Below are 144179 nucleotides of genomic sequence, written 5' to 3'. Positions count from 1 at the left end.
AATGGCGCTGTGTGCTGAGAATAGGCCCCGCCCCCTTTTCGGCGGGCTTCTTCTCCCGTTTTTCTGAGACCTGGCAGGGGTTAAATACATCCATATAGCCCCCAGGGGCTATATGTGATGTATTTTTAGCCAGAATAAGGTACTATCATTGCTGCCCAGGGCGCCCCCCCCCAGCGCCCTGCACCCTCAGTGACCGCTGCTATGAAGTGTGCTGACAACAATGGCGCACAGCTGCAGTGCTGTGCGCTACCTTATGAAGACTGAAGAGTCTTCTGCCGCCGTTTCTGGACCTCTTCACTTTTCGGCATCTGCAAGGGGGTCGGCGGCGCGGCTCCGGGACGAACCCCAGGGTGAGACCTGTGTTCCGACTCCCTCTGGAGCTAATGGTGTCCAGTAGCCTAAGAAGCCAATCCATCCTGCACGCAGGTGAGTTCACTTCTCTCCCCTAAGTCGCTCGTAGCAGTGAGCCTGTTGCCAGCAGGACTCACTGAAAATAAAAAACCTAACAAACTTTTACTCTAAGCAGCTCTTTAGGAGAGCCACCTAGATTGCACCCTTCTCGGCCGGGCACAAAAATCTAACTGGAGGAGGGTCATGGGGGGAGGAGCCAGTGCACACCACCTTATCCTAAAGCTTTTACTTTTGTGCCCTGTCTCCTGCGGAGCCGCTATTCCCCATGGTCCTGACGGAGTCCCCAGCATCCACTTAGGACGTTAGAGAAAAGTTATTAGAAGCCTTACCGTAGGGCTTAATGTGTAATGGGCATTGCGGTGTGTGGCATAATGTATCACAGGCATTACGGTGTGTGGTATACTATATCACGGGCATTGTGGTATGTGGTATGATGTGTCAGGGGCATTGCAGTGTGTGACATAATGTATAACGGGCATTGCAGTGTGTGGCATAATGTATCACGGACATTGCAGTGTGTGGCATAACGTATCATGGACATTGCCGTATGTGTCATAATGTGTCACAGGCATTGTATGTGCTATAATGTATCAGGGGCATTGCAGTGTGTAGCATAAAGTATAATGGGCATTGCGATGCGTGGCATAATGTGTCGGGGGCATTACGGTGTGTGGCATAATGTGTCGAGGGCATAACGGTGTGTGGCATATTGTGTCATGGGCATTACTGTGTGTGGTATAATGTCTGATGACCATTGCAGTACTGTATGTGGCATAATGTATACTGGGCATTACGATAAGGAGGAAAAATGACAAATAATGTAAGGAGCATGTATCAGGATTATTTTTTTTCCTGTGGTGGCCAACGTCTGGGCGTGCAGGTTGCAAAACTGGGGTATAAGGTAGTCTTTTCCTGCAATACCATGCCCCTTTATGCAAAGCCACCCCCATTTCAGCAAGGCTACGCCCTTTTGCGGCACACGCAGAGTCATCCCTTTGCTAGTGACAATTATGGGGGGGGGGGGGGGGCGCCAGAGGATGTTTTGGCTTGGGGAAAAAAAAATTTGAGTTGCGCCACTGATAAGAGGAGAGGGCCCTGCTCGTGAGAGCTTACATTCTACAAGTGGAGGGGCAGACAGATGGGTGACAGATATGGGTAGATAGTGATGAACCAGCTGTTTTTTCTCTTCAATGTCTTGCATCCCTCATTAATAGCAAACATCAACAAAAAGCAGAATATAAGCTGCAGTATATTTATTTCAGGGGACATTATATTTATTTCACAGAGCAGTATGTTTATTCCAGGGGCAATATATTTATTTCACGGGACAGATACTTCTGTACACACTTCTGAGTGGCAATAGATATGGCCATAGGTGAAGCTAGAAATGCCCTTTGGGCAGAACATGACACGCCACTACAAATTTGTGTGGTGCATTCTACTAACACCACAATCTCCCTGAAAGTAGTTTTCAAAAGTAGGCAAATACTATATGCCTTGCAGTCTCCATTACATTGGCAAGACCAAGCGTAAATGAAAAGAGAGAATGTCAGCACACATGTCGTCTATTAGACTTGCTTTAGAGAGTGGTAAACATGAACAATAATAAAGCTATCCAGCATTTATGGATAACTAATATTAATCTTGCATGCAAAAACAAAGAATGAATTTGCAGTTGCACCCCATGCTTTTCAACATAGTTTATTCCAGAAACAAGTTACTTAATTTTTTGCATTGCTCCCAAATAATAATCAGCTCCAGAATCTCTGATATCTGTCTATTGGAAATATACACACAGCTTAACCTAGAAGTCTGGGCAATAAGAGTGAACAAAACTATGAACATAAAACATTTCCAGCTATAGGACAACCTGGCTTCCCTAAATAAGGAAAACAATACAGTACATACAAAACAATGATTATGATTTATGCTATTGAAAATATATGTCACATTAGGATAATTAATTTATTACATTGTGTATAATGGACTGTACTTCATGTGGCTATTTGTGCTAAGCCAGTCTTTTACCACTAGGGTGCACCAAAGTACTTGTATCAATCAAATCCTGTGAAGTCGAGAAATATTTTACTATTACTAACATTGCTTATATAGCACCAGCATATTCTTTTGTACTTTACATTTGGGGAAAGTCTAATATGCATCTAAAATATGTAATATTAATGAATGATATATTGAGTGCATACAAATAAAGGAGAACTTTTAGTAATATTTTAACCAAAGTGCTTATTTTATGTTAGTGAAAATGTTTGGTCTAATTGTAAAGACACAAAAAGATGATGAAATGAACAATACAATGCTTCTGATTAACTGTTTGCAACTGATAGCATACACCTCAATAGCATAATAGCTACTGTATATTATGTCAACTTTCTGATATTTATTTTTAATTTAGGATTTCCATTTGGAGAAATTCAGTAAATAAAATGACCACTGGATTCCTATCCCAAAGCAGTACATGACAGATATAGCACAGTTTGTATATACTGTAATCGTATTTTACATGGAAAATGCAACACCATTTTGTGACAACACTGTTATTTAACTACTTATTTGTATTTGTTAGTGAACATAATCAAAATAAACTACAGCTCCCAACAAGGGAAGTCGGAGCTGTAGTTTATTTTAAGTTTAAACACTCTGTAGTGCGGTGCTGTGCTGGACTGTCTGGCAATATCTACTTCCCAGCAGCCTCCTTCCCGCTCATGGCACCTCCTGTCCCTATTATGTTACACTGGTGGGCAGCGGCGCTCCAGGCTCCTTTCCTTGGCACAATTGTGTCTGTAAGGGGCATAAGTACTGTGGGCATTATGTGTAAAAGCGGCACAAGTACAGTGGTCATTATGTGTGTAATCGCTAATCGGCATAACTACAGTGGGCATTGTGTGTGTTAAGGGCATAACTACTGTACAGGGTGCATTGTGTGTGTAAGTGGCACAAATACAGTAGGCATTATTTGTGTAAGGGGTGTATAAGTGGCACAACTACAGTGGGCATTGTGTGTGTAAGGGGCATAACTACTGTGGGCATTATGTGTGTAAGTTGCATAACTACAGTGAGCATTATGTGTAAAATCGGCACAACTACAGTGGTCATTGTGTGTGTAATCGGCACAACTACAGTGGGCATTGTGTGTGCAAGGTGCATAACTACTGTACAGGGACATTGTGTGTGTAAGTGGCACAAATACAGTGGGCATTATGTGTGTAAGGGGTGTATAAGTGGCACAACTACAGTGGGCATTGTGTGTGTGAGGAGCATAACTACTGAGGGAATTATAGGTATAAGCAGCACAACTACTGTACAGTGGCATTGTGTGTGTAAGTGGCAGATATACAATGGGCATTATGTGTGTAGGGGCATAACTACTGTTGGCATTATGTGTATTATTGGCACAACTACAGTGGGCATTTTATGTAAGTGGCACAACTACTATTAGCATGTAAGTGGCACAACTACTGTGGGCTTTATGCGTGTAAGAGGCACAACTACTGTGGGCATGTAAGTAGTAATACTACTGTGGCTTTTATGTATGTAAGGGGCACAAATTACTAAGGGCATGAAAGTGGCACTACTACTGTGGGAATTACATATGCAAGGGGTACAACTGTGGAGAGGGGCATTTTAAGAGAGGAGGGGACCTGCGTGCAGACTCCATTGTGGGCCCCCTCCTCTTCTGCATTAAGTAGACCCTGGCATAATGACATAGTCTACTGCACATACACTGGTCTCTGGGAACATGGCACCCATGCTTTGTTCCCAGGGACATCTCCAGTGCACATGCGCAAATCACACGGAAATGGCAGCGGTGGCTATTTTCCATGTAATTTGCGTACGCACTGCAGGGCCCCTGCCATGAGATTTCGGAGGGGTAAGTGTATATACAGTATATATATATATATATATATATATATATAAAATAAGATTTTACTTACCGGTAAATCTATTTCTCGTAGTCCGTAGAGGATGCTGGGGACTCCGTAAGGACCATGGGGATAGACGGGCTCCGCAGGAGACATGGGCACTTTAAGAAAGAATTTAGTTCCTGGTGTGCACTGGCTTCTCCCTCTATGCCCCTCCTACAGACCTCAGTTAGAGAAACTGTGCCCAGAGGAGATGGACAGTACGAGGAAAGGATTCTGTTAATCCAAGGGCAAGATTCATACCAGCCACACCAATCATACCGTATAACTTGTGATAACTACCCAGTTAACAGTATGAAAACAACATATCATCAGTTCAAGACCGATGCAAGTATAACATAACCCTTATTGAAGCAATAACTATATACAAGTATTGCAGAAGAAGTCCGCACTTGGGACGGGCGCCCAGCATCCTCTACGGACTACGAGAAATAGATTTACCGGTAAGTAAAATCTTATTTTCTCTAACGTCCTAGAGGATGCTGGGGACTCCGTAAGGACCATGGGGATTATACCAAAGCTCCCAAACGGGTGGGAGAGTGCGAATGACTCTGCAGCACCGATTGAGCAAACATGAGGTTTTCCTCAGCCAGGGTATCAAACTAGTAGAATTTTGCAAAAGTGTTTGAACCCGACCAAGTAGCAGCTCGACACAGCTGTAGTGCCGTGACCCCCCGGGGCAGCCGCCCAAGAAGAGCCCACCTTCCTAGTGGAATGGGCCTTGACCGATTTTGGTAACGGCAAACCAGCCGTAGAATGCGCTTGCTGAATCGTGTTACAAATCCAGCGAGCAATAGTTTGCTTTGAAGCAGGGGCACCAATCTTGTTGGATGCATACAGGACAAACAGCGCTTCAGTTTTCCTGACTCTAGCCGTTCTGACTACGTAAATTTTCAAAGTCCTGACCACATCAAGTAACTCGGAATCCTCCAAGTCACGTGTAGCCACAGGCACCACAATAGGTTGGTTCATATGAAAAGATGAAACCACTTTTGGCAGAAATTGCGAACGGGTCCGCAATTCTGCTCTATCCATATGGAAAACCAAATAGGGACTTTTATGTGACAAAGCCACTAATTCAGACACTCGCCTAGCCGAAGCCAAGGCTAATAACATGACCACCTTCCACGTGAGATATTTCAACTCCACCGTTTTAAGTGGTTCAAACCAGTGTGACTTTAGGAAACTTAACACCACGTTAAGATCCCAAGGTGCCACCGGAGGCACAAAAGGAGGCTGAATATGCAGCACTCCCTTTACAAAAGTCTGAACTTCTGGGAGAGAAGCCAATTCTTTTTGAAAGAAAATGGATAGGGCCGAAATCTGGACCTTAATGGAACCTAATTTAAGGCCCAAATTCACTCCAGTTTGTAGGAAGTGAAGGAAACGACCCAGATGGAATTCTTCCGTAGGAGCATTCTTGGTCTCACACCAAGAAACATATTTTCGCCATATATGGTGATAATGTTTTGCTGTTACTTCCTTCCTAGCCTTTATCAGCGTAGGGATAACCTCAACCGGAATGCCTTTTTCTGCTAGGATCCGGCGTTCAACCGCCATGCCGTCTAACGCAGCCGCGGTAAGTCTTGGAACAGACAGGGTCCCTGTTGCAACAGGTCCTGTCTTAGGGGAAGAGGCCACGGATCTTCTGTGATCAGTTCCTGCAGATCTGGATACCAGGTCCGTCTTGGCCAATCTGGAACAATGAGGATTGTTCTCACTCCTTTTCTTCTTACTATCCTCAACACCTTTGGTATGAGAGGAAGAGGAGGAAATACATAGACTGACCGGAACACCCACGGTGTCACTAGGGCGTCTACCGCTACTGCCTGAGGGTCTCTTGACCTGGCGCAATACCTCTGTAGCTTTTTGTTGAGGTGGGACGCCATCATGTCTATCTGTGGCAGTTCCCACCGACTCACAATCTGTGCGAAGACTTCTGGATGAAGTCCCCACTCTCCCGGGTGTAGGTCGTGTCTGCTGAGGAAGTCTGCTTCCCAGTTGTCCACTCCCGGAAAGAACACTGCTGACAGTGTGCTTACATGATTCTCCGCCCAGCAAAGAATTCTGGTGGCTTCCGCCATTGCCACTCTGCTCCTTGTGCCGCCTTGGCGGTTTACATGAGCCACTGCGGTGATGTTGTCTGACTGGATCAGAACTGGTCGGTCGCGAAGTAAGGTCTCCGCTTGACAACGGTCTCCGCTCCGTTGTATATGGCCCTTAGCTCCAGGATGTTGATGTGAAGACAAGTCTCTTGACTTGACCAAAGACGCTGGAAATTTCTTCCCTGTGTGACTGCTCCCCAACCTCGGAAGCTTGCGTCCGTGGTCGCCAGGATCCAGTCCTGAATGCCGAATCTGCGGCCCTCGAGAAGGTGAGCACTCTGCAGCCACCACAGTTGTGACACCCTGGCCCTGGGGGACAGGGTGATCAACTGATGCATCTGAAGATGTGACCCGGACCACTTGTCCAGTAGGTCCCATTGGAAAGTCCTCGCATGGAACCTGCCGAAGGGAATGGCCTCGTATGACGCCACCATCTTTCCCAGGACTCGAGTGCAATGATGCACTGACACCTGTTTTGGTTTCAATAGGTTCTTGACCAGAGTCATGAGTTCCTGGGCCTTCTCTATTGGGAGATAAACCCTCTTCTGGTCCGTGTCCAGAATCATGCCCAAGAAGGGCAGACGAGTCGTAGGAACCAAATGCGACCTTGGAATATTGAGAATCCAGCCGTGTTGTTGTAACACTTTTAGTGAAAGAGATACGCTGTTCAGCAACTGCTCTCTTGATCTCGCTTTTATGAGGAGATCATCCAAGTACGGGATAATTGTGACACCTTGCTTCCGCAGGAGCACCATAATTTCCGCCATTACCTTGGTGAAAATCCTCGGGGCCGTTGAGTGACCAAACGGCAACGTCTGAAATTGCTAATGACAATCCTGTACCGCAAATCTTAGGTACGCCTGATGAGGTGGATAAATGGGGACATGAAGGTACGCATCCTTTATGTCCAGTGACACCATAAAATCCCCCCCTTCCCGGCTTGCGATGACCGCTCTTAGCGATTCCATCTTGAACTTGAACCTTTTCAAGTATAGGTTCAGAGATTTTAAATTCAATATGGGTCTGACCGAACCGTCCGGTTTCGGGACTACAAACATGGTCGAATAATAACCCCTTCCCTGTTGAAGGAGGGGAACCTTGACCACCACCTGCTGAAGATACAATTTTTGTATTGCGTTTAACACTATTTCCCTCTCTTGGGGGGAAGATGATAGGGCCGATTTGAAATACCGGCGAGGAGGCACCTCTTCGAATTCCAGCTTGTAACCCTGAGACACAATTTCTATTGCCCAAGGATCCACCTGGGAGTGAACCCACATGTGGCTGAAATTCCGAAGACGTACCCCCACAGGGCCCGGCTCCGCCAGTGGAGCCCCAGCGTCATGCGGTGGATTTTGTAGAGGCCGGTGAGGACTTCTGTTCCTGGGAACTAGCTGCGTTGTGCAGCTTCTTTCCTCTGCCCCTACCTCTGGCAAGAAAGGACGCACCTCGGACTTTCTTGTTTCTTTGTGAACGAAAGGACTGCATTTGATAATGCGGTGCTCTCTTAGGCTGTGAGGGAACATAAGGCAATAAATTTGACTTTCCAGCTGTAGCTGTGGAGACCAGGTCGGAGAGACCTTCCCCGAACAATTCCTCACCCCTGTAAGGTAAAACCTCCATATGCCTTTTTGAGTCGGCATCACCTGTCCATTGCCGAATCCACAGGACCCTTCTGGCAGAAATCGACATAGCGTTTATTCTAGAACCCAGTAGACTAATGTCTCTTTGAGCATCTCTCATATATAGGACAGCGTCGTTTATATGCCCCAGGGTCAATAATACAGTATCCTTATCTAGGGTATCCAATTCCTCAGATAAGGTATCCGTCCATGCCGCTACAGCACTACACACCCAGGCCGACACAATTGCCAGTCTTAGTAAGGTACCCGAATGTGTATAAATGGACTTCAGGGTAACCTTCTGTTTGCGATCAGCAGCATCTTTGAGGGTAGCCGTATCCTGGGACGGCAGGGCTACCTTTTTGGATAAGCGTGTTAAAGCTTTGTCCACCCTAGGGGAGGATTCCCATCGTAACCTATCCGTTGGCTGGAAAGGATACGCCATAAGAATCCGTTTGGAAATCTGCAGTTTTTTATCTGGAGATTCCCAAGCTTTTTCACATAACTCATTCAGTTCGTGTGAGGGGGTAAAAGTTACCTCAGGCTTCTTTCCCTTATACATATACACCCTCGTGTCAGGGACAGGGGTTTCCTCTGTGATGTGCAAAACATCCTTTATTGCTATAATCATATATCGAAGGGATTTAGCCAATTTTGGCTGTAACTTTGCATCATCGTAATCGACACTGGAGTCAGAATCCATGTCGGTATCTGTGTCAACAATTTGGGATAGCGGGCGCTTATGAGACCCTGACGGTCCCTGCGACATAGGGTCAGGCATGGGTTGAGACCCTGACTGCCCCAATGCATCAGCCTTGTCAAATCTTTTATGCAAGGAATTAACATTATCATTTAAAACCTTCCACATATCCATCCAATCAGGTGTCGGCGCCGTCGGCGGACACACCACATTCATTTGCTCCCGCTCCTCTCCCACATAGCGTTCCTCATCAGACATGTCGACACAAGCGTACCGACACACCACACACACACAGGGAATGTCCTTTCTGAAGACAGTTCCCCCACCAGGCCCTTTGGAGAGACAGAGAGAGAGTATGCCAGCACACACCCCAGCGCTATATAACCCAGGAATAACACAGTAACTTAATGTTAACCCAGTAGCTGCTGTTTATATACTTTTTTGCGCCTAATTATGTGCCCCCCCCCTCTCTTTTCAACCCTCTTCTACCGTGTATCAGCAGGGGAGAGCCCGGGGAGCTTCCTCTCAGCGGTGCTGTGGAGAAAAAATGGCGCTGGTGAGTGCTGAGGGAGAAGCCCCGCCCCCTCGGTGGCGGGCTTCTGTCCCGCTTAAACTGTAATTTTGGCGGGGGCTCATACATATATACAGTGCCCAGCTGTATATATGTGTTCTTTTTGCCAATATGAGGTCCCAAATGCTGCCCATGGCACCCCCCCCCCCCTGCGGCCTGCACCCTTACAGTGATCGGAGTATGTGAGGTGTGTGGAGCAATGGCGCACAGCTGCAGTGCTGTGCGTTACCTCTAGTGAAGATCATGAAGTCTTCTGACGCCTGTGAAGTCTTCTTTTCTTCTCATACTCACCCGGCTTCTATCTTCCGGCTCTGCGAGGGGGACGGCGGCGCGGCTCTGGGATGGACGACGAGGGTGAGATCCTGCGTACCAATCCCTCTAGAGCCAATGGTGTCCAGTAGCCTAAGAAGCAGGACCTAGCTTCAGAGAGTAGGGCTGCTTCTCTCCCCTCAGACCCTCGAAGCAGGGAGTCTGTTGCCAGCAGAGCTCCCTGAAAATAAAAAACCTAACAAAATACTTTCTATCAGTAAACTCAGGAGAGCTCACTGAAAAGCACCTAGCTCATCTGGGCACAGTATCAAACTGAGGTCTGGAGGAGGGGCATAGAGGGAGGAGCCAGTGCACACCAGGAACTAAATTCTTTCTTAAAGTGCCCATGTCTCCTGCGGAGCCCGTCTATCCCCATGGTCCTTACGGAGTCCCCAGCATCCTCTAGGACGTTAGAGAAATATATATATATATATATATATATATATAGCTGACCGGTCCGGCACTCCACCTGATAGACAATTGCCACTGGTGCCCTCCGTGTAACTGAATATAGAAGAAAGAAATCGGCGGCACTCAGATTGTCTTCATTCAATATCAAAGTGTATTGTTAAATATACATATTGGTGAGTCCGACGTTTCGGGGTCGAGTTGCCCCTTTGTCAAGGTGTATATGAAAAACAGTGTGCCTCTTACCTTTTAAATAGCCAGAAGGAAACCCATTTGTGCCGCCGTGCTCCCTCCCATGAGCGCGGTAAAGGCGCAGAGGAATGACGTCGTCGCGACAGTGACGACCTATCACCATGGCAACTCTAGACGCTTCCTGCTGCGATGATCCTACACATCACAAGCAGAGCAATTGCAGGCACCTGTAATAGATAACCGAAAGGTGAAGCAGCTAAGTGTAAAAGTGTAAAAATAGTTGACACAAGAAATAGAACCAGAAAGCTCAGAGTGCATGCTACAGGGACACTAGTACTTTGTGTAACCACATTGATGAATGGAACTAGCCCAATGTGCATATAGTATATTAGCACAAATAGTTAAGCTGTAATATAATTAATATAAACATATTGGCATAGTCTTGCACAATGCCGCAGTGGAACCCATATCCCAAAGGCTGACAAGTATCACATATAATGCATTCTGTGAGACAACCATAGGGAAGAGTGAGGTGCCATACTACAGTAGATAACATATAAGGGTGTAAAATAGAGAAGTACACAATGCAATGCATATAACACTTAAGACCAAACTGTCACAACACTGAAGGCACACCATAGTGTTGCCATCACTGATACATGAAGTGCTCAGTGTAAACTAATATTGTATCCAAATTTAGAACTTTATCCAGTCAGAAGACATTCCATGAAAACTTCTCATCTAAACCCATAGGGTTGATGATGTGGCATACTGGAATGTTAGCAGAGTTTGGAAAGTTCCAAAAGCCACTTTATTCTTATCAGTGAGTGGGGGAGTTTATGGCCCCAAGACCAGTTAAACCAGTTCCGACAGACCTTGCCACATGTAGGGGATTAGGACAGGAAGTGTAGGGGGCTTTTAGAGGACAAGGAAAAAACACCAGGCTAGGGTTCAGTGTGAGCTGAAGACTAAGATGGAGGACACAGGCTAAGTGACCAGGAGAAACGCAGTCTGGGGACTGTGGAACAAGCATGGTACTCCACAGTCCCTGGCATTATGAAGAGAAGAGCAGCATGTGGGTGTTGCTATGAAGAGAGGGAGAGCCCATATCTGCAGTGTAACAGGAGAGCCAGCAGCTTCAGTGAGAGATGGAGAGTGCAGTGTGAGAACCACCATATGCAGAGTACAGTGGAAGGAACCAGGAACAAAGGGGATCCCTACCTTCAGGGGTACCCAAGAAGCAGGACGGGAAGTGTGAGTCTTCAGGAGAGGACTATCTGGGTGAGTGGTAGGAAACCATGTGTGGCGAAAGGCCCCCAGTGACATGTCCATGAGATATCCCGTTTAGATAGAGCCCCCAGCGAATAGGGGAGAGCACACCAAAATGAATCTCAGTTTGCGGACGCCGCACTACTAATTCCCAGAGACTGCGCTGGTATGTACTGTAATTCTGTCCCATCATTGTTAATGCGGTTATTGCCAGTGAAGCAAATTAAAAGAAATGTAACCTGATGTAACCCATATGAATATTACGCTGGAGAGAGGAGAACAAGAAATGAAATGTTATTGTCGTGATAACCCTGTCTGAACTGTGAATAAACTGCTTGCTTATGTGATGAGACGGCCTGGCGTGCAATGCTTAAAAATCACTGATGGACATGACGCTGCCCGGCTATCACAACGGTCCTTATTACATAAATCCATTTAGACTCTGTCCGCAAAAGTCTGCCAGCCCTGTCTCCACCCCGTATAGACTCGGGGACATGATCGATAGCCATGTGGTGCAGGCTCGATAATGAGTGCTTCATTTCGTCAAAATGTCTGGCCACCAGTTGTTCTGATGGTTTCCCCAATAGGGCAGCTTTAATGGCCGAACGGTGGAATGCCATTCTTTCCCTCATGGTCCTCGTGGTCTTACCAACATAAAATAAACTGCATGGACAAGTGAGGAAGTACACTATATAGGAAGAAGTGCTTGTCTGTATATGTCATAACTTGATGTTTCTATCCTTATGTGGATGCTTAAAGGATGATCCTGTCAGCATGTTTTGACATGTAGTGCAATTAAGGCATTTATAACATCCCGAATTCTTTGACAAAAAATTTGACATTGGTGTTGTAACCGAAAAATTAGTGATGTCAGTATGTACGACCTGGTCTTTAATATTCTTGCCTCTGGTGTAACATGGCATTGGTCTAATGGTCTTGAAGCACAGAAGTTCTTTGTCCATTGTTATAATAGGCCACAGCGCTTTCGTTCCTCTTGCAAGAACAGGGCTAGTGGTATTATATGTATTAACAAGTGGAATAACATCTCCTGTTTTCCTAGGTTTGGTTCCCAAAAGTTGTGACCTTAGAATATTAAGTACTTCCATCTTCTGTTTTAATAACAATTTATGGTCGTATTCTCTAGTTAGAAATCTCTCTATAACCGCATCCAACTCTCCGTCAACCAGTAGTGGATCACTTGTAATGCGTGCTGCTCTGATCATCTGTGATTTTGGCAACCCTCTCTTAAGTGACCGGGGATGATGACTACTGGCCCTCAAGAGAGTCGTGATGACGTCATTCCTAGGCACCTTTACCGCGCTCACGGGAGGAAGCACGGCGGCTCGAACGGCTCTCCTTCTGGCTATTTAAAAGGTAAGATGCACACTGTTTTTCATATACACCTTGACAAAGGGGCATCTGGGCCCCGAAACATTGGACTCACTAATATGTATGTTTAACAATACATTTTGATATTCAATGAAGACCATCTGAGTGCTGCCGAGTTCTTTCTTATATGTATACATATATATACAGTATATATATATATATATATATATATATGTTCAGGGTATGTGGTATGGGCCCCCCATGCCATGCCTACAGCTGTGGACATGTAAGTGGCACAACTTCTGTGGGCATTTTGCATGTAAAGGACACCACTGCTGTGGCAGTGACGTGTGGTGAGATAGATCCTTTCCTGTCATACTCCAGTATACTCATAGTTTTGATACAAAGAGTATATAAGAAATATCTTTTTTGTATTATTCTAACCATTTTTATAGTCAAAACTCTGGTGTAAAAAGTTTATGACAGGTGAGGCAGTGCCTCCCCTGCCTACCTTTTCTGCACATCTCTGATCAAAACTCACCAAATTTCCAGCAGTATATACTGCTGCACCTTTATATAATGCACACATGAACCATTGGGCTTATATATTGTGTATAAATCTGGCTCTAGTACTGAGCCATTTACAGTACCTCACCACATGTCCCTGTACTGTGGGTATTATGTATGTAAGAGGCACAACTAATGTGGACATTATGCATAAACAGGTAATGGGCACAACTAATGTGGCAATTATACATTTAAGGGAGACAACTACTGTGGGCATTATGTTTGTAAGTAGCACAACTACTGTGGGCAATATGTGTGTAAGGGCTTTACTACTTTGGGCACTATGTGTATAAGGGGCTCTACTGCTGTGGGCATTACTACTGTGGGCATTATGCGTGTAAGGGGCATTGTGTATAAGGGGAATTACTGTGTGGCATAATATGTTTAAGGATATTACTGTTTAGTGTAACCTGAATAAGGCACACTACTGTGTGTCATAGTGTGAATAAGGGATGCTACTACTACTATATGTGGTGTTATATGAATCAGGGACACTACATGTGGTGTAATATGAATAAGAGAGTGCTGACCAAGACCAGATAAAAACCATCCCAGAATCTGCAGCTGAGCAGCTGTCTAAGCACCAGGGGGACAGGGGGCTGCCCCTGGGTCCAGGGGTGAAGAGGGGTCTGTGCAACCTATCGGCAGGGGGTGGGTCTCTGTCTGTTCAATTTGTCACCTGGTCTGGGGTGGAAGTATCTGTGCAAGCTGTCATGAGTGAGGGATATTTGGCATACACTGACTGACTGGGGGGAATGTTTAAGGAGGGGCGGCGCCCAAATCAGTGCCTTGCTTAGAGCCTCATGAGATCTAAATCTGCCTCTGTCAGTGCCCTCAGCACACTGCATAGGGAAATGGGTATAAGCCTACGGAGGCAGTGCCAGATTAAGGTCCACATGGGCCTGGGGATCAAATTTCCAAAGGGCCTATTATGTGCGCCCACCAATTATGTGTAGCTGCTGGGGGTGTGACTAGTGATGTGTGTGTGGGGGGAGGCATGATCAATGGTGTGGGGGTGTGGTCTGTGTCATGGGCTTTGGCAAGTGCCTTCCTTCAATCACCTCAATTGCCCTCTGTGCATCCATTAACCCATCTCTCCCCAATTCATTATCAATCCTTCCTCCCAGTAACCATTAGCACATTCATCCACCCTATCAGCTCCTATAAAGCTCAACTCACACCACAGCACCCATTTCTACACTCACACCACAGCACCTTTTACTACACTCATGCTGCAGCACCCCTTACTACACTCACACCGCAGCACCCCTTAATGCACACACAGCAGCACCCATTAGCTATTCCCACCTAGCACTCATTACCTGTTCATTGATCAATTTCAATATTCCAGTGCCCACTAACACATTCACCTTCCCAGTTCCCACACAACCATATATACACACACACACATAAAGTATACACACCCACCAGCAATATGTATATATATATATATATATACACACATACACATTACACATTACACACACACACTCTCACACACTACACATATACACACATAGGGGGTCATTCCGAGTTGATCGCAAGGTTGCAGTTTTTTGCAGCCGTGTGATCAAATAGTCGCCACCTGTGGGGGAGTGTATTTTAGCATAGCAGGTGTGTGATCACTTGTGCAGGGGAGCTGTGCAAAAAGTTTTAGTGCAGTTTCTGAGTAGCTCTGAACTTACTCAGCCGCTGCGATCACTTCAGCCTGTCAGGTCCCGGAATTGACGTCAGACACCCGCCCTGCAAACACCTGGACATGCCTTCGTTTTCTACGGCACTCCCAGAAAACGTTCAGTTGCCACCCAGATACACCTTCTTCCTGTCAATCTCCTTGCGATCGGCTGTGCGAATGGATTCTTCGTTAAATCCATTGCACAGCAACGATCCACTTTGTACCCATACGACAAGCCTGCACATTGCGGTGCATACGCATGCGCAGTAGTGACCTGATTGCTGTGCTGAGAAAAATGGCAGTGTGCGATCAGGTTGGAATGACCCCCATAGTACACACTACACACACATATAAAGTACACCTACCCACCGCCAAATATATATACACACACACACACACACACACACACACACACAGTACACACATACAGTATACACACAGTACACACCCACACAGTACACACATACAGTATACACACAGTACACACCCACCCCACAAAGTAATAATAATAATTTTATTTATATAGCACTCTTTCTCCAACAGTACACACAAACCCACTCCCACGTACATACACAGTACACATTACACACACATACAGTATACACACACAGTACATACACGCCACTCATACAGTAGACACACATACAGTACACACAGTATACACACACACACACACACACATCATACAGTACACACACTATATACAGTACACACATACAGTACACATACATACACACATATAGTACACACACCACACATACAGTGGACACACATACAGTACACATACATACAGTACACACACACTATATACAGTCAACAGATATACAGTACACATACAGTATACACACACCACACATACAGTCAGAGCCATAACTACGTGTGTGCCAGGTGTGCCTGGCACACAGCGTAGTCGCCCTGAGGGCGCAACTGCCTGCATTCCCTAAAGTCATCAGCGGCATTGTAATGAGTCAAACTGACTCATTACAAGCCGCCTGTGTGCGTGTGCTGCCGCCGGAGAGAAGAGCAGGGGAGGAGGAGGGAGGGGGAGGAGGAAGCCGCAGCAGCGCTATGTAATTGGTGGCAGCGCCGTTGCAGATGTCCCTATCCTTCCACATAGGCTGGCCGCCGCTGCTGTGAATGCTGGGATGTGCTTCCCTCATCCCAGCATTCACAGCAGCGGCGGCCAGCCAATGCGGAAGGAAAGGGACAGCTGCAGCGGCACCGCTACCAATTACAGTGCGCTGCTGTAGCTTCCGAGTCCCCCTCCCTCCTCCTCCTTCTCCCCTGCCTCTGGAGCTGCCAGCACCGAGGAGCCTGACTGCCCGAGCCAGCGGAGAGATGGTAGTTTCATCTATTCTGTCTGTCTCTCTCTATCTATCTATCTGTCCTGTCTAACTAATGTGTAAAAGGGGGACTGACTGCCGTAATGTGTAAAAAGGGGACGCTGTCTGCCTTCATTTGTAAAAAGGGGACGCTGTCTGCTGTAATGTGTAAAAAGGGGACGCTGTGTGCCGTAATGTGTAAAAAGGGGGATGCTGTCTGCCGTAATGTGTAAAAAGGGAGACGCTGTCTGTCGTAATGTGTCAAAAGGTGACGCTGTCTGTCGTAATGTGTAAAAAGGGGGACGCTGTCTGCCATAATGTGTAAAAAGGGGACGCTGTCTGCCGTAATGTGTAAAAAGGGGGACGCTGTCTGCCGTAATGTGTAAAAAGGGGACTCTGCCGTAATGTGTAAAAATAAGAATTTACTTACCGATAATTCTATTTCTCGTAGTCCGTAGTGGATGCTGGGGACTCCGTCAGGACCATGGGGAATAGCGGGCTCCGCAGGAGACAGGGCACATCTAAAAAGCTTTTTAGGTCACATGGTGTGTACTGGCTCCTCCCCCCATGACCCTCCTCCAAGCCTCAGTTAGGTACTGTGCCCGGACGAGCGTACACAATAAGGAAGGATCTTGAATCCCGGGTAAGACTCATACCAGCCACACCAATCACACCGTACAACTTGTGATCTGAACCCAGTTAACAGTATGATAACAAAACGAAGTAGCCTCCGAAAAGATGGCTCACAACAATAGTAATAACCCGATTTTTGTAACAATAACTATGTACAAGCATTGCAGACAATCCGCACTTGGGATGGGCGCCCAGCATCCACTACGGACTACGAGAAATAGAATTATCGGTAAGTAAATTCTTATTTTCTCTAACGTCCTAGTGGATGCTGGGGACTCCGTCAGGACCATGGGGATTATACCAAAGCTCCCAAACGGGCGGGAGAGTGCGGATGACTCTGCAGCACCGAATGAGAGAACTCCAGGTCCTCCTTAGCCAGAGTATCAAAAATTGTAAAATTTTACAAATGTGTTCTCCCCTGACCACGTAGCTGCTCGGCAAAGTTGTAATGCCGAGACTCCTCGGGCAGCCGCCCAGGATGAGCCCACCTCCCTTGTGGAATGGGCATCTACATATTTCGTCTGTGGCAGGCCTGCCACAGAATGTGCAAGCTGAATTGTACTACAAATCCAGCGTGCAATAGACTGCTTAGAAGCATGAGCACCCAGCTTGTTGGGTGTATACAGTATAAACAGCAAGTCAGACTTTCTGACTCCAGCCGTCCTAACTATATATATATATATATATATTTTTAGGGCCCTGACCACGTCTAGTAACTTGGAGTCCTCCAAGTCCCTAGTAGCCGCAGGCACCACAAGAGGTTGTTTCAGGTGAAAACGCTGACACCCCTTTATGAAGAAACTGGAGACGAGTCCCAGTTCTGTCCTGTTCAAATGGAAAATTTTAATATGGGCTTTTGTAAGACAAAGCCGCCCATTCTGACAATCGCCTGGCCGAGGCCAGGGCTAACAACATGGTCACTTCCCATGTGAGATATTTGTCAACAGCATGGTCACTTTCCATGTGAGATATTTCAAATCCACAGATTTGAGCGGTTCAAACCAATATGATTTTAAGAAATCCCAACACTATGTTGAGATCTCACGGTGCCCCTAGGGGCACAAAAAAGCTGTATATGCAATACATCCTTTACAATCTGGACTTCAGGAACTGAAGTCAATTCTTTCTGGAAGAAAATCTACAGGGCCGAAATTTAAATGTTAATGAACCCCAATTTGAGGTCCAAAACACTCCTGTTTTCAGGAAGTGTAGAAATCGACCTAGTTGAATTTCCGTCGTGGAGCCTTCCTGGCCTCACCCACGCAACATATTTTTACCACATGTGGTGATGACGTTGTGCGGTCACCTCCTTCCTGGCTTTGACCAAGGTAGGTATGACCTCTTATGGAATGCCTTTTCCCCTCAGGATCCGGCATTCAACCGCCATGCCGTCAAACGCAGCCGCGGTAAGTCTTGGAATAGACATGGTACTTGCTGAATCAAGTCCCTTCTTAGCTCCCCAGGCCCTTAGTCCTCTGTGAGCATTTCTTGAAGTTCCGGGTACCAAGTCCCTCTTGGCCAATCCGGAGCCACTAGTATAGTTCATACTCCTCTATGTCTTATAATTCTCAATACCCTGGTTATGAGAAACAGAGGAGGGAACACATACACAGACTGGTACACCCACGGTGTTACCAGAACATCCACAGCTATCGCCTGAAGGTCTCATGACCTGGCGGAATACCTGTCCCGTTTTTTGTTCGGGCGGGACGCCATCATGTCCACCTTTGGTCTTTGCCAACGGTCCACAATCATGTTGAAAAAACTTCCCTATGAAGTTTCCACTCTCCCGGGTGGAGGTCATGCCTGCTGAGGAAGTCTGCTTCCCAGTCGTCCACTCCCGGAAAGAACACTGCTGACAGTGCTATCACATGATTTTCCGCCTAGCGAAAAATCCTTGCAGTTTTCACTGCCCTCCTGCTTCTTGTGCCGCCCTTCTGTTTACGTGGGCGACTGCCGTGATGTTATCCCACTGGATCAATACCGGCTGACCTTGAAGCAGAGGTCTAGCTAAGTTTAGAGCATTATAAATTTGCTCTAAGCTTATTTATGCGGAGAGAATTCTCCAGACTTAATCACACTTCCCTGGAAATTTTTTCCCTGTGTGACTGTTCCCCAGCCTCTCAGGCTGGCCTCCGTGGTCACCGGCATCCAATCCTGAATGCCGAATCTGCGGCCCTCTAGAAGATGAGCACTCTGTAATCACCACAGGAGAGACACCCTTTTCCTTGGATATAGGGTTATCCGCTGATGCATCTGAAGATGCGATCCGGACCATTTGTCCAGCAGATCCCACTGAAGAGTTCTTGCGGGAAATCTGCCGAATGGAATTGCTTCGTAATAAGCCACCATTTTTACCAGGACTCTTGTGCAATGATGCACTGACACTTTTCCTGGTTTTAGGAGGATCCCGATTAGCTCGGATAACTCCCTGGTTTTCTCCACTGGGAGAAACACGTTTTTCTGGACTGTGTCCAGAATCTTCCCTAGGAACAGTAGACGTGTCGTCGGAAAAAGCTGCGATTTTGGAATATTTAGAATCCACTCGTGCTGTCGTAGAACTACTTAAGATAGTGCTACTCCGACCTCCAACAGTTCCCTGGACCTTGCCCTTATCAGGAAAGCGTCCATGTTTCTTTTAAGAAAAATCCTCATTCCGGCCATTACCTTGGTAAAGACCCGGGGCGCCGTGGACAATCCAAACGGCAGCGTCTGAACTGATAGTGACAGTTCTGTACCAGGAACCTGAAGTACCCTTGGTGAGAAGGGCAAATTTGGACCTGTAGGTAAACGTCCCTGATATCCAGTGACATCATATCGTCCCCTTCTTCCTGGTTCGCTATCACTGCTCCGAGTGACTCCATCTTGATTTGAACGCTTGTATGTAAGTGTTCAAATATTTCAGATCTCACCGAGCCGGTTGGCTTCAGTACCACAATATAGTGTGGAATACTACCCCCTTCCTTGTTGTAAGAAGGGTACTTTGATTATCACCTGCTGGGAATACAGCCTGTGAATTGTGTGAGGGGGAGACGTCTCGAATTTCCAATGTACACCTGGGATATTACATGTAGGATCCCGGAGTTCCCTTGCGAGTGTTGCTGAAACTCTTGAGATGACCCCCTACCGCACCTGAGTCCGCTTGTACGGCCCAAGCGTTATGCTGCGGACTTGGCAGAAGCCGTGAGGAGCTTCTGTTCCTGGGAATGAGCTGCTTGCTGCAGTCTTCTTCCCTTTCCTCTCCCCCTGGGCAGATATGACTGGCCTTCGCCCGCCTGCCCGTATGGGGACGAAAGGACTGAGACTGAAAAGACTGTGTCCTTTTCTGCCAATATGTGACTCGGGGTAACAAAAGGTGGATTTTTCAGCTGTTGCCATGGCCACCAGGTCCAATGGACCGCCCCTTTATACGGCAATACTTCCATATGCCGTCTGGAATCTGCCTCACCTGACCACTGTCGTGTCTTCGTCTGGCAGATATGTACATCACATTTACTCTTGATGCCAGAATGCAAATATGCCTCTGCGCATCACACATATATAGAAATGCATCCTTAAAATGCTCTATAGACAATAAAATCCTGTCCCTGTCAAGGGTATCAAAATTTTCAGTCAGGAAATCCGACCAAGCCCCCTCAGCGCTGCAGATCCAGGCTGAGGCGATTGCTGGTCGTAGTATAACACCAGTATGTGTGTATATACTGTTATGATATTTTCCAGCTTCCTATCAGCTGGCTCCTTGAGGGCGGCCGTATCTGGAAACGGTAACGCCATGTTTTTTATAAGCGTGTGAGCGCCTTGTCCACCCTAAGGTGTGTTTTCCAACTCGCCCTTACTACTGGCGGGAAAAAGGGTATACCGCCCATAACTTTCTGTCGGAGGAACCCCACGTATCATCACACACTTCATTTAATTTATCTGATTCAGGCAAAACTACAAGTAGTTTATTCCCACCCTACAAAATACCCTTATTTGTGGTACTTGTGGTATCAGAAATACGTAACACCTCCTTCATTGCCCTTAACATGTAACTTGTGGCCCTAAAGGAAAAATACGTTTGTTTCTTCACCGTCGACACTGGGGTCAGTGTCCATGTCTGTGTCTGTCGACCGACTGAGGTAAATGGGCGTTTTTACAAGCCCCTGACGGTGTCTGAGACGCCTGGACCGATACTAATTTGTCCGCCGGCTGTCTCATGTCATCAACCGGCTTGCAGCGTGTTGACATTATCACGTAATTCCATAAGTAAGCCATCCATTCTGGTGTCGACTCCCTAGAGAGTGACATCACCATTACAGGCAATTTTCTCCGTCTCCTCACCAACATTTTCCTCATACATGTCGACACACACGTACCGACCTACAGCACACACATACAGGGAATGCTCTGATAGAGGACAGGACCCACTAGCCCTTTGGGGAGACAGAGGGAGAGTTTGCCAGCACACACCAAAAGCGCCATAATGTATATAACAACCCTAGAAGGTGTTGCTTCTATATATGGGCTCTTAATATATAATTATATCGCCAATTTATGCCCCCCTTCTCTTTAACCCTGTTCTGTAGTGCAGGGGAGAGTGGGAGCCTTCCTCACCAGCGGAGCTGGTCAGGAAAATGGCGCTGAGTGCTGAGGAGAATAAGCTCCGCCCCTTTCACGGCGGGCTTTTCTCCCGGTTATTAGGAAAACTGGCCTGGGTTAAATACATACATATAGCCTTAATGGCTATATGTGATGTATTTATTTGCCAAATAGGTATTTATATTGCTGCCCAGGGCGCCCCCAGCAGCGCCCTGCACCCTCCGTGACCGTGTCAGTGAGCCGTGTAGCAACAATGGCGCACAGCTGCAGTGCTGTGCGCTACCTCTCTGAAGACTGTGAAGTCTTCTGCCGCCTGTTTCCGGACCTCCGTTCCGCCGTCTTTCTTCAGCGTCTGTAAGGGGGATCGGCGGCGCGGCTCCGGGACGAACCCCAGGCTGACCTGTGTTCCGACTCCCTCTGGAGCTCAGTGTCCAGTAGCCTAAAACTTCAATCCTCCTGCACGCAGGTGAGTTGCAAGTCTCTCCCCTAAGTCCCTCGTTGCAGTGATCCTGTCGCCAGCAGGAATCACTGATTAGAAACCTAAAAAAAAACTTTACTAAACAGCTCCTTAAGAGAGCCATCCAGTTTGCACCCTTCTCGGACGGGCACAACAACCTAACTGGGGCTTGGAGGAGGGTCATGGGGAGAGGAGCCAGTACACACCATGTGACCTAAAAAGCTTTTTAGATGTGCCCTGTCTCCTGCGGAGCCCGCTATTCCCCATGGTCCTGACGGAGTCCCCAGCATCCACTAGGACGTTAGAGAAAAGGGGAATCTGTCCGCCGTAATGTGTAAAAGGGGCTCTGCATGGTCTAGTGGCGCTACTGTGTGGAGTAATTTGAATAATGGAGACTACTGTGCACCGTAATACGAATTGGTATTTTTTTGTGGCCACACCCCTTCCCCATGAAGCCACACACCTATACTTTTCCTGCGGCGCGCACTGCCCTTGTTTTACGTGTGGGGAGTGATGCCGTTTTTTGCACACAGCGCTGAAATATCTAGTTATGGCATTGCATACAGTACACACACATACAGTACCCACACCACACATACAGTATCCACACATACAGTACACATGGGCTTAGTAAATTTACCCATAAGAATTCTTCCCCATGTGTCCAGAATCCATAGTTACAGACTGAGTGACAGTTTGCAGCACTATTTTTTTCTCAGCATGTCAAATGCTGTCAAACAGCCAAACATTTGGAGCACTTTTTAATAGTCTACACTGAATTTTATCAAGATGATTAGGTTGATTTAACATCTAGATATAGAAAACAACAGCATTCTACATACTGTACTGTACTTCAATTTCATTTTGTAATTTCAGACTTAGATGTTACCAAAACCATGAATTTTTGCAAAGGCAACGGGGTAACTGGAAACTTATCAAGTTAAGTACAGAGGCTCTGTAGAAAGTTAAAGAGGGATGTAATGGGTATGACTGTCATATTCTGTCAAATGTAAAGTTAACTGTTCCAGGATCCGGATTGAAAGTCGACAGTAACTAGGTCAACAATGTCTAGGTCGACCACTATTGGTCGACAGTAACTAGGTCGACAGGGTGTCTAGGTCGACAGGGTCTTTAGGTCGACATGTTCTAGGTCAAAAGGTCGACATGAGTTTTTCACAATTTTTTTCTTTTTTTGAACCTTTTCATACTTAACGATCCACGTGGACTACAATTGGAATGGTAATCTATGCTGAGCGAAGCGAAGGCACCATGCCCGAAGCATGGCGAGCGAAGCGAGCCATGCGAGGGGACGCGGTGCACTAATTGGGGTTCCCGGTCACTCTACGAAGAAAACGACACCAAAATAACATTAAAAACTAGAGATGAGCGGATTCGGTTTTACTCGGTTTTACTCGGTTCTCAAAACCGAATCTTATTGGCTATCCAAAACACGTGACATCCGTGAGCCAATAAGATGTCGTTTTGAGAACCGAGTAAAACCGAGTAAAACCGAATCCGCTCATCTCTATTAAAAACTCGTGTCGACCTTTTGACCTGTCGACCTAGAACATGTCGACCTAAAGACCCTGTCGACCTAGACACCCTGTCGACCTAGTTACTGTCGACCAATAGTGGTCGACCTAGACATTGTCAACCTAGTTACTGTCGACTTTCAATACCACACCCACTGTTCCAGGGATATTGGAGAGGATTCTGATGACTAGCAGCAGGTGGCACTGTTGAGTAACTGCATAGAAGAAGTTTTTAAATGAGGGATGAGCAGTACGGATTCTATGGAATCCGGATCGCTCCGAAAACCGGGATCCAAGCACATCCAAGCCTCAGGCTCAGGTGTACCCGCCAGACTCAGATCCCAGCACAAGGCTGAATGTCATCGTCCCGATGTCGGACTCTCATGGCACTCGTGCTATTTTTCTGAAAGAACGCATGCTGGTGTGTGCTGCGCTAAGCTCTGCTGAAAAAAAGCATGCATAGGGTAACACATTAATTGAAAAAAAGGTAACACTGTCACTAAATAATAAATAAATGTATAGGCCAGGGGATACACTGCTGCAAGTTGCAACTGCTATGTCCAGAGTCTCACAAGCAGACCTGGCGCTACCCGCTCAGCAAAGGGATGCAAAGCAGGTATGCACCAGGCTGGAGAGGTGCTCTCCCTGCTCTGCAGAGGACGCAAGTGAAACTGGGCATATTTCACGAACGTAGCTAGCTACTATAGAACCTAGGATCCTCATGCAAACATGGATGGAGCCCCTGTGTTGCTTCAAGAATACTTGAATTCTGACTTGTAGATTGAGGATTTTGTCTTGCGGAAGTTAAACCCTCTGTAACTGCGTGTCCTGAGGTGCACCTAAATGAAGCATCTTAGGCTGAAGTGACAATTTTCGCCAATTTATCTTCCAGCCTTGTGATTGTAAGAGGTTGACAGTCACCCATACATGCTGCTCCAAAGTCTCCCTTGACTGAGCCATGATGAGAAGGTAGAGATGAGCGGGTTCGGTTTCTCTGAATCCGAACCCGCCAGAACTTCATGTTTTTTTTCACGGGTCCGAGCGACTCGGATCTTCCCGCCTTGCTCGGTTAACCCGAGCGCGCCCGAACGTCATCATGACGCTGTCGGATTCTCGCGAGGCTCGGATTCTATCGCGAGACTCGGATTCTATATAAGGAGCCGCGCGTCGCCGCCATTTTCACACGTGCATTGAGATTGATAGGGAGAGGACGTGGCTGGCGTCCTCTCCGTTTAGAATAGATTAGAGAGACACTTGATTTACTAATTTTGGGGAGCATTAGGAGTACTCAGTACAGTGCAGAGTTTTGCTGATAGTGACCACCAGTTTTATTTATAATCCGTTCTCTGCCTGAAAAAAGCGATACACAGCACACAGTGACTCAGTCACATACCATATCTGTGTGCACTGCTCAGGCTCAGGCCAGTGTGCTGCATCATCTATTATCATAATATCTATATATAATATTATATATATCTGTCTGACTGCTCAGCTCACACAGCTTATAATTGTGGGGGAGACTGGGGAGCACTACTGCAGTGCCAGTTATAGGTTATAGCAGGAGCCAGGAGTACATAATATATTATATAGTGAGTGACCACCAGACACACAGTGCAGTTTATTTAATATATCCGTTCTCTGCCTGAAAAAAGCGATACACACAGTGGGGTTTATTTACTAAGATTCGTATATTTCAGAATCATGTTCAAGTTCAATCGCGACTGACATCGACAGTGTAAACTTGCAACTTTTTGAATTGATTACGACTCATTTACTAAGCGTTCGTATTCGTATTTTTTCAATCTTCCGATGTCGATGTCATTCGTGCTTTTCTGCTGTTGATTGCGGCCGCGTTTGCTATTTCGCGGCCGCGTTGGGGTTTTTTTTTTACGACTGCGTCACAAGTCTGTTACGGCAGTGATTTGGAATTTGCTGCCGCGTTTTGACTTCTAAGTTTCGTTTACGTCACGCGGCCGTGATTGGTTGTATTCGTAAAGGAGGAGTGTCTGTGCATGTTACTATAAAAACGCCCCAAACACTCCGCACCTCGTGGGTTTAGCTAGTGGAGAGGAGAGAGGAAGGTGTATTTGGAGTTCGTGAGTTTGGTGGAGTTTTTGGTGGATTTGGAGAGGAGTTTGGTGATTGTTGAGTGCTGTACTGTGTGTGTTAGGAGTCTTGTGAACTTTGTAGTATTGTTTTTTCCCAGTTTGTAAGCTTTTTTGTCCTTGTTTTATTATTTCAGTCTTTTGTCATTGTTTGTGAGTGAGTGAGTGAGCGTGTGTTGGCTGTGTGGTGTGTAGTAGGAGTAGTGGAGGAGTGTGTTTTGTGTTTTCATTTTTCAGTGTTTTATGTTGTTTGTCATGTCCGACTCAGAGGTCAGTGTGGTGGCGGAGGTTAGTGAGGTGGAGGCTGGTAGTGAGGTGGAGGCTGGTAGTGAGGTGGAGGCTGGTAGTGAGGTGGAGGCTGGTAGTGAGGTGGAGGGGGGTAGTGAGAGGGAGGAGGTTAGTGAGGAGGAGGAGGAGGGGGTGCCTGTTGCTGGATTTTCCAGTGATAGTGATGGTGTTGTGGCTCCGCAGCCACGCACCACTACCAAGACTGGCAGGAATATAAAGTTCAGCTATGCTGAAAACATGGCGTTGGTACGTGAGCTGATGAAGCACCATCGCCAATTGTTTGGTCAGGATGCTGCCAGGGTGTCCTCCCGCAGGAAGTCTGCCCTGTGGGGGCAAGTTATACTTGCTGTAAATAGTGAGGGTGTGGTGAGGCGGACAGAGGACACGTGCCGCAAGCGATTTTACGATATTAAGCGGCGTGTCAAGGCCAAGATGGCCAAAGAGTCCAAATCTGCACGTAGAACCGGAGGTGGGCCACCTTTACGTGTAAGCTATCGGGACTGGGAGGAGCCTGTGCGGGCATTGATTCCTGGCGAGGTGGTGTCTGCTACTCATGTCCGGGATTCGGACCGACCCACGCAGGATGGTAAGTTTGTTTTGTATTATTGTTCTTAAAATGTGTGTTCAATTTCTTTAATGTAATTTTTAAAGTTTTAAGGATGTTTTTTTTTGCAAAAAACAGATTGCATGCCTATGCTCCCTTAAGGTGTGTTTGTTTTTTGAATGTGTTTTTTTGCTCCTTTTTTGTTTTTTTTGTTTTTTTTATAACAAAAACATGTGCAGTTTTTTTAAATGTTTTTTTTTTTTTTTTGGTGCAATTTTTTGCGATAATGCTTGAACATGTGTGTTTGTTTTAAAACCTCAAAATGTATTTGTTTTAAGTAAAAACTTAAAAGCGGGGCAATTTTTAAAACATTAAATTATTTTAAAATTGCCAAGTACTGAATCTCTGCAATATCTGAGTCCAAAATCTTTTAGGTATAAACTTTATTGTGTGCCACATCAAGTACATTTTGATATTCAACTAAAAATCATGAATATAGAAGCTCTTAAGCTTATTTTTTTTTGGGAAACCAAACCAAATAGATGCTTACAGTACATTAATGGTTTTCACTGGTTCATTTGACAAAAAACATGGTAATAATGTTGGGGTCACTTTTTCCACAGTCACACAGACCAGCCGCCCAGACAGGCCTCAGACCAGTCAGGATGATGGTGGTATTGCAGGTAAGTCTTCACTGTAGTCACATATTCTGAAAACACATAGAAGTACAAAATAATAATGCTAAATTTTGCACCTAGGTTCTGCTTCTGGAAGCCGACCTCCTGTAAGGCGCCCATCACAGGGCTTGGGACACTTACCCAGGAGGCCAACTAAGACACGGCGTCTTGGCTCTGATTCTGCACCTCCATCATCCCCACCCAGGCGAAGACTATCGGCAGTGTCACCCCAGCCACCACTGGCACTATTGGCGAGTTCGCAGAGTGATGAGCCCAGATCACCTCAGTTATCTGGTGAGTAAAAACATAAATTAAACACATAAGCAATAATATACACAGTACACTTAAGATGTTGTTAGTTGGTTTGGAGTTTACATGTTTTCCTCAACAAGCAATGTGATGTCACGTCTTCAATTGCTCAAGGTGCTTTATTAAAAATAGATAAGGTCTTAGTGGATGGTCTAGACAACCTATTTGTATGAAAAGAACAGATTTGAGTATACATTAAGCACACACACGTTCACATTTTTCAAAAATATGAAGACAAATAAATTTTGGGCCCAAAAAAAAAACCTATTACAGTGTTCACACATCGCTTCTGTCCAGTATGTAGATGGCTTACTTGCTCAGCTCCTCTGGACTATACAGGTAAGTAGTCTATATCGTGGTGAGGGGAGGGAATCTAACAGTGTAATGTTGTGGAGGGAAGTTAGTTAGGTGAGGAATATGCTAATTTGCCAATGTTTGCGCCTGTGTTGTTTTTTTTATCAAAAAATGTTAACAATTTTTTAAGTTGCAAAAAACAAGAGCTACTAATGCAAAAATGTAGTTTTAGGAATGTAATAATGTGTTGCATTAGCCTTGACAAATTCTAAAAATTACAACATTGCATGTTGCCTACCCCATACAGAGCACAACCTGATGTCCGCCGAGGACCAGCAGGGACCAGAACAACAGCCATCCTTCACACTGCAATTAACAGCTGTGGATCCAAGCATGCCAATCCAGTTGCAGGATATACCCCAACCATCCAGCAGTCCACAACTGCCACAAGCTCCGCCCCCAAGCCAAATTCCGGACGATTTTTGGGCAAGTTGGACAAGCCAACAGGCCCAAAGCAATGCCACCCTGACCCAACATACACAACACCTTGCCAGTCTGCCCCATCATCTACCGCGTATTAGTCGCAACTCGGGCAGACTAATAGTACAAGTAGGGAGAATGGCTACCTCTATGGAGCAAATTAGGGCAGAAAACAGCCAAATGAATGCTAATTTATCCCGCATTATAGATGAACAACAGCGACATCAGCAGGCACTAGTTCAGATAATTCAACACAATCAAGTGGTGAATGAGGCCTTATCCAGGATTGTAGCCAGCCACACTGCTACAAACACTCAGCTGATTGCCAGTTTAAATAATCTGAGCAGCAATATTGCTATGATGGGTGCTCAGCAAGTTACCTCCAGCTCGGGAACCACGACCCCTGTTCAAACGCCAGTAACCTCCCCTGTCCGGCGTTCATCAAGAGCACGTGCCAGTGAGCCAGCACCCAGCACACACAAAAGAAAAAAATAACATAAAACTTTTTGTGCAAATAAATAAAAGAATTTGTTAAAAAAACACATTCCTGTGTCCGTCTCCAAAATTTAAGAAGCTGGTCTGTATGTATGTAGTTATGTTTTTCAAGGGTAATGACTGTAAATGTTTTGTTAGCATCAACTAAGCACAATGGACACACCACTATAAACAACAAACAGTAAGTAACAGAACACACAATAGAAAGTAGAGCAAAGTGTTTAGTGAAGGATAATTACAGCATAATAAAACTTACCTGTAAAATATCGCAGGATCACTTCTTGACGTACCTGCCTCCCTACAATTGTACTCACACTGTCACCAGATGTATCTAACTCCTCTGCTTGCTGACTGCTTTCTCCCTCACCATGTGCCAGATGTTGACTTAAACACAGATTATGGAGAAAACAGCAGCAGAACACAATTCGAGTCACCTTTGAGGGACTATACAACAAAAGGCCACCAGATTTATCAAGACACCGAAAACGTGACTTCAGCACCCCAAAACATCTTTCTATCACATTCCGCGTAGCCTTATGTGCATGATTATAACTGTGTTCAGCAGGAGAATCAGGTAGGGACAATGGAGTAAGGAGCCAAGAGTAGCAGCCGTAACCCCCATCACCTGAAAAACATATATAGTCAACATTAGGACATATGTTAGATTATTCTCTCACCTCCTCCAAAATCTAGGCTGTGGTTAAAAGACATACACACATAACATTTTCAACATACCCAACAGCCAGCCATCAGGCATTTGTCCCTCCTCAAATTTATCGAAGAGCGATGACTGACTGAGGATGAAGGAGTCATGGCAGGCACCAGGGTAACCTGCAACAACACTCATAATTTTTAAGTTTGCATCACAGACCACCTGGACATTAGTTGATTGATCCATATGCCTATTAGTATATATATACTGGCGGCCCTTAGGTGATCTCAGCTGAACGTGTGTGCAATCTATGGCCCCCAGCACATTGGGCATGCCAGCAAGCTCATAGAAAGCTACCCTGACAGCACTCCACTCCGACTCCTCAGTAGGGAAGCAGATTGAGGCTTTAATGTGTGGCTCCAACACATCCAAAACCTGAGTGGACATTAAATAAGCTAAGGTGAGTGTCATGTTAGGTATTCTCTACAATACTGTGGTGTTTCAACTTACACAAGCAACACTTAGCCATAACCGCATATGTATTTTTAGACTCACCTGCATCAAAGATTTTGAAAAGGTGGGCTGTGAGATCCCAATGACGTCGCCTGCCACAGCCTGGAAGCTCCCAGTAGCCATAAAGTGTAACACAGCCAGGAGTTTGTGTAGGCCTGAGACAGAGCGAGAGCGTGCTGTCTCAGGGTCTATGCCCAGTTTGACAAGGTCATACAGGTGAAAAATGTTGTTTCTATTTAGGCGGAACATCTGTATGACCCTATCATCGGACAATGCATTTAGGTTTAAACGACCTCTAAAAAAACGAGGCTGGCGCAGCCTCCGCGGTACCTGGACAACCTGTTGGCCATGTTCACTTACCTGGTCCTGATTCCTGGAATTCTCATGGAGCAGTCTAACGTATCCCACAGCCAACAAAAATCCATTGCCACACACCACAGCCGCCATTTCAGAGTGAGAGAAGTTCAGAATGTGCCTGAAACACTTTTATAGGGCCAAAAAAACAGGTGTGAGTAATGGATAATTCAGTTCACATGTAAACGCGGTTTTCAAAGGCTGGCGCGTTTTTTTTTAGGAAAAAAATGCGAATCGTAATTTTTCGCGGCCGCGAAACCATTTTCGCGGCAGCAAATACAATTACGAATGGTTAGTAAATGACCGAGATTCACATCTAAACAGGCGTAATTTGACCGATGGTGTATTCATTCGTAATTTTTCACTTGGACAAGAAAAAAAATACGAATGGCCTCATCACTGCCGTGATTACTGTTTAGTAAATGACCGAGATGCCACTTAGGACAAAAAACGCCATCACGGTCAAAATCGGGAGCTTAGTAAATATACCCCAGTGACTCAGTCAGTCACATACCATATCTGTGTGCACTGCTCAGGCTCAGGCCAGTGTGCTGCATCATCTATATATATTATATATCTGTCTGACTGCTCAGCTCACACAGCTTATAATTGTGGGGGAGACTGGGGAGCACTACTGCAGTGCCAGTTATAGGTTATAGCAGGAGCCAGGAGTACATAATATTATATTAAAATTAAACAGTGCACACTTTTGCTGCAGGAGTGCCACTGCCAGTGTGACTAGTGACCAGTGACCTGACCACCAGTATATATAATATTAGTAGTATACTATCTCTTTATCAACCAGTCTATATTAGCAGCAGACACAGTACAGTGCGGTAGTTCACGGCTGTGGCTACCTCTGTGTCGGCACTCGGCAGCCCGTCCATAATTGTATATACCACCTAACCGTGGTTTTTTTTTCTTTCTTTATACATACATACTAGTTACGAGTATACTATCTCTTTATCAACCAGTCTATATTAGCAGCAGACACAGTACAGTGCGGTAGTTCACGGCTGTGGCTACCTCTGTGTCGGCACTCGGCAGCCCGTCCATAATTGTATATACCACCTAACCGTGGTTTTTTTTTCTTTCTTTATACATACATACTAGTTACGAGTATACTATCTCTTTATCAACCAGTCTATATATTAGCAGCAGACACAGTACAGTGCGGTAGTTCACGGCTGTGGCTACCTCTGTGTCGGCACTCGGCAGCCCGTCCATAATTGTATATACCACCTAACCGTGGTTTTTTTTTCTTTCTTTATACATACATACTAGTTACGAGTATACTATCTCTTTATCAACCAGTCTATATTAGCAGCAGACACAGTACAGTGCGGTAGTTCACGGCTGTGGCTACCTCGGTGTCGGCACTCGGCAGCCCGTCCATAATTGTATATACCACCTAACCGTGTTTTTTTTTTCTTTCTTTATACATACATACTAGTTACGAGTATACTATCTCTTTATCAACCAGTCTATATATTAGCAGCAGACACAGTACAGTGCGGTAGTTCACGGCTGTGGCTACCTCTGTGTCGGCACTCGGCAGCCCGTCCATAATTGTATATACCACCTAACCGTGGTTTTTTTTTCTTTCTTTATACATACATACTAGTTACGAGTATACTATCTCTTTATCAACCAGTCTATATTAGCAGCAGACACAGTACAGTGCGGTAGTTCATGGCTGTGGCTACCTCTGTGTCGGCACTCGGCAGCCCGTCCATAATTGTATATACCACCTAACCGTGGTTTTTTTTTCTTTCTTTATACATACATACTAGTTACGAGTATACTATCTCTTTATCAACCAGTCTATATATTAGCAGCAGACACAGTACAGTGCGGTAGTTCACGGCTGTGGCTACCTCTGTGTCGGCACTCGGCAGCCCGTCCATAATTGTATATACCACCTAACCGTGGTTTTTTTTTCTTTCTTTATACATACATACTAGTTACGAGTATACTATCTCTTTATCAACCAGTCTATATATTAGCAGCAGACACAGTACAGTGCGGTAGTTCACGGCTGTGGCTACCTCTGTGTCGGCACTCGGCAGCCCGTCCATAATTGTATATACCACCTAACCGTGGTTTTTTTTTCTTTCTTTATACATACATACTAGTTACGAGTATACTATCTCTTTATCAACCAGTCTATATATTAGCAGCAGACACAGTACAGTGCGGTAGTTCACGGCTGTGGCTACCTCTGTGTCGGCACTCGGCAGCCCGTCCATAATTGTATACTAGTATCCAATCCATCCATCTCCATTGTTTACCTGAGGTGCCTTTTAGTTGTGCCTATTAAAATATGGAGAACAAAAATGTTGAGGTTCCAAAATTAGGGAAAGATCAAGATCCACTTCCACCTCGTGCTGAAGCTGCTGCCACTAGTCATGGCCGAGACGATGAAATGCCAGCAACGTCGTCTGCCAAGGCCGATGCCCAATGTCATAGTACAGAGCATGTCAAATCCAAAACACCAAATATCAGTAAAAAAAGGACTCCAAAACCTAAAATAAAATTGTCGGAGGAGAAGCGTAAACTTGCCAATATGCCATTTACCACACGGAGTGGCAAGGAACGGCTGAGGCCCTGGCCTATGTTCATGGCTAGTGGTTCAGCTTCACATGAGGATGGAAGCACTCAGCCTCTCGCTAGAAAAATGAAAAGACTCAAGCTGGCAAAAGCAGCACAGCAAAGAACTGTGCATTCTTCGAAATCCCAAATCCACAAGGAGAGTCCAATTGTGTCGGTTGCGATGCCTGACCTTCCCAACACTGGACGTGAAGAGCATGCGCCTTCCACCATTTGCACGCCCCCTGCAAGTGCTGGAAGGAGCACCCGCAGTCCAGTTCCTGATAGTCAGATTGAAGATGTCAGTGTTGAAGTACACCAGGATGAGGAGGATATGGGTGTTGCTGGCGCTGGGGAGGAAATTGACCAGGAGGATTCTGATGGTGAGGTGGTTTGTTTAAGTCAGGCACCCGGGGAGACACCTGTTGTCCGTGGGAGGAATATGGCCGTTGACATGCCAGGTGAAAATACCAAAAAAATCAGCTCTTCGGTGTGGAGGTATTTCACCAGAAATGCGGACAACAGGTGTCAAGCCGTGTGTTCCCTTTGTCAAGCTGTAATAAGTAGGGGTAAGGACGTTAACCACCTCGGAACATCCTCCCTTATACGTCACCTGCAGCGCATTCATAATAAGTCAGTGACAAGTTCAAAAACTTTGGGTGACAGCGGAAGCAGTCCACTGACCAGTAAATCCCTTCCTCTTGTAACCAAGCTCACGCAAACCACTCCACCAACTCCCTCAGTGTCAATTTCCTCCTTCCCCAGGAATGCCAATAGTCCTGCAGGCCATGTCACTGGCAATTCTGACGAGTCCTCTCCTGCTTGGGATTCCTCCGATGCATCCTTGCGTGTAACGCCTACTGCTGCTGGCGCTGCTGTTGTTGCCGCTGGGAGTCGATGGTCATCCCAGAGGGGAAGTCGTAAGCCCACTTGTACTACTTCCAGTAAGCAATTGACTGTTCAACAGTCCTTTGCGAGGAAGATGAAATATCACAGCAGTCATCCTACTGCAAAGCGGATAACTGAGTCCTTGACAACTATGTTGGTGTTAGACGTGCGTCCGGTATCCGCCGTTAGTTCACAGGGAACTAGACAATTTATTGAGGCAGTGTGCCCCCGTTACCAAATACCATCTAGGTTCCACTTCTCTAGGCAGGCGATACCGAGAATGTACACGGACGTCAGAAAAAGACTCACCAGTGTCCTAAAAAATGCAGTTGTACCCAATGTCCACTTAACCACGGACATGTGGACAAGTGGAGCAGGGCAGGGTCAGGACTATATGACTGTGACAGCCCACTGGGTAGATGTATGGACTCCCGCCGCAAGAACAGCAGCGGCGGCACCAGTAGCAGCATCTCGCAAACGCCAACTCTTTCCTAGGCAGGCTACGCTTTGTATCACCGCTTTCCAGAATACGCACACAGCTGAAAACCTCTTACGGCAACTGAGGAAGATCATCGCGGAATGGCTTACCCCAATTGGACTCTCCTGTGGATTTGTGGCATCGGACAACGCCAGCAATATTGTGTGTGCATTAAATATGGGCAAATTCCAGCACGTCCCATGTTTTGCACATACCTTGAATTTGGTGGTGCAGAATTTTTTAAAAAACGACAGGGGCGTGCAAGAGATGCTGTCGGTGGCCAGAAAAATTGCGGGACACTTTCGGCGTACAGGCACCACGTACAGAAGACTGGAGCACCACCAAAAACTACTGAACCTGCCCTGCCATCATCTGAAGCAAGAAGTGGTAACGAGGTGGAATTCAACCCTCTATATGCTTCAGAGGTTGGAGGAGCAGCAAAAGGCCATTCAAGCCTATACAATTGAGCACGATATAGGAGGTGGAATGCACCTGTCTCAAGTGCAGTGGAGAATGATTTCAACGTTGTGCAAGGTTCTGATGCCCTTTGAACTTGCCACACGTGAAGTCAGTTCAGACACTGCCAGCCTGAGTCAGGTCATTCCCCTCATCAGGCTTTTGCAGAAGAAGCTGGAGGCATTGAAGAAGGAGCTAAAAGGGAGCGATTCCGCTAGGCATGTGGGACTTGTGGATGGAGCCCTTAATTCGCTTAACAAGGATTCACGGGTGGTCAATCTGTTGAAATCAGAGCACTACATTTTGGCCACCGTGCTCGATCCTAGATTTAAAGCCTACCTTGGATCTCTCTTTCCGGCAGACACAGGTCTGCTGGGGTTGAAAGACCTGCTGGTGACAAAATTGTCAAGTCAAGCGGAACGCGACCTGTCAACATCTCCTCCTTCACATTCTCCCGCAACTGGGGGTGCGAGGAAAAGGCTCAGAATTCCGAGCCCACCCGCTGGCGGTGATGCAGGGCAGTCTGGAGCGACTGCTGATGCTGACATCTGGTCCGGACTGAAGGACCTGACAACGATTACGGACATGTCGTCTACTGTCACTGCATATGATTCTCTCAACATTGATAGAATGGTGGAGGATTATATGAGTGACCGCATCCAAGTAGGCACGTCACACAGTCCGTACTTATACTGGCAGGAAAAAGAGGCAATTTGGAGGCCCTTGCACAAACTGGCTTTATTCTACCTAAGTTGCCCTCCCACAAGTGTGTACTCCGAAAGAGTGTTTAGTGCCGCCGCTCACCTTGTCAGCAATCGGCGTACGAGGTTACATCCAGAAAATGTGGAGAAGATGATGTTCATTAAAATGAATTATAATCAATTCCTCCGCGGAGACATTGACCAGCAGCAATTGCCTCCACAAAGTACACAGGGAGCTGAGATGGTGGATTCCAGTGGGGACGAATTGATAATCTGTGAGGAGGGGGATGTACACGGTGATATATCGGAGGGTGAAGATGAGGTGGACATCTTGCCTCTGTAGAGCCAGTTTGTGCAAGGAGAGATTAATTGCTTCTTTTTTGGGGGGGGGGTCCAAACCAACCCGTCATATCAGTCACAGTCGTGTGGCAGACCCTGTCACTGAAATGATGGGTTGGTTAAAGTGTGCATGTCCTGTTTTGTTTATACAACATAAGGGTGGGTGGGAGGGCCCAAGGACAATTCCATCTTGCACCTCTTTTTTCTTTTCTTTTTCTTTGCATCATGTGCTGATTGGGGAGGGTTTTTTGGAAGGGACATCCTGCGTGACACTGCAGTGCCACTCCTAGATGGGCCCGGTGTTTGTGTCGGCCACTAGGGTCGCTAATCTTACTCACACAGCTACCTCATTGCGCCTCTTTTTTTCTTTGCGTCATGTGCTGTTTGGGGAGGGTTTTTTGGAAGGGACATCCTGCGTGACACTGCAGTGCCACTCCTAGATGGGCCCGGTGTTTGTGTCGGCCACTAGGGTCGCTAATCTTACTCACACAGCTACCTCATTGCGCCTCTTTTTTTCTTTGCGTCATGTGCTGTTTGGGGAGGGTTTTTTGGAAGGGACATCCTGCGTGACACTGCAGTGCCACTCCTAGATGGGCCCGGTGTTTGTGTCGGCCACTAGGGTCGCTAATCTTACTCACACAGCTACCTCATTGCGCCTCTTTTTTTCTTTGCGTCATGTGCTGTTTGGGGAGGGTTTTTTGGAAGGGACATCCTGCGTGACACTGCAGTGCCACTCCTAGATGGGCCCGGTGTTTGTGTCGGCCACTAGGGTCGCTTATCTTACTCACACAGCGACCTCGGTGCAAATTTTAGGACTAAAAATAATATTGTGAGGTGTGAGGTATTCAGAATAGACTGAAAATGAGTGTAAATTATGGTTTTTGAGGTTAATAATACTTTGGGATCAAAATGACCCCCAAATTCTATGATTTAAGCTGTTTTTTAGTGTTTTTTGAAAAAAACACCCGAATCCAAAACACACCCGAATCCGACAAAAAAAATTCGGTGAGGTTTTGCCAAAACGCGTTCGAACCCAAAACACGGCCGCGGAACCGAACCCAAAACCAAAACACAAAACCCCAAAAATTTCAGGCGCTCATCTCTATGAGAAGGCCGTCCAAATAAGGAAGTATTCTGACCCCCCCACTGCATCTGAGATGTGCGGTCATGACCGCCATGACCTTCGTGAATACTCTTGGTGCTGTCAACAAATCAAAAGGTAATGCCTGAAACTGATAATTATCCTCCTGAATTGGAAACCTGAGGAATCGTTGGTGAGAGGGATAAATGGGGATATGCAGATAAGCATCCTGCTTATCGAGGGATGCCATGAAATCCCCCTGTTCTAATGGCAATGTTCTTAAAGATTTCATGCGGAAACTTGGCACCCTGAGAAATCTGTTCAGAGACTTCAGATTCAGTATAGGCTGGTAAGAACCATCCGGCTTCTGTACCAGAAAGAGATTGGTATAATAACTAGTGATGTGTACCGGAAATTTTTCGGGTTTTGGTTTTGGATTCGGACGCGTTTTGGCAAAAACTCCCTGAACAATTTTTGTCAGATACGGGTGTGTTTTGGATTCGGGTGTTTTTTTACAAAAAACCCTCAAAAACAGCTGAAATCATAGAATTTGGGGGTCATTTTGATACCATAGTATTATTAACCTCAATAACCATAATTTCCACTCATTTCCAGTCTATTCTGAACACCTCACACCTCACAATATTATTTTTAGTCCTAAAATTTGCACCGAGGTCGCTGGATGAATAAGCTAAGCGACCCAAGTGGGCGGCACAAACACCTGGCCCATCTAGGAGTGGCACTGCCGTGTCAGACAGGATGGCAGATTAAAAAAATAGTCCCCAAACAGCACATGATGCAAAGAAAAAAAGTGGTGCACCAAGGTCGCTGGATGGCTAAGCTAAGCGACCCAAGTGGCCGACACAAACACCTGGCCCATCTAGGAGTGGCACTGCAGTGTCAGACAGGATGGCAGATTAAAAAAATAGTCCCCAAATAGCACATGATGCAAAGAAAAAAAGAGGCGCAATGAGGTAGCTGTGTGACTAAGCTAAGCGACCCAAGTGGCCGACACAAACACCTGGCCCATCTAGTGATGTGCTGCCCTAGGGTGGTCAGGCCTGAGCCAACTTTGTGGAGTCCAAGCCCTGGACTTATGCTTAGTTAGGGACCTCCAGTAATAGAGCAGCCGTGAAGTGGCCTGGAGGCTTATCATATCTTTTGCAAAACATATGTAATGAAGAGCTCTACATTTTCTATTATTACATAGTATATAGTTCTTCTTACTAACAGCCAGCAGAGTACGTGGGAAAAATACCTTTTGTTTTTCTTGTCTAGAGTAACCCCCTCCCGCAGCACCTGAGGATTGTTACCAGCTTGATTAGAGCAGTTTGCCACTATTTATTGCAGTTCAGTGAGGCATAGATGGAGCCAGCATTAGGAGGGCATGCTGGGTCCTGTGGTACCATTTGGAGGATACAGGGGTGCCTCCAGGTAAGCTAGCTCTCAATCTGGATATGTTTTGTATGTGCCATTATCATGTGGCCGTACATTAAGCAATTGTATGACCCATAGTGGATATTATTATTATTATTATTATGCTGTGTGTGGGTTTGGGGAGTGGTACCCCCCAGGTCAGGTGTGACTGGGCTACCTTGGGGTAGCATGCCATATTATTTATTTAGCACTTATGTAACACTCCTATTTTTTCACTAATATTACTCTTTGGAGTATTTTATTAACTCCCTTATTTTTGTAGCACTTTCTAGCCCATAGCTTCTGCTTCTTTCTTAACACATATTAACTCTTTAGTATCTCAATGGTGTACTGCCCTAGGGTGGTTGGGCCTGAGCCGACTTTGTGGGGTCCAAGCCCTGGACTTATGCTTAGTTAGGGACCTCCAGTAATAGAGCAGCCGTGAAGTGGCCTGGAGGCTTATCATATCTTTTGCAAAACATATGTAACGAAGAGCTCTACATTTTCTATTATTACATAGTATATAGTTCTTCTTACTAACAGCCAGCAGAGTGCGTGGGAAAAATCCTTTTCGTTTTTCTTGTCTAGAGTAACCCCCTCCCGCAGCACCTGAGGATTGTTACCAGCTTGATTAGAGCAGTTTGCCACTATGTATTGCAGTTCAGTGAGGCATAGATGGAGCCAGCATTAGGAGGGCATGCTGGGTCCTGTGGTGCCATTTGGAGGATACAGGGGTGCCTCCAGGTAAGCTAGCTCTCAATCTGGATATGTTTTGTATGTGCCATTATCATGTGGCCGTACATTAAGCAATTGTATGACCCATAGTGGATGATATTATTATTATTATTATTATTATTATTATTATTATGCTGTGTGTGGGTTTGGGGAGTGGTACCCCCCAGGTCTGGTGTGACTGGGCTACCTTGGGGGAAGCACGCCATATTATTTATTTAGCACTTATGTAACACTCCTATTTTTTCACTAATATTACTCTTTGGAGTATTTTATTAACACCCTTATTTTTGTAGCACTTTCTAGCCCATAGCTTCTGCTTCTTTCTTAACACATATTAACTCTTTAGTATCTCAATGGTGTGCTGCCCTAGGGTGGTTGGGCCTGAGCCGACTTTGTGGGGTCCAAGCCCTGGACTTATGCTTAGTTAGGGACCTCCAGTAATAGAGCAGCCGTGAAGTGGCCTGGAGGCTTATCATATCTTTTGCAAAACATATGTAACGAAGAGCTCTACATTTTCTATTATTACATAGTATATAGTTCTGCTTACTAACAGCCAGCAGAGTGCGTGGGAAAAATCCCTTTTGTTTTTTTTATCTAGAGTAACCCCCTCCCGCAGCACCTGAGGATTGTTACCAGCTTGATTAGAGCAGTTTGCCACTATTTATTGCAGTTCAGTGAGGCATAGATGGAGCCAGCATTAGGAGGGCATGCTGGGTCCTGTGGTGCCATTTGGAGGATACAGGGGTGCCTCCAGGTAAGCTAGCTCTCAATCTGGATATGTTTTGTATGTGCCATTATCATGTGGCCGTACATTAAGCAATTGTATGACCCATAGTGGATATTATTATTATTATTATTATGCTGTGTGTGGGTTTGGGGAGTGGTACCCCCCAGGTCTGGTGTGACTGGGCTACCTTGGGGTAGCACGCCATATTATTTATTTAGCACTTATGTAACACTCCTATTTTTTCACTAATATTACTCTTCGGAGTATTTTATTAACACCCTTATTTTTGTAGCACTGTCTAGCCCATAGCTTCTGCTTCTTTCTTAACACATATTAACTCTTTAGTATCTCAATGGTGTGCTGCCCCAGGGTGGTCGGGCCTGAGCCGACTTTGTGGGGTCCAAGCCCTGGACTTATGCTTAGTTAGGGACCTCCAGTAATAGAGCAGCCGTGAAGTGGCCTGGAGGCTTATCATATCTTTTGCAAAACATATGTAACTAAGAGCTCTAGATTTTCTATTATTACATAGTATATAGTTCTTCTTACTAACAGCCAGCAGAGTGCGTGGGAAAAATCCCTTTTGTTTTTCTTGTCTAGAGTAACCCCCTCCCGCAGCACCTGAGGATTGTTACCAGCTTGATTAGAGCAGTTTGCCACTATTTATTCCATCTAGGAGTGGCACTGCAGTGTCAGACAGAATGGCAGATTAAAAAAACAGTCCCCAAACAGCACATGATGCAAAGAAAAAAAGAGGCGCAATGAGGTAGCTGTGTGACTAAGCTAAGCGACCCAAGTGGCCGACACAAACACCTGGCCCACCTAGGAGTGGCACTGCAGTGTCAGACAGGATGGCACTTAAAAAAAAATAAGATTTTAAACCTACCGGTAAATCTTTTTCTCGTAGTCCGTAGAGGATGCTGGGACTCCGTAAGGACCATGGGGATAGACGGGCTCCGCAGGAGACATGGGCACTTTAAGAAAGACTTTGACTCTGGGTGTGCACTGGCTCCTCCCTCTATGCCCCTCCTCCAGACCTCAGTTAGAGAAACTGTGCCCAGAGGAGACGGACAGTACAAGGAAAGGATTTTTGTAATCCAAGGGCAAGATTTATACCAGCCACACCAATCACACCGTATTACTTGTGCATATACTACCCAGTTAACAGTATGAAAAACAACATAGCATCAGTCCAAGACCGATGAAACTATAACATAACCCTTATGTAAGCAATAACTATATACAAGTCTTGCAGAAGTAGTCCGCACTTGGGACGGGTGCCCAGCATCCTCTACGGACTACGAGAAAAATATTTACCTGTAGGTTTAAAATCTTATTTTCTCTAACGTCCTAGAGGATGCTGGGACTCCGTAAGGGCCATAGGGATTATACCAAAGCTCCCAAATGGGCGGGAGAGTGCGGATGACTCTGCAGCACCGATTGAGCAAACAGGAAGTCCTCCTCAGCCAGGGTATCAAACTTATAGAACTTTGCAAAGGTGTTTGACCCCGACCAAGTAGCAGCTCGGCACAGCTGTAGTGCCGAGACCCCTCAGGCAGCCGCCCAAGAAGAGCCCACCTTCCTAGTGGAATGGGCTTTAACCGATTTCGGTAACGGCAATCCTGCCGTAGAATGCGCCTGCTGAATCGTGTTACAGATCAGCGAGCAATAGTCTGCTTTGAAGCAGGGCCGCCAACTTTGTTGGCTGCATACAGGACAAACAGTGCTTCTGTTTTTCTGATCCTAGTCGTTCTGGCCAAGTAAATTTTCAAAGCCCTGACCACATCAAGGGACTCGGAATCCTCCAAGTCACGTGTAGCCACAGGCACGACAATAGGTTGGTTCATATGAAAGGACGAGACCACCTTAGGCAGGAATTGAGGACGGATCCGCAATTCCGCTCTATCCATATGGAAAACCAGATAGGGGCTTTTATGGGATAAAGCCGCCAATTCCGACACTCGTCTAGCCGAAGCCAAGGCTAACAACATGACCACCTTCCAGGTGAGATATTTCAACTCCACTGTCTGAAGTGGTTCAAACCAATGTGACTTAAGGAAACTTAACACCACGTTAAGGTCCCAAGGCGCCACCGGAGCTACAAAAGGAGGCTGAATATGCAGAACTCCCTTCACAAAAGTCTGTACTTCAGGTAATGAGCCCAATCCCTTTTGAAAGAAAATGGATAAGGCCGAGATCTGAACTTTAATGGAGCCTAATTTTGGGCCAAAATTCACTCCAGTTTGTAGGAAGTGAAGAAAACGGCCCAGGTGGAATTCTTCCGTAAGAGCATTCCTGGCCTCACACCAAGAAACATATTTCCTCCATATTCGGTGATAATGTTTAGCTGTCACGTCCTTCCTAGCCTTTATTAGCGTAGGAATGACCTCATCCGGAATACCTTTTTCCGCTAGGATCCGGCGTTCAACCGCCATGCCGTCAAACGCATTCGCGGTAAGTCTTGGAACAGACAGGGACCTTGTAGTAACAGGTCCTGCCTTAGAGGAAGAGGCCACGGATCTTCTGTGAGCATTTCTTGCATATCCGGATACCAGGTCCTTCGTGGCCAATCTGGAACAATGAGAATTGTTCTCACTCCTCTTTTTCTTATTATCCTCAACACCTTGGGTATGAGAGGTAGAGGAGGAAACACATATACCGACTGGAACACCCACGGTGTCACTAGGGTGTCCACAGCTACTGCCTGAGGGTCTCTTGACCTGGCGCAATACCTTTGCAGCTTTTTGTTGAGACGGAACGCCATCATGTCTATTTGGGGTAGTCCCCATCGACTTGCAATCTGCGCGAAGACTTCCTGATGAAGTCCCCACTCTCCCGGGTGCAGATCGTGTCTGCTGAGGAAGTCTGCTTCCCAGTTGTCCACTCCCGGAATGAACACTGCTGACAGAGCGCTTACATGATTCTCCGCCCAGCGAAGAATCCTGGTGGCTTCCGCCATTGCCACTCTGCTCCTTGTGCCGCCTTGGCGGTTTACATGAGCTACTGCGGTGATGTTGTCTGACTGGATCAGAACTGGTCGATTGCGAAGTAAGATCTCCGCTTGACGTAGGGTGTTGTATATGGCCCTTAGTTCCAGGATGTTGATGTGAAGACAAGTCTCTTGACTTGACCAAAGTCCCTGGAAATTTCTTCCCTGTGTGACTGCTCCCCAACCTCGGAGGCTCGCGTCCGTGGTCACCAGGATCCAGTCCTGAATGCCGAACCTGCGGCCCTCTAGAAGGTGAGCCCTGTTTAGCCACCACAGGAAAGATACTCCTGCCCTGGGGAACAGGGTGATCCTCTGATGCAATTGCAGATACGACCCGAACCATTTGTCCAATAGGTCCCATTGGAAGGTCCTTGCATGGAATCTGCCGTATGGAATGGCTTCGTATGTTGCCACCATCTTTCCCAGAACTTGAATGCAATGATGTACTGACACTTGTTTTGGTTTCAACAAGTTCATGACTAGAGTCATGAGTTCCTGTGCTTTTTCCGTCGGAAGAAAAACCCTTTTCTGGTCTGTGTCCAGAATCATGCCCAAGAAGGGCAGACGAGTTGTAGGATTCAGCTGCGACTTTAGAATATTGAGAATCCAGCCGTGTCGCTGTAACACATTTAGTGAAAGTGATACGCTGCTCAGCAAATTCTCCCTTGATCTTGCTTTTATGAGGAGATCGTCCAAGTATGGGATAATTGTGACACCCTGCTTGCGCAGGAGCACCATCATTTCCGCCATTACCTTGGTGAAAATTCTCGGGGCCGTGGAAAGCCCAAACGGCAACGTCTGAAATTGGTAATGACAATCCTGTACCGCAAATCTCAGGTACGCCTGATGAGGAGGATATATGGGGACATGCAGGTATGCATCCTTTATGTCCAGAGACACCAAAAAATCTCCCCCTTCCAGGTTGGCGATGACTGCTCTGAGCAATTCCATCTTGAACTTGAACCGTTTTAAATAAAGGTTCAGGGATTTTAAATTTAAAATGGGTCTTACCAAACCGTCCGGTTTCGGAACCACAAACAGAGTTGAGTAGTACCCCTGCCCTCTTTGAAGCAGGGGAACCTCTACCACCACTTGTTGCAGACACAATTTGTGAATTGCCTGTAAAATTATCTCCCTTTCCAGGGGTTGTTTCGGTAGGGCCGATTTGAAAAACCGGCGAGGAGGCACTTCTTCGAATTCTAGCTTGTAACCCTGGGAAACAATTTCTATTGCCCATGGATCCACCTGTGAGTGGACCCAGACGTGGCTGAACAGTCGAAGACGTGCCCACACAGGAGCTGACTCCCTCAGGGGAGCCCCAGCGTCATGTGGTGGATTTAGCAGAGGCCGGGGAGGACTTCTGTTCCTGGGGACTAGCTGTGGTGTGCAGCTTTTTCCCTCTGCCCTTACCTCTGGCAAGAAAGGATGATCCACGTGCTCTCTTGCTTTTATTGGAACGAAAGGACTGCATTTGATAATGAGGCGCTTTCTTAGATTGTGAGGGAATATATGGCAAAAAATTTGATTTACCTGCCGTAGCCGTGGAGACGAGATCCGAGAGGCCCTCTCCGAACAATTCCTCACCCTTGTAAGGCAACAACTCCATATGTCTCTTGGAGTCGGCATCACCTGTCCACTGCCGGGTCCATAAGCCACGCCTAGCAGAAATAGACATAGCATTTATTTTGGAACCCAGTAAACTAATGTCTCTTTGAGCATCTCTCATATATAAGACAGCATCTTTTATATGCCCTAGAGTCATTAAAATGGTATCCTTATCAAGAGTCTCAATATCTGCTGTTAAGGAATCTGTCCATGCTGCTACAGCACTACAAACCCAGGCCGACGCAATAGCCGGTCTGAGTAACGTACCAGAATGTGCGTAAATGGACTTCAAGGTAACCTCCTGCTTGCGGTCAGCAGGATCCTTGAGGGTAGCTGTATCTTGGGATGGAAGCGCTATCTTTTTTGATAAGCGTGTAAAAGCTTTGTCCACCCTAGGGGAGGATTCCCACCGTATTCTGTCCTTTGACGGGAAAGGATACGCTATTAGAATCCTTTTGGGAATCTGCAGTTTTTTGTCTGGAGTTTCCCACGCTTTTTCGCATAAATCGTTCAGCTCATGTGAGGAAGGAAAGGTGACCTCTGGTTTCTTTCCCTTATACATGTGTACCCTCGTGTCAGGGACAGGGGGTTCCTCAGTGATATGCAAAACATCTTTTATAGCGATAATCATATATCGAATACATTTTGCCACCCTTGGCTGCAATTTTGCATCTTCGTAGTCGACACTGGAGTCTGAGTCCGTGTCGGTATCTGTGTCAGCTATTTGGGATAGTGGGCGCTTCTGAGACCCCGAAGGTCCAGGCGACATTGGGACAGGCATGGGTTGACTCCCTGACTGTAACCCAGCTTCAGCTTTGTCTAATCTTTTGTGCAGTAAATTAACATTTGCACTCAAAACATTTCACACATCCATCCAGTCAGGTGTCTGCACTGCTGACGGAGACCTAGCATTCATACACTCCCCCTCCTCCTTAGATGAGCCTTCAATCTCAGACATGTCGACACACGCGTACCGGCACACCGCACACACACACACACACACACACACACACACACACACACACACACACACACACACACGGAAGCCCTTTTTCTGAAGACAGGTTCCCCACCAGGCCCTTTGGAGAGACAGAGAGAGAGTATGCCAGCACACACCCCAGCGCTATATGAACTAGGAAAAACACAGTGTTTACCTAGTAGCGCTTTGTAATCTGTATTGCGCCAAATATGTGCCCCCCCCCTCTACTTAAAAAACCCTCTTTCACCGTGTGTCAAGCAGGGGAGAGTCCGCGGAGCTTCCTCTCAACGGTGCTGTGGAGAAAAGATGGCGCTGGTGAGTGCTGAGGGAGAAACCCCGCCCCCTTGGCGGCGGGCTTCTGTCCCGCTCGAAATAATTAAAATTATGGCGGGGGCTCTTTATATACATGTACAGTGCCCAGCTGTACATGTATATTTACTTATATGCCATATAGGAGGTTTAAATTGCTGCCCAGGGCGCCCCCCTGCGCCTTGCACCCTTACAGTGACCGGAGTGTGTGAGGTGAATGGGAGCAATGGCGCACAGCTGCAGTGCTGTGCGTTACCTACGTGAAGAATCTGAAGTCTTCTGCCGCCTGTGATGATCTTTTCCTCACATACTCACCCAGCTTCTATCTTCCGGCTCTGCGAGGAGGACGGCAGTGCGGCTCTGGGACGGACGGTGAGGGTGAGACCTGCGTACCGATCCCTCTGGAGCTAATGGTGTCCAGTAGCCTAAGAAACAGAGCCCTGAAACTCAGAGAAGTGGGTCTGTTTCTCTCTCCTCAGTCCCTCGATGCAGGGAGTCTGTTGCCAGCAGGCTCCCTGAAAATAAAAAACCTAACAAAAATGCTTTCTTACAGGAAACTCAGGAGAGCTCCTGAAATGCACCCAGCTCCTCTGGGCACAGTATCAAACTGAGGTCTGGAGGAGGGGCATAGAGGGAGGAGCCAGTGCACACCCAGAGTCAAAGTCTTTCTTAAAGTGCCCATGTGTCCTGCGGAGCCCGTCTATACCCATGGTCCTTACGGAGTCCCAGCATCCTCTAGGACGTTAGAGAAATAGTCCCCAAACAGCACATGATGCAAAGAAAAAAAGAGGCGCAATGAGGTAGCTGTGTGACTAAGCTAATCGACCCAAGTGGCCAACACAAACACCTGGCCCCTCTAGGAGTGGCACTGCAGTGTCAGACAGGATGGCACTTCAAAAAAATAGTCCCCAAACAGCACATGATGCAAAGAAAAAAAGAGGCGCAATGAGGTAGCTGTGTGACTAAGCCAGGCATTCCCAACCGCGGTCCTCAAGGCACACCAACAGTGCAGGTTTTAGTGATATCCAGGCTTCAGCACAGATGGTTAAATCAAAATAACTGAGGTACTAATTCAGTCACCTGTGTTCAAGCCTGGATATCACTAAAACCAGAACTGTTAGTGTGCCTTGAGGACCGAGGTTGGGAAACACTGGACTAAGCTAAGCGACCCAAGTGGCCGACACAAACACCTGGCCCATCTAGGAGTGGTACTGCAGTGTCAGACAGGATGGCAGTTCAAAAAATAGTCCCCAAACAGCACATGATGCAAAGAAAAATGAAAGAAAAAAGGAGGTGCAAGATGGAATTGTCCTTGGGCCCTCCCACCCACCCTTATGTAGGTATGGATGGATAGTATACTTGACAACACTAAGGTAGGTAGAGCAGTGGCCTACTGTACCGTACTGCTATATATTATATACTGGTGGTCAGCAAACTGTGCAAAACTGAAATGCACCACAGGTATGGATGGATAGTATACTTGACGACATAGAGGTAGGTAGAGCAGTGGCCTACTGTACCGTACTGCTATATATTATATACTGGTGGTCAGCAAACTGAGCAAAACTGAAATGCACCACAGGTATGGATGGATAGTATACTTGACGACATAGAGGTAGGTAGAGCAGTGGCCTACTGTACCGTACTGCTATATATTATATACTCGTGGTCAGCAAACTGTGCAAAACTGAAATGCACCACAGGTATGGATGGATAGTATACTTGACGACACAGAGGTAGGTAGAGCAGTGGCCTACTGTACCGTACTGCTATATATTATATACTGGTGGTCAGCAAACTGTGCAAAACTGAAATGCACCACAGGTATGGATGGATAGTATACTTGACGACACAGAGGTAGGTAGAGCAGTGGCCTACTGTAACGTACTGCTATATATTATATACTGGTGGTCAGCAAACTGTGCAGAATTGAAATGCACCACAGGTATGGATGGATAGTATACTTGACGACACAGAGGTAGGTAGAGCAGTGGCCTACTGTACCGTACTGCTCTGCTATAGATTATATACTGGTGGTCAGCAAACTGTGCAAAACTGAAATGCACCACAGGTATGGATGGATAGTATACTTGACGACACAGAGGTAGGTAGAGCAGTGGCCTACTGTACCGTACTGCTATATATTATATATACTGGTGGTCAGCAAACTGAGCAAAACTGAAATGCACCACAGGTATGGATGGATAGTATACTTGACGACACAGAGGTAGGTAGAGCAGTGGCCTACTGTACCGTACTGTTATATATTATATACTGGTGGTCAGCAAACTGTGCAAAACTGAAATGCACCACAGGTATGGATGGATAGTATACTTGACGACACAGAGGTAGGTAGAGCAGTGGCCTACTGTACCGTACTGCTATATATTATATATACTGGTGGTCAGCAAACTGTGCAAAACTGAAATGCACCACAGGTATGGATGGATAGTATACTTGACGACACAGAGGTAGGTAGAGCAGTGGCCTACTGTACCGTACTGTTATATATTATATACTGGTGGTCAGCAAACTGTGCAAAACTGAAATGCACCACAGGTATGGATGGATAGTATACTTGACGACACAGAGGTAGGTAGAGCAGTGGCCTACTGTACCGTACTGCTATATATTATATATACTGGTGGTCAGCAAACTGTGCAAAACTGAAATGCACCACAGGTATGGATGGATAGTATACTTGACGACACAGAGGAAGGTAGAGCAGTGGCCTACTGTACCGTACTGTTATATATTATATACTGGTGGTCAGCAAACTGTGCAAAACTGAAATGCACCACAGGTATGGATGGATAGTATACTTGACGACACAGAGGTAGGCAGAGCAGTGGCCTACTGTACCGTACTGCTATATATTATATATACTGGTGGTCAGCAAACTGTGCAAAACTGAAATGCACCACAGGTATGGATGGATAGTATACTTGACGACACAGAGGTAGGTAGAGCAATGGCCTACTGTTATATATTATATACTGGTGGTCAGCAAACTGTGCAAAACTGAAATGCACCACAGGTATGGATGGATAGTATACTTGACAACACAGAGGTAGGTAGAGCAGTGGCCTACTGTACCGTACTGCTCTGCTATATATTATATACTGGTGGTCAGCAAACTGTGCAAAACTGAAATGCACCACAGGTATGGATGGATAGTATACTTGACAACACAGAGGTAGGTAGCACAGATATGGAGCGTTTTTCAGGCAGACAACGTATAATACTGGTGGTCACTGGTCAGCAAAACTCTGCCCTGTCCTCCTACTATATAATACTGCTGGTCCCCAGTCCCCACAATAAAGCAATTAGCACACTGAGCACAGATATTTGCAGCACACTGAGCACAGATATGGAGCGTTTTTCAGGCAGAGAACGTAGATATTTGCACTTGCAGCACACTGAGCACAGATATTTGCAGCACACTGAGCACAGATATGGAGCGTTTTTCAGGCAGAGAACGTAGATATTTGCACTTGCAGCACACTGAGCACAGATATTTGCAGCACACTGAGCACAGATATTTGCAGCACACTGAGCACACATATTTGCAGCACACTGAACATAGAAACTGAGAGGACGCCAGCCACGTCCTCTCACGATCATCTCCAATGCACGAGTGAAAAATGGCGGCGATGCGCGGCTCCTTATATAGAATACGAATCTCGCGAGAATTCGACTGCGGGATGATGACGTTCGGGCGCGCTCGGGTTAACCGAGCAAGGCGGGAGGATCCGAGTCTGCCTCGGACCCGTGTAAAAAGGGTGAAGTTCGGGGGGGTTCGGATCCTGACGAACCGAACCCGCTCATCACTAATAATAACCCTGTCCTCTATGCTACCAAGGCACAGGGATAATAACATTGGAGGCTAAGAGGTAGTGCGTTGCCCCCTCAGGGCTTCTGCTTTCTGAGGATCCCCTGGAAGAGCCGTGTAAAAAACCTGTAAGGTGAAAGCTTCTGAAATGCCAAAGCATAACCCTGGTTAACGATCTTCTTGACCCAGGTGTCTCTCGTGGTTTCCATGCACCTTGGGTAAAAAGATAGAAGTTGGCCTCCTACCCTGGGATCCCATAAGTGGAGGCCCGCCCCCTCAGGCAGTGGGCTTGGCTGCCTGCTTGGAAGCTGAAATCTTTTAGATGGCTGTGACCTGCAACCTCCAGAAATATCTCTAACTGCGCTGAATGAGGAAATAACGTAGCCTCCTTCTTCTTACTCTTAAAAAGAGGCACCTTCTCTTTTGTGGAAGGTGTCTTTTCAATCTGTAACACCTCTCTAACTGACCTGACTAATGCCTCAACATCAGTCAGAGACAGGGAGTCTTACGGAACTGAGGATGAGCCCATCTCAGATGTAGCTGACCCAAAATCTTCCTGATCAGTGAGGAGTCCCAGTTCAGACTCCTCGTCTGAGACCAGATAAGAGCTTTCTGCTCCCTAATGTCTACGTGCAGTAAACCTCTCCCTTTCCAGGAGATGTTAAACTGATGTGGAAGCATGTTCAAGGCTCTGTACAGATTGAGTAATGGACTACATCCATGGTGGTTCTAACATAGGTGCAGAAATCTTGTGCGGGGCAGCAGTGGTTATCAGCTGAGATGCAGACAAATGATTCACAACCAGAGACATTACCTGTGTCAGTGTAGAAGCCCAAGCTGGTTTATGGAGTGCTTCCATTACCGGCTGTGTTTTAGAAGAAGCTGAAAAACATGAGATACACATACCATCATTATCCAGTTCCTGTGGGGGAAAAATATTAACACAAACCCTGCATGTGCATGGCACTGAAACAGGAGTCCCCTTTCTTGCCTCCTTTGAAGACCTAGCACAAAACCTTACAGAGTCAAGCGAGAGAAATAGGTATACAGACTGTTAAGAAGTGGGAAAACCTATAAAAACATATATACAGATGGAGCCTCCCTCATCATTGCAGTTTCTCCACCTAAATGGAGTATTTGTCATGCCTTAGCTATAGCTCAGGTTGTTGAGGTGTTGTGTGGTAAGGTACGTTAAGGTGCGACAACATACACAGCATGCAATACACATCTTCACCACTGGGTGGCTAATGCGCCACTAATCCAGTACTGTAGAGCGAATAGCGGCAGATAGATATACAGTACAATAATCGTACTGTAATAGTGTACTCTTAGCAAGCCCTGGCAAATGGCCAGTGACAACTGCAATGTTATACACACAGACCAGCGGTCAGATGGAGAGAGTGAATCAGGAACTTAAAGTGTATAGCCTATAAATAAAGGAGGCTTCTGTTTACGCAGTGGGCTCACAATGCCTAGTACTGTCATTTCGGCAATGATGTGCGGGTGTCATGAACGCTGGGCTTAATTAGTAAATCATGCATCAAGTCATGCTAAACAGCCTTTGAAGTCACACCATGCTGTGGCGGGACTTGGTTTCGCTGATCATCTTTTTGCATTTTTTTGCACAAAAATACGTCTTAGGCACAAACTAATGAATTAAGATTCACAAGCAGCTTCTGCTGATTAAACGGATATGAAGCATGCCTATATTCTGTATGTGACTGCGCCTGTATTTGCATACAAATTGCTCTGCTACAGTGTTTACCTGGAAAACATTGTAATGTTTTATTTCGGATGCAGATGCATGTGCATCCTATTACATTACTTTGTGTCTGGACTCATTTTCATGGAAAAGAAATGCAAAAAAAGACGATCGGCGCTGCAGAGTCCCACAGAGCAGCATGGTGTGACTTCATGTGCTCTTTAGCTTTACTGTGGCAAAGATGTAAGAGGACACATCTGTAAGATGCATTTACGGCAAGAAAAGACACCCAACATTAGCAGAGCTGCCCGGCAAATGATGGATTACTCACGCCAGGCATACTGTATCGCGATCTCTAGGTGCATGCCAAATGCTAACATGCCTTACAAATGAATGTACCTTCTGTGGCTTCCGGGTTCCCTTCCACCAACCAAAGCCAGCATGAACCATTCATTTACATACAGTAGTGTACTGGCCATGTTGTGTATGTCATTTACTAAGCAGTGCACCCAGTCCGTGAAATCACAATTCTCACAGGAGGTGGGATTAGTGATGGGGTAGGCTTCCTATTAATGCAATGGGGAAGCCTGGATAGAAGTACAGTAAACTCAGTCTCATAAAGATAACACTCTCGTAATTTGAAAAGCCACACTTGTATATTTGTGTAATAAGTAGTGATGAGCGGGTTCGGATACTCGGGATCCGAACCCGCCCGAACTTCACCTTTTTTTCCACGGGTCCGAGCAACTCGGATCCTCCCGCCTTGCTCGGTTAACCCGAGCGCGCCGAACGTCATCATTCCGCGGTCGGATTCTCGCGAGATTCGTATTCTATATAAGGAGCCGCGCGTCGCCGCCATTTTTCACTCGTGCATTGGAGTTGATCATGAGAGGACGTGGCTGGCGTCGTCTCAGTTTCTATGTTCAGTGGGCTGCAAATATCTGTGCTCAGTGTGCTGCAAGTGCAAATATCTACGTTCTCTGCCTGAAAAACGCTCCATATCTGTGCTCAGTGTGCTGCAAATATCTGTGCTCAGTGTGCTAATTGCTTTATTGTGGGGACTGAGGACCAGCAGTATTATATAGGAGGACAGTGCAGAGTTTTGCTGACCAGTGACCACCAGTATTATACGGTGTCTGCCTGAAAAAACGCTCCATATCTGTGCTCAGTGTGCTAATTGCTTCATTGTGGGGACTGGGGACCAGCAGTATTATATAGTAGGAGGACAGTGCAGAGTTTTGCTGACCAGTGACCACCAGTATTATACGTTCTCTGCCTGAAAAACGCTCCATATCTGTGCTGCTTTGTAGTATATAGTAGGAGGACAGTGCAGAATTTTGCTGACCACCAGTATAACTATATATATAGCAGTACGGTACAGTAGTCCACTGCTCTACCTCTGTGTCGTCAAGTATACTATCCATCCATACCTGTGGTGCATTTCAGTTTTGCACAGTTTGCTGACCACCAGTATAATAGGATTTTGGTACTTACCGGTAAATCCTTTTCTCTTAGTCCGTAGAGGATGCTGGAGACTCCAAAAGGACCATGGGGTATAGACGGATCCGCAGGAGCTTGGGCACACTATAAAGACTTAAACTGGGTGTGAACTGGCTCCTCCCTCTATGCCCCTCCTCCAGACCTCAGTTAGAAAACTGTGCCCAGGAGAGATGGACATTTCGAGGAAAGAATTTATTGTAATAACACAGTGAGTGTCCTACCAGCTCACACCTCAAACACATCGTAGAACTCGGCATTCAGTAGAATACCAGCCAACGGTATGCACAAAAACACAGCCCCATGCTGAGAAAATACGTAACACCAACCGTGTGTCCACATAAGCAACAATAACACCCCGCATGCCATGGCATGAACAACGGTATCAAACGCCTGACAGAGAAAAACACCTCACCAGGGTGTAATCCAAATCAATAACTGCAGACACAGTACGCACTGGGACGGGCGCCCAGCATCCTCTACGGACTAAGAGAAAAGGATTTACCGGTAAGTACCAAAATCTTATTTTCCCATACGTCCTAGAGGATGCTGGGGACTCCAAAAGGACCATGGGGATTATACCAAAGCTCCAAACCGGGCGGGAGAGTGCGACGATTCTGCAGCACCGCATGAGCCAACAAAACGGTCCCCAACAATCAGGAAATCAAACTTGTAGAGCAAAACAAAAGCGTTTGAACCCGACCAAGAATCCTCTCGGCAAAATTGATCTGCCGAGACTCCCCGGGCATCCGGCCGAGAGTAAGCCCACCTTCCCAGAAGGATAGACCTCCACCTACTTCGGTGACGGCAATCCAGCCATATAATAAACACGCCAAACCGCATCACAGATTCAGCCTGTAACAGACTGCATAACACAGTCTTCAAAACCACGCTGGGAAACATGCCATAGAACAGAGCTCCTGTTACTCCATACTGAGCCCAATTGGCAACCCACATACTGAAATCCCCAGCTAGATCAAGGAAATTTGAAACGGCTAATGCCTAAAAATTACCAGCAACAAAAAAGATGGATTTCTGTCAAATCCAGAAACCACTCTAGGTAGAACTACCAACCTAGTACCCAATTCCGCACTATCCACCTGAAAAATCAAACCAGGCTTTTGTGAGACAAAAAACACCACTTTCGACACCGCCTTGCGGATGTTAAAGTCAATAGCATGACCACCTTCCGAAAGAGAAATTTTGTGAAGAAAGTTATTATGCTTGCCTCAACACCGGCTTGTAAAGTATGGATAAGCCAGACAAAGCTGAAAAACTTCCATAAAAGTCTTTGTGGAAGACACTGAGATATCTAGGTACTCCAACTACGTTGGTAACCCTTTGTCATTAGTTCTTTCGTAGCCTGAAGAATTGAGGAAACGACTACATCATGAATACTCGTTCGGCTTAGGACATGGCATTCAACCGCCTCGCCGTCAGACACAGCCGCGGTAAGTCATGCTACACTCCCTGATCTTGTTGTAACATTACCTCATGTAGAGGAAGAGGGCCGTAAACTTCTATGAGTAAATCATGAAACTGGATAGCCAACCCTCATTTCTAGACCGGATTCAAGAGGATCACCGCAACCTTCCAACATCTTCCGCACACCACCACGAGAAAAGTGAAAGCGGAGAAACCACATAGACCGACTAAAGACACCAACGGTGTTATGAGGATGTCCACTACTATATCTTGAGCGTCCCTTGACCTGGAAAAATCTCCTTGAGGCCTCTCGTTGAAGCAAATCACCAACATATCCAATTGCAATACTCCTCAAAGACTCAACACGTCTGGGAATGCTTCTCGATGATGACCGAATCTTCACCGGCTGGATATCACGTCGGCAGAGGAACTCTATTTCCCTGTCATTACCTTCGGAACGAAGGCTGCTAATATAGCGTTTTCCAGACCTCCCCTTCAACCGCAAACTGTGCAACTTCTGCCAATACCGCTTGCCCCATGTTCCACCCTAGCGGCCTACCTACGCCGCTGCTGACAAGTCGTCTGGCAGAACTAACACAGGCAGCCCTCGAAGAAAACGTTAGTCGAAAAATAGCTCTCAATTCCAGAAAGCTTACAGCAGACCAGCTTTTTAACTAGACTATAGGCTCTGGAAATTTGTCCCTTGCAAAGGACTGCTCCCCAGCATCGGGGAGCTGCATGCACGGCTACCAGGGTCTAAAGCTGGATCCCGAACCTTCATTCCTTTAGAAGAAGAGAACCGGCCAGACACCACAGGAGCGATGTCCTGGCGGTTAGGATTATATTCCTGAGCATTCGCAGGTAAACTCCAGACCACGTTCCCAACTGGTCCCCTAAAAACCCATCTGGTAATAGATCTGCTCACCGGAAAAAAACTCTTAGGCCGCAGCCATCTGCTTTATGACGGAAGAAATTGATGAGGTGTCACCCCAAAACCGATCCGACTCTGGATCCTCAGACCTCTTTCCATAGGAAAAAACACTGAACCAAAACCGGTCAGCACCTACTCTGAACCCCAATTTCAACATCTGCGTCATTGGGAACAACAGCCAATCCCTGTGTCCAAAACAGTCAGAGAGACCCAATGATTTGCACCTTAATACAGGGACAGCCAGAGACTGTCCTGAACCTGACGCACCACTGCATGGCGTCGCGTATTACCTCCCCTCCCAGAGGGGAGCGGCAAAACTATTAGAAAAACAGTAAGGAAAAACAACTGGAACCCAGAATGTCCTCCTTTATATTCTATGACTAACTCACAGGTCCTAGTCTAATTCTGGACCAACTGAAACTCATCAGACAAGTGGTCACCGGAGTGGGAACCCACCAGATCGACTCAGCGACCAGTGGTTGAATTAGTAGAAAAAAAAGGAATACAACCTCCACTTCTCCGAACCTAACAAGGCTGCAGAACACTTACCTTTTCGCCTTTCACTGTCTGCACAGAAAAGGAAAAACAAGAATGGTATTGAACCGGTTACCAATGACTGCACGGCATAAAAGAATGCATCACCAACCGTCGTGAAGTAGGCTAATTCACGAAATTAGGCTTACCAGAGGAATCCGCCGAGAATTACCGAACAGAGGCCACACCCACAGCTGTACACCTCCCTCCAGCTTTCCCTGGTATATCCTCCGCAATTTACCGATCACACCTCTTGCTGTCACGTGGCAGCCTGCTGTAATGTTATAATTTAGAACAAACATAGGCAAGGATTACCCACTCTGGGTAGGGTAATACTGTCGGATGCCTACCCAAATACCACACTTTCTCAAAAGTATACAGTGCAAATAAGGACAAACAATAGAAATAAAATTTCACTTAGCTGCCTGTGTATGATCTTTTGCGACCGGGCTCTGCGTCGACCAGGAGTTGACTGTCATAATTTTCTCTCCGCGTTGTGAAGAGAATAATATTCGGATTCCTCGAGAGGATCGAAACCAACTCGTCACGGCCAATCTAGAGCTTAATCAACAGAGCGGTCAGGACAGGATAAGAATACCATTATTTCAGCATTCATTGATAAACATCCTGCCACACACGATATAACACATATATCCAAAACATGCATATACAGGTTGAGTATCCCTTATCCAAAATGCTTGGGACCAGAGGTATTTTGGATATCGGATTTTTCCGTATTTTGGAATAATTGCAAACCATAATGAGATGTCATGATGATGGGACCTAAATCTAAGCACAGAATGCATTTATGTTTAATATACACCTTATACACTCAGCCTGAAGGTCATTTTAGCCAATATTTTTTATAACTTTGGGCATTAAACAAAGTGTGTGTATATTCACACAATTCATTTATGTTTCATATACACCTTATACACACAGCCTGGGGGTCATTTAATACAATATTATTAATAACTTTGTGTATTAAACAAAGTTTGTGTACATTGAGTCATCAAAAAACAAAGGTTTCACTATCTCGCTTTCACTCAAAAAAGTCCGTATTTCGGAATATTCCGTATTTCGGAATATTTGGATATGGGATACTCAACCTGTATAAACCCATATCTACCTACATAAACATATAGACGTAACCTATATGCAAGTGGATTGTCCCGACCAGCCAGGTCCCCAGAGACAGTAATGTGTTGGGAATGTGTATGACCATGTACTGACATGTACCCGATGTGGAATTACCTGTAACGTTATGGTCGACAGAAACTTAGTAAATGTCGACAGCAAGGGATAGTAAGCGGGCAAAAATTAATAATAATAATAATAATAATAATAATAATAATAACTGGGAACCCCGAGAGGTCTGAGGGAATCATACAAATACAATTTTGATAAGACTCCCCCCCCCAAACACCCGAATACATATATATATGTACAAGGCAATAACAGCCTGCTAATTCTTTCACCCAGGAAATACCGTTGATGCCGACAGGGCATCACAAAACATTGTGACTTCCCTCCTGTCTTCACTGTTTTAAGCACACAAAAAACCAACTTGGTAACACTTAATTCACCGAATCAAGCACCACCGTGTGCCGGCACAGCCACCAGATTTTTTCACAACCGCTCGTAGCTAAACCCCCACACCGTCGACATATATCGACTAACCAATAGTGGGAAGACTAACAGGGACAGTGAATGTATGTAGTACAACAGGGACAGTGAATGTATGTAGTACAACCAGGATTATGCAACGCATATCCAACATCATGCTATATGACAACCATATAGCAGTATAACCACTGTGCCCCCCCTCCCCCCTCCATCTTACTATACAGCAAGTTCTGGGGGAAATGTGAGGAGAATGGCGCTGACTCGTTCCGAGGACTAAGCTCCACCTCCTCCCAGCGTTTTTTCACCCCATAAGTGAAGCCATCATATACTGGGTCCTTATATAGTGTACATTCACTATAATTATACATATATATATATATATATATATATCCTTAAACATTCACGCTCAGGGCGCCCCCTTGCACCCTGCACCCAAGTAAACCGTTGGTGTGTGTGAGCACCGGTGCGGCGCACGACCGCCTTTATGCCCAGCGGTATCGTGTGCCAGGGACTAGTCTGCAGCCCAGGGCGCTCCCCTCCGTCTCGGCGCCCTGCACCCCTGGAGCCGGCGTCGGAGGAAATTGGCGCGTAGCATGCGGGAACATGCTGGCGGGGTCCAGGGCACAGCGCCTCGGCCCGCCGGACGTTTTACTGTAAAATAAGTTGCCCAGGGCGCTCCCCTCCCCAGCTCCCTGCACCCGGGAGAGCCGGCGGCGGGAAGGAAACGGCGCGCAATGCGCCACGATGAGCTGCCGGGGGATCGGGACCCGGAGCCCCGGCATCACCAGTAATAAGATAAAATGGCCACAGTAATAAGCTGGCCAGGGCACCCGGGGAAGCTAGATGCGGGGGGGGGGGATGTGCTATATGCTGACGGGGTTAGGATCTACAGTGTCCAGGCACCGATCCACTTTTATGTCAGTCCCTAAGGAAAACCCAGTAACCTGCTGCCCAGGGTGCTCCCCCCCAGCGCCCTGCACCCTGAGAGTGCATTGGTGTGTGGGAGCATGGAGTGTAGCACGATCTGTTACGTCCGTTACTGAAGTCTTCTGCCATCACTGAAGTCTTCTGTTCTTCACATACTCACCCGGCTTCTTTCTTCTGGCTTCTGTGAGGGGATTGACTGCGTGGCTCCGGGAACAAGCAGCTAGGCGCACCAAGTGATCGCACCCTCTGGAGCTAATGGTGTCCAGTAGCCGAGAAGCAGAGCCTTGAAACTCACAGAAGTAGGTCTGCTTCTCTCCCCTCACTCCCACGCTGCAGGGAGCCTGTAGCCAGCAGGTCTTCCTGAAAATAAAAAACCTAACAATAAAGTCTTTCAGAGAAACTCAGGAGAGCTTCCCTAGTGTGTGACCCATCACTCCTGGGCACAAAGTCTTACTGAGGTCTGAAGGAGGGGCATAGAGGGAGGAGCCAGTTCACACCCAGTTTAAGTCTATATAGTGTGCCCAAGCTCCTGCGGATCAGTCTATACCCCATGGTCCTTTTGGAGTCCCCAGCATCCTCTAGGACGTATGAGAAATATAATATATAGCAGTACGGTACAGTAGGCCACTGCTCTACCTACCTCTGTGCCGTCAAGTATACTATCCATCCATACCTGTAGTGCATTTCAGTTTTGCACAGTTTGCTGACCACCAGTATATATAATATATAGCAGTACGGTACAGTAGGCCACTGCTCTACCTACCTCTGTGTCGTCAATTATACTATCCATCCATTCCGGTGGTGCATTTCAGTTGTGCGCAGTATATATAGTAGTAGGCCATTGCTATTGATATATTACTGGCATATAATTCCACACATTAAAAAATGGAGAACAAAAATGTGGAGGGTAAAACAGGGAAAGATCAAGATCCACTTCCACCTCGTGCTGAAGCTACTGCCACTAGTCATGGCCGAGACGATGAAATGCCATCAACGTCGTCTGCCAAGGCCGATGCCCAATGTCATAGTAGAGAGCATGTAAAATCCAAAAGAATAAAGCTCAGTAAAATGACCCAAAAATCTAAATCAAAATCGTCTGAGGAGAAGCGTAATCTTGCCAATGTGCTATTTACGACACGGAGTGGCAAGGAACGGCTGAGGGCCTGGCTGTTATGAGCCACGGCTGTGGCTCATTTCTGTTTTGCATTTTGGTTATGTATTTTATGTTATACTTCTGTTTATGTTCCCCGTGGGTGTCATGGGGTGTTCGGAGCTCACCCTTAAGAAGAGGGTACTGTTATGAACCACAGGTAGTGGTTCATTCCTATTCTATGTTTATAGTTGTCTTGCAGGCCAGGATTTCCCATTGCTCTGGTTTGAGAAGACTCTTGTTTGCTGCCGGTGGTGAGTCTGTGTGATTGCAGCTTGTTCCCATGTGTTCAGCCTCACCTGTCTGTTGATTGCACCTCTCAGTTGTGCAGCAGGGCAGCTGCACGACATAATTAATTAAGACTCTCTGTTATATTCTGGCTCAGTGCAATTCACAGACGCTGGTGATATTTCCTGAGTTCCAGAGTTCTTGAGTTCTGAGCTAGTCTCTGCCAGTTCCTGAGCTCCTGTCTAGCAGTATCTGTCTAGCTGCTTCCAGTGTCGGTTCCTGAGTGTCGGTTCCTGAGTCGATTCCAGTGTCTGATCCTGTGTCCTGCCGTGAAGCGTTCCTGTCCAGGAGTCCTGTGGCTTTGTCTGTGCCTGGGCGAGTGTCTGGCTTCTTGGTGTCCATCGGTCTGTCGTTTGGGATTCTGCCTGTCCTCCGGTTCTGAGAGTCTGTGTCGGCTACTTTGGGGGTTCCAGTCCGTTTGCCAGTATTTGTACTGGTTCCGTGAGTAGCGGCTTTGCCGCGTCCGTCGACCTAGTCCGCAGTATTCTTTGGTTATAATTTGTTACTGGTGTTTTGCAGAGGGTTCTGCTTATGCTGTCACCGCCGGTACACAACAGTATTGTGTCGGCGAGTGGACAGCATTTCCTTGGTTGTTCTTTTCCTTTGGCGGCGTGCCGCACATATATTTAGTTTTAGGGTTGTTAGTAGCCCCTAGCCTTCTGTTTGCTTTAGCTAGAGGTCCCCTTGTTATTATCCTGTCTCGGTTCACGCCTTGTCTCAATCTAAGATCTGGGGGCATCTGAGTTGGGCAGACCTAATCCGCCCTTCAAACGCGGCTGCCATGGGCCCAAGAAACCATAGTCACTCAGGCGTGAACTGACTACACGGGTGAAACAATGGAGGTAGGGTGCTAGGGACTATTTCCACACCACACCTTATTTCAGCGTCACGTTCTGGTGCTCAGGACTCCCTACGCAACATCTCCCTTGTTCTGAGCACCAGGAACCTAACATTATCACCAGCCATACAACAAAAAAGAAACAAGGCTAAATAGTAGTTTTTTCTTTTTTGGTCCAGTGTCTAGTCTAGAATCCAGTCCTGTCAAGAATTCAGTCCTGTCTAGAACTCAGTGTGCAGAATCCAGTCCGGTGTTTAGAATCCAGTCCTGTCTAGAATTCAGTGTGCAGAATCCAGTCCGGTGTTTAGAATCCAGTCCTGTCTAATACTCAGTGTGCAGAATCCAGTCCGGTGTTTAAAAATCCAGTCTTGTCTTGTCTAGTTTAAAAATCCAGTCCTGTCTTGTCTTGTCTTGTCTAGTTTGAAATCCTCCTATGCCTACTATGCAAGCCCTGCAAGCATCTCTCTCAGCCCTGAACTCTGCTTTCAGTGCTTTGAAACCTGAGCGGCTGGAAGTTTTGCAGCATCCTTAAAGCAACTGCAAAACCTTCTGACCAAAAAGTGAATCTTCAAGTTTAATTAGAGAGAAAAAGTTTGAAAGTTTTCTGCGGCCCAGGCTCTCAGAAGAGGAGCGTCTGCGTCGCAGAAACTTAGATTTATGCCTATATTGTGGGGGTTTAGGCCACTATCTGCAGACCTGTGAGTTGTGCAAGCCAAAGTGTGGCGACAAGTCCTGCCCTCTGGCCAAGTTGAGTCAGGATACAAGACCTACTCCTGTCTCTACTGTGGCAGAGGTACTTGTCACACAACCCACACTAAAAAGCACTCTGTCCTATAATTGGGGTCCTTGGGCTAGGGAGCCCCATTATAGATTCAGGAACCAAAGGAGAATGTTTCTCTCCTCTTTTGATATTCCTGTTGAAGCAGAGTTGTAAACCCCTGGAGCGGTGCCCGATGCCCAGGGTCCTGGAGCGGTGCCCGATGCCCAAGGTCCTGGAGCGGTGCCCGATGCCCAGGGTCCTGGAGCGGTGCCCGATGCCCAGGGTCTTGGAGCGGTGCCCGATGCCCAGGGTCCTGGAGCGGTACCCGATGCCCAGGGTCCTGGAGCGGTACCCGATGCCCAGGGTCCTGGAGCGGTACCCGATGCCCAGAGTTCTGGAGCGGTACCCAATGCCTAGAGTTCTGGAGCGGTACCCGATGCCCAGAGTTCTGGAGCGGTACCCGATGCCCAGAGTTCTGGAGCGGTACCCGATGCCCAGAGTCCTGGAGCAGTAACCGATGCTCTAGGTTATAGAGGGACATCGAATATTATAGCTCAGGTGTCAATACCAGAAGGGGTCTCAGAAGCTGTTACCCCAGGTAGAGACTTGAAAAGCACAACTCCAGAGAAGGTGTCTAAAACCATAGTTCTAGAAGGGAACTCAAGAAGGAAAACCCCAGAAGGGATCTTTGAAGTAATATCCCCAAGTGGGGTCTCGAGAGACAAAGCCCCAAAGAAGGGTCTAGAAGTCACTTCCCCAGGAAAGGACTCAAGAGGCATAGCGTTAGTGGAGGTTCTGAAGGTTATAGCTTCAGCAAAAGTCCCGGAAGTCATTGTCCCGGGAGAAGTTTCGATAATTATCGACTCGGAGAGGGAGTTTGACGGCCCGGTCCCAGGGAGGGAGGCTGACTGCCCGGTCCCAGTAAAAGAATCTGAGGTGCTGACCCCAGCGGGGTTCCCGAAGGCCACTGCCCCAGCGGGGTTCCCGAAGGCCACTGCCCCGGGTGGGGTACAGAAAGTCACTGCCCCGGGTGGGGTACAGAAAGTCACTGCCCCGGGTGGGGTTCAGAAAGTCACTGCCCCGGGTGGGGTTCAGAAAGTCACTGCCCTGGGTGGGGTTCAGAAAGTCACTGCCCTGGGTGGGGTTCAGAAAGTCACTGCCCCAGGTGGGGTTCAGAAAGTCACTACCCCGGGTGGGGTTCCGAGGGCCACTGCCCCAGGTGGGGTTCTGAGGGCCACTGCCCCAGGTGGGGTTCAGAAAGTCACTGCCCGAGGTGGGGTTCAGAAAGTCTCAACCTCGAGTAAGGTCAATAGTGACCAGGTCCTAGCAAAGCACTCTAGTCAGTCAGATGGGAAGGAAGCAGATCTTGACTCTGTTGATATCTCAACATCTATAATCTTTGATGGGGACTTAGTCCAATTTCTGGCTCTTTACAAACACTATTACACCATTTTGTTGTCTAGACCATTTCTGGGCATCACTTCAGAGAACCTAGTGCTCTATCTGATATATTCCTTTAGAGGAGAGCCTTTTGAGTGGGCGACCAGCCTAATGAAAGCTGAAGATCCCATTCTTCAGGATCCCCCAGCATTCAGTGATGCAGTTATTAAAAGATATGGTTCCAAAGAAATTGGTTCAGGTTCCTCTAGGTCACCCGTCTTATCTGCTGAGAGTTCACCGTATACTGTAAACTCGGCACAAGAGTCTCTGCCCGTTGTTTTGACTGCAGGATGTGCTTTTCTGTCTTCTTCTAATAGTAGTACTTTGCCTGAAAGTTCAGCTCCCAAGGTTAAGAAACCAATCTCTGATTTGAACCCAGCCTTGCTGGGAGGTACCATCAGTTCAGACAATGTTTGGGGAATTACCTTGGTCAGACCTCAAGAACTTTGTAAAAATAATAATAATAAGAAGAAAAATAAATAATTATTGACTCTTGCCTTGATATAAAAAAAAAAGATTTTTTTTCTTCCTTGTCTTGTGTCCAGTGGCCACCGTCAAGGATTGGGGGGGGGGGGGGGGGGGGGGGGACCGTTACAAGCTGTTGCCACAGCTTGTTTCTGTTAGACCAGTGTGTCAGGTTTTTTTTTGTATCCACTGTTTTGGAAAGTCTGAAATTTGTGGTCCTTTGACCCCTCCTCAAGGGGGGGGGTACTGTTATGAGCCACGGCTGTGGCTCATTCCTGTTTTGAATTTTGGTTATGTATTTTATGTTATACTTCTGTTTATGTTCCCCGTGGGTGTTATGGGGTGTTCGGAGCTCACCCTTAAGAAGAGGGTACTGTTATGAACCACAGGTAGTGGTTCATTCCTATTCTATGTTTATAGTTATCTTGCAGGCCAGGATTTCCCGTTGCTCTGGTTTGAGAAGACTCTTGTTTGCTGCCGGTGGTGAGTCTGTGTGATTGCAGCTTGTTCCCATGTGTTCAGCCTCACCTGTCTGTTGATTGCACCTCTCAGTTGTGCAGCAGGGCAGCTGCACGACATAATTAATTAAGACTCTCTGTTATATTCTGGCTCAGTGCAATTCACAGACGCTGGTGATATTTCCTGAGTTCCAGAGTTCTTGAGTTCTGAGCTAGTCTCTGCCAGTTCCTGAGCTCCTGTCTAGCAGTATCTGTCTAGCTGCTTCCAGTGTCAGTTCCTGAGTGTCGGTTCCTGAGTGTCGGTTCCTGAGTGTCGATTCCAGTGTCCTGCCGTGAAGCGTTCCTGTCCAGGAGTCCTGTGGCTTTGTCTGTGCCTGGGCAAGTGTCTGGCTTCTTGGTGTCCACCGGTCTGTCGTTTGGGATTCTGCCTGTCCTCCGGTTCTGAGAGTCTGTGTCGGCTACTTTGGGGGTTCCAGTCCATTTGCCAGTATTTGTACCGGTTCCGTGAGTAGCGGCTTTGCCGCGTCCGTCGGCCTAGGCCGCAGTATTCTTTGGTTATAATTTGTTACTGGTGTTTTGCAGAGGGTTCTGCTTATGCTGTCACCGCCGGTACACAACAGTATTGTGTCGGCGAGTGGACAGCATTTCCTTGGTTGTTCTTTTCCTTTGGCGGCGTGCCGCACATATATTTAGTTTTAGGGTTGTTAGTAGCCCCTAGCCTTCTGTTTGCTTTAGCTAGAGGTCCCCTTGTTATTATCCTGTCTTGGTTCACGCCTTGTCTCAATCTAAGACCTGGGGGCATCGGAGTTAGGCAGACCTAATCCGCCCTTCAAACGCGGCTGCCGTGGGCCCAAGAAACCATAGTCACTCAGGCGTGAACTGACCACACGGGTGAAACAATGGAGGTAGGGTGCTAGGGGCTATTTCCACACCACACCTTATTTCAGCGTCACGTTCTGGTGCTCAGGACTCACTACGCAACATCTCCCTTGTTCTGAGCACCAGGAACCTAACACTGGCCTATGTTCATGGCTAGTGGTTCAGCTTCACATGAGGATGGAAGCACTCATCCTCCTGCTAGATAACTTAAAAGAGTTAAGATGGCAAAAGCACAGCAAAGAACTGTGCGTTCTTCTAAATCACAAATCCCCAAGGAGAGTCCAATCGTGTCGGTTGCGATGCCTGACCTTCCCAACACTGGACGGGAAGAGGTTGCGCCTTCCACCATTTGCACGCCCCCTGCAAGTGCTGGAAGGAGCACCCGCAGTCCAGTTCCTGATAGTCAAATTGAAGATGTCACTGTTGAAGTACACCAGGATGAGGATATGGGTGTTGCTGGGGAGGAAATTGACAAGAAGGATTCTGATGGTGAAGTGGTTTGTTTAAGTCAGGCACCCGGGAAGACACCTGTTGTCCGTGGGACGAATATGGCCATTGACATGCCTGGTCAAAATACAAAAAAAATCACCTCTTCGGTGTGGAATTATTTTAACAGAAATGCGGACAACTGGTGTCAAGCCGTGTGTTGCCTTTATCAAGCTGTAATAAGTAGGGGTAAGGACGTTAACCACCTCGGAACATCCTCCCTTATACGTCACCTGGACCGCATTTCATCAGAAGTCAGTGACAAGTTCAAAAACTTTGGATGACAGCGGAAGCAGTCCACTGACCACTAAATCCCTTCCTCTTGTAACCAAGCTCCTGCAAACCACACCACCAACTCCCTCAGTGTCAATTTCCTCCTTAGACAGGAAAGCCAATAGTCCTGCAGGCCATGTCACTGTCAAGTCTGATGAGTCTTCTCCTGCCTGGGATTCCTCCGATGCATCCTTGAGTGTAATGCCTACTGCTGCTGGCGCTGCTGTTGTTGCTGCTGGGAGTCGATCGTCATCCCCGAGGGGAAGTCGGAAGACCACTTGTACTACTTCCAGTAAACAATTGACTGTCCAACAGTCCTTTGCGAGGAAGATGAAATATCACAGCAGTCATCCTGCTGCAAAGCGGATAACCCAGGCCTTGGCAGCCTGGGTGGTGAGAAACGTGTTTCCGGTATCCACTGTTAATTCACAAGGAACTAGAGACTTGATTGAGGTACTGTGTCCCCGGTACCAAATACCATCTAGGTTCCATTTCTCTAGGCAGGCGATACCGAAAATGTACACAGACGTCAGAAAAAGAGTCACCAGTGTCCTAAAAAATGCAGTTGTACCCAATGTCCACTTAACCACGGACATGTGGACAAGTGGAGCAGGGCAGACTCAGGACTATATGACTGTGACAGCCCACTGGGTAGATGTTTTGCCTCCCGCAGCAAGAACAGCAGCAGCAGCACCAGTAGCAGCATCTCGCAAACGCCAACTCGTTCCTAGGCAGGCTACGCTTTGTATCACCGCTTTCCATAAGAGGAACACAGCTGACTACCTCTTACGGAAACTGAGGAACATCATCGCAGAATGGCTTACCCCAATTGGACTCTCCTGGGAATTTGTGACATCGGACAACGCCACCAATATTGTGCGTGCATTACATCTGGGCAAATTCCAGCATATCCCATGTTTTGCACATACATTGAATTTGGTGGTGCAGAATTATTTAAAAAAACGACAGGGGCGTGCAAGAGATGCTGTCGGTGGCCCAAAGAATTGCGGGCCACTTTCGGCATTCAGCCACCGCGTGCCGAAGACTGGAGCACCAGCAAACAGTCCTGAACCTGCCCTGCCATCATCTGAAGCAAGAGGTGGTAACGAGGTGGAATTCAACCCTCTATATGCTTCAGAGGATGGAGGAGCAGCAAAAGGCCATTCAAGCCTATACATCTGCCTACGATATAGGCAAAGGAGGGGGAATGCACCTGACTCAAGCGCAGTGGAGAATGATTTCAACGTTGTGCAAGGTTCTGCAACCCTTTGAACTTGCCACACGTGAAGTCAGTTCAGACACTGCCAGCCTGAGTCAGGTCATTCCCCTCATCAGGCTTTTGCAGAAGAAGCTGGCGACATTGAAGGAGGAGCTAAAATAGCGCGATTCCGCTAGGCATGTGGGACTTGTGGATGGAGCCCTTAATTCGCTTAACCAGGATTCACGGGTGGTCAATCTGTTGAAATCAGAGCACTACATTTTGGCCACCGTGCTTGATCCTAGATTTAAAACCTACGTTGTATCTCTCTTTCCGGCAGACACAAGTCTGCAGAGGTTCAAAGACCTGCTGGTGAGAAAATTGTCAAGTCAATCGGAACGTGACCCGTCAACAGCTCCTCCTTCACATTCTCCCGCAACTGGGGCTGCGAGGAAAAGGCTAAGAATTCCGAGATCACCCGCTGGCGGTGATGCAGGGCAGTCTGGAGCGAGTGCTGACATCTGGTCCGGACTGAAGGACCTGCCAACGATTACTGACATGTCGTCTACTGTTACTGCATGATTCTGTCACCATTGAAAGAATGGTGGAGGATTATATGAGTGACCGCATCCAAGTAGGCACGTCAGACAGTTCGTACGTATACTGGCAGGAAAAAGAGGCAATTTGGAGGCCCTTGCACCAACTGCCTTTATTTTACCTACGTTGCCCCCCCTCCAGTGTGTACTCCGAAAGAGTGTTTAGTGCAGCCGCTCACCTTGTCAGCAATCGGCGCACGAGGTTACTTCCAGAAAATGTGGAGAAGATGATGTTCATCAAAATGAATTATAATCAATTCCTCCGTGGAGACATTCACCACCAATTGCCTCCTGAAAGTACACAGGGACCTGAGATGGTGGATTCCAGTGGGGACGAATTAATAATCTGTGAGGAGGGGGATGTACACAGTGAAAGGGGTGAGGAATCGGAGGAAGAGGAGGTGGACATCTTGCCTCTGTAGAGCCAGTTTGTGCAAGGAGAGATTGATTGCTTCTTTTTTTGGTGGGGGCCCAAACCAACCAGTCATTTCAGTCACAGTCGTGTGGCAGACCCTGTCGCTGAAATGATGGGTTTGTTAAAGTGTGCATGTCCTATTTATACAACATAAGGGTGGGTGGGAGGGCCCAAGGACAATTCCATCTTGCACCTCTTTTTTTCTTTCATTTTTATTTGCATCATGTGCTGTTTGGGGACTATTTCTGGAAGTGCCATCCTGTCTGACACTGCAGTGCCACTCCTAGATGGTCCAGGTGTTTGTGTCGGCCACTTGGGTCGCTTAGCTTAACCATCCAGCGACCTTGGTGCACCTCTTTTTTTCTTTGCATCATGTGCTGTTTGGGGACTATTTTTTAAATCTGACATCCTGTCTGACACTGCAGTGCCACTCCTAGATGGGCCAGGTGTTTGTGTCGGCCACTTGGGTCGCTTAGTTTAGTCACACAGCTACCTCATTGCGCCTCTTTTTTTCTTTGCATCATGTGCTGTTTGGGGACTATTTTTTTAATCTGCCATCCTGTCTGACACTGCAGTGCCAATCCTAGATGGGCCAGGTGTTTGTGTCGGCCACTTGGGTCGCTTAGCTTAGTCATCCAGCGACCTCGGTGCAAATTTTAGGACTAAAAATAATATTCGGGGTCATTCCGAGTTGTTCGCTCGTTATTTTTTTCTCGCAACGGAGCGATTAGTCGCTAATGTGCATGCGCAATGTCCGCAGTGCGACTGCGCCAAGTAAATTTGCTATGCAGTTAGGTATTTTACTCACGGCATTACGAGGTTTTTTCTTCGTTCTGGTGATCGTAATGTGAATGACAGGAAGTGGGTGTTTCTGGGCGGAAACTGGCCGTTTTATGGGTGTGTGCGAAAAAACGCTACCGTTTCTGGGAAAAACGCGGGAGTGGCTGGAGAAACGGAGGAGTGTCTGGGCGAACGCTGGGTGTGTTTGTGACGTCAAACCAGGAACGAAACTGACTGAACTGATCGCAGATGCCGAGTAAGTGTGGAGCTACTCAGAAACTGCTAAGAAGTGTCTATTCGCAATTCTGCTAATCTTTCGTTCGCAATTTTGATAAGCTAAGATTCACTCCCAGTAGGCGGCGGCTTAGCGTGTGCAAAGCTGCTAAAAGCAGCTTGCGAGCGAACAACTCGGAATGACCCCCATTGTGAGGTGTGAGGTGTTCAGAATAGACTGAAAATGAGTGGAAATTATGGTTATTGAGGTTAATAATACTATGGGATCAAAATGACCTCCAAATTCTATGATTTAAGCTGTTTTTGAGGGTTTTTTGTAAAAAAAACACCCGAATCCAAAACACTCCCGAATCCGACAAAAAAATTTCAGGGAGGTTTTGCCAAAACGCGTCCGAATCCTAAACACGGCCGCGGAACCGAATCCAAAACCAAAACACAAAACCTGAAAAATTTCCGGTGCACATCAATAGTAATAAGTAGCTACTGCAGTTTTTTTCTAATTTTGATTTTAGATGTGTGTGCATGTCTGAGACGGTATACAAAGTATGACAGAACTTTTGGCAAAATTGGAAAAAAAACTGTGGATGTTAATTTTTACACAGATATACAATATATGTGTGTCCTTTGTGGGAATCGAACCATAGCTCACGGGCATGGTAACCATCAGAAATACCACTATGCCAAGAGAGCCATGGAGACGGGTGACTGCAGTGATATAGCGATGTTGCTCATTGTAATTTTTTATCATGCTGTGTGTCCCAACTCTATTGCTGATTGTAATGGGTTTTTTTTGAGAGCTGTGTAGAATTCTGAACTGTGCTCACCTTTGTGTGCATTGGAGACACTGAGCCAATCTACAGATGTGTCCTCTTACATCCTTGCTGCATTCACGCTAAACAGCCCTTGCTGGTGGCAGGACTTGGTAGTGCCGATCGCCTTTTTTTTCTGTGAAAAATGCGTCTTAGATGCAAAGTAATGTAATAGGATGCACAAGCAGCTTCTGCTGATTAAAATTATATGCAGCATGACTATATTCTGTGTGTAATAGCGGCTCTATCTATACAAAATAAAACGGTAGAGTGTTTTCCAGCAGGGCATTTTGTATGTAAATATAGTGGCAGTCACACACAGAATATAGGCATGCTGCATTTTAATCAGCAGAAGCTGCTTGTGCATCATATTACATTAATTTGCATCTAAGACTCATTTTCATGAGGAAAAAAACAAAAAAACACGATCAACGCTACCAAGTCCCGCTGCAGCATGGTGTGACTTCAAACGCTGTTTAGTGTGACTGCAGCAAGGATGTAAGAGGACACATCTGTAAGATGCATTTACAGCAAGAAATGACGCCCGACTTTAGCAGAGCTGCCCGGCAAATGACAGCTCACCCAGAAGCCACAGAAGGCACATTCATTTGTAAAGCATGTTAGCATTGTGCATGCACCTAGAGATAGAGAGATGCATGGCGTGAGTGAGCAGTTATTTGCTGGGCGGCTCTGCTAACCTCACGCACGCGCATTGGTGATTTTCACAAGGACACCTGGTGGATGATCACTAGTATTACACTCACTGGTAACGCCATATGCCTAGCTAAGCTCTATGCGCCACCCTGCGACAAAACGCGCTGCCTTGCGACCAGACACACTGTGACTCCGTGATCGGGAAAAATAAGATTTTACTTACCAGTAAATCTATTTCTCGCAGTCCGTAGAGGATGCTGGGGACTCCGTAAGGACCATGGGGAATAGACTGGCTCCGCAGGAGATAGGGCACTTTAAGAAAGCTTTGGATTCTGAGTGTGCACTGGCTCCTCCCTCTATGTCCCTCCTCCAGACCTCAGTTAGAGAAACTGTGCCCAGAGGAGATGAACAGTACGAGGAAAGGATTTTTGTAAATCTAAGGGCAAGATTCATACCAGCCACACCAATCACACCGTATAACTTGTGATAAACTACCCAGTTAACAGTATGAACAATAACATAGCCTCGGTTCAAACCCGATCAACTATAACATAACCCTTATGTAAGCAATAACTATATACAAGTCTTGCAGAAGAAGTCCGCACTTGGGACGGGCGCCCAGCATCCTCTACGGACTACGAGAAATAGATTTACCGGTAAGTAAAATCTTATTTTCTCTAACATCCTAGAGGATGCTGGGGACTCCGTAAGGACCATGGGGATTATACCAAAGCTCCCAAACGGTCGGGAGAGTGCGGATGACTCTGCAGCACCGATTGAGCAAACAGGAGGCCCTCCTCAGCCAGGGTATCAAACTTATAAAACTTTGCAAAGGAGTTTGACCCCGACCAAGTAGCAGCTCGGCACAGTTGTAGTGCCGAGACCCCACGGGCAGCCGCCCAAGAAGAGCCCACCTTCCTAGTGGAATGGGCCTTAACCGATTTAGGCAATGGCAATCCTGCCGAAGAATGCGCCTGCTGAATCGTGGTACAGACCCAGCGAGCAATAGTCTGCCTTGAAGCAGGAGCGCCAACCTTGTTGGCCGCATACAGAACAAACAGAGCTTCGGTCTTCCTGATCCTAGATGTTCTGGTCACATAAATCTTCAAAGCCCTGACCACATCCAGGGACTCGGAATCCCCCAAGTACCGTGTAGCCACAGGCACGACAATAGGTTGTTTCATATGAAAAGATGAGACCACCTTGGGCAGAAATTGAGAACAAGTCCTCAACTCTGCCCTATCCACGTGAAAAATCAGGTATGGGCTTGTATATGATAAAGCCGCCAATTCCGAAACCCGCCTTGCAGAAGCTAAGGCCAACAACATGACCACTTTCCAAGTGAGGTATTTCAACTCTACTGTTTTGAGTGGTTCAAACCAAGGTGACTTGAGGAAACTTAATACCACGTTAAGGTCCCAAGGCGCCACCGGAGGTACAAAGGGAGGCTGAATATGCAGCACGCCCTTCACAAAAGTCTGTACTTCAGGAAGAGAAGCCAATTCTCTTTGAAAGAAAATGGATAAGGCCGAAATTTGAACCTTTATGGACCCTAATTTTAGGCCCAAATTCACTCCCGTTTGAAGGAAGTGAAGCAGACGGCCCAACTGGAACTCCTCCGTAGGAGCAGTTCTGGCCTCACACCAAGAAACATATTTTCGCCATATACGGTGATAATGTTTCGACGTCACGTCCTTCCTAGCCTTGATCAGGGTAGGAATGACCTCCTCCGAAATCCCTTTTTCCGCTAGGATCCGGCGTTCAACCGCCATGCCGTCAATCCAGCCGCGGTAAGTCTTGGAACAGACATGGCCCCTGCTGCAGCAGGTCCTGCCTTAGAGGAAGAGGCCACGGATCTTCTGTGAGCAACTCTTGCAGATACGGATACCAAGTCCTCCTTGGCCAATCTGGAACAATGAGGATTGTTCTGACCCTTCTTATTCTTATTATCCTCAACACCTTGGGTATGAGAGGTAGAGGAGGAAACACATAGCCCGATCTGAACACCCAAGGTGTCACCAGAGCGTCTACCGCAACCGCCTGAGGGTCTCTTGACCTGGCACAATACCTCTTTAGCTTTTTGTTGAGGCGGGACGCCATCATGTCTATCTGAGGCAGTCCCCACCGATCCGTGATCTGTGTGAAGACTTCTTGATGAAGTCCCCACTCTCCCGGATGCAGGTCGTGCCTGCTGAGAAAGTCCGCCTCCCAGTTGTCTACCCCCGGGATGAACACTGCTGATAGTGCGCTTACATGGCCTTCCGCCCAGCGTAGAATCCTGGTCGCCTCTGCCATGGCCACTCTGCTCCTTGTGCCGCCTTGGCTGTTTACATGAGCTACTGCCGTGACATTGTCTGACTGAATCAGAACCGGTTTGTTCCGAAGCCATTCCTCCACTTGGCGTAGGGCGTTGTATATGGCCCTCAACTCCAGGACATTTATGTGGAGACCAATCTCTAGGCTTGACCAGAGACCCTGGAAATTTCTTCCTAGTGCGACAGCTCCCCAACCTCAGAGGCTTGCGTCCGTGGTCACCAGAACCCAGTCCTGAATGCCGAACCTGCGACCCTCCAGGAGGGGAGCACTGCGCAGCCACCACAGGAGAGACACCCTGGTCCTGGGAGACAGGGTGATCCATTTTTGTATGTGTAGATGGGACCCGGACCATTTGTCCAATAGTTTCCATTGAAAAGTCCTTGCATGGAACCTGCCGAAGGGGATTGCCTCGTATGAAGCCACCATCTTCCCCAGAACCCTCGTGCAATGATGCACTGAAACCTTTTTTGGCTTCAATAGGTTCCTGACCAGAGCTACGAGCTCCTGAGCTTCTCCACTGGAAGAAAAACTCTTTTTTGGTCTGTGTCTAGAATCAGGCCCAAAAAGGGCAGACGCGTTGCAGGGACTAGCTGGGATTTCGGTAAATTGAGAGTCCAGCCGTGCCTCTGCAACATCTTCACGGACAGAGACATGCTGTCCAGCAACTTCTCCCGAGATCTTGCCTTTATGAGGAGATCGTCCAAGTACGGGATAATTGTGACGCCCTGCCTGCGCAGGAGCACCATCATTTCCGCCATTACCTTGGTGAAAATTCTCGGGGCCGTGGAAAGACCAAACGGCAACGTCTTAAATTGGTAGTGACAGTCCTGTACTGCAAATCTCAGGAACGCCTGGTGAGGAGGGAAAATCGGAACATGAAGGTACGCATCCTTAATGTCCAGGGACACCATCCAATCCCCTCCCTCCAGGCTGGCGATGACCGCTCTGAGCGACACCATTTTGAACTTGAACCTCTTCAAGTACAGGTTCAGGGATTTCAGATTTAAAATGGGTCTGACCGAACCATCCAGTTTCGGTACCACAAACAGGGATGAATAATAACCCTCTCCTTGCTGGAGATGAGGAACTTTGACTATCACCTGTTGAATGTACAATTTGTGAATTGCAGCTAACACCAGCTCCCTCTCCGACCGTGAAGCCGGCAGAGCCGATATGAAAAACCGGCAAGGAGGCATGTCTTCGAATTCCAGTCTGTATCCCTGAGAAACAATCTCTATTGCCCAGGGATCCACCTGGGAGAGAACCCAGACGTGGCTGAACAGACGAAGACGTGCCCCCACTTGATCTGACCCCCCCCCCCCCGGAAATCCCCAGCATCATGCGGTGGACTTTGCGGTAGTAGGGGAGGACATCTGCTCTTGGGAACTAGCCGAGTGCAGCTTTTTTCCCCTGCCTTTTCCTCTGGCAACAAAGGACGATCCTCGTACAGTACCTTCTTGCTTTTATTGGAACGAAAGGACTACATTTGATAATGCGGTACCTTCTTAGCATGCTGCGGGGGAACATAAGGTAAAAAATTTGATTTACCGGCCGTAGCAGTAGAGACAAGGTCCGAGAGGCCTTCTCCAAACAACTCCTCCCCCTTGTAAGGCAATGACTCCATATGCCGCTTTGAGTCGACGTCTCCCGTCCACTGTCGGGCCCACAAGAGTCGCCTAGCAGAAATAGACATAGCGTTTATTCTGGAGCTTAGTAAACAAATGTCTCTCGGAGCATCCCTCATATACAAGGCAGCATCTCTGATATGCTCAATGGTCATTAGAATGGTATCCCTATCTAAGGTGTCAATCTCCGTAGATAAGGAGTCTGCCCATGCCACGACAGCACTACAAACCCAGGCCGACGCCATGGCCGGTCTAACGATAGTTCCTGAATGTGTGTAAATGTGCTTCATGGTAATTTCCTGCTTGCGATCAGCAGGATCCTTGAGGGAAGCAGTATCCGGAGAAGGCAGTGCCACCTTCTTGGATAAGCATGTCAGTGCCTTGTCTACTTTAGGCGAAGATTCCCATCGTATCCTATCCTTCTGTGGAAAAAGATACGCCATAAGAATCCTTTTGGGAACATGTAGTCTCCTATCCGGAGACTCCCAAGCCTTTTCGCACAATTCGCTTAGCTCAAATGAGGACAGAAACGTGACCTCAGGCTTTTTCCCTTTATACATGTGAACCCTCGTGTCAGGGACAGGGGGTTCCTCAGTGATATGCAAAACCTCTTTTTATGGCAATAATCATGTATCGAATACCCTTTGCCACCTTCGGCTGTAATTTTGCATCCTCATAGTCGACACTAGAGTCAGTATCTGTGTCGGTATCTGTGTCAGCGACCTGGGATATGGGGCGCTTTTGAGACCCTGAAGGTCCTGGCGCCACAGGGACAGGCACGGTCTGGCTACCTGACTGATCCCTAGCCTCAGTCTTGTCTAACCTTTTATGCAGGAGATTCACATTTACATTTAAGACATTCAGCATATCCACCCAGTCCGGTGTCGGCGTTGCCGACGGCGACCTGACATTCAAACACTCCCCCTCCACATTAAGCGAGCCTTCCTCGTCAAACATGTCGACACACATGTACCGACACACTTCATACACACAGGAAAACTCTTTTCTGAAGACAGTATCCCCTTTAAGGCCCTTTGGAGAGACAGAGAGAGAGAGTATGCCAGCACACACCCCAGCGCAATGACCCTGGAGACCAACACAAAATGTTTTTCCCCAGCAGCGCTGTATAATATCTTATCCGCCAATTATGTGCCCCCCCCCCCTCTCTTTTAAACACCCCTTCACCGTGTGTAAGCAGGGGAGAGTCCGGGGAGCTTCCTCTCAGTGTTCTGTGAGAGAAAAATGTCGCTGGTGAGTGCTGAGGGAGAAGCCCCGTCCCCTCGGCGGCGGGCTTCGGTCCCGCTCAAATTTGTGTAAAAATGGCGGGGACTCTTTTATATACATGTACAGTGCCCAGCTGTACATGTATATATCTTTTTGCCATGTTTTGAGGTGTTATTATTGCTGCCCAAGTCGCCCCCCCTGTGCCCTGCACCCATACAGTGAACGGAATGTGTGAGGAGTGTGGAGCAATGACGCACAGCTGCGGTGCTGTGCGTTAACTCAGTGAAGCCGCTGAAGGCTTCTGCTGCCTGAGACGTCTTCTTGCTTCTGTTCTTCTGGCTCTGTGAGGAGAACGGCGGCGTGGCTCCGGGGGTGGACGTTCAGGACGAACCTGTGTTCACCCCCTCTGGAGCTAATTGTGTCCAGTAGCCGAGGAAGCAGATCCTATCATTTAAGTAGGTCTGCTCCTCTCTCCCCAGTCCCTCGATGCAGGGAGCCTGTTGCCAGCAGTGCTCCCTGTAAAAATAGAAAAATCCAAACAAAAATGCTTTCTAATGCAAAGAACTCAGGAGAGCTCCCTGCAGTGCGCCCATCTTCCTCTGGGCACAGTGTAAAACTGAGGTCTGGAGGAGGGACATAGAGGGAGGAGCCAGTGCACACCCAGAATCCAAAGCTTTCTTAAAGTGCCCTATCTCCTGCGGAGCCCATCTATTCCCCATGGTCCTTACGGAGTCCCCAGCATCCTCTAGGACGTTCGAGAAAATGCCATAGATGGTATAGATGAGTGAGGCTCCATCTGTAAATCTATATAAATATGTAAATCACAGAAAAAAACTAAATCACTAAAAAGTGTGCATACACAGCCCAAAACACAGCTGTTCCTATGGTTGTATAAGTAAGTGGCTATAGCCATATAGGTAAACCACACACCACACACACAGTACTCTCAGCTTTTAGCAATAGAATAGTGGACAATAATACTCAATTGTCCTGTGAAGTGCAGGCAAGAGAAAACAATCAGGACCGGGCTCAGAGATCCGTGTATAGGGGAGACAAGGGGAGACCTCCTTCACTGTGCCCCAGCCAAAGCATACATGCTTTTGAAAATGGCCGCCCAGTATTTTATGTGCGGGGCCAGCCGAAGGAGGAGTAATACACCTTAGTCTGGCAGTTAACCCTTTGTTTCAAGCCAGCTAAGGGATGGGGGAGGGGTCGCAGACCACAACCTCCCCCCCTTGGGTGCTTAACATCCCGGAACTTGCCAGAGTCTGTCACGCTGTCCCTGGTGGGATAGTGGAAAAGCACAGGTGACCTGGTGCCCCACTGCCCCCACACCCCGCTGTCTCCTCTGCTGGGGTGGATCGCCGCTGCTACAGCTCACCTGGTCTGACCAGGGAAGCCACTGCTTACCTCCCGGGTCTGGCTTGCGGGGCTCTGGGAGCTTTGTGCGCCTCCTTGCGAGGCCCGCTGCAGAAGTTGCCAGGCCACTTACCAGTGCTGCTGCAGCCATCACCGGGTGATGGAGCACGGTATGGGGATCCTAAGGACGCCTGTACCACTGCTCTTGATAATCCTTTGAGCTTCACTGCTCCTCTTCATGGTGCTCCTGCCAGTACCAATCTAAAACTGGCGGGTAGAGATGGCTACTGACTCACTGTCTCAACACAGTGACTCGAATCATCAGGAAGTATGAATGATTCGAGTCACTCACTGTTTAATGTTTTGAGACAGCTGCAGCAGTAGCCTCTCTCAGCCAGAGGGAGGAGACTCAGTGTGTCCTTCAGTCAGTGTGTTCTGCTGAGTGTCTTTAGCTGTGATTGGCCAGAGGCTATACCAGGTGACACCCAGTGTGGGAGGGGGAGGGAGCAGTCACGACTCACCAGTCAGTGAGTGCTGTGCTGCTGTGCCTGATCATGATTCATCCTGAGTCTGCCTGTGAGTTGAGACAGTTGTATAGTGTGTAGACTCAGTGACTCAGTGGATGGATCTGATTCATGCAGCATAAACCTGCAGGAGGTGGAGCCCCTGTGGTACAGTGTTCTCAACTCACTGTTCCTGCTCAATGTGATTGTGGGTGGCAAACTCCCTGGAGGCTAGATAGTGGATAATATAATAAATCCAAGCCCACCTAAAATCATCCAATTAGCAAAGTATGCAAAGTAAAAAATAAAAAATGTATTTGGTTTAGTTACAGACTGAATGTTGTGTTTCATGGCTGTTAAGCTTTCTCTCCTCAACCAGAAGTAATGTGCATATTCTGTAACTAGTATGCAATAAGTGGTTATTAATAATATATCAACATAACAGTGAATCTATGTTGATATATTATTAACAATCAGTGCATAAGCAGCTGCCTCCCCCAGATACACTGCACATTCACTGCAGCTGAATAACTCCCTCCATGAGTCCAGCACTGATCTGCCAGCACTGGCAACTCACTGATTCATGTGCAGTCTCTGCAATACATTCCAGTACAAATGAGTCATGACTCATGTGCCGAGACACTGACTCGAGACACTTCACTGAACTGAGTCATGTGTCTCAACTCAGTTCAGTGAATCACTTTGCCCATGACTTCTGGCGGGCCCTGGCAGGGGAATGGGGTATAGGGGACAGGAGGTCTGAGGGCTGCTGAGTAATAACTAATTGGTGCTTGGACACCTCCGCATCCAACCTATACCCAATGTAATGAATCCTGTGCCCCCTAGTGGACGGAAAAAAAATCTGGAAAATAGGGTAGCTTAATCACATTGATTAGGTAAAGTGTATTGTAGAGTATTCCACTGCCTAAAGTTTATAAGTCACAGAAAAAATGTAAAATACACCCCTACAGCCTGAGGCTATTCTGTAGAGCTACCCAGAGAGCGGAGAGGAGTGGTAATTATTTTTGGCTAAGAGGTACAACTCTGCCAGAGGATGTTGTGGAATACATTTCTTTGTGCCCATTGTGGATGTCTTTATAATGCAGTACCTTCCAATTTTGCCCTGTGAAGGATCATCAACCATCCTGTGTGGAGTGTTGTAGGACATCATATACCATTTCATGTGTGCAGTGCTAAGGTGGACTACCATGAAGCTTCTGTGTGGGGTGCTGATTGACTGTGACTGGTTATAATGTGGACTTCAGACTCATTCTGTTCAAATTGCTATGAGCTCATTGTTTTATGTTGTTGCCCAAGTTTCTCTGTACCTGTGTGCCATGTCAAATAAATAGTTCAGGTGATTTCATTCAACTTAGTGTCTGAGTGATCAAAAGAACCCAGTATCTTCACAAATACATGCAGTAGTCAGCACGCAGTGAGACTGCTGTAGCAAGGTGCAGTTCAAGGGAAATCAGGTAGCTTGTCAAATATACAGGCAATGGTTGACAATGGTGAAATTGATGTAGCAAGGCACTGTTCTAGGGAAATCCAAATCAGGCCTAAACTCAGGCAGAATTCAATGCATGGCAAGACTTAATCAAAGAAGCCTCGAACAAGCTGTGGAAACACCCGGGGACTGAAAAACCAGGAGTTTAGCAATTACATCCAAGCACCGAGGACTAGGGCTATTTGCCCTAAATAGCGAGCTGGCAGACAACATCATCCACCTAGGAAACAGGAAGCACCATGGCAAACATCCCTGAACCCTGCAAGACACCACACTACAATGCTTTGTTAAATTGTGACAATAAATTTGTAAAAGTGCTAATTTTTGTTTTCCATTCAAAAGAGGCAAGAACTGCTGCTAGTGGTGGCTGACTTACTTTGACACAAACAACACCCTCCTCCTTTATTTGATCATCTTCTTGTCCTACATATTCATAATCAACATCCTCATTAGCATCAGATACACAAATATCCCCCTCATCCTATTGCACTTCCATGGTAGCATCCTCAATTTCAATGTCTAAACCATCACCATCCTTACTTTTATTGCTTCTCATCTTCACATTTGCAGAGGGTTCAGAAATGGTGGAAAGAGGCCATACATACAGGAGACTCTGCCCTAGTGTTAATTTGTTATGCACACCAGTGCCTGCAGGAAAGTACTGGTGTCAGAACGGTTATGCACTCCAGTGTCTGCAGGAATGTACTGGTGTTTGAACTGTTATGCAAAACAAATGGACTCACAGACAAACTGGGGAATATGACATAACGTACACAGAAGGTAATAGGGTAACAAAATACACACAAAGTGAACAGAGAAGCCCAGAGGCTAAGGAACTGGGTATCTCCCTTGTATTAGAACTGCACAGATGGAAAAAGCAAGATGTTGTGTTTTAATACGTAGAGAACCCGAAATGCTGTTGCTAAGGGCAACAGCAAAACCCTAAAGGGTTACCAACGGGTGTGGCAGTAAACTCCTTGGTCAGAGATGGAATGATAGACACAAGGAGAGTCTCCACAATCCTATTTCTCACTTGCAGTGCACAGGTTTTAGCTTACTACCACTAAACTGACCCCTGACACCTAGCACAGTGAGACAGGATTAGACAGGCAAGTCTTAGAATACAGCCGCAAACTTGCTAAGTTCACAGAGTAGTAACAGAACCCCAGCAAGCTAAACGACTGACTCCAGTCTTACTGCTAGGTCTGGATTGGCAGAGTGTAATACCAAATCCCCAGGCCTATTTGCAGTAAGCAACAAACAAATACAAAGCTACACAGTACTGGCTAACTTTCAGAAACTGACTAACCAACAAAGATTCAGCAGCATCTGCTTACCCTGAAAAGAGGCCTTATAAAGCAGGTGCTGTCCACGCCCCACTCAGACCTCACAGACTGTGAGCACAAAAACCAGCACCGGATCCCCTGCCGTGCACAGAGCCTATAACCACTGCACAGCAAAAGACCCGAACCGGAGTATCAGCTGCGCTCAGGTTACTCCACTAGCACTTGTCTCCCGGTTGCCATGACGACGTGGCAGCACAGGGCAGGAGACCCTAACAGTACCCCCCCTCTGACGAGGGGTCAAAGAACCCCTACTACCGGGTTTATCGGGGAACTGCGAGAAGAAAGAGCGTATCAGTCTGGGGGCATGAAGATCACAACTGCGCACCCACGACCGCTCCTCCGGGCCATACCCCTTCCAGTGCACCAAAAATGACAGCCGACCCCGAACCACCTTGGAGTCAAGAATCCTTTCAACAACAAACTCCCTCTGGCCACGTATCAGAAGAGGGGAAGGTCTTCCACTGGAAGAAGGATTACTAATCGCCCGTTTTAAAAGGGAACAATGAAATGTTTTATTGATACCCAAAGAACGGGGCAGATCTAACTGAAATGCCACCGGATTGATAACCCTGGTGATCTTATAAGGGCCGATGAACCGGGGCCCTAACTTATGAGATGGCTGTCTCAACTTCAAATTCTTGGTAGACAACCAGACGAAGTCTCCTAATTTGAAGCTGCAGGGTCTTTTCCGCTTATCAAAAACCCTTTTGGTCACTAATGACACAGACACAAGGGCTTTCTTCACTTTCCGCCAAATACCTCTAAGGACCGAAACCACAGAGGAACCACCAGGCGTGGAGTCCAGGGGGTCAAAAGAATTGGCCTTAGGATGATGCCCATACACACAAAGGAAGGGAGAGATCCCTGTAGCAGAGTGAGCCGCGTTGTTATAGGCAAACTCCGCCATGGACAGATGAGCAACCCAGTCAGTCTGACACTTGGAGACATAACACCTGAGGAACTGCTCCAAGGACTGGTTCACCCTTTCAGTCTGCCCATTAGACTGCGGATGGTAGCCTGACGACAAGCTGACAGAAATCTGGAGATCGGAACAAAATGCCCTCCAGAATTTGGCCACAAACTGGGATCCGCGGTCAGAGACCACATCAAGTGGCAACCCGTGGAGACGCACAACATGCAGCATAAATAATTCAGACAGGCGTCTGGCCGATGGCAGCCCAACCAGTGGAACGAAGTGCGCCATCTTCGAAAACCTGTCAACGACAACCCAGATGGCTGTCATCCCCGAGGATTTTGGCAAGTCCACCACAAAATCCATTGAAATGTGGGTCCATGGCTTAGATGGGATAGAGAGTGGATGTAATGGGCCAACAGGAACCCCTCTAGGAGTCTTATTTCGGGCACAGATGTCACATGCCCGAACCCACTGATCCACATCCTTAGCCACCGAGGGCCACCACACCGCCCTAGATAGCAACTCCCGAGTTCTGGCAATACCCGGGTGACCTGCCGACTTCTTGGCATGGAATTCCAGGAACACTCGCTGTCTTAACCTAGGAGGCACAAACAAAAGACCTACCGGAAGGTCTGGAGGAGCCTGCTCCTGTGCTCTAAGGACTAATGATAAGAGGTCCTGGGTAATGCCCACTTTAATACATGATGGGGAAACAATGGGCAACGGCTCCTCGGTGGTCTCCTGGATTGGAGCAAAACTCCGCGAGAGCGCATCAGCCTTGATGTTTTTTGACCCAGGGCGATATGTTATCAAAAAATTAAAGCGAGCAAAAAACAAAGCCCATCGTGCCTGCCTGGCATTGAGACGCTTCGCTGACTCTAAATATGCCAGATTCTTATGGTCAGTGAGAATTGAGACCACAAACTTAGCCCCCTCAAGCCAGTGTCTCCACTCCTCCAGTGCATCCTTAATAGCCAACAATTCCCGGTTACCCACGTCATAATTCATCTCGGCAGGCGAAAATTTACGGGAAAAGTAAGCACAGGGATGAAGGTGATTATCAGACACTCCCATCTGAGAAAGCACTGCCCCAATACCCATCTCAGAGGCATCCACCTCCACCACAAAAGGACGCTCTGGATCTGGGTGTCGCAGCACCTTGGCCGAAACAAATGCCCTTTTGAGACGGGCAAAAGCCGCTTTAGCCTCACAAGACCAGTGAGCAACATCCGCCCCTTTCTTAGTGAGTGCCACCAAGGGCGCCACTATAGACGAAAATCCAGCGATAAATCGTCTATAAAAATTTGCAAAGCCCAGGAAACGCTGAAGCGCCTTCAAACTAGTGGGCTGCACCCAATCCAGGACTGCCTGTACCTTGGAACCCTCCATTTGGAAACCTTCTGGGGAGATAATATATCCTAGAAATGCGATTTGCTGAACTTCAAATTCGCACTTCTCCAGCTTCGCCCCAAGCCGGTGGTCTCTGAGTTTCTGGAGGACTAAGCGTACATGCTTCCGATGTTCCTCCAGGGAATGGGAGAAGATTAGGATGTCATCTAAGTATACAACTAAGAATCTATCCAAATATTCCCTGAGCACATCATTCATGAAATCCTGGAAGACTGCCGGGGCATTACAGAGCCCAAAAGGCATCACCAAATATTCATAATGCCCTGAGTGGGTATTAAAGGCAGTCTTCCATTCATCCCCCTCTCTTATTCGGATTAGATTGTACGCACCGCGTAGGTCAATCTTAGAAAAAATGGTGGCAGTACGAAGCTGGTCAAACAAGACCGAAATGAGAGGCAGTGGGTATGAGTTTTTAATCGTGATACGGTTCAATTCCCTGAAGTCGATGCAGGGTCGCAACGAACCGTCCTTTTTACCCACGAAGAAGAACCCCGACCCAACTGGAGACTGTGAAGGTCTGATAAATCCCTTAGCCAAGTTCTCCTGAATGTACTCTGCCATAGCCTGAGTCTCAGGACGTGACAGGGAGTACAACCTGCTCTTGGGAAGCTTAGCATTTGGCAACAAATCAATGGCACAGTCATAAGGGCGATGGGGAGGTAGTACCTCTGCAACTTTTTTGGAGAACACGTCCGCAAAATCTGCATAACACCCTGGCAATCCTGGCAAACTTAGCTGCGAGAGCCTGACTGGAAGGCTCAAGCAACTCCTGAAACAATCAGTACCCCAACTAAGAATCTCCCCAGAGACCCAGTCAAATTGAGGATTGTGGGCCCTTAACCAGGGTAAACCCAACACCAATGGGGCAAAAGTACAGACAGTCACATAAAAGGACAATTTTTCAGAGTGTGTGGCTCCAATAAACAAAGAAATCTGGCTAGTGCAAGAGGTAATTTTACCTTGGGATAATGGTTCCCCGTTTAACCCACAAATCTCAATTTCCGATGCCAAGGGTACTAAGGGAACAGAGTGTTTCAGGGCGAATTGGCGGTCCATAAAAACCCCGTCGGCCCCACTGTCCACAAAGGCCTCAGTCTTGACAGTTTGACCGAGGATCTTCAAGGTCACCGGAATGATAAAAGTCTTCTTGGGAAATTCTGACTTCTGGCCTGACAGGATATTTCCCATCACCCTCAGGCCCTGAAGTTTTCCGGCTTTTCTGGGCATGATACTACCACATGACCTTTATTCCCACAGTACAAACACAACCCCTGCTGTCTCCTCCGCGTCTTCTCACGCGAGGAGAGGCGGGTAGCCCCAATCTGCATAGGCTCCTCAGAAAATTCCTCAGAGTCTGAGGTTCCCTTGGGAAGGAAGGAAATCTCAGTCTCCCTTTCAAGCCTACGCTCTCTCAGCCGTCTATCCACCCGGATGGATAACTGCATGAGCTGATCCAAGCTATCAGGCAAGGGATATTGTACCAGTTGGTCCTTTATCTGGTTAGAAAGACCTCTTCGGTACTGGTGTCTCAGGGCTGGGTCATTCCACTGGGTATCATGGGCCAACCTCCGAAACTCCGTACAGTAAACCTCAACTGGCCTTCGCCCTTGCTCAAGGATCGAAATCTGAGCCTCGGCTGAGGCCGTCTTGTCAGGGTCATCATACAACATGCCCAGTGCCGTAAAAAAAGCATCAACACTTTTAAGCGACGGACAGTCAGGCTGCAACCCATATGCCCAGACCTGTGGGTCTCCTTGTAGCAAGGAAATCACTATGCCCACCCGCTGAATCTCCGACCCAGAAGACTGAGGCCTAAGCCGGAAGTATAGCTTGCAGCTCTCCTTGAAACAAAAGAACTGCGAGCGATCTCCAGAAAAACGATCCTGGAGATTTACTTTCGGCTCTTTAACCCCTGCAGGTGCTGCTGCTGCGGGAGCTCCGCCAGCAGCCTGGGAGGTGTGCATTTTAATGGACAAATCATTAAATTGTCGAGTCAGGACCTGCACCTGATCGACCACCTGTTGCAACGTATTTTGAGGGGTATGCTCCATATTCCCACAAAATTTCAACAGGAGTATTAGGCTGCTGAATATGTTATGCACACCAGTGCCTGCAGGAAAGTACTGGTGTCAGAACGGTTATGCACTCCAGTGTCTGCAGGAATGTACTGGTGTTTGAACTGTTATGCAAAACAAATGGACTCACAGACAAACTGGGGAATATGACATAACGTACACAGAAGGTAATAGGGTAACAAAATACACACAAAGTGAACAGAGAAGCCCAGAGGCTAAGGAACTGGGTATCTCCCTTGTATTAGAACTGCACAGATGGAAAAAGCAAGATGTTGTGTTTTAATACGTAGAGAACCCGAAATGCTGTTGCTAAGGGCAACAGCAAAACCCTAAAGGGTTACCAACGGGTGTGGCAGTAAACTCCTTGGTCAGAGATGGAATGATAGACACAAGGAGAGTCTCCACAATCCTATTTCTCACTTGCAGTGCACAGGTTTTAGCTTACTGCCACTAAACTGACCCCTGACACCTAGCACAGTGAGACAGGATTAGACAGGCAAGTCTTAGAATACAGCCGCAAACTTGCTAAGTTCACAGAGTAGTAACAGAACCCCAGCAAGCTAAACGACTGACTCCAGTCTTACTGCTAGGTCTGGATTGGCAGAGTGTAATACCAAATCCCCAGGCCTATTTGCAGTAAGCAACAAACAAATACAAAGCTACACAGTACTGGCTAACTTTCAGAAACTGACTAACCAACAAAGATTCAGCAGCATCTGCTTACCCTGAAAAGAGGCCTTATAAAGCAGGTGCTGTCCACGCCCCACTCAGACCTCACAGACTGTGAGCACAAAAACCAGCACCGGATCCCCTGCCGTGCACAGAGCCTATAACCACTGCACAGCAAAAGACCCGAACCGGAGTATCAGCTGCGCTCAGGTTACTCCACTAGCACTTGTCTCCCGGTTGCCATGACGACGTGGCAGCACAGGGCAGGAGACCCTAACATAATTAAATTAATCCAGTAACATCCAGGGGCTGGTGTGCCCTATCAGTATCAATCCAGGGTGCTCTGTCTGCTGTAACTTAAAGGGGTGATCTTTCCATACATCCAGGGGGCTCTGCCCCAGTGTTAAATTAAATTAACCCAGTAACAGCCATCAATTCTTTTGGTGAGGTGTGTGTGATACACTGGTGAGACATGGGGTCTGGCCCATCGATAAGTGCCCTGTTCTAACAATGTCCCAATCCACCCCTGTACATATATCATACAAACACATGCTTAATAACACACAAACAATGCCATATTGAACATAAACATGCTTCATCATGCATATGCCGCACAGTACATACATATATGCACCATAGTATACACACAGAAGATGCACAGTACACACGCATGATGCCCAGTACACACATACTTACTCTCAGCAGTAGACTCTCAGCAGTAGATGGGCAGCCAGTGCTGGAGCCAGCACCTGGAAGCTGCCTGATCACTGACAGACTGCCAGGACTATTATGGCAGGCCAGTGCTCTGAGATTTTCTTCGGATTCACCTGGGCCCTGTCGGCAGCCCCCCTTGGACCTGCCAGGCTTTAAGTGGACACCTTGAATGCATAGCAAATAGACTTGATCGCTGTTGTGCGAAATCGCACATTGGCCAATTATCGAATGACTGCGTTTGCACTGTAATGCGCAGGCACGTCGCCAAACAGCGACAAGATGGTGCGAAAATTTAGATTGCACGGGCATACGCAAGGTGATTGACAGGAAGCAGACATTTGTGGGTGGTAACTGACCATTTTCTGGGAGTGTCAGTAAAAACGCAGTCATGCCCAAGCATTTTCAGGGCAGGTGTGTGACGTCATCTCCGAACCCAAACAGCCTGTTTGTATCGCACTGTAAGAGTAAGTCCTGGGCTATGCACAGACTGAACAGTATGGAAAAATCATTCAGTGGTGAGTGAATTGCGAACGGATTTGCAGCTGTCCACTGTCTGGCAGAATTTCCGCATGCCGTACACATGCCTTTGCACACTTGCATGGGGAGTGATTCACTCTTCCTGGGTGGCAACTATCTGATCGCAGACCTCTACAAATTTGCAGCACAGCGATCAGGTCTCAAATAGGCCATAAATCTGCTGCTGGTCGGGACACAGCATCTCTATAACTTGGGATATTTTAAATCAGTTGTTCAGACGTAACAGAAGCGAAGGAGCCAGAATGGCCGCCATAGCAGTATAAGGGGGAGGGGCGCCAGGCAGCCCGCAGGACAGCCACGTGAATCCCAGGAGGAGGGGGGGAGGTGGCCAACAGGCAGGTTTACCCCCCCTCGCTCCTTTGTCCGGCACCTGGCCTTATGATGAATTGCAATAGTTATTGTTGCAAAATCAAAATATACCTTTGCAAGTTACCATTGCAGCCAGTTCAATACGGCAATACGGGTGCTGGCTGAACATTGGGCGCCATGAGCTAAGGGTAACAGGCCTCTGGCACAGAAGCACATTCAGGGCAAACCCTGGGGGGAGCCTCAAAAGCGTGAAACGTGGGACCAGGCGCCAAGACACTGCAGTTTACCCAAAGTGGGGAAGTGCAGAACATGGCGTAGGTGGGCCAGCAGGGGGAAGTTTTCCCTAATTGGGGCGCCCCTTTCTCGGGTGCCAGAGCATCAGTCTTCAAGAGGGGCATCACGTCAGTAGGCCGGAATGTCAATGAAAATTCGGGATGCGCCCTTTGAGGGTTTAACGTGACAACTCCCGCTGCCAGTCGAGGGTTTAAGTAGACGCAGGAGGTGAAGATGCGACCATTCATAAAGCATATGTTATGTCTGTGGTAGCAACAGCATTGCTAGAGTGATTGGTGGAACCTGACGACAAACACACACACACACACACACACACACACACACACACTCCCCCGCCCCCTACCCCATGTGCTTCACAGAGCTGGTTAGGTAGTAGTGGGATAGGAAGCATTGGCCAGTCAGGTGTGCAACGGGCTCCGGGGGGCGGTAAGCACATGGTGAAATTGATGTAGCAAGGCACTGTTCTAGGGAAATCCAAATCAGGCCAGGCCAAATCAGCAGCTGCAGCAGGAGGCGTGTCATGGCAACGGTATATCGGTAGGGCGACAGTGCAGGGCACGAGTGCAGGCCAGTGAGGTCCAGGGCAAGGCCGAACTGGCGACAGGGCGGCCAGATACAATGTTGTTTCGCCATGGCGAAAACTAACAAGGTAATATCAGGTCACGGGAGCCAGCCATTGGTGAGCAGTTACAGCCACTGGAGGAAGTTCCATTCAGCGCAGCGGACGAACTGGGAGGTGCATAGGTTTGCACAAGGGGCAGAAAGATTTGGGTTAGTAGCGCAGGGTGGGGCTTCGGTCCCCGGGTTAACGGGGACCTCGTGTGGCGGGAAGGGAGCGGTGCACAAGGCATGAAAGTCGGGGATTGTCAGAATGCCTCGCATAGTCACCAATAGGTGGCCGCACGCCTGGTTCCAGCAATAATATGGCAGGGGCCATACGGGTTGCGCGCCAGATGAGGGTGCTGTGCAAAATAGTAGGGGGCGTGGGTGCGTTCCCCCAAGGTGGGGACTTGCACGCCCCGGGTGGTACCAAAATTGTAGGGGGCATGGCCGCGTACCCCCAAGGTGGGGACGGGCACGCCCCAGGTGGTACAACGTTGGAAGAGCCTTTGCGCACCACTTCCCTTTTTGCTTACCCTGCAATTGGTTTGGTTGTGATTTATGTGAGTAATAAATAAAGCTGTGACCGATTTCAATTGCCCAAAGTAAAGTGTTATCGTCTCAGTTATTTGGTTGGCCAAGTCGGGGTGCCGGTAAGTCGGCCTCTCCATCCTTACAGGAGCGAAGGAGCCAGAATGGCTGCCGTAGCAGGATAAGGGGGAGGGGCGCCAGGCAGCCTGCAGGACATCCACGTGAATCCCAGGAGGAGGGGGGGGGGTGGCCAACAGGCAGGTTTACCCCCCCCCTCGCTCCTTTGTCCAGCACCTGGCCGGTACTGCCAACCAGGGGTTAGCAGGGCTGTTTGTAGGGCAGGGGGCAGCAAGTGTTAAAAGCAGGCTGCAGGAGAAGAGAAGGTCCTTTTACCTCCACGTGCAGCCAAGACACCCACCCACCCAGCCCGGTGAATGGTAAAGGTAAGTAGGTGGCTGGCCGGCCAGTAGCCAAGAAGAGTCCGGTCATTGGTAATTGTTAAAATTTCATGGATGTTGCATTACATGTTTATTTGTGGGGAAAAAACTTAAATAAAAAATAATAATAAAAATAAATAAAAGAAAAGAAAAGAAAAAAAATTCACTTTATGCATGAATAAGAAAAATTAAATATCAGAGGTGAATAAAGAGATCCCCTTTTTGCTGGCAATGGTCTGTACTTTTATTCTTTGTGCAGTGTGATGTCAACTGTAATTGTTGTCGCAGCATGTGCACGGGGAGGGAGCGATGCACAAGGCATGAAAGTCGGGGATTGTCAGAATGCCTCCCATAGTCACCAATAGGTGGCCGCACGCCTGGTTCGAGCAATAATACGGCAGGGGCCATACAGGTTGCGCGCCAGGTGAGGGTGCTGTGCAGATGGTAGCTTGTCCCAAAATAGTAGGGGGCATGGGGGCGTTCCCCCAAGGTGGGGACTTGCACGCCCCGGGTGGTACCAAAATTGTAGGGGGCATGGCCGCGTACCCCCAAGGTGGGGACGGGCACGATCCAGGTGGTACAACGTTGGAAGAGCCTTTGCGCACCGCTTCCCTTTTTGCTTACCCTGCAATTGGTTTGGTTGTGATTTATGTGAGTAATAAATAAAGCTGTGACCGATTTCAATTGCCCAAAGTAAAGAATTCTCGTCTCAGTTATTTGGTTGGTCAAGTCGGGGTGCCGTTAAGTCGGCTTCTCCATCCTTAACAATTTCAGACTTTATTCGGTAAATGTAATATCCTGTGAACTGGAGGCATTGTCAGGTTTCTGGCAAGTCTGCACAATGGCCCTCATTCCGAGTTGTTCGCTCGCTAGCTGCTTTTAGCAGCATTGCGCACGCTAGGCCGCCGCCCTCTGGGAGTGTATCTTAGCATAGCAGAATAGCAAACGAAAATTAGCAGAACTGCTACTAAATAATTCTTTGCAGTTTCTGAGTAGCTCCGGACCTACTCCTAGATTGCGATCAGCTCAGTCCGTTTAGTTCCTGGTTTGACGTCACAAACACGCCCTGCATTTGACCAGACACTCCCGCGTTTTTCCCTTACACGCCTGCGTTTTTTAGCACACTCCCGGAAAACGCTCAGTTACCACCCAGAAACACCCCTTTCCTGTCAATCATTCACCGATCAGCAGTGCGACTGAAAAGCGTAGATCGAACACCAGCAAATCTATTAAGTTTTGTGTTAAATAACTTAGCACATGCGTTCTGTGTACCATGCGCATGCGCAGTTAGCAACAAATCGCAGCATAGCGAAAACCGGCAACAAGCGAACAACTCGGAATGACCCCCAATGTTTTAAAGTAGCAATCTTTTGAAAGGCAAAACCAGCCTGGTTTTGCCTTTTACATGAAAGCTATTTTAATACATTGGGCAAATGTTCTGAGAACCCACTGATGCCTGCAGTTTGCAGGCTTTTACATTTACCAGTATGTCCTATTCAGCATGATGCAAACTAAATTATTCCCTATCTTTGGTTTCCTAACAGATTTAAGTATAACCATGGCCCTCATTCCGAGTTGTTCGCTCGCAGGCTGCTTTTAGCAGCTTTGCACACGCTAAGCCGCCGCCTACTGGGAGTGAATCTTAGCATAGTAAAATTGCGAACGAAAGATTCGCAATATTGCGAAAAGACTTCTCTGTGCAGTTTCTGAGTAGCTCGAGACTTACTCTGCCAGTGCGATCAGTTCAGTGCTTGTCGTTCCTGGTTTGACGTCACAAACACACCCAGCGTTCGCCCAGACACTCCTCCGTTTCTCCAGCCACTCCCGCGTTTTTCCCAGAAACGGTAGCGTTTTTTCACACACTCCCATAAAACGGCCAGTTTCCGCCCAGAAACACCCACTTCCTGTCAATCACATTACGATCACCAGAACGAAGAAAAAACCTTGTAATGCCGTGAGTAAAATACCTAACTGCATAGCAAATTTACTTGGCGCAGTCGCACTGCGGACATTGCGCATGCGCATTAGCGACTAATCGCTCCGTTGCGAGAAAAAAATAACGAGCAAACAACTCGGAATGACCCCCCATATACTGAACAGTAAATTATTTTAATTCATAGGCTTGTATATATTCCAATGTACATTATTTAGAGGATTTACTCATCCTACAAAGGCAAAGTTTCTGATGGAAACTCTAAAAAGGAAAATAACTTTGTTTGCATTAATCATTATGTAACCCCTCCCCTTCCCCCTAAAAAAAATTATTAAAACTGTTCTTCAACTGATAAATTAGACCATACTCCGGGGCTAGATTAAGCCTCCAGTGAACCCAGAGCACTCACGAAAGTGGGCTCAGATGACCTTATGCAAGATGGCAGTGCCTTTGCTGCTCCAGACTACAACTACAGGAGCTACACTATAGAGCTCGCTATTTAACCTGTTCCCTGCAACATGTACCTTCTGAGTAAAACAAGTATTCTAGGACTCATGGTCCTCGGTGGCAGAATAGGTTCCCAGATACTGAGCTCCAGTTATCTGCTTGAATGGTCATACATACTGTATTTTATTCCTGTGGATTCATCCGGTATTAATGCTCACCATCATGCAGCTGGAAGTTACCATCTGCTCCTGCTGTAATCAGCACTTCCACCAACACCAGTGTGCTATCTGCACCCTGCAGCTATAGCTGTTCTTGTTTCAGTCTGCTTCTAAGCCTCCTGCATGCAGTCTCCTCACTACATACCACCTGCGTTCTGAGCTGCTACTGACTGTCCAAGTTATTACTAGAGATGAGCGGGTTCGGTTCCTCGGAATCCGAACCCGCCCGAACTTCAGTTTTTTTTACACGGGTCCGAGCGACTCTGATCTTCCCGCCTTGCTCGGTTAACCCGAGCGCGCCCGAACGTCATCATCACGCTGTCGGATTCTCGCGAGGCTCGGATTCTATCGCGAGACTCGGATTCTATATAAGGAGCCGCGCGTCGCCGCCATTTTTCACACGTGTATTGAGATTCATAGGGAGAGGACGTGGCTGGCGTCCTCTCCGTTTATAGAGATTCGAGAAGAGAGTGAGACAGAGAGAGACACAGTAGTAATTTTGGGGAGCATTAGGAGGAGTACTACTACTACTAGTACTTGCTGAAGTGATAGAGAGAGATAGTGTGACTGTATTATCTGACTTGTGGGGGAGACACTGACAGTGGGGAGCAGTTAGAGTCTGAGAGCAGGACTCAGGACTCAGGAGTACATATAACGTACAGTGCACACTTTTGCTGCCAGAGTGCCAGCCACACTGCCATTGTTTGTGACCACACTGACCACCAGTATAATATATATTGTGATTGTCTGCTTAGGACTCAGGAGTACTACTTGCAAGTTGCTGATAGTGTGACCAGTGACCTGACCACCAGTTTAATAATCACCACCAGTTTATGAGTTTAATATATATATATATATATATATATATATATAATTGTATATAATATATATATAATATTGTATACCACCTAGCACCTACCCGTGTTTTTTTTTTTTTTTTTTCTTCTTTATACATACTACTATAGTAGCTTACTGTAGCAGTCTGCGGTGCTGCTGAGCTGACAGTGTCCAGCAGGTCCGTCATCAGTCATTACATAATAAATATATAATATATACCTGTCCGGCTGCAGTACTAGTGATATTATATATACATATATATTGATTTCATCTCATTATCATCCAGTCTATATTAGCAGCAGACACAGTACGTTAGTCCACGGCTGTAGCTACCTCTGTGTCGGCACTCGGCAGTCCATCCATAATTGTATACCACCTACCCGTGGTTGTTTTTTTTTTCTTTCTTCTTTATACATACTACTATAGTAGCTTACTGTAGCAGTCTGCGGTGCTGCTGAGCTGACAGTGTCCAGCAGGTCCGTCATCAGTCATTACATAATAAATATATAATATATACCTGTCCGGCTGCAGTACTAGTGATATTATATATACATATATATTGATTTCATCTCATTATCATCCAGTCTTCTATATTAGCAGCAGACACAGTACGTTAGTCCACGGCTGTAGCTACCTCTGTGTCGGCACTCGGCAGTCCATCCATAATTGTATACCACCTACCCGTGGTTGTTTTTTTTTTCTTTCTTCTTTATACATACTACTATAGTAGCTTACTGTAGCAGTCTGCGGTGCTGCTGAGCTGACAGTGTCCAGCAGGTCCGTCATCAGTCATTACATAATAAATATATAATATATACCTGTCCGGCTGCAGTACTAGTGATATTATATATACATATATATTGATTTCATCTCATTATCATCCAGTCTATATTAGCAGCAGACACAGTACGTTAGTCCACGGCTGTAGCTACCTCTGTGTCGGCACTCGGCAGTCCATCCATAATTGTATACCACCTACCCGTGGTTGTTTTTTTTTTCTTTCTTCTTTATACATACTACTATAGTAGCTTACTGTAGCAGTCTGCGGTGCTGCTGAGCTGACAGTGTCCAGCAGGTCCGTCATCAGTCATTACATAATAAATATATAATATATACCTGTCCGGCTGCAGTACTAGTGATATTATATATACATATATATTGATTTCATCTCATTATCATCCAGTCTTCTATATTAGCAGCAGACACAGTACGTTAGTCCACGGCTGTAGCTACCTCTGTGTCGGCACTCGGCAGTCCATCCATAATTGTATACCACCTACCCGTGGTTGTTTTTTTTTTCTTTCTTCTTTATACATACTACTATAGTAGCTTACTGTAGCAGTCTGCGGTGCTGCTGAGCTGACAGTGTCCAGCAGGTCCGTCATCAGTCATTACATAATAAATATATAATATATACCAGTCCGGCTGCAGTACTAGTGATATTATATATACATATATATTGATTTCATCTCATTATCATCCAGTCTATATTAGCAGCAGACACAGTACGTTAGTCCACGGCTGTAGCTACCTCTGTGTCGGCACTCGGCAGTCCATCCATAATTGTATACCACCTACCCGTGGTTGTTTTTTTTTTCTTTCTTCTTTATACATACTACTATAGTAGCTTACTGTAGCAGTCTGCGGTGCTGCTGAGCTGACAGTGTCCAGCAGGTCCGTCATCAGTCATTACATAATAAATATATAATATATACCTGTCCGGCTGCAGTACTAGTGATATTATATATACATATATATTGATTTCATCTCATTATCATCCAGTCTATATTAGCAGCAGACACAGTACGGTAGTCCACGGCTGTAGCTACCTCTGTGTCGGCACTCGGCAGTCCATCCATAAGTATACTAGTATCCATCCATCTCCATTGTTTACCTGAGGTGCCTTTTAGTTGTGCCTATTAAAATATGGAGAACAAAAATGTTGAGGTTCCAAAATTAGGGAAAGATCAAGATCCACTTCCACCTCGTGCTGAAGCTGCTGCCACTAGTCATGGCCGAGACGATGAAATGCCAGCAACGTCGTCTGCCAAGGCCGATGCCCAATGTCATAGTACAGAGCATGTAAAATCCAAAACACCAAATATCAGTAAAAAAAGGACTCCAAAACCTAAAATAAAATTGTCGGAGGAGAAGCGTAAACTTGCCAATATGCCATTTACCACACGGAGTGGCAAGGAACGGCTGAGGCCCTGGCCTATGTTCATGGCTAGTGGTTCAGCTTCACATGAGGATGGAAGCACTCAGCCTCTCGCTAGAAAAATGAAAAGACTCAAGCTGGCAAAAGCACCGCAAAGAACTGTGCGTTCTTCGAAATCCCAAATCCACAAGGAGAGTCCAATTGTGTCGGTTGCGATGCCTGACCTTCCCAACACTGGATGTGAAGAGCATGCGCCTTCCACCATTTGCACGCCCCCTGCAAGTGCTGGAAGGAGCACCCGCAGTCCAGTTCCTGATAGTCAGATTGAAGATGTCAGTGTTGAAGTACACCAGGATGAGGAGGATATGGGTGTTGCTGGCGCTGGGGAGGAAATTGACCAGGAGGATTCTGATGGTGAGGTTGTTTGTTTAAGTCAGGCACCCGGGGAGACAACTGTTGTCCGTGGGAGGAATAGGGCCGTTGACATGCCTGGTGAAAATACCAAAAAAATCAGCTCTTCGGTGTGGAAGTATTTCAACAGAAATGCGGACAACATTTGTCAAGCCGTGTGTTGCCTTTGTCAAGCTGTAATAAGTAGGGGTAAGGACGTTAACCACCTCGGAACATCCTCCCTTATACGTCACCTGCAGCGCATTCATAATAAGTCAGTGACAAGTTCAAAAACTTTGGGTGACAGCGGAAGCAGTCCACTGACCAGTAAATCCCTTCCTCTTGTAACCAAGCTCACGCAAACCACCCCACCAACTCCCTCAGTGTCAATTTCCTCCTTACCCACGAATGCCAATAGTCCTGCAGGCCATGTCACTGGCAATTCTGACGAGTCCTCTCCTGCCTGGGATTCCTCCGATGCATCCTTGAGTGTAATGCCTACTGCTGCTGGCGCTGCTGTTGTTGCTGCTGGGAGTCGATCGTCATCCCAGAGGGGAAGTCGTAAGCCCACTTGTACTACTTCCAGTAAGCAATTGACTGTCCAACAGTCCTTTGCGAGGAAGATGAAATATCACAGCAGTCATCCTGCTGCAAAGCGGATAACTGAGGCCTTGACAACTATGTTGGTGTTAGACGTGCGTCCGGTATCCGCCGTTAGTTCACAGGGAACTAGACAATTTCTTGAGGTAGTGTGCCCCCGTTACCAAATACCATCTAGGTTCCACTTCTCTAGGCAGGCGATACCGAGAATGTACACGGACGTCAGAAAAAGACTCACCAGTGTCCTAAAAAATGCAGTTGTACCCAATGTCCACTTAACCACGGACATGTGGACAAGTGGAGCAGGGCAGGGTCAGGACTATATGACTGTGACAGCCCACTGGGTAAATGTATGGACTCCCGCCGCAAGAACAGCAGCGGCGGCACCAGTAGCAGCATCTCGCAAACGCCAACTCTTTCCTAGGCAGGCTACGCTTTGTATCACCGCTTTCCAGAATACGCACACAGCTGAAAACCTCTTACGGCAACTGAGGAAGATCATCGCGGAATGGCTTACCCCAATTGGACTCTCCTGTGGATTTGTGGCATCGGACAACGCCAGCAATATTGTGTGTGCATTAAATATGGCCAAATTCCAGCACGTCCCATGTTTTGCACATACCTTGAATTTGGTGGTGCAGAATTTTTTAAAAAACGACAGGGGTGTGCAAGAGATGCTGTCGGTGGCCAGAAGAATTGCGGGACACTTTCGGCGTACAGGCACCACGTACAGAAGACTGGAGCACCACCAAAAACAACTGAACCTGCCCTGCCATCATCTGAAGCAAGAAGTGGTAACGAGGTGGAATTCAACCCTCTATATGCTTCAGAGGTTGGAGGAGCAGCAAAAGGCCATTCAAGCCTATACAATTCAGCACGATATAGGAGGTGGAATGCACCTGTCTCAAGCGCAGTGGAGAATGATTTCAACATTGTGCAAGGTTCTGATGCCCTTTGAACTTGCCACACGTGAAGTCAGTTCAGACACTGCCAGCCTGAGTCAGGTCATTCCCCTCATCAGGCTTTTGCAGAAGAAGCTGGAGACATTGAAGGAGGAGCTAACACAGAGCGATTCCGCTAGGCATGTGGGACTTGTGGATGGAGCCCTTAATTCGCTTAACAAGGATTCACGGGTGGTCAATCTGTTGAAATCAGAGCACTACATTTTGGCCACCATGCTCGATCCTAGATTTAAAGCTTACCTTGGATCTCTCTTTCCGGCAGACACAAGTCTGCTGGGGTTCAAAGACCTGCTGGTGAGAAAATTGTCAAGTCAAGCGGAACGCGACCTGTCAACATCTCCTCCTTCACATTCTCCCGCAACTGGGGGTGCGAGGAAAAGGCTCAGAATTCCGAGCCCACCCGCTGGCGGTGATGCAGGGCAGTCTGGAGCGACTGCTGATGCTGACATCTGGTCCGGACTGAAGGACCTGACAACGATTACGGACATGTCGTCTACTGTCACTGCATATGATTCTCTCACCATTGAAAGAATGGTGGAGGATTATATGAGTGACCGCATCCAAGTAGGCACGTCACACAGTCCGTACTTATACTGGCAGGAAAAAGAGGCAATTTGGAGGCCCTTGCACAAACTGGCTTTATTCTACCTAAGTTGCCCTCCCACAAGTGTGTACTCCGAAAGAGTGTTTAGTGCCGCCGCTCACCTTGTCAGCAATCGGCGTACAAGGTTACATCCAGAAAATGTGGAGAAGATGATGTTCATTAAAATTAATTATAATCAATTCCTCCGTAGAGACATTGACCAGAAGCAATTGCCTCCACAAAGTACACAGGGAGCTGAGATGGTGGATTCCAGTGGGGACGAATTGATAATCTGTGAGGAGGGGGATGTACACGGTGATATATCGGAGGATGATGATGAGGTGGACATCTTGCCTCTGTAGAGCCAGTTTGTGCAAGGAGAGATTAATTGCTTCTTTTTTGGTGGGGGTCCAAACCAACCCGTCATTTCAGTCACAGTCGTGTGGCAGACCCTGTCACTGAAATGATGGGTTGGTTAAAGTGTGCATGTCCTGTTTATACAACATAAGGGTGGGTGGGAGGGCCCAAGGACAATTCCATCTTGCACCTCTTTTTTCTTTAATTTTTCTTTGCGTCATGTGCTGTTTGGGGAGTATTTTTTGGAAGGGCCATCCTGCGTGACACTGCAGTGCCACTCCTAGATGGGCCCGGTGTTTGTGTCGGCCACTAGGGTCGCTTATCTTACTCACACAGCTACCTCATTGCGCCTCTTTTTTTCTTTGCGTCATGTGCTGTTTGGGGAGGGTTTTTCGGAAGGGACATCCTCCGTGACACTGCAGTGCCACTCCTAGATGGGCCCGGTGTTTGTGTCGGCCACTAGGGTCGCTTATCTTACTCACACAGCTACCTCATTGCGCCTCTTTTTTTCTTTGCGTCATGTGCTGTTTGGGGAGGGTTTTTTGGAAGGGACATCCTGCGTGACACTGCAGTGCCACTCCTAGATGGGCCCGGTGTTTGTGTCGGCCACTAGGGTCGCATATCTTACTCACACAGCTACCTCATTGCGCCTCTTTTTTTCTTTGCGTCATGTGCTGTTTGGGGAGGGTTTTTTGGAAGGGACATCCTGCGTGACATTGCAGTGCCACTCCTAGATGGGCCCGGTGTTTGTGTCGGCCACTAGGGTCGCTTATCTTACTCACACAGCTACCTCATTGCGCCTCTTTTTTTCTTTGCGTCATGTGCTGTTTGGGGAGGGTTTTTTGGAAGGGACATCCTGCGTGACACTGCAGTGCCACTCCTAGATGGGCCCGGTGTTTGTGTCGGCCACTAGGGTCGCTTATCTTACTCACACAGCTACCTCATTGCGCCTCTTTTTTTCTTTGCGTCATGTGCTGTTTGGGGAGGGTTTTTTGGAAGGGACATCCTGCGTGACACTGCAGTACCACTCCTAGATGGGCCCGGTGTTTGTGTCGGCCACTAGGGTCGCTTATCTTACTCACACAGCTACCTCATTGCGCCTCTTTTTTTCTTTGCGTCATGTGCTGTTTGGGGAGGGTTTTTTGGAAGGGACATCCTGCGTGACACTGCAGTGCCACTCCTAGATGGGCCCGGTGTTTGTGTCGGCCACTAGGGTCGCTTATCTTACTCACACAGCTACCTCATTGCGCCTCTTTTTTTCTTTGCGTCATGTGCTGTTTGGGGAGGGTTTTTTGGAAGGGACATCCTGCGTGACACTGCAGTGCCACTCCTAGATGGGCCAGGTTTTTGTGTCGGCCACTAGGGTCGCTTAGCTTAGTCATCCAGCGACCTCGGTGCAAATTTTAGGACTAAAAATAATATTGTGAGGTGTGAGGTATTCAGAATAGACTGAAAATGAGTGGAAATTATGGTTTTTGAGGTTAATAATACTTTGGGATCAAAATGACCCCCAAATTCTATGATTTAAGCTGTTTTTTAGTGTTTTTTGAAAAAAACACCCGAATCCAAAACACACCCGAATCCGACAAAAAAAATTCGGTGAGGTTTTGCCAAAACGCGGTCGAACCCAAAACACGGCCGCGGAACCGAACCCAAAACCAAAACACAAAACCCGAAAAATTTCAAGTGCACATCTCTAGTTATTACAGCTGCTAAGGCTGATACACATGTCATAGAGTGTTTACAGACTGATCCATCCATTAGTCATTTAATCATACCTAGCAACTTTTGGATTTTGCAGCCTGGGACCAAAAAGAGGGTGTGTCCTTGGGTGGGAGTGGGCATGGCCTCTATTGAGGGGGTGTGGCCTCTAGGCACTACGTTGTTTTTACCATTTGGGGGGCGTGCCGTGCATCTGTTGCCGTGTATCTATTCAGAGATCACTCGCTGCTTTACAGAGAAGAGTAGCGGTTGCTCAAAGGCTGTCCCCACCTCCCATCTGCCCACGGGACACTGCAGCCTGTGGGTGGGAGCGCGGAACAGGATTTTCCCGCTGGAATCAGGACAGTTGGGAGGTATGATTTAAGACAAACTCAGAATCTAACATAGCGGTTTCCATTAAATGGAGTCTGTCCTAAAATACAATTAAAAATTATTCTCATTTTCTGTACTCTGCCCTGGCATTTCCTTCTTCAAGAAGCTGTGCACTATAGCTAATACAATTACTGTTAATTGAATGGCTTGGTGATTATGTTTGCCTGCATTACATTTTTATCAAACACCATCAATGATTTCCTTTTTTTCTTTATGGTGTTCACTGTCTGCATAACAGGTTTCTAGATAATATATCCCATCCCTACCTTTAATTATAATATGAGTAAAATACAAAGTAAAATATAATATTTGGGCAACTTCCTTTCAGAATATTTACAAAAGATTATTTGTATTTTAAGGCATAGCATAGGCCCTCTGGTAATTGCAATGGGAGACAGGTGGCAATGTTAACACATTAAACACATAGCCAAACCAACATCTGCTTCAGTTACTTTAACTACGCTTTAAATAACACAGTTGCTAACTTGTGTCCACTGATTCTTCCCAACACAGATATTTTAACAGCAGAAAGACATTAGCAAATGGATCAGGGTTATATTTTCAACATATTCATCCTGTAATATTAGGAGTAAAAGAGCTATCTGACCACATTGAAGGTTGTTGAAGTGTCCAATAATTTTGTTGCCAATATCATTCAGTAACGAAATAGAAGCAATGGTTTTTAACTTATTTCAACTTATTATAGTTCTCTTGGCTTGTGTTCCACTCTGTTTTAGTATAGAGCCCTAACATATGTTCATAGAAGGATCTCCAGTGAAATAATCTGAAAGTGTGTTACTGTATTTATCATATTAATATGTTACAAAGGACAGTAGTTCTATCCCATATTGCTAGCAATCACTTAGATATTAGCTTTGACCAGCCTAGTGTACATTAAACTCACAAAATAACATAGTAATTTGTTCTTTATAGTTCATATAAGAGTGATACTTAATGGTCATGCATTGATTACACTCAGTAGCGTATCTTGCAGGGGCAAGCAGGATTTTTGCCCGGGGCGCCGCCTTCTCGAGGGCGCCGCCGCTGTCCGGAGGGTGCCGCCACCATGGCAAGATCTGCTACTGGTGCCGCCCGGTGCTGTGTAGATGCGGTGCGTGATGAAGTCATTGCCCATTGCACTGCATTGTGGGAGCGGCACATAGACGCTAGAGGTCATAATTGACCTCTAGTGTCTATACAGTGTGCTATGGGAGAGACGTCATGACATCTTTCCCATAGATCTGAGGAGCAGCGCCGGTGGCCGGAGACGGAGGGAAGCAGCGGTCGGGAAGCAGGAGCGGGGATTGTGAGTATTCTTTTTTTTTTTTGTAAGCTGTGCAACTAGGGGGCACAACTCTACAGGGGGCACAGTACAGGGGGAAATACTACTGGGAGCACAACTTTACAGGGGGCACAGTATGGGGGGCACAACTACTGAGGGCACAGCCACGCCCCTTCTGACCACGCCCATTCTTCATGAAACCACGCCCCTATTTTTCACCCTGGGCGCCACAAGGTCTAGATCCGGCCCTGATTACACTTATATTACATACCAAAATAGTGGATTGACTACTTAAAGACAGTAGAAGTGCATACAGCAGTGAGGGCAGCACTAAATGTTCATCCACTTTGGAGGCCTTGGATTATGATTATTATCCTTTCTTTATATGACACCATGAGGGTTCTGCAGCACCTTACAAAGTACATAAACAAATTAGCAAAGCAAGAAAACTGTGACTTACAGTATAAAACTATGTAGGACAAGGACATGGTTTATAAACATTTCTGCATCAGCGATCATAACATGCAAATAAGCAGCAGGATGGCCGCAACCAATGGATAGGTTGTATTGTAGGGAAAATGGAGTACAGAATAGTAAAAGGAAGGGAAGTAGAAGCACATGAGGGAAGAGGGTGCTGCTTGTAAGAACTTACATTCTAAAGAGATGGGGCAGACAGACAAGGTGACAAATGGCATAGACTTAGAGGAAGGATCAATGAGCAGTGGGTTTGGCTGGATAGCACTGATGCAGAAGTGGGTCTTAATAGCCCATTTGGAGTTTTAAAGAGAGGTGGAGAGTCTGATAGGGAGAGAATTCCAGAGCTAGTGAGCAGCATGGGCAAAATCCTTAAAGTAGGAGTGGGAGGAAGTAATCCTCCCACTCCCACAGGGAAGGTTGCATGCATTTGGAATGGGTAAGCGGGAGTGTGAAGGAAGATTAGGCCAGAGATGTAAATGGCAGAGGTTTGGATGCGGGCTTTGCAAGTGAGTGTGAGAAACTTGAAATGGATTCTGAAGGATAAATCAGTGACTGTAGGGATTGTAGGAGTGGGCAGGCAGATGAAGCACATTTGAAGAGGCAGATGAGTCAGGCAGCAGCATTAAGGACAGATTGGAGTGGAGAGAGTTGGAAGTCTGGGAAGCCAGGTAGGAGGAGGTTCAAGTAGTCCAATCTAGAGATGATCAGTGAGTGGATGAGGATGTTAATTTTCTCCAGGATGAGAAAGGGTCTGATCTTAGAAATATTTCTGATATTGTGGGATGACAGAAAGGCAGTTAGGCCATTATAGAAATTACACTCAATAAGTTTGGAGGCAAATAGAGAAATGGGGCCACAGTTGGAGAGAGTCTAATTGTAAAGCGCAATGGAATATTCTGCGCTATATAAGAAACTGATGATAATAATAATAATAATAATAATAATAATAAATAACAATAATGTGTGATATCCTGATATATGGAATCAATTTTAGATGTGAAGTATTTGGCAAAGTCTAGGGCAGTGAGAGAGAACTCTTTTAAGCATATGTGCAGGCTGGTATATGCTCAGTAGAACCCAATTTGTGTTTTCAATATCACTATGATATTTCTTAAGACTTTGCATACATTCTTTATTGAAACACAGTATTACTCCTATATTATATTATTCAAGGGACCAAGGAAGATAATAACATCCAGAAAAGTATAAAATGGGGCAATATTGTAACTCAAACTCAACTCAAACTTTAAGGAAAAAATATGAATGTTATTTCTAATTTTTTTAAAAAGCATTCAAAATACAAATGTGATGAAACGAAGACAACTGTATTGTCCCCTTACTTCCATGGGTTATTAAAATATAACTAAGGATCCTGTATGTGAGAGTCCTCTTTAATAATACTGAAAGAACACTGTATGATTAGTAAAGCTATGTACACATGAATCCAACTTATACTATGTGATCTCACTGCTCTAATTCAGGATGCAAGTTATCTTTATGGTTGCCTGGCACTACCACACATACCACTATCTCCTCATCCATAGCAGTGGAACATGTAGATGTCATCACTGTTTATCTATTGCTTATAACTCAGCCACATAACTTATGGGTAATGGACCATTCTTCTTGCCATGTTTTGTGCCTTCCAAAGAATTTATATAGTTGTGTTGGTTTGTAAACATCACGCTGAGATTGGAATTGCAAATCACACCACTGCATAACGAACTGATGAGGAATCATCCTTTACAATTATAGCCTATATATCTTTATTAGGTAGAAATGTAGTTTGGTAGATACAATTTTTTTTTTTTTTTTATGAAAACGTGCTAATCATGCTTATTGGTGAAATAAACAATCATTCAATCAGAGCCACATCTAGACATTTTAGTGTCTTTTACCACAAACAGCATTGGTGCCCTCCCCCCATGTTCAGATTACACAGATTTAGTAGTGTCCCTTATTCATGTTACGTCACACAGTAGAACTCCTTATACACATTACACCACACAGTAGTAACCTTTATATACATTATGCCACAGAGTAGTATACCTTATTCACATTATTACATACAGTAGTGCAGCATAAACACATTGCACCACATAGTAGTGCCCCTTACGCATTATGCCTACAGTAGTAATGCCCCTTATACATTATGCCCACAGTAGTAGTGAACCCTTACACATTATGCCCACACAATGGATCTTAAATACATTTGAATTCTATGTTTCTGCATTTCCACTTGTATACCAATCTGATAATGAGAGATTGAGGGAACAGGAAGAAGGAGCAACAAGGTACGGAGGGAATTGACCATCAATGGTTAACAATTAAAATTTTGTATCTCATATAATGTTGATGAGACAAGCAATATTTTTCTCCACCTATCATGTGAATCTGGAATGTCAGCCATATTCAGTTGTATGATTCTCAGTTTTTGAAATACAGGTTTTCTGATGTCATTTAATTTTTTTTTATGCTTTTGGCCTTATTCTGAGTTGGGAGTAGAGCAAAAAGAAGCAAGTAACTGTGCACCTGGAACAAACCAAATACAGTGTGAAAAACTGTTATGCAAAGTGACAATGTAAAAGTGGCTCTTGAATACTGTAAGATCACAAATCTATCTATCTATATGAATAGGCTTACCATAATATCCCTTTAACCTGATTTACTTATGATTTACACAGGTTCCATGGCTGGCTAAATTCTAGTCTGCATTTCATCTGAATTTAATCAGCCACACATCCTGTGTATATCGTAGGTGTCCAGGATTAAAGAGATAATGTGGGTAGTCTATCTATGATCTAACCTATTTTGCCACAGCACTCAGCTTGTCTAAATTTGCCATTTGTTACATGTTTTAATGCCACAAATGTTATGTAAGGGCCTCATAATGTGGCTAGGAAGAGAATGTAAAAATACTGCATAAAGTATCTTCACTTTATTAGCACTGGCATTACCATTGCTTCTATTCTTGTCCAATGTGATTTGTAGCTGTTTGATCATATTTGCTATATTGTGATTGCTCCAGATTAGTCTATCACTTGTGGATATATTTTCATGCTCATCTTTGGGAGTGGGATGAGAGTAAATGCTCACCACATCACAGTATGACTCCTCCAAATAGATGGATGCACAGGTCCCTTGTTAATTTATTGTGTCAGGATTAAACATTGTCCACTCTTGCTATGGCTGTCTTTCCTCAGCAGCAATGTTCCTCCTTTCTTTCTCCACACTCAGGGGCATAAGTTTATTCCCGGAGGCAAGATGGAGTTTGGTGTGTCCCCCCCAGTTAAAAAACATAAAAGGGAAAACAAATATGGCATGTGCATGTGTATAAGTGTGTGTCTATATAAACACATATAACTAACATAATTATATAGATAGTGCTCTCAGCTGGTCTACAGAGGCTGGAGCCCACAGTGAAATGGCATGACAGCAGATATGCTGTATGACAACAGCTGGTGGGTCAGCGGCAGACTCACGAGATTCAGAAATCTGCGACATGCAGAATCAGCATTCACAGGTGGTTAACAATTCACAGTCCAGCAGCATCGGCAGGTGCAATGTCATTGCTGCAGTGCAGGCTGAGTGGTACCAGGCAAGAGCCATCCTGTCCTTCATTGCAGGTGTTAGCCTGGCTCCTGGGACAGAGCAGATAAACTGCAGCAGTAGCAGCAGCAGCAGCAGCGTGTGCGCAGCAGAGCTCCATTAGAAGAGTAGCGGTCACACTTGGATCTTGCTGTGAACCAAACAGGTGCTGCTGTAAATGCAGGTGCCCCTTCAGGGCTTTTTTAGCCTGAAGGCAGGCGTCTCCCTTGCCTCTGGGAGGTACACTCCTGTCCACACCACAGCAGAGAGCCAAGGGTTTCCGCCTATCCAGACAATATAAATAGACACTTTGGTGGAAATGAAACTTCTCTATTTATTATTTAGTCCTTAATGACTCCTTGAATGAATTTTAAGCAGGTCCCTTTACTTAGGTTAAAATGGTTTATTTGAATATCATGTTGATTTACAATTAATTTCTTGTTTACATTACTTATAGTATATTAATACTACAGTATCTATACTTTACAGAGTAACTTGCAACCCCCCAAACTGTGCGATCCGAAGCGGATCCAAGTTTGGCTCGGGACTTCCCACCTTACTCAGATTCCAAAGCAAGGCTGAACGTCATCTTCCTGCTGTCTGATTCTATAAAAGTCCCCGTGCATCAACGCCATCTTCACTCTGGCATTGGAGAGTGTACTGGATGGACGTGTCCTTCTCAGTACTGGGTGGCGTGGTGTGCGGCAGATGGGGGTGTGCTGTGTGCTCTCTCTGTCTGCTGTATCTGAAAAAGGGGGGCTCTCTCTGCTGTATCTGAAAAAGGGGGGCTCTCTCTGCTGTATCTGAAAAAGGGGTGCTCTCTCTGTCTGCTGTTTCTGAAAAAGGGGTGCTCTCTATGCCTGCTCTATCTGAAAAAGGGGTGCTCTCTGTCTGCTGTATCTGAAAAAGGGGTGCTCTCTCTGTCTGCGGTATCTGAAAAAGGGGTGCTCTCTATGCCTGCTCTATCTGAAAAAGGGGTGCTCTCCGTCTGCTGTATGTGAAAAAGGGGTGCTCTCTCTGTCTGCTGTATCTGAAAGGGGTGATCTGTTCGTCCATCCAGGGGCTCTACCCCAGTGTATAATTAAAATAATAAACGCTAAAAATAAAAAGCCTAAAATTATTATTTTTTACATACATATTTTTTGTTTGTGCTAAGTGGGACAGGAAGAGGGGGATATGTGTGTACTAATACTATCTGAGGATGTTGATGATAATGTAGTTTGTGTAAGTCCACAAAGTGTGAAAATAAAGATTCCTTCTCATCTGACCTGCCAATATGGGCTAGTCAATCTATGACACATTGGGGGTCATTCCGAGTTGATCGTTCACTAGCAACTTTTTGCAGCACTGCGATCAGGTTAAATCTCGGCAAAACTGCGCATGCGTATGTACCGCAATGCGCAGGCACGTTGTATGGGTACAAAGAGGATCGGTGCTGGGCGATGGATTTAACGAAGAATCCATTTGCACAGCCGATCGCAAAGTGATTGACAGAAAGAGGGCATTTGTGGGTGTCAACTGACCATTCTCTGGGAGTGTTTGGAAAAATGCAGGCATGTCCAAGCGTTTGCAGGGCGGGTGTCTGATGTCAATTCCGGAACCAAAAAGACTGAAGTGATCGTAGCGGCTGAGTAAGTCCAGAGCTACTCAAAAACGGCAAAAAAACTTTTTTGTGCCGTCGGCTGCAAAAGCGTTCGCACACTTGCAAAGCTAAAATACACTCCCCCATAGGCAGCGACTATCTGATCACAGCGCTGCAAAAAGTTGCTAGCGAGCGATCAACTCGGAATGACCCTCAATGTGTTTGGCTCATATCCCTGCAACCAACACTGCACGCACGCTTCAGGAAAGTTCGTCAAATTGTTAACAATTGTGATTTTCTTTCTTTATGCAAGTCATCATTCTGTATGAATAAAACAATAAACTGTATAACAGGGCTTCAACACTTAATAAAGACTTCAATTAAAATGGATCGATATACTGACTATTGCCAAGTGCAAAAAACAATAGGATTTTTTTGCATCACTCATGGTGATATAACAAAATATGGTTGTTGATGTATGTGCCAACATAATTCCTGGATACTGTATTTGTATATTAGATGGCAGCCAGTGTGTTGCTGGACATTACAACTATTGTGTTTATTACTGAGCATTACCACCAGGGCTTTCAGTGGTCCTGGAGAGGTGGGGGAACTCATCTACCCTGCCACACCTCCACCTCAGAGCGCTCCGAAGACGCGCGCACCTCAAAAAGGGGTGTGGCCTCAAAATTAAGGGGCGTGGCCACACAATAGTACCCCAATTCAAATTACACATCACAGTAGCACAAACTTATTCACATTGCCCCACATACTATTGCCATTTATACACAAAATGCCCACAGTAGCAGTGCCCTTTACACACACAATGCCCACAACAGTAGTGCCACTTACACACACATTGCCCACAGATGTGGTGCACAATATAGCAGGTTATGTTGAACAACCTTTGCTCACCTCTCTTATGTTTTCCATGTATCCACTCTGCTTTGATAGGTTTCCTTTGTCAGTCACTCTCCTCATGTGTCCATATCTTCATCCTAGGTAACCCTCTTACTCCCTATATACTCTTCTTTGTGTCTGATCACCTGCATATTTTTTTCCTTTACTTATGACCTACACCTCTCATTCCCTGTGCCTCACTCCCCCATCTCACCCTCTGCACCTCTCACCCCTTGCTCTTCTCGCTCTCCCATCTCACCCCCTGCTCCTCTCCCTCCCCATCTCACCCATGCTCCTCTCACTCATCCATCTCACCCCCTTCTCCACCCATTTCACCCCCTGCTACTCTCACACACTCCCTCATGGAGCTCTCCCCTGACACATCTTATCCTTCACACAGCTCTCCTCCTGACACCGCTTATCCCTCACACAGCTCTCCCCCTGACACTGCTTGTTCCTCACACAACTCTCCCACTGACACATATACCTTTGATAAAGTCACGTGATACGTGACGAAACGCGTTAGGACTCCGCCTCCCTAACACACCTTGATCCAGGTACCCACATCTGAAGCAACTTGCTGTGATTCATCGAACCTGAGTACCGTTTCTCTGGTCTCCGCAAAGCCGCTTATTCCAGCACACGGCTCTCACCCGCTCCACCAGCCCGGCGGTTCCCTTCATCTCCTTGCTGCATAAGCAATAGTGGGCAACGCAGGACTAAATGACCGGGGACGCCCGGTCTTGGACCAGCCCACAGGAGAGGTATCTACTCCACCGGTTGAGCACTGTGATTAGAACTCTGTGCTCTATTTGGGACCGCTCCATTGCTTGCCATTTACAAGTGCCACATCAAGTGTTAATTCATGTGAGTGACTGCAGATTCTATACCAGCTGCTTCAACATATTATGATATCCATTATATCAGTACCATTCAAGGTGTACCTAACCATATAACACCAATACTATTACCTATTATATTTAACTGTTATTGTTATAGTTTGTTTTTATTCTAGTGCTCATGGTTAATAAATTAATTATATATTTTTAAACGTCGGCTCTCATCTTTTTTTCCCTGGTATACTGCGCAGCCGTTCTTTTTTGTTTTATTACTCTTTATTTGACACTCACTCAGTGTTTACGGCCGCGCTCTATCAGGGGAATATATTTTTTATTAATAAGTCTATTTATAGGCGCTTTTACAAGCAGTTATTTGGCTTTTGTTTTCTCCCACTGACACCGCTTATCCCTCACACAGCTCTCCCCCTGACACTGCTTATTCCTCACACAACTCTCCCACTGACACCGCTTATCCCTCACACAGCTCTTTCACCCCGACATCGCTTATCCCTTATATGTATACTGCATGCAGTGTGTCTTCCCTAATGTGTCCCCCCAGTTTATCTTCCTTTGTATGCCCCCTCTCATATAGCGTGTCTACCCTCTTGTGCCACACCTCCATCCATCATGTCTTCCCTAATGTGAACCCATATCCTGCATGCCTGCCTTCATAAAGTTCTCCTTCATGTGCCCTCTCCTCTCATCAGACATGCCTTCTTTTTTGTGCCATCCCCCTATCCAGCATGCCTTCCTTCATGTGCCCCCCTCCCCTCTCATCAGACATGCCTTCCTATTTGTGCCATTCCCCCCATCCAGCATGCTTTCCTTCATGTGCCCCCTCCTCTCATCAGACATGCCTTCCTTCTTGTGCCACCCCCATCCAGGATGCCTTCCTTCATGTGCCCCCCTCATTAGGCATGCCTTTCTTCATGCATCCTATCCATGTCTGTTGTTGCATTGCGGATGTTAGCGGCATGTTCTAATATCCTTATTTTGAGGGCTCTTGATGTCATGCCCACATATTTCAGGCCACATGTACACATTAGACAGTATATAACACAGCTAGTGTGACAATTGATATATTGTCTTCATCATATTTGTCTTACACTATATTGTTTTTTAGTATGAAGGAACAAGCCTTACATGAGCCACATGGGTGCATCCCACTCATCCCTGGTACTTTTCGGGGATGTTTGATGAAATGACTTATTACCAAATGGTCCTTGAGGTTTCGTGATCTATGCCAACCCATGTGGATTTTAGAGTTTAGGTGGGTAGCTAAGACATAGTCCAGTTGTAAGATAGGAAGATGTTTCTGAATGGCATGTGTTAGTTCCTGCCATTCATTGCAAAAAGTACCCATGAATCTCAGTTTGGGGTCTTCCTTGGATCTATCCAGTTTGGGGCTACATATCAATGACTCCCACTTAACTTGCATTACAGACTTTTGTGCTTTCTTGAGTGACCTCCTACTGTATCCTCGGTCCAATAGATGAGTTACCAATTCTTCACTCTGAGTTTTGTATACCTTGTCTTCCATGCAGTTACTTCTCAATCATAGTAATTTCCCTTTGGGGATGTTTTCCATGGTTGGGGGAAAGTGGGAGCTGGTCTGTAATAAGATACTGTTGGTGGCAGTCTCTTTTCAATATAGTTCTGTTGCTAAGTTGCCATCTGAGGCTTTATACAGGTTTAAGTCCAGAAATGATATTGATTATGCACTGATGGTGTGAGTAAATTTGATGTTAAGATCATTATCATTTATTTGTATATGAACTGCACCAACAGTTCTTCACTGCCATCCCATAGTATGACTATATCGTCAATATATCGGAGCCAATTGACCACATGTGAAGTGTAGATGTCATTGGTGGCATTGAAAACCTGTTCTATCTCCCACCAGCCTAGAAAAAGATTTGCGTGAGTTGGGGCACACGCTGCCCCCATTGCTGTGCCCCTGGTCTGAAGAAACAAATTGATCTGAAAATATTAAATAATTTTTGTGTAACACATATTCCAAGAGATCAAGATGGATTTCTCCAAAGGCATTGTTATCATGTGTATTGAGGAAGTATTTTACTGATGCTATCCTTTTTTCATGATCTATACTTGTATACAGCTCCTCTACATCAAGGGTAGCCAGAAGATGGTTCACCTCTAATTTTACTTCATGGAGTTTTCTAAGAACATCCGATGTGTCTTGTAAGTATGATAATAGTATCAGCACAAAGTGTATCAAATGCAGATCTAGGAATCTACTAGGTTGTTGATGGAGTCCCCCCAGTCCTGACATTATAGGCCTACCTGGTTTATTTTTGGACTTTTTGTGGACTTTGGGGAGAAAATAAAAGGTAGGGACTTTAGGATTGGACACTGACAAATACTGATGTTCTTGTTTTGTGATCACCCCCTGAGATCACCGATCATTAATGAGGATGGTATATAGGTGTGTGAAGTCCTCCCTTAGGTTAAACATCAGACGTCTGTAACATTTGGAGACATTCAGTTGTCTGCGGGCTTCCTTGATGTACATTTCCATTGGCCACGAGACGATGTTGACCCCTTGTCTGATTCTACTATCCTATCTATAAGGCAAATATTGCACCTAAAAAAAACCATTGCACTCAATAAACTATACAAAATAAACAACATTTCAAATAATGTGAGGTCCTTTAATCTGAATGAACAAGGTCCAAGATGTTTTGCCAAATATAGAGATAACTTTAATAGTGACAAACTGTTGCAACATTGTTAAAAACGTTTAAATAGCAGTGATTGATACCAGAAGCAGTTGCTGCAGTACAAACGGTATGGTCACAATACCGATGTCTGAATCCCGCCCCCTAACAGTCCTTGAGTGGCCCAGCCAGAGCCCAGACTTGAATCCAATTGAACATCACTGGAGAGATCTGAAAATGGCTGTGAACCGACACTTCCCATCCAACCTGATGGAGCTTGAGAGGTGCTGTAAAGATAGGTGTGCCAAGCTTGTGGCAAGCTTGTGGCATCATATTCAAAAAGACTTGAGGCTGTAATTGCTGTCAAAGGTGCATCAACAAAGTATTGAGCAAAGACTGTGAATACTTACAGTCATATGATTTCTTAGTTTTTTATTTTTAATAAATTTGCAAAAATCTCAAAAAACTTTTTTTCACGTTGTCATTATGGAGTATTGTGTGTAGAATTTATTCCATTTTGGAATACGGTTGTAACATAACAAAATGTGGAAAAAGTGAAGCGCTGTGAATACTTTCAGGATGCACTGTATAAAGTCCATGTACTGTATAGACACAATTTATAAAGCTTCAAACACAGAACCGTGACTAATGTATTAAAGACAATCACACTAGACACATATTAACCACAATCCCAATGTCCCTGCATTCTTATGATTCATTTAAGATAAATTAAGAAGAAATAAATTAAAAGTTTAAATGGACAAAGGGCATAGTCCTAAAGTGTGAGAAAAGAGGCCTTTAAAGTAATGTTTTACTCTTTCCACCATTTCACCATTCATCTTTTCAGGTACAGCATACCTTAAATGAAAATTTACAGAGCTAGGTGATTACTAAATGGCGAGGCAGTGGGAGCGAGACATCAGGTGCTAATCAGACAGGCAAAACAGGGTCTTAGTCATCTCTACATCCATACATCACAGTAGGACCCTAACTCAGGAAGGAAAATACAATGATATGATCACTTGTATTTCCTGCATAAAAGAGATTATCTGGATTAAGAGAACACTGTATAATTTCTGACACAGCACCCTAATGTCACAGTAACTATAACATAAGTTTATGGTATTGCATGTTAACATAAGTTTAACAGTTTTTATCTGATTCAAAATAATGTTATAAAAAAAATGTGATCACTAAAGTTAAACATGTCAAAGTCCATCAGTGTAATTATTAGAACATAACATGCTGCAGCGTTTAATAAAATACCAATAATTTCTCTTTGAGGATTCACAGGACTCTAACTGTAAACAACATGAGGCAGATTGTGGGCCTAATTCAGGTTGGATCACAAATCACAATCCAACCGGAATTTTTACGATCGGCCAGCGGGGCCACAGAAAATGTGATCGCCTCTGCCTGTCGATCAGGCAGGGGTGGTCGCGGGGAGGGAAAGGTCAACGCTCTGTTTCCAGAAAGGAGACGGAGCGTTGCGGGGGCGGTGCGACATGAACTGGGGTGGAGGTGGCCAAACAGGGGCATGTCGAGGGTGTGATCACGGCAGCTGCGTGACATCACACGCAGCCGCCGTGATCAATAACATGGTGGCGGGACTCTGTTTCTGCTAACAAGCACAAATTGCGATATGTTTGTTGAAGGGAGGGAGGCGGCGGTCAGCATGCTAGGAATTAGGCCCTGTATGTGGTCACACTGTAAGGTACAAAGGTTTTGGATCCTTGTCCAACATTACAGATGTATCCACCGTTATCTTGAGTAGTTTTCTGTGCCTAGTCACAACATGATTTATTAGCATAAACCCTTCAGCTATTGTTCTCAACTGCAATACAATACAGCAGAGGATTAAGTCATTACAGCAGGGGATTAATTCTGACTGGCCAGTCACAGTTAATCCTATTAACCGTCAAGATAAACGTGGATACATCTGTATATCAACAATCATTTTGGGATTATTTTACTTCAGAATGGGCACTATGGAACAATCCAAAGGCTAAATATAGTATTAATGCTACTATATTGGAAACTACGGAGGAGGAAAGGGATCTAGGAGTCACTATTTCAGGTGATTTAAAAGCAGGTAAGCAATGTAAGAAAGCAATGAGGAAGGCTAGTCAGATGCTTGGTTGCATAGGGAGAGGAATCAGCATCAGGAAGCAAGACATTATAATGCCTCTGTATACTGTAGGTCATTGGTACAGCCTCATCTAGAATACTGTGTTCAAATCTGGAGACCATATCTTTAGAAGGATATTAATTCATTAGACACTGTACAAAGAAGAGCAACATAATGGTGCATAGCCTACACCATACATGGAAAAACTAACATGTATAGTTTGGACCAGAAAAGGGAAAGAGTACCTGACGGAAACTTTGAAATATATTAAGGGTTTTAACAAAGTCCAGGAGAGAGACATTTTTCAAAGAAAGAGAAGTATTAGAACACTATCTGATTTTCATGCTTGTACATATAAATGAGTGTTAAAATTTGGTAAATCTATAGAGATGTAAATTTAAGATGTCTTAATGTAAGTACAGTAAATATTAATCCATGGTTCTTGGAGTTACCCGAGGAGCACCAGTAGCTGATACGTTAAAAAGTGGCGGGACCATTTTTGTAGTTTATGAAATTCTACAGACTGAAGGTGCAATCCAAATTTTGATCCAATTGTCCTTTTGGGCATTTCATTCACCATGCATCAGTAATGACATCATTATGTCAACCCCCGTTTCATCCCCTTAGGGGAGGATTATTACAATTCTGATTATGTAGTGTTCCTATTTCCCACCTGCAGAATACCTATGTTAAATTTCATCTCCCTAACATATTAGTAAGAGAATTAGTGATGAGTCAGTTAAACAATAGATTCAAATCAGTCAATTGTTATATCACTGCTCCAGAGGTTTGTATTGGCATTCCTTGTGCATCACATATCTGGATTAAGACATGCCATATCCTAAATGCTGTCTCTGTGATTAGAATCTAATTGTTTTGATTTAACCTTGCACAGGTTTAATTTATTTACCGTGTTCCTATTCCCTTTTCTTCTGAATTTCTGGACTCTTACCAGCGATCCATTGGTATACGGGAGAGATGTGTAACTTCCTTATACACCTCTGCCTAACGCAGGCAGAAGATCCACTTGCACATTCCCTTATCTTTCCTAATTCTGAATCACTCTATATTCTCATGCTATGTGAACTCTCATCAGTGATCCCAGAGTAGAATGGGTATTGATATCCCTACTATCATACCACACTGTAAACGCCCGACTACATCCGATCTTGGAAGTGAAGCAGTGTTGGGCTTGGTCAGTACTTGGATGGGAGACCTCCTGGAAGACTGAGTTTAATAGAGGTCATAGTGATTGGCATACTCTGTGCCTACCACTGACAGCAGATTCACTACTTTTTTCTACTTTCTCAGTACAATCACTTATGGTTATTCTTCCCTTTTCCTCAAATTCCAAAGACTTATGCAACTAAGCTGTAAAAACAAAATTACATAATTTTTTTTTACATACAGTATATGAATTCCTTTCATATACTAATTTTTTCATATACAAATTTTCTATGGTCATAATTTTTGATGAATAATCACTGTGAGCATACCAGTGAGTCCATAGAATATCAACCCATTTCGGGTCTTGTTGACTATCATTGACTATTAATATCACATTTCTGGTCCTGTCAATATGAGATTATCTCATGTATCATTTGTACTTTAGAGACCACTGATGTGAAACTTTTTAAACTTTATGTATGTTTCTTATTTGTTTGCTCAGGATATATCAACTGTATGAATTTGAATTTTGGATTAATAAATACAATAAATTTTAATTTTTCAATATTCTAGTCTTTTATTGACTTTTTCAAGCGTGCACCCCAAAAATAGTTCTCTTTCTCTCCTTTATTGTTTTGTCTAGTATCACACTGAATCAGGGTGCACAGCCAATATAAACATCAAGATTAATTTTGCTGTCATATCTGTTTAATTTAGATCTTTTCATGCTGCTTGGCATAATATCTATGATCAGTGCAGTATCCCCCATATTTTTTCATGTGTTCTCATTATACTGATTACAGCAGTTTGGTTAATAGCCTTATATGTAAGTAAAAGTATTTTATATTTAATACGGTAGAATACCAGTAACCAATGGAGGGACCGACAGAGTGGATCTGCAGATGATGAACGTCTAGCGAGGAAGATTAGCCTCGCAGCTGCATTCAAAATGGATTGTATGCGGGAGATAATGAGAGCATGGATCAGAGTTTTGCTGTGTCTAGTGTAAGATATGGTCATATTTTGGATATGTTTATTAGATGTATGTAACATGATTTTGAGACAGATTGAATGTAGGGAACAAAGAACAGTTCAGAGTCAAGAATGACAACTAGGCAGCGAGCTTGTGGGGTAGGTATGATTTCTGAGTTATTAACAGTGATAGAGATATCAGGTTGGTAACTACTATTGGCCGGTGGAAATATAATTCATTTTGTTTTGGAAATATTAAGTTTGAGGTGGCAAGATGTCATCCAAGATGAAATGGCAGAAAGGCATTCAGTGACACGGCCCAATACAGATGGTGACAAATCTGGAGAGGATAGGTAGATTTGAGTATCATCTGCATACAGATGATACTGAAATCTGTAAGAGCTGATCAGTTTCCAAGAGATGTGGTATTGATAGAGAAAAGCAGAGGACCTAAGACTCAGCCTTGCAGTACCCCTACTGAGAGAGGTAGTGAAGAGGAGGTGGAGTCAGAAAAACAAACACTGAAGGAGTGATTAGATAAGTAGGATGAGAACCAAGAAAGGGCTGTGTCCTGAAGACCTCGGGATTGTAGTGTTTGTATGAGAAGAGAGTGGTCAACTGTGTCAAAAGCAACAGAGAGATCAATGAGAACAAGTAGTGAGTAATGAACTTTAGATTTAGCAGTGACCAGATCAATCACTACCTTAGTCAATGCTGTCTCTGTGGAGTGTTGGGCACAAAATCCTGACTGAAGCGGGTCCAGTAAGCTGTGTGAGTTAAGAAAGTGTGTGTGGCGAGTGTAGGCAAGTCTTTCAAGTAGCTTGAAGGGGCATGGGAGATGAGAGATGGGACGGTAGTTTGAGAGAGTGTTTGGGTCAGAATTTTGTTTTTTTAGAATTGGAGTAATTTTTCTACAGTGAAGGAAAGATACCAGTAGACAGAGAGAGATTACAGATTTTAGTTAAGGTTAGGATGAGCACAGCAGACAGAGCTTTACTAGTTTGTGAGGGTATAGAATCAAGAGGAGAGGTAGTAGAGTAGGCAGATGAGAAGAGTGCAGATACTTCATCTTCATTTGTGGGATCAAGTGAAGAGAAGGTGTTAGAGGGTTCAGGAAGGAAATTGAGCAGGTCACTGGCTGTGGAAGAGCATACCATTTCATTTTGGATCTTATCAATCTTGCCCTTGAAATAGGATGCAAGATCTTGCGCACTGATAATGGCTGCTGGGTTAGGTGAGGGAGGGACAATAAGTGATTTAAATATAATAAAAAGTCTCTTGGGGTTAGAGGTTTGAGCAGAGATTGGAAAATGTTTGTTTGGCAGTGTCCAGAGCATTACTATAAGAGTGGTACACAGTCTTATATATGAGAAAGTCACTTGAACTATGAGATTTACGCCACTGGCGTTCTACTTTACGTGAGAGTTTTTGTAGGTGTCTTGTATATCTAGAGTGCCACGGTTGACATCTAAGTCTATGTGGAGTGTAATGGGTAGCCGGAGCCACTTCATCAAGTGCTGTTCCTAGAGTTTAGTTAAGGTGTGATACAGCAGAGGTGAATGTAGAAATTGGTGAGAGCAGTGGTTGCAGAGAGCTATATAGTTGTTGAAAATTAATAGCGTTAATATTTCTGCAGGTTAGAGGAGGCTTGGTAGACTTCAGGGACATTAAGTTTGAAGTAATGAAGGAAAGCATGCAGGTGAAAAGGTTGTGATCTGAGAGAGGGAAAGGAGTGTTAGTGAGTTCAGAAACAGAGCATAGTCTGGTGATAGCCTGTGACAGCAGAGCCGAGGGAAGCAGCAGCATAGATGCTGGCTGTGAGGAAGCAATAGGGAGATGAGCAATGCGGAGGAGGAGGAGTAGGCACTTAACTAGCAGATATGTATAATGGGCTCTACCAGGCATAATGTATGTAATGGGCTCTATCTGGTGTAATGTGTAACATGTGTAATGGGCTCTATCTGGCGTAATGTGTAACATGTGTAATGGGCTCTATCTGACATAATGTGTAACATGTGTAATGGGCTCTACCATGCATAACGGGTACACATGTATAATGGTCTCTACCAGGCGTAATGTGTAACATGTGTAATGGACTCTACCAGGCGTAATATGTAACATGTGTAATGGGCTGGTATGCTGCCCTGGGCTTTTGGGCTTATGCTGGTGTTTTGGGGTGCCACACCCTGCACCGAGATATAGCGCTAGGGACCCCAAATATACATAGACACCTTGATGCGGCTTTGGGGTTTATTTACACATTTGCACAAATATGTGTAACCAAGATCTCTGAATTCTAATATTATGTGGGATTTATATCTGGTTACTGTTATCATTCAGGGTGCTAGGGGAAACAATGTCTCTCTTTTTTTTCTTGCTTAGAAATACCCCTCCCTTTCAAGCACCTAAATTATATCATTAAGCTGATTGAGCATCTACCAATATATATGACTGTTGTGAGAGGCAGAGAGGTTCCTGCTTTAGGAGGAGGTGCAGGCTCTGACATGCCACATGGACCATTATGGAGTTGCTCCAAGGTGGGTAGCTCTTAGCTTAGACATATTATAGTAAGGAGCCATTATCATGTGGCTCCTTGCTGGTTAATCATAGACCCAGATTGGGGTAATGGAGGTGTGAGGTGTGGTGCCTCTGGACTGGCTGAGCTGGATGGCTTTAGTGTGGCATACCTTTACATTCTATTAACACTTTTCACTTATTCATTTTTTAACACTATTTCTCTATTTTAATTATATTTCATTTTTGTATCACTTTCTTTATAGCTTCGGCTTCCTAAATACTAATTTATTAACACTATAGTTTTTTCACTGGTATGCTGCCATGGGCTTTCTGGCTTATGCTGGTGTTTTGGGGTGCCACATATTATGTGGGATTTATATCTGGTTACTGTTATCATTCAGGGTGCTGGGGGAAACAATGTCTCTACTTTTTTCTTGCTTAGAAATACCCCTCCCTTTCGAGCACCTGAATGACATCATTAAGCTGATTGAGCATCTACCAATATATATGTAATGTGTAACATATGTAATGGGCTCTACCAGATGCAATGTGTATAATTTGTAATGGGCTCTACCAGGCATAATGTGTATAATGAGCTCCACCAGGCATAATGTGTATAATGGGCTATATGTGGCGTAATATGTATAATGGGCTCTACCTGGCGTAATGTGTACAAGCAGCTCTACCAGGTGTAATGTGTACAAGTGGCTCTACCAGGTGTAATGTGTATAATGGGCTCTACCAGGCGTAATGTGTATAATGGGCTATATCTGGCATAATATGTAAAATGGGCTCTACCTGGCGTAATGTGTACAAGCGGCTCTACCAGGTGTAATGTGTATAATGTACTCTACCTGGCATAATGTGTATAAAGGGCTCTACCAGGTGTAATGTGTATACTGGGCTCTACCAGGCGTAAATATGTATAATGGGCTATATCTGGCATAATATGTAAAATGGGCTCTACCTGGCATAATGTGTATAATGGGCTGTACCAGGCATAATGTGTATAATGGGCTATATCTGGCGTGATATGTATAATGGGCTCTACCTGGCGTAATGTGTATAGGGGCTCTACCAGGTGTAATGTGTACAAGATGCTCTACCAGGCATAATGTGTATAATGAGCTCCACCTGGCATAATGTGTGTAATGGGCTCTACTTGGCATAATGTGTATAAGGAGCTCTACAAGGTGTAATGTGTACAAGGGGCAACTCCCACCTGCTCCATAGAGTTCCATACAGGTGCAAAAGACCTGTTTACGGTGGCCAGGAGCTAGGGGTGCCAAACTGAGATTTTCTTTTGCCCTCCTTCCCCCCCCCCCAACCAAAAAATGCTCCTGGTAACACTGTTTAAAAAATGGGCAGACTAGATGGGCCAAGTGGTTCTTATCTGCTGTCAAATTCTATATTTATATAATGTATATCAATCTATGGAATCTCCATGGTTACCTCGTGGGGTTCAATTACTGCTGGCGAAAAATAGCAGCCCCAACTTAAAAAAAAATTATTATTTTAACTCAATGGATCTCTAGTGATTTACCCACTATGTCTTTAATGCTATAATGCCTAGGGTTTATTATATTTTCCACATGAGCTGGTTAGAAATAACTATAGATTAGGAGAGTGTAGCTTAAAAGTTCTTCTTCATTTGGCTTCCTTATATACTTATCTTTCCTTCCCAGATTAAGTCTTTCCTTAGATGATCCATTCAGTTGGCATCATGGTATAATGTGGACTAATTAAAAAATGGAACACTTACTGTTTGATGTGTTATTGTCCTCTTGGAAGCTTTCCACCCTCCTCTGTTGCTATGTGTGTGGATGCTGATATCAATTGACATATTTTTGTTTTGCATCTTAAGATGTTTGTTTATTTATAAATTTGTGAGTCTGTATTTCACCACTTTAAATTGTTGTCACAATGTCCTGCCATTGTAATTTGTGATGCTTTCAGTCTTTAAAGAAACTATTTTTTTAAATAAAAATCAAAAAGTACTGAAATGTTAATATTAGTGAATGTTGATTATAATTTTATTGATAATTAAAAAAAATAGTCTTAAAATGTAATATGTCAGAACTATGTATGCAGAACAAATCATTCTATTCTTCTGTCATTAAGTTTATAATCTTGTTTATAACATTTATTGCTTTATTTATATAGCAATGCATAAACATTTAATAGCAATTACATTAATTTTGCAAATATTGCAAATTATACAAATAATACAAATGAACTGCCTGGGGGCCCAGGTGGAAAATAATTGAGAATCGCTGCTCTAGGACAATAACCGATGTTATTTGTAGATCTTAAATAACCCTTACTAAGTAACTACAATGTAGTAAGTTGTCTACAGGCTGTTTTTTCATACCCTCCAACACTGCCCAGCTGAAAACCGGTATGGAAAAGGGGCATGGTCATGGGTAAAGGGGGCGTGGCTAAGTGACGCTCCCATAGGCTTCCATTGTAATGGAAGACACTTTAAAGCAGTACAAAGACCCCTTTGGCAGGTACCATCCAAAACGGTACTGTACCGGCCAAAAAGGTACAGTTGGAAGGTATGCTTCTTTATAGGTCTTTGAAGTTGTCAATCACAAGCATTTTTAATGAATAATATAATTGATAGCACAACAATAAGAAACTGTAATACATGATGAGATTATCCAGAATTGTACAAATTTAATTTATTAGAGCTGAATCATATATGAAGATCAATTTTATATTATACATTGAATTGAAAAAATCAAAAACAATTAGATGAAACATTTCTGTAAGTTTATTTAATGCGATAATTTATACTGTAAAAGGAGTAAGGGTTGTTTTCATGCATCTAGCAAATAAATACATGCTGTGTAAGCTGAGCTGGTTAATAAAATAAATTTCAAACCAGGTGATCTTTAACATTCAAAGACTGCAGGAAAGCCGCTAATGCAAAGTTCTAGTTAAATATTGTCCTGCCGTGTGCCTTATACCGTCTGTTGTTTTTACACTAAAGGCTCAGCAAAGGTTGGAGGTGGTATTGACTTTGTAATTAAACTATTTTAACTTCAGGATTTTTATAATCACTGCATTTAACGCCATCTGTTATGGTGTAAGGGTCATTTTTGGCAGATGGAACAAAAAATATAGCTCAGTATACTTTTATAGCTGATATCGATTCAGTACCCACCGCACTTCCTATTACAGAATGGTTAAATTTTGTACAATTAAAATCTATTATGTAAACCATTTTCCTTGTTAATAGAAGCTGCTGAAAACTATTAAAGAAAAAAAAATACTTTTGTGGGAGATTCAAAAATATTTTAAATATAATTATGTAACCCCATACTATACCATACTATGCTAAAACGAAGGTTGTCTCAGTAATAGCATCTGTGGTTAAATATATATATATATATATATATATGTGTGTGTGTATATATATATATATATATATATGTATATGTATAGATAGATAGATAGACAGATAGATTTATATATATATATATATATATGTATATGCAAAAGCCCTCACTCATCACTAATTGTCCTACTTCCAGATATGTTAGGAAGCTGAAATATAACATAGGTATTCTTCAGGTGGGAAATAGGAAAACGACATAATTAGAATTTTAATAAACCTCCCCTAAGGGAATGGGAAGGGGGTTGACATAATGATATTTAGAAATAATTTCCAAAATGTGGCTTGCATTGTGTGAACGATAACGTCCAAATGACAATCGGATCAAAATTTGGATTGTACCTCCAGTGGGTAGAATTTAATAAACTACAAAAATGGTACTGTCACTTTTTACCGTATCTGCTACTGGTGCTCCTCAGCTAATTCCAAGAACCATGGATTAACATTTACTTACATTAAGACATCTTAAATTTACATCTCTAGATTTACCAAATTTGTAACACTAATTTATATTTACAACCGTGAAAATCAGAAACTCTTGTGTGAAGAAAGAGTAGAACATCTAGTATAAATATATAGCTATATAGATAGATAGATAAATACATATAGATACTGTATATGTGATAGATATATAGTATATGCAAATAATTGTTTATCCTAATTTCTAAGAACCTTTTGAGTCTAAAAAAACAGAACTAACTTGACAAAAAGTGGACTACTGGAAGGTGTAACATGTTGATCTCTCTTAAAAGCTATCTTATTTTTTTATTAAGGCGTAAACAAGCAAATCCACTCAAATAAGTTAAAGTTTCATAACCCACAACACAGCTAATATTGCAGTTTATTGATTCAAGTGAGTTGATATGTAGAATGGTTGCCCAAAGAAATATGGCAATGTTAGCTGGACAACTTCTCAGTCATTTTCAGATTATTTTTATATCTGATTGAAAGATGTTCTAACATAAAAGAAAAGGAGAATTTATCTGATCTACAATATAGAGACTATGTGGCTGCTAAACATTTTAATGCAAATCACACATAAATCCTTCCACATTGCAGGCAAAAGTAATACATTTGTGTGTTGCCAGTACAGAAAGTTTTACCCATCTTTGCACCTGAAAATATCCATATATCAGTTCTATAATTGCACCAGCCAATACTTGGTGCAAATGATAGACATGGAAATAGTTGTATTTACACAACATCCAAAGCTTGTAATTCCATTGGCACACCCTCACTGAACTTTGTCTATGTGAGAATGCCCCATTGCAGGCTAGTTACACCTCCTCAGACACAAATGCTTTCAGAGGATAGGCAGTGTGAAAACTAGCAAAATATGCTCCACAAACAGTTGTATGTCCAATTGAGCATCAGGCCGTATGTACACAGCACATGGACTATTGTGATACTTTTATTGCAATATTTAGCTTGTTGTATATAATTATTGAAATTATAAAGACATGGGGGGAAATATATCAAACCATGTAAGTAGAGGAAAAGCGGACAAGTGGAGAAGTTGCCCATATCAACCAACCAGCTTTTACCTAGAGTTTATCAAGTACATTCTATAAAACGATAGGTAGAAGTTGACTGGTTGCTATGGGCAACTTTGCTCACTTGTCTACTCTTTAGAAGGCTTTATTCATCAATCCCATAGTCTCTATCTTAGTTTTCAGGATCAAATACCTTACTTACGTGTTCATATATACAGTAAAGAATTTACCACAAGGCAACCAAAGCAGCTGCTTAGTGCCCTGTGGGTCCCAGGGGACCCTGCTGGTCCAAAGGGACCTGCCAACAAGGCTGTATAAAGGGCATTTCGAGCGGACCATGAGCTACATGGATATTGTGTGAGAGCTGGGCTGGCTGAATACTCCTGGCAGGCTCTCAGTGATTAGACAGCTGTTGGGTGCCGGCTTCAGTGCACGCCTGTATATTTTGTGTGTGACCCATCAGACATCAAACATGCGGAGAGAGTAGCTGGGATGCCCACAGAGAAAACATGAGGTCTTCCCGTGTACTTTATTATAGTTTTTTATTTTTGTATAACATCCACATACTTCAAATTCAAATCAGGCAGTGAGTGGGGGTCTCTCTTTTAAGTACTACAGTGTATAGGAATTGCCTGCTACAATTAGTGGGGCACTGATATTTAATAAATACAGCTACACAGACCGAGGGGTATAATAATGGGTATTATAAGGGATGGGGACCTGCTAGGTTGTATTGATTATATATCAGTACCTTTAGTGTGACTTCATTATATGGCGGTGGTAACGAGATCCCGGCGCTTGGGATGCTTGCAGTCAGAATACTGACAGTGGCATACCAGCACTCAGGTTCCCAACACCTACTAGGTAAGTATGCTAGCCCTGATCTCCAACCTCCCTAACCCACAGCCTGACCCTATCCCCCCCCCGGCCAAATCTGGAGCCGGCGATAGCGACGCACACGACCGCACATCGCTGTCGCCTGCAACCTACACACAGAGAGATCCATGCTTCATTTCTAAGCAATCTAGTCAGGTTGCTTAGAACAGGCATGTCCAAACTGCGGCCCTCCAGCTGTTGAGAAACTACACATCCCAGCATGCCCTGACACAGCTTTAGCATTCTCTGATAGCAAAACTGTGTCAGGGCATGCTGGGATATGTAGTTTCACAACAGCTGGAGGGCCGCAGTTTGGACATGCCTGGCTTAGAATTTAAGCTCGGATCTCTCCGTGTTTACCTCCTTAAGCCTGGGTCATTCATATATAATGCAGTCAGAGAGTGAGGGTATAATAATGGGGTATGGGGATCTGTTACATTCATTGAGGGGAGCGCTGATCTAAAATGCTGTAACTGAGTTGTGTAATAATGTTAATTAGAGGTGTGGGGACATGGTGCAATCAGTGAAAGGGGAAAGTAATATACTGTAATAGATCATTTGGAGGAAAAACAATAAATACTGTGAGAGTCATAAATCAGGAATGAAACTATAGTGCAATGGATTGTTTGAGGAAGGAGGGGGGGAACCTGAATCGGCATCTTGCAGAGGACCTCATGAGTCTAAATCCACCTCTGCATACAGACCTTTTCAGATATGCATTTTCGATTGAATTTGTAAAGTGTTATTGATTTTATTCTCTTCAAAATAATATAAAATGTGTTCTGTAGGATCAATGTTTGTCTGAATACCATTATAAAAATGTGAAGACCCAAAAATAAATCTTTCATTAAACTCCTAATAGCTGAAGAGTGTCTTCTGGGTCTTATCTAGTAACTTAACATAAAATAAAGACATTGGGGCACAGTGACAAATTAAGAGAGGAGGAGGCCCGCACACAGGCTCCATGTGGACCCCTCCTTTCTGTTAGCATCCTTGACACAGGCCCTGCAAATTATTCCTAGGTACATATTTACTGCATGTACGTCAATCTCCAAAAAAATGGTCACTGCACCATTTTTCCAGTGATTTATGTCACCAGCTACTGCGTGACTCCAGAGGGCTAGGTATAATTACAGAGGTGCAGGGTGTGCGGTGTGGACCCTGGTGTACCGCACACCCTGCACCCATTATAGATAGGACATGAATTTGCAGCAAATCAACTTTTTATTGATTAAATATAAAAGAATTGTATTAGGGAATGCAAAGGATTGCCAGGAACAGGCCCAATGATAAGGGGGTACAAAGAGTACACCTGTTTCGGCCCCAAGAATCAGAAGGGCTCCACGGTCTAGAAAGCAACAAACAGGGCAGCATAACCTAACCAAATGGAGAGGCCCCCACTGTATCGTACTGAGCAGGATTTCTGTAAATAAAAAAAAAAAAATACTCAAAGATACTATAGCAGCGCAAGTAAAATTAATTCAAGGAAAGTAACTTTTAGGGTATAATACGAGTATGTTAGATGTTTTGATGAAAAACTCAATTAACTTTTTTGCAGTTGATGTAAAATCAAATGTTCACTGCAGTGCACATCATGCAATACATGGATCAATACTGCATGCAAGGCTTATCATGGCATGTATGCCTAACTTAAATATTTTCATCATATATTAGCCATATATGCCAGTTTTGACAGCTGATAGCCTTATATGTTTCATTATATGTTATCTTAACATTTTTAAATTGTAAATGATTTTAAATTATTATTATTATCTTTTATTTATATGGCTCCATAAGGGTTCTTCAGCATCATCATCCGTAGCAGCTGTGGTAGTAGTGACAGATGTATTATTAGTATTGTTTTTATTTTCTCCAGACATAAAGAGCATCTAGCATCTAGTGTTAGGTACGGAGAAGTATAACACGCACATGGTGGGGAGTGGATCTCATAGATCAGTACGGCAATGTATACAGATGCAAAAACAGAAGATGGTACATTTGTGTGTTCTTTCACTTTCTTGGTGTGACTTGGCTACTGTATTGATGTGACATGGCTACGGTATTACATTATTGGATTCAAGGACAAGAATCAGTTGTATTTCAAAGCCTCCATTGCTTGGGCATTGATCAGTGTTGGCTCTATGCAGCAACGTCGAAGAGGAAGATCAAGTGAGATACCACCTCCATTGTAGTACATGGCCATGTCAATGGCACCCCTTGAAATCAGGTTCAGTGTGGGAAATCACTGGCCAAAGCTTATGAATGAAACCAATACTAATAGATGCCATGATGCAGAGTGTACAAATAAAACTAAGTACATCTGCATACAGATCTTGGACCTTTGTGTCCAAGTTGCTCCTCCAACTTTCATACTAAGCATTAAAATCAGTCAAATTCAGTTTGTGAAAAAAGCTAACTTTCTAGGTATGAAGCAAACTCAAAAGTAAAATGAAAATATTTGTTTTATAAACACTGAGGACAAATTAGAGGATTTTTTTGTTTTTGGAGAAAAAAATACAGCAAGCAACATGATAAGACATACCAGACATTTATTTTCTTCATTTTATCTTACTTTTTTGCAAGAAAAAAAACAAAATGTAATGGTTAAAATTAAAAACACTGTTCCATGATAATAGATCAATTTATTTATGTCGCAGATGCATGATGACCACTCAAGTGGACACATATACAGATGTGTCTTTCTACATTATTGTTCTCTACATTCTGGGGAGCGCTATGAGCCGCTACGCTGTGACTGCTCACATCCATGGCTCTGTAATTCAGAGCGAATGGCAGCGAGAGTATGCATACGCATGCACCCACTATGACATGATTTGCATTCTGCATTGCATACACAATGCCAAAAAACAAAGGGAGACACATCTGTATTACTTCTTTAGTTTTATAGTTTAAAAAACTTTTTTTGTGTTTTCATAGGACCTGAAGACAATAAAATATATATTTTTTAAATTGCATTAGGTTATCATAATTCACGCAGGAAAAGGGTAAAAAAATCAATAAAATTAAGGTGAATGCACCCGAAGAAACCAATACCACACTTGAAATGCTGACCTGCCATTCTTTCATACCACAGCAAAATCCTGGTTCCAAAACAGTGTTGGTGCTGACATTTGCTAATCTAAACTACCTGAGCAACACCTCTAAAAATACCTGCCACAAACAAACAATGGTCATCTTCAAAAAACAAACTACAGTATAGTGGACCTCAGCACTACGAGTCTAAAGCTGGGTACACACTAGACTATATGCTCCATGAGCAATATTGTTCATTTAGTGAAGTCATCCTGCAACCACCCCGAACATGTACAGATGGGTCCATGGTTATCTTGACTAGTTTTCTGTGCCTAGTCACAACATGATTTATTAGCATAAACCCTTCATCTGTTGTTTTCAGCTGCAATACAATACAGAGAACAATACAGCAGGGGATTAAGTCATTAAAGGAGGGGATTAAGTCTGACCGGCCAGTCTCAGTTAATCCTATTAAAGATCAAGATAAATGTGGACCCATCTGTAGTTTCAAATGACTGTAAAAACTGACCTGCACGTACAGAAGACAGAGGACCTCGTCAACAACCTGCAGAAGTGCGCATCGTTGACAAGATAGTGCGTACAAACTGGATGATATCGTCCAAAAATTATGTTATCGTCCATAGAGTTAATTAGAATCGCCTAGTGTGTACCCAGCTTTAGGTGAACACCATCAGCTAATCAACAGGGCTTAATTTTACCGTATAACACCCAAATCAATTTCTATAGTATTGTAGACCTACAATTTTACACTGGTCTTAAACTGCTGGAATAATATGATAAAGCTCTAGGAATAGAAGACATCTGAACTGTGTTTTCCACATATACAGGGAAAGTTTTTTGTAAAAAAACCTTTATGGGCAAATTCTTGAGTTATAAATGTAAATTTAATCTTTGCTGCTTCGAAGACATGACAGAGGAATCTGGACTGGAATCTGCACAAGGCAACCACAACCAGGAGCAGAACTTGTGGGTGGTGAGCCCAGGTGGAAAAAAAACGCTTTGACCCCCTCCTCCAGCCCACTCTAAGTTCATAATATGCCACATTGCAGTGGTTGATGATGAAAGGCAGAAGGTGACGGGGAGATGGGAATGGGGATATGAAGAGGGTGACGTAGAGTAGGTGAGGGAGGCTGTGGATAATAGGCAGTGTGGTCCATGTTGTCCGAATGGTGGTGCCTCCAGGACTCTCCATCATTTGACTCCAGGCATGCTGCTTTTTGCTGTGCTGTACTCTGCTGGTTAAATTGGCTGTGACTCATAGTGGCTGTGCTGTGTATGCAAGTGGCTGTGCTGTGTCCAGACTCACAGTGACTGTGATGTGTATACATTTAGCTGTGCTGTGGACTCCAGACTACATAAAAGTGGCTATGTTATGTCCATTTAAGTGGCTGTTCGTTCACATATAAGCATCACAACAGTGTGTATTGTTGTCACTCAGTTGCGAAAAAAGTAAAGAAAAGTAAAAAAATGTTTTAAATAATTATTTTCATTTTGCACAACCTGTGTGCACTGCATTTATTATTCACATACATATACAGTAAAAGGAAGCCCTTTTAAATGCTGCAGTTTGTGTTGAGCTGCAAAGTGAAAAATAAATATATTGTTCTAATGTTTATACTGCTCTGACGAACTGTACCCCTGTGTTTATTATTCACCTACATATAATAATAAAAGCCCTTTGAATTGCCACAGTTTGAGTTGAGCTGTGAAGTGAAAAAAAAAAATGTTCTAATGTTTGTGCTGTTCTGGCGCACTTTACTCCTATGCTATTCACGAACATTTAAAAGGAAGTCCTTTGAATTGCTGCAGTTTGAGTTGAGCTTCTAAATGAAAAGTAAATATATTTTTCTATTGTTGTACTGTTCTGGCACATTGTACTCCATCTAATAAGGTCACCATCCAAAGAACGGTGGAGGGATATTTTAATGACAGTGTACAAATAGCCATGTCCCTTTTACTACTGGAAGGACAAAAGGTACAAACTGGCTTTGCATTACTTGAGCTGCCCAGCCTCCAGTGTGCACTCAGAAAGAGTTTTCAGCACAGCCGGGAACCTTGTCAGCAATCAGCATAGGAGGCTACTTCCTCAAAATGTGTTAAAAGATCAAAATTCATCTACAAATTCCACAAGGAAGACTTTTACCAGCAATTACAGTACATCAAAGTACAGAGCAGTGGAGAATTTATAGAGATGCGTAGGATCAGATTTACTTGGTTCCTAATGCCAGAATTAATGCGAGCTCGGATTTATCTTACTGGCTAATCAAAACAATTATCCGAGAGTCAATAAGATGCTGTTTTGAGATCTGGGTAAATCTGAGTAAATCTGCGTAAATCCGAACCCGCACAGCTCTAAGAATTTCACATTAGGAATGTAAAGCACTTGTTTGGGGGTGGCATTTGTTGGGGGCAGTACTTGAATGCTTGTGTTGGTATTGTCAGCCTAAAATGTACCAGTAACTGTAAAATATTTCCACTGTACTGTACCATATGCCATCTTAAAAGCAGTGAAAATGGGTAGGACATGTACATACTGGCCTTGTAAGCTGTCCTACTTGGTAAATATGTATACATATGCACATAGTAATTAAAAATAAAAAAATTTCATAGTAGCTATTTTATTGTTCTATTAAATTGGCCATCATCAAATGAGAGCTTATAATTAATCAATGAAAATAATAAAATTAGTCAAGGTGGGTGTGCATTACTGTTGTGCCTAGGGACGCGCTAACCCCTAAATCTGCCTCTTGTACAGAGTCTTCTGTAATGGTGGATTCCAACTAGTGATGTGCACCGGAAATTTTTCGGGTTTTGTGTTTTGGTTTTGGATTCGGTTCCACGGCGGTGTTTTGGATTTGGACGCGTTTTGGCAAAACCTCCCTGAAATTTTTTTGTCGGATTCGGGTGTGTTTTGGATTCGGGTGTTTTTTTTTACAAAAACCCCTCAAAAACAGCTTAAATCATCGAATTTGGGGGTCATTTTGATCCCATAGTATTATTAACCTCAATAACCATAATTCCCACTCATTTCCAGTCTATTCTGAACACCTCACACCTCACAATATTATTTTTAGTCCTAAAATTTGCACCGAGGTCACTGGATGGCTAAGCTAAGCGACCCAAGTGGCCGACACAAACACCTGGCCCAGGAGTGGCACTGCAGTGTCAGACAGGATGGCAGATTTAAAAAATAGTCCCCAAACAGCACATGATGCAAAGAAAAAAAGAGGTGCAATGAGGTAGCTGTGTGACTAAGTTAAGCGACCCAAGTGGCCGACACAAACACCTGGCCCATCTAGGAGTGGCACTGCAGTGTCAGACAGGATGGCAAATTTAAAAAATAGTCCCCAAACAGCACATGATGCAAAGAAAATAAGAGGTGCAATGAGTTAGCTGTGTGACTAAGCTAAGCGACCCAAGTGGCTGACACAAACACCTGGCCCATCTAGGAGTGGCACTGCAATGTCAGACAAGATGGCAGATTTAAAAAATAGTCCCCAAACAGCACATGATGCAAAGAAAAAAAGAGGAGCAATGAGGTAGCTGTGTGACTAAGCTAAGCGACCCAAGTGGCCGACACAAACACCTGGCCCATCTAGGAGTGGCACTGCAGTGTCAGACAGGATGGCTGATTTAAAAAATAGTCCCCAAACAGCACATGATGCAAAGAAAAAAAGAGGTGCAATGAGGTAGCTGTGTGACTAAGCTAAGCGACCCAAGTGGCCGACACAAACACCTGGCCCATCTAGGAGTGGCACTGCAATGTCAGACAAGATGGCAGATTTAAAAAATAGTCCCCAAACAGCACATGATGCAAAGAAAAAAAGAGGTGCAATGAGGTAGCTGTGTGACTAAGCTAAGCGACCCAAGTGGCCGACACAAACACCTGGCCCATCTAGGAGTGGCACTGCAGTGTCAGACAGGATGGCTGATTTAAAAAATAGTCCCCAAACAGCACATGATGCAAAGAAAAAAAGAGGTGCAATGAGGTAGCTGTGTGACTAAGCTAAGCGACCCAAGTGGCTGACACAAACACCTGGCCCATCTAGGAGTGGCACTGCAGTGTCAGACAGGATGGCAGATTTAAAAAAATAGTCCCCAAACAGCACATGATGCAAAGAAAAAAAGAGGTGCAATGAGGTAGCTGTGTGGCTAAGCTAAGCGACCCAAGTGGCCGACACAAACACCTGGCCCATCTAGGAGTGGCACTGCAGTTTTCTAGCGAGTGGATGAGTGCTTCCATCCTCATGTGAATCTGAACCACTAGCCATGAACATAGGCCAGGGCCTCAGCCGTTCCTAGCCACTCTGTGTCGTAAATGGCATATTGGCAAGTTTACGCTTCTCATCAGACGCTTTTAATTTTTATTTTTGGGTCTTTTTACTGAACTTTTGTAGTATACTTGATGACACAGAGGTAGAGCAATGGACTACTGTACCGTACTGCTATATATATACTGGTGGTCACAGCAACATTCTGCACTGTCCCCTCCTGCTATATACTGCACAAAACTAAAATGCAGCACAAGTATGGATGCATAGTATACTTGACGACACAGAGGTAGAGCAGTGGACTACTGTACTGTACTGCTATATATAAACTGGTGGTCACAGCAACATTCTGCACTGTCCCCTCCTACTATATACTGCACACAACTAAAATGAGCACAGGTATGGATGCATAGTATACTTGACGACACAGAGGTAGAGCAGTGGACTACTGTACTGTACTGCTATATATATATACTGGTGGTCACAGCAACATTCTGCACTGTCCCCTCCTACTATATACTGTGCACAACTAAAATGCAGCACAGGTATGGATGCATAGTATACTTGACGACACAGAGGTAGAGCAGTGGACTACTGTATCGTACTGCTATAAATATACTAGTGGTCACAGCAACATTCTGCACTGTCCTCCTACTATATACTACAATGCAACACAGATATGGAGCATTTTTCAGGCAGAGAACGTAGATATTTTCAGCACACTGAGCACAGATATTTGCAAGCACACTGAGCACAGATATTTGCAGCACACTGAGCAGATATTTGCAGCACACTGAACACAGAAACTGAGAGAACGCAGCCACGTCTTCTCACTATCATCTCCAAAGCACGAGTGAAAATGGCGGTGATGCGCGGCTCCTTTGATAAAGCTGATTATCTTTACAGGAATGAAAGCTATACCTTAAACATACCTTAAATACACTTTAAACCTTTAGCCGCTGCGGCCGCTATACTTAATTCACACTCTACGCACCTTTTACACTTTTAGCGTACAGAGTCCCGTACAGTGTACGGACTTTGCGCACACACGCCGCGCTGACGGTACAAAGTACTCACAGCGCGTACACACCCAGAGATACACTTTAAACCTTCTACAGCAATGCAATGCAATAATAATACACTTTAAACCTTAGCAGGGCAATTAGGACACGACACCAATTGTGATTTTACCGCTGGGTTCCGACACCACAGTGGATTATTTCTGAAAGGGGGTTTACAATACAAATTATACACTACAATACAAGACAATATAACAGAATAATGGTTACAGTCAATGTACATACGTGATTGGAATCGCTTGCGCTACCCGGCCGGTCCCCGGTCATCTGATAGATAACTTTGTGAGTCTTGTGTGAGGCCAGGCTGCAGCAGGCTTTATTTATACAATTCTTCCAAAAGCAATACACTGGATACTGTAATCCCTTTGTCCATTGGACTTTCTGATGTGGTGCAAGGAGACTATGTGTACATTGTGCACTATTTGGATTAAATATGTAATGTGTTTTGATGGCTCTCCATGCGTACACAAACTCTGCCGTAAATACCCATACCACGCGCCGATGCGCAGGACCACGGGAGCGACCATACGCAAATTGCGTATATGTGCACGCACGACAGAACAAGTTCACGCGCAGTGGGCATGTGTGTGCAGTTTGTACGTGATGTGTGTTCTGCAATATTTTCGACTTTGACAGTCCACCCTTTGGCAGTCACCAATAACTGCCACTATCTAATCACTAAACAGAAAACTATCAATACAATATCTACAGACGATTGGATGGTCGGAGGAGAGTTTTAGGCGGGAAATGTATGCCCTAGTGGGATAGTAAAAAGCATGTATGTATGAATCCATGTCTGAGGGGCATGTATCATCGTGTTGTATATGTTTTAGATAAGCTTCGAGGTATTGCGAAGTATACATTAAATCCTTCTTATCCCGTATTAAGGGTCTGTAAGTGGGCCGACAAACACTACCGAGCTCTTTTCGGCTTCTTGTTCCAACAAATGGGGTGCACATTTAGTTGATGATACATGGAGGGGGAACATATGTGAGTGCTAGTATATGTGGATATCACCTGTCGACTATGTGTGTCATTAACTGAAGGTTGTAGAGATGAAGATAAGACACATATCTAAAATACATTCACAGAACATTTACATAAACATTCTTGGGTAGGGCTGATGTCTTTTCCGGATGGGTGTATCTGGCCAGAGGGGGAGACAAAGGAAAAACGGGTGAAAGAAACATGCCATGGAATTCATTTGCAATCCTTATCATAACACTGTCTCTATGGATGTGTCGTAAATGAAATCTGCTGCTATGACAATGCCCTCGCTCCTTAAACTCATCAAATTTGTGACGTGCTTGCGCCGCGTCAGAATTCGAACACACCTAAATATCAAGCCAATAATTATGACGACTGTCAGGATACAAAGGAGAAACTTCCCTACACTCATAATAACATTTTGAGCCCACTCTCCTAATCCTGAGAACCAATTTCATGGGTTCAACCATGAGACCCAGCCGGTCAGCTCATTACCCACAGCGGTCAGGGTAAGGTTGTGTCTCCTCCGGAACTCCCACTTCAACTGCAAGATATCGTCCATCTTTTGGTCGATAATCTCCGTGGGGTCGTCAGTGTTGTTTGTAATATATGTACAGCCCTTCACATCATATTGAGTTGCCAAAGTGACACAGTACCCACCCGTCACGGCTGTGATATAATTAAGGACCATCCTGTGCTGGATCAGTTCCATCTTGTAAGCTTGTAACTCCCTTCCCGTATACCTGAAGGTGTCGTCATACATCTCAGTGATATTATCTATCAAGTTCGCTAGCGCATGGATATACCTATAATTTATAATTTCTCTGGAAGTACGGGTGATGTCTAATGCGAGAAGGAATGAATCCCGGTGGATTCGTGGATCAAATCAGAGGCTACGTGCTCTGTCCTCTCTATGAGGTGTCTCTTGACGATGTGTTCATAGTGAGTATGAGTATAAGGAGCCTGAGCACTGCAGTGAACATCTTTCATCTTATCATGGGTTATAGTCATGAGCTCTGGCAACACTCTTCCAACATAACACAATCCCTCTGAGCTCGGGGCAAGCCACTTGTACGCCTTCCTCCCACATATGAAATAGGCATCATCGGGGAGAACATAGGGGACAGAATATGACATTACCATATTACATACTTTCCAAGTAAAAAACCCAATCCCTAGTTTTCCCATCTGCTCAGTACAAGTATCGGGCTGGATGATATGAGCACAGTACCCTGGTGATACTTCTCCAACCCACATGGTCTTGCTTCCTCGAGTATACCTATACCAAAAATACCTTCCACTGTTGGCTATTTGGTATACAAGTTCAGAGTCTATGGGTATCCTATTAGCTCTGTGCGAAAAGGCCATTGTCTGGTTATTCCACGTCACTTCCCAATTTCCCGGTTTTCGGTAAATGGAAATATTGAAACATAATAAGGATCTATCTACATGATAGTGGAGGAGCTTCAAACTAGGGGCCAAGAAATATTGAAATTCTTGTCCACCTGTCTCCCACCCCGTAATTCGAGTACCTCATCTATTGCTAAAGGGTACGGTACTAATCCTGACTTGCTCTGACCTTGAAGTACTTGGCATGTTTACATTGGAAAAGCGGAGACTAAGAGGGGATATGATCAACATCTACAAATATATAAGGGGACAATACACAGAGCTTGCGCGGGACCTGTTTTTGGTTAGATCAACACAGAGGACTCGTGGACACTCGCTCAGGTTAGAGGAGAGGAGATTCCGCACAATACGGCGTAAAGGCTTTTTCACGGTAAGGACAATACGTGTTTGGAATTCCCTGCCTGAGGGAGTTGTAATGGCGGAATCTGTCAACACCTTTAAGAATGGGTTAGATAAATTCCTAATGGATAAGGATATCCAGGGGTATGGTGCATAGTCATGCATTATAGTTACTATAAATAGGGATAAAATGCAATGGCTGACAGCAGCATAAGTCAGAAATTTTAGTCAAATCATCATGCATAGGAGACCACAAATAGGTTGAACTCGATGGACAATTGTCTTTTTTCAACCTCAGATACTATGTATGTTACAGGGTGGTAACTGTATGAAATCAATTTGTATTACCTGAAAAGGGCCGTCTGTCGGAGGGATATGGGATGGCTCTGTTGGTATTGACTTTCCAATATTCGTCCTCAAGCAAGTAAGACATGTCATTGCTCTCTTACCCGCATGAGAAGAGAATCCTGGCGCACACCAGTAGGCTCTCACCAGCTTACACATACCCTCTTTACCCAGATGAGTCAGACCGTGTGCCGCCTCAGCTAAGCTTGGAAGATATGCTCTGGGGGCCACTGGCTTACCGTGTCCACCTGTCCAGAGTCCTGAGGAATCCTGGTCATACCCCTTTGACCTCCAGACCGCCTTTTCCTGGAGAGAACACAAATTTTGCATTTCAATTAATTTTTGTGTGTTGATTGTGCTGAATGTGGTGGGCCCAGGGGTTCAGCTTCTATGATACCTCTGTCGTCTACAATTGCGTATCCAGTACACAAGTCTCCCGAGTCCGTCTGTCTGTGGCAACTACCGTCAGTGTAAAAGGTAAAGTCTACGCCTTCCAGTGGGTTGTCACTGATGTCAGGTTTCGCAGTGAAAGTCTCGCAGTGAAAGTCTGATTCAGGTATTCCATACAATCATGCGTATCAGTATCTGCACTAAATCCTCCTTCACCATCATTCTCATCCTCCACCCTTTGTGCCTGTCCAGGCACACTTGGCAGATAAGTTGCAGGATTTAGTGCGCTGCATCTTTTGATGGTGATGTTTACAGGGGCCATCAGTGATAATTCCCTCTTTGTAAACCGTGGCGATAAGACATGTTTGGTTTGGGCGGAGTTCAGTAAGACTGATACTGCATGAGGTGTATGGATGGTCAGGTTGTGTCCTAACACCACGTCTTCGCTTTTACTTACTAGCAAAGCTATCGCTGCAACACTTCGCAAGCATGTGGGGAGAGACCGCGCTACGGTGTCCAACTGTGCACTGTAGTAAGCTACCGGCCTGCTGGCATCACCATGTCTCTGGGTTAAAACTCCTGCTGCGCACCCTGCACTTTCTGTACCGTATGATTCAAAGGGCTTCCCATAATCTGGCATACCTAATGCAGGTGCCTGTGATAGGCACTGTTTGAGTCAATCAAAGGCCAATTCGGACTCATCTGTGTGCGAGATCCGATCTGGTTTGTTCGAGGAGACCATTTCTTGCAAAGGTAAAGCCAGTATGGAGAATCCTGGGATCCAGTTTCGGCAGTACCCACACATTCCAAGGAAAGTGCGGATCTGTTGCTGGGTTTGTGGCAGGGTCATGTCGTGAATCGCCTGTATTCTATCAGCGGTGAGATGTCTAAGTCCTTGAGTCAAGCAATGTCCCAAATATTTTACCCTGGTCTGGCACAGCTGCAACTTATCCTTTGAAACCTTGTGTCCCGTATGGGAAAGATGAAACAGAAGCTGTTTCGTGTCTTTCAAGGACGATTCGAGTGAGTCAGAACACAACAATAAGTCATCGACATACTGTATTAGTACTGATCCACTCTCAGGTTGAAAGGATTGTAAACAGTCATGCAAGGCCTGGGAGAAAATACTCGGGCTGTCAATGAAACCTTGGGGAAGACGAGTCCAGGTGTACTGTACTCCCCTGTATGTGAATGCAAAGAGGTATTGGCTGTCAGGGTGCAGAGGGACAGAAAAGAAGGCAGAACAGAGGTCAATGACAGTGAAAAATTTTGCAGTAGGGGGAATTTGCATGAGGATGACAGCTGGATTGGGCACTACAGGGAATTGGCTCTCAACTATCTTGTTTATCCCCCTTAGATCCTGCACTAGCCTGTAACCCCTCCCCCCACTCTTTTTCACAGGGAAGATGGGACTATTGGCAGTGCTGGACGTCCTGACTAGTATGCCCTGTTGTAGCAACCGCTCTATGATGGGGTACACTCCTAATTCTACCTCTGGCTTCAGAGGATACTGAGGGATTTTTGGAGCTATCCTACCGTCTTTTACTTGCACTACTACCGGAACTACATTCGCCATCAATCCAGTGTCTTGTCCATCTTTGGTCCAAAGGGAACCCGGTATTTGTGAGATCATTTCCTCTACCTTTGATGGACACTTGTCTATAACGGCAGAATGCGACATTAGCCTTTGAGGGGTGTCTAATATATCTTGCACTTCTTGAACGTGATTCTCAGGTATATCCAAGAAGACACCCTCAGGAGTACAGTATATGACACACCGCATTTTACACAATAAATCTCTTCCAAGCAGGTTAGTCGGAGCCGCTGCAGCCAGCAAAAAAGAATGCTTGGTTTGCAAGGGCCCTATCGTAATCTCTGCAGGTCTACTCAAAGGGTAGTGTTGCACTATTCCTGTTACTCCCATTGCCGAAATTGTTTTACCCGTGGTTTTCATACCTACAGTTGAATTTAACACTGACCTGGCCGCCCCTGTGTCTATAAGAAAAGGTAATGGTACACCAGCTACATCAACCGTGACCTCAGGTTCACTACCAAGGCTACCAATCAACTTCACTGGCTGCAGACTACAGGTGTGGCCCAACCCCTATTGTGTGGTGAAACCCTCCCGCAGCACGTTGGCAGCTACGATATGTGGGGGAGGTAGCTGAGAATTTCCGGAGGTCTGCCCATCTCTCCTTGGGGGGTACCTCCTTGTTTCCCCTGCATGTGGCTCGTAACTTCTCCTATGTGGTCCCTGATCCCAATTATGTGAGTAGTAGTGTGGTTCGTATTCTCTGTCTAGGGTTCTATCTTGGCTATGCGCTCTACCACTCCTACAGTCTTTGACAAAATGCCCTTCCTTCCTACAAATGAAACATGTTCTAGGTCTGTCCCAAACAACAGGGGTCCGGGTTTTCGGCTGATGGGGTTTTGCCATAAGGGCCTGTATTCTTACCGTCATCAGTTTTTCCCACTGTGACTCCCTGTGTTTAATGATGTTACTTTCATGCTCGACAGCGGACTCTCTCAATGCAGCCACTGAGATACCTCTCCAGTTTGGTAGAGAGGTCTGTACCCTTGTTCTGAGTGCCTCCTTCAACCCGTCCATTAATACTGAAACAGCTACCTCCCTATGATGTGCATTGTCTCTAATGTCCTCGATCCCAGTGTATCTAGTTATTTCCTGCAGTGCTTGATGGAAATATTCGGATGCCGTTTCACCTTCCTTTTGTCTTATGGAAAAGATTTTATTCCATTTGACAACAGTAGGGAAATATATTCCTAACTGCAGATTGATTTGTCGTACCTTCTCCTGAGTGTACTCATCAGTGATAGGTACTTCTTCGTCTAAATTGCAATCAGTTATGAACTTCGCGGGGTCAATATTGGAGGGTAAACATATCCGTAGCACTGTTCGCCAATCTTTGTTTGTGAGTTCGGTGGCGTTACCTAACTCTTTAATGAACCTCTAGCATGCGACTAGATCCTTTCTGGGATCGGGAAATTCTGACATAATTGACCTCAATTCTGTCCGGGACCAGGGTCAATGCATTGCAATGTTCCTGATGGGAGTGACTCCCTGAGCGTCAGTCTTCCCATTGGGGACTGCAATCACCCTGACAGTATTTAATTCAATTACATCATTCTGGTTTGATTCTACAATGTGGGGTGCTATGGTTTCTGCATAATGTACGGTACCGTACTTACCTGTGGACACGACCTCACTTATCCCTCCGCTAGGGGGCCTGACTACTGCTCTTGTTGGTTGGGCCATGCCCACCTGAGTGTCTTGTATGGTGGCTGCTAGAGAGAGTGCCGATATCGTGCTGGGCTCATCTTCTTGTTCGCAGTCCTGGGGAAAATTTAAAACAGGGTACAACTGGCAAGGGTTAGGGTTAGTACATTTTGCAATTACACTCTTATTCTGTACCAATGTATCATTGCCTGTAGCCATTTTCTCCCCAACAATATATGGTGGTGGTGGTGCCGTCGCCATTGTTTTCCCGCTAGGTTTGGAACCTGCTGCGCAAGCTAATTCCTTTTGCATATCCCCCTCCTGTTGCCATAAATTTAAACAGTCTGGATGTTTAATCCCTTGTTTCTTGGATTTTCTCAGACATATCCTTAACCTTAAATTCTGTAATACTTCTGGTTCAAAGCTGCCCACTCTAGGGAATGGTACCCTATCATTGTTGGTCATACATATCCACTCATTGCATAAACCTTCTGTGTGTGAACCATATTTTTCACACATGATAAACCTTGCTGAGCCTTTTGGCCACAATTCTGCCTGAACCCTGTCTAAACGCCTCTGACTTGAGCAACTGGCTCCCATATGTGTGGGTCTCTTCTAATACCTTTAAAAATTTTCCATAAACACCAAAATACTCAATATAAGTAGATGGTGGAAGTATACCTGAGCGCCTTCCACTCGCTCGCGCCCACGCTGGCCAATACAACGATACACTGTTGACAGCGGAACGCAATGTACCCAATTTAGGGCTCCTATCAGACCTTACACCGTAATTTCTTTCGGTGGAAGTTCTGTTTGGAATATTTTCCTTAGAGAGGCAGTGAAAATTTCCTTTTCGGTATCTTTCAACTGGAATTGTTTGTAGGGTAAAAAACAGAGAAATTAGATAACTATCCTTCACCCTTTCCAGTGAAGCCCACCAAGGAGATTTCCCGAAGTTATCAAAGAAAAACCCCTTTGTCTATACAATCACGTCTGCGTATGCTCTTCCACAGCAAATGTGACACAATAATATCACGTTGCGCTATGCAGAACAAACGGACATGTGATGCAATAGCACAGCCTATAGATACTAGTTATCTATATGCCCTACGATTGCTGTAGACCACCTAGTAGACCACCTAGAGTTGTATGGGATACCACTCAATCCACCAAGACCACCTAGTCCACTTAGTTAATAACACAGGGTTGCGAACCCTACGCCACCGGGCCTCTACTAACCCAGTGTGTCCACCTAGACCACCTAGCAATCCACCTAGTCCACCTAGTTCTTGGGTTCAGTATTCACTCACTCCTGCATTCGCTCACTCAAATACACTTTATTTTTCTGTACAGAAAATTATCATTCAGACAAGCAGCTTTACTCCCAGAGGCAATACAGTAAATAAGGGTTTTATACTAAACTTTGGAAACTGGGTAATCTTGTGTTATTGTAGCGTGGCTACTATCCCACCTTTAAACTAAACGAACTATCGTGTGGTTTTATTATGCGCACACAACGCTACGCAAGCTTGCGTAATTATGCAACCGTGCGTACCTTTATGCCACGTGTGCGGCCTTGCGCTACGTGCACGTTTTGTGTACGCTGTCCTCACGTTCCGTACCACGTGTACCAATGTGCGGACGCAATAAAACAACTCACACAATTTCTATAAATGTGAGCAATATTAACTATAATCGCTCACTTAACACGCCACACAGTTTCTTTTCTGTATAAACCTTTATAACTAGGCCAGACTGCGTTTGTGTTTTAGACTTACTTCCTTAATATTTATATTATGAATCTAGTAATATGAATGTTATGGCAACAATGTGGGAGAGTATGCACAGAGTATGGGTGTACGCTTTTGTTGTGTACGCATTTGGCGCCAAAAATAAATTCACAGATTTTAAATAGCTTTTTTCCTGCTTACCTTACGAGTTCTACCAGCATCCCTACAAACCATACAGAGCAGACACCATCTAATCAGCAATTAAGTAGGATTTTCAGTGCATCCACCGACCAAGAAAAGGATACGTAGGATCCCTGTCCACCCTTATGCTGATAGATTAAGTCTGCTTGTGACCTGTTAAGCAGTAAAAATGTGGAAAACCGGAGAGCCCCCTATTGATAAAGCTGATTATCTTTACAGGAATGAAAGCTATACCTTAAACATACCTTAAATACACTTTAAACCTTTAGCCGCTGCGGCCGCTATACTTAATTCACACTCTACGCACCTTTTACACTATTAGCGTACAGAGTCCCGTACAGTGTACGGACTTTGCGTACACACGCCGCGCTGACGGTACAAAGTACTCACAGCGCGTACACACCCAGAGATACACTTTAAACCTTCTACAGCAATGCAATGCAATAATAATACACTTTAAACCTTAGCAGGGCAATGAGGACACAACACCAATTGTGATTTTACCGCTGGGTTCCGACACCACAGTGGATTATTTCTGAAAGGGGGTTTACAATACAAATTATACACTACAATACAAGACAATATAACAGAATAATGGCTACAGTCAATGTACATACGTAATTGGAATCGCTTGCGCTATCCGGCTGGTCCCCGGTCATCTGATAGATAACTTTGTGAGTCTTGTGTGAGGCCAGGCGGCAGCAGGCTTTATTTATACAATTCTTCCAAAAGCAATACACTGGATACTGTAATTCCTTTGTCCATTGGACACAGGAATGCACTTTTACAGTACAGGAGAGGTCATAGGTTGATTTGAAAAGGTAGGCGATGTCTTTCTCAACTGCTCTTGTGGGTGGTCTCCTCTGGATTCCCGCCGCATACATAATATACAGTAAATACAGTTTATATCTATATTCTGCATCTGCACATAACTATCCGCAGGAACATGCGATCTTCCGCAGACCAACACCGGAATGTTACCCTTAAAATACCCTACAGCTGGATAACAAATACCACCTTATAACCTTAGTCTGTCCCCTCTTATCCTGTAAAGGTGAATCCCTTTGTTCTGCAACCATTTAAACAGCTATAACTTTCTGATGTGGTGCAAGGAGACTATTGTACATTGTGCACTATTTGGATTAAATATGTAATGTGTTTTGATGGCTCTCCATGCGTACACAAACTCTGCCGTAAATACCCATACCGCGCGCCGATGCGCAGGACCGCGGGAGCGACCATACGCAAATTGCGGATATGTGCACGCACGGCAGAACAAGTGCATGCGCAGTGGGCACGTGTGTGCAGTTTGTACATGATGTGTGTTCTGCAATATTTTTCGACTTTGACACCTTATATAGAATACGAATCTCGCGAGAATCCGACAGCGGGATGATGACGTTCGGGCGCGCTCGGGTTAACCGAGCAAGGCGAGAAGATCCGAGGCTGCCTCGGAACCCTGTAAAATGGGTGAAGTTCGGGGGGTTCGGATCCCGAGGAACCGAACCCGCTCATGACTAATTCCAACTGGGATGATAGAAGTAATGTAATCTCAAACCCGCGCTCCAACTCAATGGTACTGCAGCAGCTGCTGAAGTGGTCACCTCCACTCCCAAAAGTCCACATTACCAGTTCACAGTTTGCAGGTGCACGCTCCTTCTGTAATAAATCAAGGTATATTACCACTGTGGATCTTCAAAAATCAACTGGAAGAAATCAGACAATCCTAGACAAAATCAAACTCAGTCCTCTTCACTGAGATCTTATCTCCCCATATCCATGTTCCTCAAACAAAACAGAAGTAGGGGGGTGTATAGTGAAGTACAGTTTATTGTAATAATAATTTATGTAAAATCAGCTTCAATAAAAAAAGTCCAAATGCAAATCCACCAATATTCTAGGTAAAGTGGACGTACCAAAATATGTGGAGTGTCATGAGATGCCCACCCAAATGCGTTTGTGTAACGTTACTCAGGTACCTCCTGGGATATCTGCACCCTTTCACTGCTGGCCGGGCACCTTCTCTAGTTGGAGTAACGGAAGGTGGTGAGGAGAATTGGCGCTGAGGGGATTTTGAGAAGTCAATACTTATCTTAGATGTTGTGTTGACTCGGATGTAGCAGATATCTTTCTTCTTAGTGACCTTTGGTTTTGTTCCGGTATTCTTCCAATGGGTTCACCGAGTAGGAAAAAGGGTAAATTCTAGGTTAACCACTGATATTTGGGGTGTTCAGGAGATACTTTTTGAAAGATGAAATTTAAACTCCTCCCAACTAGCTATATGGATGGATGTACCTTGCTTACATAAATCTTTTTATGCCGAGATCTTATTCCCCATATTGGCATTACAAACGACCACTTTTGTGTATTACAATTCAGTCAGATAGGATACCGGTCCCTAATGCCTGGATGAAGTCGGTCTGATCAATCCCCATCACGGGCGGTAGTTTCTTACAGCCTATATTTTACTCTTGTTTGTAATCTATTAAAGAATTGGTACTTTTTTATAAGAGTCTTCATCTGATTGAAAGAAGATAAAGATACCTTGATGAGCTTAGATCACTTTAGTTTTTTGGATCATCTGGGATTGATCCAGTGTGTAGGAGGAGGGCAGCAGAGATTTGAACTAGAGCGCCATCAGACTTCCCAATACACCTTACCTTCTCTAGTTGGTCTGCTACAGTCTGTCCCAGATACCACCATGCGTTTGTGCTCCTGAGAGCCTTTTTCAAGGTGTATGGTGGACTAAATGATCCCCGGGTAATTAAACCCTAAGGTGTGATATCATTGTTCCAGACCCTAATTAGTCTATTTATCTTCTGTCTATGGCCTAATAACACCACTCCAACTTATTCATATAGATCACTCTATAGCGCCTTATGTACATACCCACTAAGTTCTGTTATTTTGGAAGGCTAAATATATATAAAAAAACGCTTGTGCATTCCAACTCACCTGGAACGCATGTACCCCCCTTCCGCTTCCGCCCGCCGTACACTCTAGTCGGTGGCAGAAGTACGTCATACTTCGGAAGTTTCAAGCTCCCATCTAGTAGAGCGCATGGGTCTCCTGCATTCCATAGCTGGCTGCTGGAAGTATCGTGGTTACTACAGGTCTGGTCTTTCCCTGTGGAACGCATAGCACCCTCTGCGTTCCACCAACAGAATATTCTTCCAGTTGATTTTTGAAGATCCACAGTGGTAATATACCTTGATTTATTCCAGAAGGAGAGCGCATCTGCAAACTGTGAACTGGTATTGTCCAACTGGGATGAATTCATATTGTGTGAGGATGATGTACACAATTGTGATGGTTGTGATAGACAGACAGACAGACAGACAGACAGACAGACAGACAGACAGACAGACAGATAGATAGATAGATAGATAGATAGATAGATAGATAGATAGATAGATATTCACATTATGCTGCTAGTCATTATTTCAGAGACACATACTGCTTTTTACATTAACGAACATTAGATTTATGGTGTGAAAGTGGGCCCTACATTTTCTGATTGTAGCCCTGAACATTTAGAGAGGAGAGGAGATAATCCTGATAGTTTTGATTACACTGAAGAAAAACAAAGCTTTGAGTTTATCGTGAAATGATCACATGACCATATTGTTTATACTTATGAGTTGATACTGTTGTACCATAGTCAGTTGCTACAGCTTCTAGAGATGAGCGGGTTCGGTTTCTCTGAAACCGAACCCGCACGAACTTCATGTTTTTTTTACGGGTCCGAGCAGACTCGGATCCTCCCGCCTTGCTCGGTTAACCCGAGCGCGCCCGAACGTCATCATGACGCTGTCGGATTCTCGCGAGACTCGGATTCTATATAAGGAGCCGCGCGTCGCCGCCATTTTCACACGTGCATTGAGATTGATAGGGAGAGGACGTGGCTGGCGTCCTCTCCATTAGAAATTAGATTAGAAGAGAGAGAGAGATTGTGCAGAGTCAGACAGAGTTTACCACAGTGACCAGTGCAGTTGTTGTTAGTTAACTTTTATTTATTTTAATATAATATATCCGTTCTCTGCTATATCCGTTCTCTGCCTGAAAAAAAACGATACACAGCAGCAGCCAGTCACACAGTGTGACTCAGTCTGTGTGCACTCAGCTCAGCCCAGTGTGCTGCACATCAATGTATAAAAGGCAAAGCTTATAATAATTGTGGGGGAGACTGGGGAGCACTGCAGGTTGTTATAGCAGGAGCCCCCAGGAGTACATAATATTATATTAATTTAAAATTAAACAGTGCACACTTTTGCTGCAGGAGTGCCACTGCCAGTGTGACTAGTGGTGACCAGTGCCTGACCACCAGTATAGTAGTATATTGTTGTATGTATTGTATACTATCTCTTTATCAACCAGTCTATATTAGCAGCAGACACAGTACAGTGCGGTAGTTCACGGCTGTGGCTACCTCTGTGTCGGCAGTCGGAACTCGGCAGGCAGTCCGTCCAT

At 45.3% G+C, this 144179-nt stretch overlaps 1 protein-coding gene and 1 pseudogene across 1 annotated transcript; both read left to right on the top strand.

The window, feature by feature from the left end:
- The first annotated feature begins 27157 nt into the window (after positions 1–27157).
- On the top strand, positions 27158–125612 carry LOC134910942 (uncharacterized). The gene is made up of 7 exons (XM_063919334.1): positions 27158–27241; positions 27317–27529; positions 28146–28579; positions 116019–116081; positions 124999–125111; positions 125326–125469; positions 125606–125612. The coding sequence occupies exons 3-7, from the start codon at positions 28157–28159 to the stop codon at positions 125610–125612; spliced, it is 750 nt and encodes a 249-aa protein (XP_063775404.1). The 5' UTR covers positions 27158–27241; positions 27317–27529; positions 28146–28156.
- Positions 113369–113486, top strand: LOC134912400 (5S ribosomal RNA; annotated as a pseudogene).
- Positions 125613–144179: the final 18567 nt, after the last annotated feature.

This window comes from Pseudophryne corroboree, chromosome 4, assembly GCF_028390025.1.
Source record: "Pseudophryne corroboree isolate aPseCor3 chromosome 4, aPseCor3.hap2, whole genome shotgun sequence".
In the NCBI taxonomy this organism is placed as follows: Eukaryota; Metazoa; Chordata; class Amphibia; order Anura; family Myobatrachidae; genus Pseudophryne; species Pseudophryne corroboree.
Note: the sequence above shows the minus strand (reverse complement) of the source record. Positions and strands in the feature narration are given on the sequence as shown.

What these genes read in the sequence shown, in the direction of transcription:
- LOC134910942 (XM_063919334.1), top strand. Translation starts at nt 28,157, where the DNA reads ATGTCCGCCGAGGACCAGCAGGGACCAGAACAACAGCCATCCTTCACA. An exon ending in AGATAATTCAACACAATCAA is followed by an intron (nt 28,580 to 116,018) that starts GTGGTGAATGAG and finishes ATATTTCTGCAG; the next exon opens with GTTAGAGGAGGCTTGGTAGA. An exon ending in GGTATGAAGCAAACTCAAAA is followed by an intron (nt 125,112 to 125,325) that starts GTAAAATGAAAA and finishes TTTATGTCGCAG; the next exon opens with ATGCATGATGACCACTCAAG.